The following is a 140,945-nucleotide window of genomic DNA, read 5'->3' as shown; positions in this document are numbered from 1 at the left end:
AGGGTTAAATGAGCACAACTCAGAAGGTGCAACTGAAAGTGAAAATGCCTTTTGGAGTTGTTATGAAGGCACCATATGAGCTCCCTGTTCTCAGTGCATGTGCTCCTACCTCTGCTGAGCTGTATTAACTATGGAGTGGAGCACTTGAGTTAGCGCCTGAAGTCATCTGAGGAACAGATCGTTCTGACACGGTCTATACTGAAGTAGGTATACACGGTAGATGGTTGTGCATAGATATTTACCTTAGGCACACAGCCGTCTGTGTGAGTATCTGTGTATCTATAAATTAACTGCAGGGCTGGTATAATTGTACTAAGAACAGAAGGGCATAAGTCAATATCGTATGTAAGGTAGCCGATGTGCCTGTTGGGGAGGCCAAAGACAGTTCACGTGAAATCCGTCTTTCACTTGTGAAACTTGGGTCCTGCAAAGGCATCTGAAAGGGCCAGAGAGGCTCAGCTAAGGGCTGTACCTAGGGTTAGGAACACAGGCCTGGAAAAGTCTCCCCCTTCCTTGCTCAGGGCAAGACACACACTATGGGAGGGAAGAGCACCAGCAGCACGCAAAGAGATGGGAATCTCACCCTGCCAGGTCCCGCAGGAGCTGGGCCCTGTACTGTCCAAAAGAAGCCCCAGATGCCGAGCGCTCAGCTTGGTGGCGTCTGCAGACTTGCTGAGGGTGCACTCAGTCCCACTAGCTATGTCAGTAAGGAAGATGCCCAGCAGTAGTCGTCCCAGTATAGACGCTTGAGCAACATGGGTCTCGCTTAGTTGCACATGCTGCTGCTCGTGCTCTTTTACCCCGCCAGATCAGGGCTTTCTTATTCGTGCTGTAGTTTACCTTGCCAAAAAGGCGCTTTTTCACTTTCAGAAGTTTCTCTCTTTCCGGAAGGAATAAACTCTCTACCAAGAAGGCCACTGGACAGTTCCTGAGGGTCAGTTCCAAGGGCTCAACTAAGGAGTGTCTTCAAGGAAGCACATTTCTCCATGCGAGTACAGCCCTTCAAGGAGCACCAAGCCCACCGGTTCTTTGGCCAGTGTGACTCTGCTCTGAGAGAGTGCTGCGACCAGCCACGGAGCTCTGCCTATCCCTCACAAAGCGGTGTTCGGATGCAGAGAAGCTGTGCTCTGCAGCCCCCGTGCCCCGCGCCCTGGCAAGGACACCGCTCTTCCAGTCGCGTGGCCTGTCGCGACTGGCTGGCAGGACCAGTCGCGCCCGCCCCTCTGCCCAAAAACCCCTCCGACCAGGGGGCTGCAGGGCCCCTCCTGTCCCCTTGGCCGCAGAGAAAGGCAGTGCGGGGAGCAGCACGGTCACTCCGGCTGGGCACAGGCGCCAGCAGCCTTTATTTGGCACGTTCCCCTTCGCAAAGGCCCTGCCACCCGCTGCTGACGGCTCTCCCGCTGAGACGGGTGGCCGCCGTGAGGGCCAAGGCCCCTGCCGCTGGACTCTCCGGGGCTGGTCGCCGCTCCTGGGCTCCTCCCTTTGCTCCTCCCTTTCTCCCTTTTCTCCTCCTTTTCGGGCTTTTTCAGAACCTCTTCCATGTCGGTGGCTGCAGCAGGATTTCCTGCGGGAGCAGGATTTCCCAGGCCGACATGGCCCTGGGGCTCTGGGGGCCCTTGGCCGATGGAGGGGCGTGGGGGGCCGCGGACGGCCCTGGGAGAAGGGGCAGAAAGCAGCACCCAGAGACCCCGAGTGCCAGGGAAATCGGCATTTATTTCCTTTGCCGTGACGAAACTGTTGCCGGGGCCCTGCTAGTGCCGCCGGCGAGGCGGCCTCTTGCGGGGCCGGGGAGAGTCCTGGGGGCCGGGGGCCCTCCTCTTTGCGGGGCGCCGGGGCCCCCCGGGCGAGCGGCCCCTCCCCCGGCCGGGAGCGGAGGGGCTGCGGCCGCAGCCCTGGGCAGAGGGACCTGCCGCCGCCTCCTGCCCCGGCTCCTCCCGGGGCTGCTCCTGCTCTGCCCCTGACGGGCTGCTGGAGGAGCTCGGCTGAGCGGTGGGAGTCCCCTCCCGGGAGCCGGTGCAGCTGGGGCTGGAGGAGCTGGGGCTGGAGGAGCTGGAGCTGGAGGAGCTGGAGCCGGCCGCAGGGCTGTTGCCTTCCTCCCCGGCAGCATGGGAGCGCAGCAGCCTCCGGGCCTCCTCGCTGCACTGACACTCAATGGTATTGATGGTGCCGTGGACCAGGGATGCCGTATGTTCCTCAAGCACAGGCCACAGCATCTGGACCATGACCTCCGCATCCGGACCGTAGATGCATAGAGCGTGCAGGATGCTGCTCTCCGCGCTCTTTGCCTCCCACCACCGCGCCCCAGATATTGCCTCCAGCTCCTGGCGCAGCCAGGGCAGCACGGGATCGAGGAGATGCTGCTGCCTTTGGAAAAGTTCTGCCCAGACCTCAGGCAGGAGGCCACCCACGGCCTCTGGCCCCGCAGCCCCCTGCTGAGCTGGGGACAGTATCCCCTGCGGAGACGATGGAGGGGACGCCGCAGGGTGACGGGGGCTGTTTTCGGGCAGGGGGCCGGGAGCGCTGCCCGCCTGCCTGCTGGCATCTGGCCGCTCTTCGGGGTGTACGACGACACACTGTAGATAGTCGTCTTCGCCCAGCACAGAAAACCTGACATTCTCTACTGGTCTTCTGCAGAGTGGGCACTCTGGTTTCACCTCTGCCCAACGCAGGATGCAGCCCAGGCAGAACTGGTGGCGACAGGGCATCGCGTAAGAGACGTCATCTCGAGCGTCGCCGCAGATGGGGCAGCTCCACTCCGCCTCCGTGTCCATGTTCGTGCTCCGTGGAAGCTTGTAGAGAGCTGAGGATGAGGAGCTGCTCCCCCTCGCTGACGCCGGCACTGCCAAAGGGTGTCGCGCGCTGCGAAAGGGAGAGAGGCCACGGTCGCTCGCTGTCCCGGGCAGAGGAGGGGAGGAAGGAATGCCCAGGCCCCTCGAGAAGGACACCCTCCCGGCTCCCCGAGCCCCATCGCCCGCCCCACGGCCACCCCGGGGGGGACGCTTCCCCGCACAGCTCACCTCCGCTGCTGCAAGCTTGCCCCGCGGTGCCCGGCCACCAACCGAAACCAGGACACGCCTGAACCTGGCAGGGCCGGGGAAACACAGGGGATGGCTCCGGGACGGGCAGCGAGAGCTGCCGACGGCAGCCCCCAAAGCACCACCCAGCACCAGGAGAAGCCTCGCTCGACCCTCCAGACCTCGCAGGCACGCTCGGCAGGAGTCCAGGCACGAGCCAGACTGGCCCAGGCTCTGCCGGCGCCCGAAGATAAGCAGCGAGGGACGCGAGGTCGCAGTCCATCGCTCGCTGACGTCACAGTCCACCGCCAGGTGACGTCACCCTCCGCCACACGGTGATGTCACAATGGACCGTCCACCCTCTCAAAGACAGTTTTGGAATAAAGTACCGGAAGAACTGCATGGCTTTGAGGACCAGGGGAATAGAAAATGGACTGAGTAGACCAACCTGTAGAATAATTCATAGAAAAATTTCTGCTCTAAGTTGAGGAATCTAAACTTAGAAGTGACAGCAGAGGACACAACAAACTGATCGATTACGAAACGCCTCCGAGACATCAATGTAATGCATACTGTGAAAAAACTGTTTGTATCTTAGGAAAAAAAACAGCAATTAACAAGTCGGACCTTGAGAGTCAAAATAGTTTGATACCCTATCCAAAGTTTCTTTTCAGAAATGCAAGGATTTTTCCGCATGGATTTGTTTTCCTTTTGTAATGGCGCTTTATCATGTCAAGAAAACAAAAAGAAGAAAAGAAAAAGAAAAAGCTAAATAATATACCAACTGGAATGTCAAAATATGAGGCATTTAAATAGTTTCTCCTTCACTCGTTACAGAAACACAAGGGCTGGTTTGATGAACAAAATCCTTTGGTGTGGGAGGTAGTTAGGAAGTGTCTCTCTGTCTCACGTGGAAGGCAATATTTTACTATTTCATACTGTTTACTACAGCCTCCCTACAAAACATACGGTTAGCTGTCACATGTGACAAAACTTGTCTGAAGCTGCCTTTCAGCAGCAGCACTGTTAAATGCAAAATCAGCTTTCTACGTAAACGGCATACGACTACACGACGGCTACGTCGGTACCCTTTCTTACCAAGCTGTGTAGTTGTGTCCCCACTAACTAAAATGAAGAGTGGCAATTCTGCTAGGTGTTTCTTTGGAAGTAAATTACCAGGATTCATCAAGTCCATGGAAAATATCTAAGGCCCCAATCCTTTCCACCTTGCTTTTGTTCAGTGAACGGAAACAAGGCCTTCTCTTGTGAGGAAGCCATGAGGAAACAGGTCATATTGCCCAATCAGTCAATCAGCCAGTAGATGATAACCAATAATCTCTATTAGGATTCCATAAAGGTTTCATTTGTTATCTGAAAAAAACAGAAGCCATTTCGAAACACTAACGCACTTGATACTACAAATTTCACACAAGCAGGGGTGGGATTAATATTTTGCCTGCAGTACAAAGTGATGCCTTAACTCTTCATCCCAAAAGCAGCCAGTAATGATAAAGACGATGGAATTCAAACCGAGATGTAAGTGATTTTAAAAAGTGTTTCCTATGTTGTTTTTTTAACTCAGCAACAAAAGAATTTATTTAAATTTCTCAATTTCCCGGTTGTTCACTGAAGGTACTGTGCTTGGAGAGAGCTCCACAATGTACATGTTGCAACGGACGAGAGCAGAACAGAGTAGAATAGAGTGGAACAGAACAGAACAGAACAGAACGGAACTATTCCAGTGGGAATGGGACCTAGAACAATCATCTAGGCCAACTGCCTGACCACTTCAGGGCTGACCAGGTTAAAGCATGTTATGAGGGGCATTGTCCAAATGCCTCTTCAACAGTGACGGGCAGGAAGCATCGACCACCTCTCTAGGAAGGCTGTTCCAGTGTTTGAGCCCCCTCTCTAGTAAAGAAAGGCTTCCTGATGTCCAGTCTAAACCTCTCCTGGCGCAGCTTTGAACCACTCCCACGACTCCTACCACTGGATACCAGGGAGAAGAGATCAGCACCTCCCTCTGCACTTCCCCTCCTCAGGAATGCTTGTTTGGAAACTCCAGACTGCTTCTTAGCAGGGGCTTCTACCAAATTAAGCTAGTTTGCTGGCTCAGTGCTGGCAGAGCGTATCTGTGACTTTCTTTCAAATACCGAATCTTCCCGTGGCGCTAAAAAGAATACCACAGTCAGGATTTCTGCAAAACTCCCCTCCAGTTTAAAAATCATAGTTCATCTAGAGAAAGGAAATGCTTTCAAAACAACACACAGGTGTCATGAAAGTCTGATTCGTGTACGCAGTAACACTCACATTCATACCAGACGAATCTTGTCCTCGAAGATGTGGCGACTACCCAGCGTAGCCTGGGAGATGTGCAGAGCAGTCAACATTTCTTCATGTGTCACTCTCATAAGATGATCACAAGGCAATTTCTTTTAGCCACCCATTACAAGTTTCTCTTTTGTGAAATTTACTTTCCTTGGGGGAGTGAAAATGGTATTGGGACATGCTTTAACAATCCGCTGATAGGTCCGTATTAAGTGTATCAACACTGCAACGTTAAACATCGAAAACAATCGAAACGTCATTTGAAAGCAAACTGTTAAGCCCTCAGACTGGCAAAACGCCTCTGTATGTAAGAGTGGAGTAGATCTGTAGAGGAAAGGGAGCAAACTCTTATTAAACACTACCCCATTTTCATTATAGTCGATAGGGAAAAAAGAACTAATATAGTTATCAAAGCTAAATTTGCTTTGATTATATCATTACAAACCCAAAGTGATTTCACAGGCTTTAGTAAATTCACGGTGGTTTTACACGGGTGTGAGTGCAGAATATATGCAGATGATCACAGAATCGCTTTGTATTTGCAAAATCAGCTTCATTTCCAAACGCTTCGGGGGGGGGGGCGGAGAGGGGCAAGTGTGTTGAGAATCAGCACTTCCACAGTGAAGAGAGACTCCAGCAAGCAAAAATTCCGTCTTGTCTAAATTTTAACTTTGGACAGGTTCATCCTGAGTTTGACGTCTGGGAAACAATGACATTTGGTCCAGGTTTACATCTGCAACACAGACATATACGCGAAGTAAAACAGCGATTCCTCTGCATAGAAACAGAAGGTTTGAATGTATAATGAATAACGTAGCTGGAGACAGTCCATCCGCACTGAGCAAAAAAGTATTTTGATTACGGCCTTTGGAGACAAAGGCAGCCTTGGCAATGAAATCACCCCAGAGTAAAGCTGGGGCCCTGAAAAAATACATTGACAGCACATCAGCGCAACACCACGACTGTCGTGGTACTCCAGCAAGTTGCGCAGGCGATGGGGTTTTCTTTGGCCAGCGTGGACCTGGAGCTCTGCCTATCCCTCACAAAGCGGTGTTCGGATGCAGAGAAGCTGTGCTCTGCAGCCCCCGTGCCCCGCGCCCTGGCAAGGACACCGCTCGTCCAGTCGCGTGGCCTGTCGCGACTGGCTGGCAGGACCAGTCGCGCCCGCCCCTCTGCCCAAAAACCCCTCCGACCAGGGGGCTGCAGGGCCCCTCCTGTCCCCTTGGCCGCAGAGAAAGGCAGTGCGGGGAGCAGCACGGTCACTCCGGCTGGGCACAGGCGCCAGCAGCCTTTATTTGGCACGTTCCCCTTCGCAAAGGCCCTGCCACCCGCTGCTGACGGCTCTCCCGCTGAGACGGGTGGCCGCCGTGAGGGCCAAGGCCCCTGCCGCTGGACTCTCCGGGGCTGCTCTCAGCTTCGTGGCGTGGCTGGCAGTCCCTGGGCCTTCCCACGGCGCTCCAACAGCCCTCGTCTTCTCCCCCTTGCTAAAGGACACAGAAGGAAGGGCCTCAGCTCTGTGGCCGGGCAGAAGGGCCCGCAACGCCCCAAAGCCTGGCTCAGGCCAGCGGTTCTCGCAGGTGCTGCCGAGGCCAGCCCGCTGCTCTGTGTGGCGCCTCGTGGGCCCTCGTGCCCCAACCCATCTGCGGCGAGGAGAGTGCAGATCGGCCGGGGCTGAAGCCGGGCAGGGCCGAGAGCCGGGACAGAGCGGGCCTCGCAGCTGAGGGCCGGGTGCCCGGGAGTCACCGCGCGGGGAGGGCAAGCACGGGCTGCCTGCTTTGGGAAGGCAGAGCCCAGCCAGCTGAGCCAGCCTTCCGTCCTCAGCCCGGACGCCTGCAGCGGTGGGAGCCGCCCAAGGCTTTCCCCGGCCTCTGCAGGAGCCGGCACACACTTACGCTGCCCACGCTCTCCCCGGGAGGTGCAGCTCTGCCGGCCCCTCTGACGCCCGCTGCCTTGCGGCGCCTTGGCACCTCTCCTTCTCCTGCAGCCCCTCCTTCAGCTTCTCGGCATAGGCCTTTCTCAGGAGGTGGGGAGGGCGGCAGGGATCCTCAAACACGTGGCGGCAGGGGCTCTGCGAAGGCAGAAGAGACTCTCCTAAAGCCCCGCCACCACTCGCTGGGGCTGCTCCCGAGGCTTCGGCCCGGGCGCGCGACTTGCACAGCCTTGGCTTAGCCTTCCGGGCAGCGGTGCTGAGCCCTCGCGGAGAGGTACGGGCACGCAACAGACCGCCCGTGCCGCAGCCAGCTGCGCGCTTCGGCCTGGGGCCGTAGGGACAGCTCCTCTTGCAGGGCAACGGGCAGGGCAGCGGGCAGACGGAAGGCCCCTGCCTGGCCAGCTGGCCACAGCACTGCTGCCGTGCCCGTGCCGGGAGACCTTCCCTGCTCCCCTCCCGGGGAGCGGGGAGGGGAAACGCCCTTTTCCTGGGGGCTGGGAAGTGCACGCCATACCTGGCCTCGCTCCGTGTTCCGCCCCGCTCTGTTGGCACGGTATTGGCGCCACACGTCCGCTTCCACCTCTCGGCGCTTGGATGCCATCAGCAGCCGGAGCCGTTTTTCCGCCCTCTCGGTGCGGAGCGAGCCCGTTCCCTGGAGGCCAGGCACACGCCGCGCAGGCGGCGTTAGTCTCCTCGGGCTCGGGCAGGGCGGGAGGGCCGGGACGGCGGGCAGCTCTTGCCGCCTCTTCTGCCCTGGCCCAGAGCCCGAGACGTGACGCGGGGCTGGCAAATCCCTAGGGCGTACCGTTCCCGAGGGCTGCGGAACACGCGCAGGGAGCTGCAACCGCGGCTGAGCTGGAGGTCTGGGCTGCTTCGGCTCCTCCTGGGACTTCTCCCGGATTACTGGCAGGACTCTGAAGAGGCACGGCAGGCTGAGCTCGCGGGAGCCCAGTCTGAGCCGCTTGCTCCGGGACGGGCTCGCAGCCTGCCGCCCGGCTCCGGCTCCGGCTCCGGCACCGCCAGGCGGTTCGGCAGGAGGACCGCGTGTCCGGCAGGACAACGTCTCCGGGGCCTTTCGGCATCGGCGCAGGCAGACCCCCGGCCAAGGGAAACACCTCCCTCACACTACGACCGGGGCGCGGTGTGCCCCCGCGCCCCCAGCCACACCGCTCCTCCTGGGGGGGCTCACCTGGCCTGGCCAGCTTCCGTGGCTGTCGCCCGCTCGCCTTCCTTCGCCCGCTGCCTGGCTAGAGAAACCCTCCGCTGAGCCAGGAACACCGGGTCCAGCACGCTCACTGCAAGTGGGAGGCAAGAGGACAGCACAACAGCGTCTTTGGGACCCTGCGGGCCCGACAGGAGCGCCCACAGCCCCGGCCAGCACTCGGCTGGGACGCTACCTCTGCGGGCACCCCCGCCCCAAGGCGCCGGCTCTCTCCTGGGCTTCAGAGAAATCGCAGGGGCCGACGGCTGGTGGGGGGTCTCAACTGCAAGCCTGGAAAACAGGAAGGCACCAGCTGGGCAAAAGGGCACCACGCTCCCTTGGGGGCTGGCGCTCATCAGCTGCTGGCAGGCACCCGTGGGAGCCGCTGCCAAGTCCCTGGAGGACGCGGCTCTCTGTGGCACCTGAGGGGCCCCACCGTCTCCAGCAGCCTCTGCCGGTGCTTCCCTTGCCTTCCCGCCAGAAAGCTGGTGATCGCAGCACACGCCCTCCTTGCTGCCCCCGCACACCCTCCCGCCTCTCCCTCTCTCAGGGCACGTCGAGAGCGGACTGGCCGCTTCGTCTGCACTCGCCAAGCCGGGGAGGAGCGAGCAGCGGGCGGCCCGGCGAGGAGCGAGCAGCGGGCAGACCGGGAAGCTCTCCCGGGAAGGAGCTGGTCTTGCCCGAGCTTGGCAGGAGAGGAGCCTCGGCAAGAGGGTGCCCCCACAGCAGGGGCTGAGCAGCTGCTCCTTGACCAGCTGGGGCCGGCAGAAGCCGTCCTGCTCACCTTGGCAGCGTGATGACCTCGTCTCGACTGAGCCGACTAAAATCGTTTTTGCCCGCGAAGGCCACGGTGCGCATCATCTTGGAGTCCTGCAAGGGGACAGGGACGTATCAGCAGACGCCCGGGACACGGGCTGGTTGCTCACAAAGGCGGCCAGCCGTCTCGCTGCTCAGAGACGCAAAGGCTGCCTCTCAGGAAGCCTCGCGCCACCTTCTCCCTCGATGTCATTAGCCCCTCCCTCGAAGGGGCCGAGGCGCTGCCGAGACTTGGCCTAGCTCGTCGAGAGCGTGTCTAGGCCGGGTGGCGAGGCAGGTGGCGGCAGCCAGCAGGAAGCAGCTGGAGAGAGCTTCGACAGCGTTGCCACAGAGCCCCGAGGAGGAGCCCCGCAGAAATGACAAGCTCACCCCGAGAAGAGCTGCCAGCATGTTGCCCGTGCCATCCAGCTCCAGCAGGCAGTCGTCCAAGAAGGTCATGCTGACCACTTTTCTTCGCACGGCGAGGATGCCGATGCCCTTGAAGGAGAATTCCACCTCCTTGTTGTCTCGGAGGGCCCCAGCGAAGAAAAGCAGGGTCTCGTGTATGCACCGCTCCACGATTTCTCGGCGGAAGTGGATCTCGGCGGCAATCTGCTCGAAGTCCAGCTGAACGAACGGCGTCTCGTCTAGGAAACAAGCGCAAAGCAACCAAGTCGCTCCCACTGCGGTTCAGCCGACTCTGAGACTAGGTGCCATCGGCGCCCAGCCCTCGGGCAACGCTCTGCTGGAGAGCGCTCCCCCTTCAGCTTCGGCCGCGTCTCCGGAGTGGACCTGGCGGACAGGAGAAGGCAAAGAGAAGCTCTGCCTCCTGCTGCGAGCAACCAGCTGGAGCGGAGGGTGAGCTGGGGAGATGAGGCTGGCTCCCCGGGGAGGGGCAGGCCGCTGGGTTGCCGTACGCGTGCCCACGCTCGGCGCTCTCCAGGTCGGAAGAGCCTTTGCGCGGCCATGTCACAGAGGTGTCGGCAGCAAGCCGAACGCAAGGGCTCTGCAGGGGAAGCACCCGTCTTCTTACCAGGAATTTTGGTCTTTGCACACTTGAGCTTGTAGAATTTCTTCAGAAGCCTGCACGGCCGGAACACGGGTCTCTCAACGGGCAAAGCCTTGTCCTCTCCCACCGTGGCACGCGCTGGGACGAGCGCAAATGTCCCAACGCCGATCTCCACCGCCTGAAAACGCAAGCAAGGAGGGGGAGCATTGGCAGCGTTGCGCAGAGGCGGGAAGGCTGCCAGACGACTCACGCGGCCCTGGGGATGGTACGTCGTGCCCTGCTCCGGGGGCCCGGAGGGGCAGGATGGGCCACGGGCAGGAGGCAAGGCTCACCCTCTTCTGCAAGAGCTGTCTCCGGATGTACCTAGATGCGCCAGCCCAGACTTTGCAGATTTCTGGAAAGCAAAGGAAAGGATGCCATGCTCCGAGTCAGCAACGGACAGCCATCCAGCACTCCCCCGCCCCCGGAGGCGACAGCGGAGTGCGCTCAAGCCGCCGCTCGCCCTGAGCAGACGCTCGCAGCGCCGGGGCTGCCCGGCTGCGTTCTTGACCACCCCCGGCCTCCAAGAAGCCCGCCCTGTGCCCCGGAGAGGCCTGGGGGCAAAAGGCGGGCATCAGGAGTGTTTTGGGGAAGGGGATCCCGCCCTTTGACACGGGCAGCGGCTAGAGGCCTGGGCTACCACCCAGGCCACCCTCGAGCCCCAAGGCACCATCAGGCAGGGCTCTCCTTGCAGCCGCCGGTCCCCTCCAGAAGACCCCCGCTACAGCCCCAGCCCCAGCCCCAGCCTCAGGGTTTCCACAGCTCATCTCCACTTCGTCTGGGCTCCCACAGCGCTCCTGCAAGGGGGCCTCACCGCTGGTGGTGAGCTCCTTGAGGGTTGGCAGATCCTCGGGCCCCAAGGGCTTGAAGAGCAGGTACTTAATCATCTTTGCCCCCCTGCACCGCAGCAGCTGGGCAAGAGGTGTTCGTCCTGCTGCAAAACCCCTCCGCTCCTCTCCTCCTCCTCTTCCTCTCCTTCCTCCTCGCCACTTCCCCAAGCGGCGTCTCCAACACTCTCCCACGGCCTCCCCTCGCCTCCTCCTGGCAGCAGGGCAGCTCCTGCGGAGCACAGCACTGGCGAGAGCAGCCCTGGCGCTGCCCAGGCCTCGCCGGGGAGTGTGGACAGAGGCACGGTGGGGAGCGGGAGCTGCCGCTCTGATGCGCGTGTCCCACTGTGACACCGTGCCGTGTCACACAGGCCTGCGGGGACCCGCCGCAGCAGCCACCTCCGTGTCACACAGAGGTGGACCCACCCACGTTTGGCCCCAGCGTGGGCAGGGCAGCCCCACCGGGCACCTCAGGCTGCTGCGCTGACACTCCCGCCTGCGTATCTCAACTCAGCCCCGCTCGGCTGGCCACGCAGAAACTCTCGGCAGCCGGGAAGGAACGGGCGTTAATGCCGACGGGGCTTCGCGCCCTCAGAACAGGGCTGGAGAGTGTTGCGGAAGGCGGCAAAGCTGAGCTACGGGAGCACACGGGCCGCCCCGGAATGAGACCTGAACAGCACCTGGCAATCCCGGGATAAGATTCGGAGGCTACGGTAGCACAGGAGGGGATGTAAATTACAGAGGCTGTTGTTATATTCTGGAGGGCTTCGAGGGCGTGGTTTAGCTGCTTGCAAGCAGTCGTTCGTGGTAAAGCAGAACTCCTAGCTTTCTCAATGCTTTCGCTTAACTTTGACCTATTCTCTTGACCGGAGACGTAAGACGATGATTCGGAACGCCCCAGAGCCGGTTTGAGCCGGGAAAAGGAGACGAGGTAACAACTAGCCTAAAAACCGGGGAAGAGCAAGAACCTGCCTAGAGGCGAGGAGAAGGACCCAATGAGAGAGAAGAACACCCCAGACCCGAATATTGCTCGTGGACCAGACTATGGCGTGAGGGCCAGGAACTTCTGACCGTGAGGATACAATCGCCCAGGGATTTTGTCCCCAGGGCAACCAGCTCGAGCTCTCTAAATCTGTGCGCCGTAGAGAGACTACGTTACGCTTTTTCTTCTGAAGGCCTCGATTAGGGATTCTGCTTTGGGGAACCTAGGGTCGAGCCTGAGGGAAGAAGCAGCACCCGAGGGTGAGCGTGTGTGTGCGAGGAGTCGAAAGGGGCACCCCTCGGCTCACTGGAGGGGCCCGCTGCCCTCGCAGGGACTCCGGTCCTAGCCGGTAAAGTCTCGGCTGGTGCGCCTGCGACTCCTTGATTGGTGTGTGAACGCTGGGGCGGCAGCTTCTCCCTTAACAAGAGGTCCACCCCGGGCCACAAGGGCAAGCCACCCGAAGCCGTGGTTCACAAGACAACACGCAGCCCCTCTTATCCCCCAGGGGCCACTGGGGTGGACCTCTCTCACCACACCAGGATCCGCAAAGGAGGACCGCAACAGCACATGGCGCGTGGCCTGCTGCAAAGACACAACCTGCCCGGCAAACGCATCCTCTCGCGCACGCTCGCCGTGCTGGAAGGCTTCGCTAAACGCTCCGCCCCACCCCCAGGGGCCCCACTGTCCCGTGGGGACCCTGAGCACAGCTCCAGGAGCAAGAGATATGCTAACAGGAGTGCCAGGAGAAAGCCCCGTGGGCAGAGGGAAAGAGGATACCGTTGCCCGAGCAAGGAGCAAAGGTCCCATCAGCCCCAAGCCCCAACACCAGAGCAACAAGGAGGCCCTGAGGGGCTGAAGCCTCCCCCAGAAAGGCTAGGAATGAGCCATCCAGAAAAGCAGGGCGCACTGGAGTGCAGGTGCCAGCGCACTGGGCAGCCTCACAGAGCAGCCTGTCCTGCTATTGCTCAGGGCAAGACGACACACACTATGGGAGGGAAGAGCACCAGCAGCACGCAAAGAGATGGGAATCTCACCCTGCCAGGTCCCGCAGGAGCTGGGCCCTGTACTGTCCAAAAGAAGCCCCAGATGCCGAGCGCTCAGCTTGGTGGCGTCTGCAGACTTGCTGAGGGTGCACTCAGTCCCACTAGCTATGTCAGTAAGGAAGATGCCCAGCAGTAGTCGTCCCAGTATAGACGCTTGAGCAACATGGGTCTCGCTTAGTTGCACATGCTGCTGCTCGTGCTCTTTTACCCCGCCAGATCAGGGCTTTCTTCTTCATGCTTGTCCTGGTTTCAGCCGGGGTAGAGTTAACTGTCTTCCTAGTAGCTGGTACGGTGCTATGTTTTGAGTTCAGTATGCGAAGAATGTTGATAACACTGATGTTTGCAGTCGTTGCTAAGTAGTGTTTAGTCTAAAGTCAAGGATTTTTCAGCTTCTCATGCCCAGCCAGCGAGAAAGCTGGAGGGGCACAAGAAGTTGGCACAGGACACAGCCAGGGCAGCTGACCCAAACTGGCCAACAGGGTATTCCATACCGTGTGACGTCCCATCTAGCATAGGAACTGGGGGGGTGGGGGCGCGGAATCGCCGCTCGGGGAATGGCTGGGTGTCGGTCGGCGGGTGGTGAGCAATTGCACTGCGCATCATTTGTACATTCCAATCCTTTTATTATTGCTGTTGTCATTTTATTAGTGTTACCGTTATCATTATTAGTTTCTTCTTCTCTGTTCTATTAAACCGTTCTTATCTCAACCCACGAGTTTTACTTCTTCTCCCGATTTTCTCCCCCATCCCACTGCGGGGGGGAGGGGAGTGAGTGAGCGGCTGCGTGGTGCTTAGTTGCTGGCTGGGGTTAAACCACGACAGTCCTTTTTGGCGCCCAACGTGGGGCACGAAGGGTTGAGATGACAACAAACCTGACCAGAGCTTGTTAAAACAAATTTGTTATAAGCATCCATTATATTGGTCTAATAGTCGGTGGTCATTATGTTGATTTATGTGTTCTTAGAGTTGTCGCTCTGGTTTTTAAAGTTCTGTTACATATCACTTCACTTGCTGTATGTAGTCCCTCTTCTGTTGCTTATCATCCGTGGGAGGTGGATTAAGGTTTTCGCTTGGATGTATTGTGTAACACTGGTTTATGGTATGATAAAGTCATCAGTTGTGGGATTAATCCGGTATTTGCACTCAGCATTGTCACCTTTGTACTCTGGGAGCCATCTGTGGGAAACTGTTAATAATTACACCGTTTACCTTTCCTCCTTGGAAAACCAGTCTACGGGTGGGATACCTCTCTTCCCCTCTCCTTTCTCCTTCAGTCCGGTTACAATGGTGTTTGAGAATTTTGAAAAATTTGAAAACTCTTGGGAAGTTGAGAGCAGCACGGTCCTAGCCCTACTGCTAGGAATTAGCGTGCTCCTGAATGTGGTTCAGCTCTTGTTTAAGGTTAAACAACTATTTAAGAAGATCACCCAGAGATCTGCCCCAAGTCTGGATAATTATGAGTGGCAGGGTGTGTGGGGTAGCATGGGCAAGTACCTAGAAAAGTGGGCACCTCCAGTGTTTTGGAAATTCACCCCTGAACAAGTGCAGAATCCGGAAGAACTAGTAAAATGTTTGGAAAAGGTATGCTGTCACCCTGGCAGCTCCAGAGAGATACAAATCACTGCAACGTGCTGGGGCCTGGCCCATGCCTATCGAGCCCTGTCCAACACCACTCAGTACCCTCAAGGGGAAGAGAAGGTCTCTGGACCTAACAACAAAACGATGAGCACTGCGGTCACCCAAACGTCGGCAACGGGCGCTGTGGCCCCTCCAGCCCCGGCGACAAGCACTGTGGCTACCCAAACCTCAGCAACAGGCACTGCAGCCCCTCCAGCCGCGGCAACGAGCACGGCAGCTACTCAAACCTCGGCAAGGGGCACTGCGGTCCCTCCAGCCCCGGTGACGAGCACTGCTGCTACCCAAACCTTGGCGACAGACGCTGCGGTTATCCAAAACCCGGCGAGCGATCCCGCAACTGAACCAGCGGACCATCCTGCACCAGTATCAGTTGCCCCGTACAGAAAAAGAAATATACAAAAAAATCAGTTTGCTTAGCGAAGGATGAAGGTGAGCCAGGGTCATCACGGGAACAGGCAGAAGAGGCAGAACCAGAGGCAATAACCCGGTCCCTATCCTTGAGTGAGCTGCGGGATATGCAAAAAGATTTCAGCCGCCGTATAGGTGAGCATATTATCACCTGGCTCCTCCGATGCTGGGACAATGGGGCTAATAGCTTGGAATTAGAAGGTAGGGAAGCCAAGCAGCTGGGATCGCTTGCCAGGGAAGGTGGCATTGACAAGGCAATTGGAAAAGGGACACAAGCCATCAGCCTCTGGAGGCAACTCCTTTCAAGTGTGAAGGAAAGGTAGCCCTTTAAGGAAGATGTTATATGTCATTCAAGCAAGTGGACCACCATGGAAAAAGGTATCCAATATCTGAGGGAATTAGCTGTGCTAGAGACAATTCATCATGACCCGGACAACCCACAATTACCCAAAGATCCAGACGAAGTCCAATGCACACGACCCATGTGGCGGAAGTTTGTATGGAGCGCACCGTCGTCCTATGCCAACTCACTGGCAATAATGGCCTGGAAAGACGAAGAGGCACCGACAGTGGGTGAAGTGGCTCGCCAACTCCGTCAATATGAAGAAAATCTCTCCTCCTCCCTACAAGCCTGCATTTCGGCTGTGGAGAAGCTGTCCGAGGATTTCCAGCAATTCAAAGAGGATGTGTCCTATTCCCCACCTGTAAGGACCAATGTCTCAGCTATTAGGAGTGAGTGCTCCTCTGCCCAAGAGAGAGAATATAGAACGTACACACCACGAGGTGCCCTGTGGTATTACCTGTGTGATCATGGAGAGGACATGAGGAAATGGGATGGAAAACCTACCTCGGTCCTAAATGCACAGGTACGTGAGCTGCAAGGAAAAACCACCACGAAAGGGGATTCTACCAGGAAAAATGCCACTCCAGTTTCCAAACAGAGTAGAAGGGCTGATCTTATTTCTGATCCTCTTGAAGGGACTTCTGAGCCAATTTTACGAGAAGTGAATACTGGATGCTCTGACCAGAATTAGAGGGGCCCTGCCTCCAGCCAGGTGGAGGAAAGGGATAACCGGGTCTATTGGACTGTGTGGATTCGATGGCCTGGCACGTTAGACCCACAGGAGTATAAGGCTCTAGTAGACACCGGCGCACAGTGCACTCTAAAGCCGTCAAGTTATAAAGGGGCAGAACCCATTTGTATTTCTGGTGTGACAGGGGGATCCCAAGAGTTAACGGTATTGGAAGGTGTGATGGGTTGACCCTGGCTGGTTGCCAGGTGCCCACCAAAGCCGTTCTATCACTCCCCCTCCTCAACTGGACAGGGGAGAGAAATTATAACAAAGAGCTTGTGGGTCGAGATAAGGACAGGAGAGATCACTCACCACTTACCGTCACGGGCAAAACAGACTCAACTTGGGGAAAATTAACTCACTTTATTACAAATCAACCAGAGTAGGGTAATGAGAAATAAAACCAAATCTCAGAACACCTTCCCTCCACCCCTCCCTTCTTCCCGGGCACAACTTCACTCCCGGCTTCTCTACCAACCCCCGCAGCGGCACAGGGGGACGGGGATGGGGTTTACGGTCAGTTCATCACACGTTGTTTTCTGCCGCTTCATCCTCCTCAGGGGGAGGACTCATCACACACTTCCCTGCTCCAGCGTGGGGTCCCACCCACGGGAGACAGTCCTCCACAAACTTCTCCAACGTGGGCCCTTCCCACGGGCTGCAGTTCTTCACGAACTGCTCCAGCATGGGTCCTTTCCACGGTGTGCAGTCCTTCAGGAGCACACTGCTCCGGCGTGGGTCCCCCACGGGGTCACAAGTCCTGCCAGAAAACCTGCTCCGTGGGCTCCTCTCTCCACAGATCCGCAGGTCCTGCCAGGAGCCTGCTCCAGCGCGGGCTTCCCACGGGGTCACAGCCTCCTTCGGGAACCCACCTGCTCCGGCGTGGGGTCCTCCACGGGCTACAGGTGGAGATCTGCTCCACCGTGGACCTCCATGGACTGCAGGGGGACAGCCTGCCTCACCATGGTCTTCCCCACGGGCTGCAGGGGAATCTCTGCTCCGGCGCCTGGAGCATCTCCTCACCCTCCTTCTTCACTGACCTTGGTGTCCGCAGGGTTGTTTCTCTTACATGTTCTCACTCCTCTCTCCGGCTGCCGAATCTGCCTGTCCCAACTGTTTTTCCTTCTTAAAAATGTTATCACAGAGGCGTTACCACTATCGCTGATTGGCTCGGCCTTGGCCGGCGGCGGGTCCGTCTTAGAGCCGGCTGGTATTGGCTCTCTCTCGAACACAGGGGAAGCTTCCAGCAACTTCTTACAGAAGCCACCCCTGTAACCCCCCCCGCTACCAAAACCTTGCCAACAAAACCAATACAGAAGGTGAAGTAAGCCTAACTGGGAATGAATGGCAGAAACACCCCATTGTGACTGGTCCAGAGGCTCCGTGTATCCCTGGCATAGACTATCTCAGGAGAGGGTATTTTAAGGACCCAAAGGGGTATCGATGGGCTTTTGGTATAGCTGCCTTGGAGACGGAGGGCACTGAACAGCTGCCTACCCTGCCTGGTCTCTCTCAAGACCCTTCGATCGTGGAGTTGCTGAGGGTTGAAGAACAACAGGTGCCAATTGCTGCCACGACGGTGCACCAGCAGCAACATCGCACCAGCCGAGACTCTCTGATTCCCATCCACAAGTTGATTCGCCAACGGGAGAGCCAAGGAGTGATCAGCAAAACTCGCTCACCCTTTAATAGTCCCATATGGCCAGTGCGAAAGTCTAATGGAGAGTGGAGACTAACAGTTGACTATCGTGGCCTGAATGAAGTTACGCCACTGCTGAGTGCTGCCGTTCCGGATATGCTAGAACTTCAATACGAACTAGAGTCAAAGGCAGCCAAGTGGTATGCCACATTTGACATTGCTAATGCGTTTTTCTCAATCCCTCTGGCAGCAGAGTGGCGTCCACAATTTGCCGTTACTTGGAGGGGCGTCCAGTACACTTGGAATCGATTACCCCAGGGGTGGAAACACAGCCCCACCATTTGCCATGGACTAATCCAGACTGCACTGGAAAAAGGTGAAGCTCCGGAACACCTGCAATACATTGATGACATCATCATATGGGGCAACACGGCAGAAGAAGTCTTTGAGAAAGGGAAGAAAATAATCCAAATCCTTCTGAAAGCCGGTTTTGCCACAACAGAAAGTAAGGTCAAGGGACCTGCACAGGAGATCCAGTTTTTAGGAATAAAATGGCAAGATGGACGTCATCAGATCCCAATGGACACGATCAACAAAATAGCGGCTATGTCTCCACCGACTAATAAAAAGGAAACACAGGCTTTCTTAGGTGTTGTGGGCTTTTGGAGAATGCATATTCCAAATTACAGTCTGATTGTAAGCCCTCTCTATCAAGTGACCTGGAAGAAGAATGATTTTAAATGGGGGCCTGAACAATGACAAGCCTTTGAACAAATTAAGCGGGAGACTGTTCATGCAGTAGCCCTTGGGCCAGTCCGGGCAGGACAAGATGTTAAAAATGTGCTCTACACTGCAGCTGGGGAGAATGGCCCTACCTGGAGCCTCTGGCAGAAAGCACCTGGGGAGACCCGAGGCCGACCCCTGGGGTTTTGGAGTCGAGCATATCGAGGATCCGAGGCTCGCTACACTCCAGCTGAAAAAGAGATATTGGCAGCGTATGAAGGAGTTTAAGGTGCCTCAGAAGTGGTTGGTACTGAAACACAGCTCCTCTTAGCACCCCGACTGCCGGTGCTGGGCTGGATGTTCAAAGGGAGGGTCTCCTCTACACATCATGGGACTGATGCCACATGGAGTAAGTGGGCTGCACTGATCCCACAACGAGCTCACATAGGAAACCCTGATCGCCTAGGAATTTTGGAAGTCATCGTGGACTGGCCAGAAGGCAGATTTTGGAATGTCGCCAGAGGAGGAGGTGACATGTGCTGAAGAGTCCCCACTGTATAATAAACTGTCAGAAAATGAGAGGCAATACGCCCTGTCCACTGACGGGTCCTGTCGCATTGTGGGAAAACATTGGAGGTGGAAGGCTGCTGTATGGAGTCCTACATGACAAGTTGCAGAAACTGCTGAAGGAGAAGGTGAATCAAGTCCATTTGCAGAAGTGAAAGCCATCCAGCTAGCGTTAGACATTGCTGAAAGAGAGAAGCGGCCAGTGCTTTATCTCTATACTGACTCATGGATGGTGGCAAATGCCCTGTGGGGGTGGTTACAGCAGTGGAAGCAGAGCAACTGGCAGCGCAGAGGTAAACCCATTTGGGCTGCCGCACTGTGGCGAGATATTGCGTCCCGGCTAGAGAATCTGGTTGTAAAAGTACGTCATGTAGATGCTTACGTACCCAAGAGTCGGGCCACTGAAGAACATCACACAATTCATTTCACTGGCTATCTAATGGAGCAAGACAAAGGAGTTATGCAAATGTAATATTAGTTGACTGTGAAAATGTGGATCCAGTTTATAAACACAGAACTGCTTTGAGCATTCTTATGCAGGATTTGGATTTTGTAGAAGAAATATCAATGTAAAAATTGGACAAAATAAATAAATATGCCCCAAACCAGCAATGAACTTAAACCAGTACATCACTTGAAGTTAAATAGGAGTATCTCAAGTATTTAAAATTGTCATTCAAGATAATCTACCTATATCTATTGATGTGATATAGCATCTGTATCCCAGTTAAAGTGAAAACCATGTGCATGGCTATTGCCTTCACACTTTTGTCTGTCACCTCAGCATTGACCCAGTCCGGTTCTAAAGCATATTATAAACCAGATATGGCTGAGTCCTGGTTTATCATATTCTTTTCAATTTCTAAATAGGTCTTCTCAGTAGCAGGTGAAAAAGATGACTTTGCTTACTTTTTAAAATGTATTTTTGCTCCTAAAACTGTGAAACCACAAACTCAGTTTTCCATGTGAAAGTCAGGCCAGGTTCATTTTGCCTCTTGCAAAGACAGTAATAAAGAATCTGTAATTGGCACTTTCCTGCTGAATCCATAAGTGATGCATAAGCAAGGATGAAATCCAGCTCATATTGCTGTAGGTGAGCTGGCACTGCTGCTTTACTTATAATTTATCTCAGTCAGCAAGGACGGCAGATATGAAACTGCATGTGCACAGGAAGGATCACTTGAGTCAGAGCAGGCCATTTTGTTCAAAGACAATTTTCAGTGTAAAACTACATTTTATTATGCTCCTAGGAAAAGAAAAATACTATAATGCTTATATTGTTGTATAAATCAAATGCATGGCTGCAGTTTGAATGCGGTGGTCTGGCTTTTAAACTTAATCTTGGAAAAAAAGATTAAGGAGATACTGAATTCAGCTGATTGAGAGGAATGTACAAAATTAGCTGCATAGAAAGATTTCCAACATAGAAACAGGATTTTAAAAAGTAAGAAAGGTGAAATGACTGAAATGGTGAGATTCCAATAAGCATCTATTCTGCAGCCCTGATGTCACTCTCTTTTGATAGAATGTACAAAGATTTTCTGCTTTTTTAAAAATTTGTTGGTTTTTTTTTATCCCCATGTAGAGAGAAGGAAATGTGAAATGTTGAAAATTTTAATAGGATGAAGAAATTTATGTCCATTTCTTTTTTATCTTAGATTTGATTGTATGAATAACATAAGCTGAGCTATCCATTTTTCTGTGAAATCACTGGGGCTTTTTGCTGAGCACTCTGTATGCTAAAATTTCTCTACAGGTACTGTGTTGCATACTGCCCTATAGACCTATTTCTATTGGCATGGACAGGGGACATGCGGGTGGGCTCAGCATGCAACCACCACATGCTAAGGCAGAATTAGAAACGGATGCCATATATAGTCAATGAAAGTGAGACTGATTTAAATTGCAATAGAGCCCTTGTCTCACTTGCATCCAGAAAGTACCAACAAACGTAATAAACATGGTCAAATTTATTAAGTACTGATAAGAGCAGGAATGACATAAATCCTAATGTCTTGACTGATCAAAAATTAATGCGGTTGGAACTGTTCCAAGAACTGAACATAAATCTTGGTCTGTGCCATGAGTCAGGAAGTCAGTCCAGTTGCCTAATTCAGTATCTTGTCTTAAACAGCAGCCTCTATTCATCAGCAGGTGTAGGATGTCCATTATATGGGAATTTATCCTAATACTGTATCAGCTGCAAGTTGTTCTATGCCTGCAAGGAGATAATTTGCATCCCTTCTAAACAGTTCCAGATTTTGCAGTGTAACTTTGTATGTTCCCATTAGCTACCTTGTATTAGACGAAGAAGAACAAACTCAGAAGTGTTATTAACTATATAGACTGAGAAATAAGGTAGACATTGTTTATGTATTTCAGTAGCAGGAGAAATCTGCATCTGTTCTAGTGCTGCAGTTTTGAAGTTAGTTGTGAAATATGTAGCTTCTTTCAAACTAATAGCATATTATCACATTTATTCATAAGGAGATAAAAAAGAAAGCCGCTGTTTGTGCTTTGAATCCTACAGCCCCCATAAGATCCTAGATGTTTCTTATAGGTTGAGATCTTGTCAAAATGATGGGGAACTTTGACGTGTTCTGCTAAAAACTGCATTTCCACATGCTGAAAACACTGGGGGGGGGGGGGGGGGGGGAGTATAAAAAATGATGTTCCAATTTATTTCTTAGTGAAAAGCCATTGGACTTAGGGGTAAATAATTCCTTCTTTTGCTGTATCTTTCATAAACCTCTTTTCTGATGTTCAAAGGTGGTAGTAATAGACAGAGTTTTCCCTCAGCAGTTCACACTTGGTTTGGAGGACTCATTTAACTCAGCAATAATCCATGACAGTCCGCTTTTAGAAATTCTTACCTATGCTTTTGGATACCAGAGTGAGCTTCCCACTTGTTGATCATGAACCTTGTAAAACAACTTTACCTTCACAAGCCTCTCTTTCCCTCTTTATCTTCTTTTGAACCATGAACTCTTTTGGCCAGGACTATGTTTTACTATCTGTTTGTATGGAGAAGTGGGAAGAAGTCCTCTGGGCTTACAGGAACTACAGACCAGTTCATGGTCATGGTCAAAATGAGAGATTTCTGTGGCTTGACCCTGCTGCAGGACATGAGAGCATTCACCACATTATTCATTGCAAGGCAGTCTGGGGGCTGCACTAATCCATGTCTAAATCAGTGTAATGAAAATAATATTAACAACTGGCATGAACTAGCTCAGGGCACTGATTTTGGATATAAAACCTTTTTACTTAGCTGTGTAGGTGCTCACTCAAACATTAATCATACCAATAAGTATTCCTAAAATCACTTTTGTGCGTAAACACTGCTGCTGTCTGTGATAAAGCTGAATCCTGAGAAACTGCAGGTATCAGAAGACAAATCTGTGTCACACAGCACCTACATGGGCTGGCAGGTGGGACAGTGACCTTAGTTTTGACTGAAGGAGACATAGCATCAAGATGGGAACACCGGCCTCAGACAAGGATTAAATACTTGATTATTTTGTTTTACCATATTTCCCCTTTGCTGGCAGTGGATGTAATAAGATCAAATTCTCATTTTTGAGAAGTAATATGATTTGAAAAGGGCTTTCTAGAGTACTTAAGGTCTGCATTTTTTACAGCCAGCTTAGTTTTGTTAAAGATGTGATGAAAACTCCATTGGATATGAATTACTAATAACTTTGATCACACTGGTGGGAAGAGAAGAAAATGAAAACCAAACATGTTTTGTTATGTCAAGACACTTCTTTCATTCATCTCTTAGGAAAGGACAAAAGGGACGCGGCAGATCAGAAGGTAAGACTTCACTCAAACTTAGCATGGAAATGCCAAGCCTGACGAAAGGCTCAGACCTTCATTCCCTAACACTTTATTCGAAATGGAGGGAAGTTTTTTCCACCAAAACATAATCCCTCACTATAGTTGAGAATCCACGTGTGTCGCATCCCAAAGTTGGAGCGACTCAGGTTCGTGGATTTCCTTTGTCAGAATTAAGGTGAAATGACAGCAGGGGAGTTCAAACAACAATCAACATTTATTCAGCCTAGCTAACCTTGCCCAACTACAAGTGAACTTATCAATATGAACCTTGCAACATGTCATTAAGCCGCTGTTTGAAAAGACAAAGGAGGTGTAGAAAAAGAAATGGAAAAAGGAACATGAAACTGTATCAGAAGGAGAGCCCTCCCGTTGACTCACGAGGTTCAGAGCAGACCCCCTTGCTTTCTGGACTCCTTCTCAAAGAGGAGCCCAGGGGCGGCTAGATCCACTCCTAGTCTCAGACTTGGTCAACGATTTATGTTTAAAAGGATGAGGTGTAGGGACTGTGGAAAAGAGAGGAGGAAAAGAGGGAGAGAGAGAGAGAAAGAAAGAAAGAAAGAAAGAAAAGGGTTTCATCAGTCCTGGGTCCAGCGTTGGTCCAGCCAGCATAGAGATACAGTTCTGGAGGACACGCCCTCAGAACTCGTTCTCCCTTCTTTTATAGTGTTAATTGATGGTCTCGACGTGCGCAGTTCCCGTTCCCGGGGTTCTCTGGAATCGGTCAGTGAGCTTTGCGGGAGGGGGGTTCATTGCAGAGTTGCCTCTCTTTCCCTGCTGGCATGACCGCTTAAGATAGAAGCACAGTCCCATCTTCCGTGGGGCCTCCTCCTCCAGGCGCATATGCTGTGCTCCTTCTCCTGGTCACTTAAGATAAGGAATTGCGGCTTTGGAGAAGTGCGGTCCCACCCTCCGTGGGGCCCTCTCCTCCGGCCACATTGTCCTGTTCACAAAACTCACAAAACAGAGGCTGTTTTCTCCATCAAAGTTCTCTAACAAATGTTTGAGACGTTGACCATAATTTGTCAGACCGTCACACCACCCCGTGGCTCAAACAGTCACTGGACTTTGATTCTCGTTCATATCATCGTTGTCTGTGGTGATTTTAATATAGCGGACAGTAGGAGAAGAGAGACAGCTGAGGATAGTAAGCGGCTAATCTTACATCTTACTATGGCAAGGCCTGCTATTAAACATATAAATCCAATTAATATCATAAGTCCAATATTTACAAGCCATTTTCCCCCTCCCGTCAGTCCCAAGGATCCCAAAATGGAATATAGCCATGAGTTGGGACTCCAGCCATCAAACCAGTCAGCTGGTTGCATTGCGTGGAAGAGTTCCCCCGTCTGGTCGGCAACCTCCTTCATCTTTGCCCAGGCTTCTTCAACTGAGGTCGTGGCATTACGAACGGTAATACAACATTCAGATTCAGTCAAGTTTAACATACCACACACACCTTGTTCTTTTAACAGTTACATATCTAAGGCTAAACGATTCTGTAATGCCATTTTTGATACTTGTTGCACTTGCAGATTTAGTTCCCCAAAGGCATATCGAGTCCAATTACTTAATACATGTACTTGCCAAGTTAGGTTTTCTAGCACCCATTGGTGCCGAACAATATACCCAGATGGTGCAAAGAATGCTTCTAGCTCTAGCGATACCTTCCTTCCCCATGTATAATAATTGGGTTTTAGAATGCTTTGAATCCACTTCTGGGTGCTACTTGGGTCATCAAGTTCTCGTTTTTTCCTTTGAATAGGTGGTGTGGTATATTCAAAGGTTCGCCTGGGACACATAGTAGGAATTCCCAAACCACACCGCAATCCAGCTTGTTTGATATCAGTCAAGTGCGAGTACATTTTCCCATCTGAGCACCCCAGACGGTCCCCTCAGGGGCGGCATACAAAGCGTTTTGACAAGTAGCTGCGTCTCCCCGGGATATTTGATTATCCTCCTCCACCTTATGTCTTGCAAAGTGGTTAATGGGAATTCCACATTTTAGCCAGATATTAACATTATTGGTGATCTGATTATATTGGCTATCTTGGTTTCGGTATCCAAAGTTAGGATATCCCACAGGTGCACATATCTCGAATTAAGGTTGTAACTTCCAAACTGATCCACATTTCGATGGGGTTGCCAGCACCTGTGGTACAATCTATAATGTAGGTACAGTTTAACAAATGGGCATCATTGGGGTTGGGCGTGCCCACAAATTCTTTCTTTAATAAGTGAAGAGGTTGGGTTTTTAACATGTGTTTCACTGACCATCCCCAAGCAGTGTGGACGTTATTCATTAAAAAATATTGTCCCTTCCTGTCAGGTATGTGAACACACCAAGATGAATCCCATCTTACATGATATTATAATTCAAAAGGGGTAATTTCCGGGGAAGCAGGCCAAAGTTCTTTAACGAATGTTTGAGACATTGACTATAATTTGTCAGACCATCACGTGTTCTGCCCGTTTCTAGATGCAACCATATCAGAGCAATTCCTTAAAATCTTCTTGTGTTGCAGCTTCTGTGTAACATTCCTAACTTATCTGAGAATGTATAGACACATTTTCTATCCCAGAGGATAAACCAAGGTCACAATCTGTGACTACCATAATTGCTCACTGAGGACCTAGCCTTCCTGAAGGGTTTTTTAAGCCCATCAAATTACTTTCTGAGGACATTGCATTTGGTTCTCGTTCTTTCCCTTTCATGTCATTGAAATGATCAATACTTAATTGCCTTAAGATTTTGTTCTTCATTAACTCATTCATGAGCTGCAAATAGATGTGTCTGTCATGAATGTGCCCCAGAGCGGGTCAGTAATACACAATAATGTTTTGACTGAAAGCCTTGGTGTGAAGTCTGACTAATCATGAGATACTATTATAATAGTACAATATAGTCCATATATGATTAGTATATAGCACATATGTTACTTACTTATACATAAGACAACACTGTAATATTACAGTGTCCTGAAGAGATGAAGACTGAAACACTAGTACCTGAATAATACCAGCCCTAGTACCAGAAGGTATCTACAGGTAACCTGATGCTCATAGCAACATGCACCTGAATTTTGCCCTTCATGTGGAGGTTTTCCAAGTGGTGCCTGGGTCATGGGAGGGCTGGCTGAGAGCAGCAATGCAGGCTGTTTGAGCAGCAGGTTTTGGCAAACCCAACACGTTCCTGAGCCTCCCAGTGAAGTGGTACTGTGTAGTCTCAGAGCCTGACTTTTGCTCTTTGAATTAAGGCAGAAGGGTTTTTTTTAAAGTAGAAATATGGAATTTAGCACCAAAATATCTGGTTTTATCATCAGGGTTCTGCCTTGATTTTCAAAGCCACTTAGCTTCCAATACTTCTTATAGCCCGCAGTTGGACTCCTCATAGATTTTAACTCAGTTTAGCTGGACATCAGCTTTTAAGGTCAGGTAACCCACTAAAAACCAAAGTGTAAGGCATTCACATTAGAAACGTTTGCATCTGCATTTTTTACTTAATATTTGTTACTCAAAACTGATACTTAATCTAGACATACCCAATAAGGATTAAAAACCAACACAACAGTCCTATTGTGTGTCCCTCTCCTTTTCCCTGTTCATTTTTAAAAGCTGGGTTTGATGTTAATTATATACCTAATTTGAAGAGGTTACACACATTTCTACTGGGAGTTGTTAAGTATAGCTGAATTTGTCTCAGAGATGGAAGGGAAAACAGAAATTAACACTTCAGGTCTCTGCCAATTCTGTTTTAAGCAATTTTGGAATAAAGGTTCAGATATCTTTGGAAATAGCAGAAACTAAGTACTAAGGCACAGGAGTGGCTTTCTGTGGTGATGACAGAGAAAGAGGAGAGGTAAACAGCAATAATGATAATGGCAATCATGAAAATAATAATTATGATCATAGCAAGACCTAGTTATTTTGTTTTTTAATTGGTATTATAGGGAGAGAGGAATTTTTGATTAGTATGTTTCTCAAGCCAAATTGTGACAATTAACGCACTTCCTAATAAAAGCTTCCAGCTGGCTGAATGGGGCTATGCTCCCGCTTTCTCTTGTGTACCTTGTATGGAAAATGCTTTCCAGAGCACCTTGTGTTCCATAAAAGCAAAGTAAGTTAAATGAAGGCATTTTTAGTTTCATGAAGCACCTGAACAGTTCAGTTTCATGAACACCTGAAAGAACGATGACATTTTTCAAACCTTTCTTTTTTTGCCTTATGTTGAGATTTTGTGAATATTTGATACGGCTGAGCAGCAGGACCATGGTTCAGACAGACACCTGACAACATGCTTAATTTTAAGCTATGCATTTACAAAATAAAGAGCCAGCTAGGACTTGTGGGATCCTCATGCAGTTTTTAACCTGATGCAGTCATTTAAGGCAAAAGGCCTTTTGATATTAGTAGCACTTTCCAAATGTTTTACAAATGTTTAGAACATTTTACAAATCTTGGCGATGGCTTACAGGAGTGCTGTGTTTCAAAGCTTCAGGTCTGTGCAGCTTTCTATAGAAGCACCATTGCCATCTCCGGCACTATGAAATCCTGTCACCAGAAGTCAGAGTGAGAAGTATGGGAAAAAAACCCACAAAAACAAAAACAAAAAACGGATCCTCACTGAGAACTTGGGTTGTCTTGGCAGGGTCTGCCCTGCCGTGGTGAGCAATGGTGACTAATTCAGCAGGAGGCTTAGTCTGTCACCCGACGGTAGCAGATCGCAATTGCGCTTGAATGTTTGTTCGCAAGCCCTGAACAAAAAAACGGGCAGCTGCCACAGCCCCTGGAGCCTTTCCAGCAGCATCCTCTGCGCCAAGAGACTCTCTTGTTAGGAAAAAAAAAAAAAAAAAAACACACAAAAAAAAAAAAAAACAAACAAAAAAACCTCCTTTGAAGAGGAAAGTTCTGGACTGACCTGCCTGTCCAAGCCGGGACCCGGCAGCCCCCAGTGCTGCGGGAGCCTGCCGACCATCCTGGCCGGGGCAGGGGCGGGGGACCGGGGCAGAGCCTGCCCTCCGCTGCCGGAGGGGTCGGAGGGCAGCGGCCAGACAGACTCTGCCCAAGGCGGGCCATGACAGGGCTTTCGTACCTCCGGGGTGATCGCACACATTTTTCACGGGGCTGCAGTACGTGCCAAGATAAGCAGGACGCAGTGAATTACATCAGAGTCGTTTCATATGGGTCACTTCAGAGGAGGGAGCTCCAGACAGCTGGATAAGGAGGCTCTGGGCAGGTTGTCCTTTTACAAATAACTCACCCCCTCAATAACAGAATGATGCTGGCTCAGCGAGGCCATTCGGTCATGCTGCAGGTGTTTTCTAGCCAGTGGGGCTTGCAAAGGCCCACAAGGCATCAGCTATTTTCCTTCCTCCCTACTGAAGGGCCAGCTGGGACTCGGGGGATCCTCACTCAGGTTTTAGCCTGATTCGGTCATTTAAGGCAACAGTTCTTCTGGTATCACTAGCACTTTTCAGACGTCTTATGAAAATTTGAAACATTTTACAAATGTTGGGATTGTCTCATAGGAGTGCCAAGTTTCAGAACTGTAAGTCACCAGACGTTAGAGTAAGAAGTATGAAAAAGATTGATCCTGACTGAGAACTTGGGTTACCTTGACAGGATCTTGTTCTTGCACAGACTCACAGGGGCGGACTGACTGCACAGTATGTGACATCGCCCTGATGTCTCAGTACAGCTGCCTCTCCCCTGGGTGTGTTTGCGTACCTGTAGCCCAGTGGTGTCCAAAGTGGGGTGCAGGAAAAAGATATTAGAACTTCAGTAGTTCATGGATATCATTTATAAGTAAATAAATATACATATATTGGGGGAGTGCTCAGAAATTTCTTACTGATGGGTTGCATGATCAAAACTGTTTGGAGGCCACTGCTACGGTCATCACTCTAGGAGCATCTTTGCCTACAGTCCTTCATGGAAGTACCCTCTGAGTATTGAAACTCAGGAAAAATGAGCTAACCGACTTCTGATTCCTAATGGTGATTCCAGTTAAGCAAGTATGTGGGTGTTCCAAGGATTGTTTCCCTTTACCCCTTTTATTTTTCATGTCATTTATGCTGTGATCAAAGTAAGCACATACTGGGTATGAAATGTGCCCAGACTATATCCGCATTCAGGAGCATTTCTCCCCCAGCTTGCCTGCATTTGAGGATGTGCTTCTCAGGGTTTTCTCTTTCCCTGGTCAGTAAGGTTTCTCATACAATCCCACACTGGCGTCTGAACTAAGCCTTCCATCTAATTGTTAGTATTATTCATAAACAATTAATAATAAAAAAATAAGTGATCCTATCTCATACGTTTTCTTTGACGTGTGAGATCTTTCTGTGGGTTTAAAGGCAAACTCCAGCTTTGCCCGTAATACCACCGCAGCCAGTTACTCCTTGGTCAACGTAAAGCTGATTGTAATAGCAAATATGACTGGATATAAAAGTATATCAGTAGCAGAGAGGAAAGGAAAAGGCAGGAGAAATGAATCTGCCACAGATATTTGCACTTACTGACCTGTGAGACAAGTTTTAATTTCAGAACTGTAGGGGTGTAAAATGTCACCTTTTATGCACAATTAATAAATGCCATCCTGCTGTAGCAGTTTTTTTCCTTTGTTGAATCAAAAGAAGACATAACACATTAGAAAACCCCAGGAGTTTAGTCCTTCCGCAAGTCCTGATTCGGTATAGGTGGTATTATTGCATTTGACTCCTGTTTCTCTTTTAGCTCTCAGTTTTCACAGGTGTGTAATTTTGTGAAGAAAACTAACCCTTCCCTGCCCCAGGAGGAGCCAGCTGTCTGAGCAGGAGCTGGGCTACGCAGCTGGAAGCCCGACTCCCAGGCCAGCGCCCGCACTGGCAGAAACCACTCTCTGAAGATTAACCTGAAATGTAGGCAAACAGCCGCCTCAAAACCACAGGCCGTTTGAAGGTGCCCGAAACTGCTGTGGGCACCGTGTCCCCAGCCAGAGGGCAAGCGCGGGCTGTGCTCCTGTGACGCAGCCGTGTCCCCAGCTCCCCGGGGCGGCCACGTGCTCCACAGCTCCCAGGGGATGGAGGAGACCTCGGGGGATGGAGACAGATGTCCAGAAACGCTGGACTCCCCATCACATCCAGGACACGGCCAGCTGTGGGGCACGCCGCAGCGATGTACGTATATTGAATTTGTTGCCATGCTGACTTGTAAAGTACCACGTATCAGCCTGGCATCCACAGCCTTTGTACATGTGCATTTACTTGGAAACCGCTATTTGTTTTATTTACTTCCTTCTTGCACAGACAGTGATTTGTTTAGTACACCCTGTTGAATTAATCGCAGTTTAGACTTCTCTGCTGGAATACAAGTGTGCCCATTTATATTCCATGAAAAGAAAAGAACGCTGTATTTTCTTTCCAACGCATTAACAAATACATGGTTGTGGGAAGAAACAAATTTCTATCTAGAAATGGGAAAGCATATACTTTGCTGCTTTCCCTGTTTGCTGAAAGAAATCCTTTTATTGTTGGTGCAAAGGGGACGGTGGTCTTCTGCTGCCTTTAAATATATGATTGATTTCATTCAAGTCATGAGACTATGCGATTTTTATGTTCGAGATCACTTGGTCATTCCGGTGTGGAATTCATATCAGAGAGTGAAATCATAACATTAAAGTGGCTTGTTGAATTTTTTTAGAAGCACTCATCATGAGTCCCATTTTTGTTGGTTTGTTATTGATGTCAGAATGAGTAGAATTAGACCCACAGTGACAGTTGGAACTTTCCTCCTAAAACATCACAGTGCAGCATTTAGCTGCAAATGTTTATGCACATTAGTTTACGCACATTTACCACTGTTTTGTTGCTACTTTCCTTCAGGAAAGAAAGTCATATCAGGAGCAGATGAAATACCTGATCTTTCCTGTAAGATCTACCTGGAGCTGCACCTCCTTAGGAGTGTATATGTGAAAAATATTTACTTATGCTTTGTGAACAAAGATTAATGAGTCATGAAGAGAACAAAGTTAAGCCTAATCTTGCCATGTAAAATATGCAAAATTGTTCCAAGCAGCTTTTTTAATGAATCTGGCACTCTTCAATCTTAGCGTAGTGCTGTCATGTTTATCAACTCTTGACTCCAAAGAAACCTCAGCCATTTATAACAAACCCAGTTCAGCTCATATTTGCTGTAGTGGAAGATTTGTTCATTTCAGGGACAATGGGAATGGGTTCAGTCTAAAGAAATCTATCTCCAGGGAATGAATGAAAGCAAAATAGAGCTGCACTGAGAGCTTGCCATGATTCCAAAATGTTCTGACAGGTGCTGCACTGATAGGCAGAGAAAAGCCGATGGGAATGTAGATAAATAACCATACATAAAAATATACACAAAGAAATAAATGTATGTAATCACATAAAATGCCAGTTCATTACCTCTGGTATATTTGCTTACCTAAGGTCCTCCACAGCAACCACTGTACATAATATTATGTACAGCTGGCATGGAAATTGTCCTCTAATAGCGGATGAGGATTTTTCCTGAGTTGTACGTGTGTTTGTCCCAGTTGCTCTGACTATAGTAGTGGACTGTATCTAATTGTGTCTTCAAGCTCAGTGACTGTCTCTCACTGATTGTAAAAGGGGACAGAATGTACCTGATCTTGCCACTGGCATTTGGATGCAGCCAACATACACACAATAACACAAAGTCCATAGCAAAAGGTTGAGGGCTAGTGCCCTGTAACTCTGTGCCAAGGCTGCGAAGTTCGGTGCATGCTCCCAGGTAGGTGCTGGGGTAGCTGCTGCCAGGACACAGAGGTCAAAGCTGCGTCCTAGATCTCATCCTGTCAGATGCTCTACTCACCTATATTCACTGTTCATGCTTGCTCCATATGCAAAAGAGGGAAAGAGGCTAAAACATCACCAAAAAAACCCAAGCGGAGTGATTTGCCTAACTGGAGTGATTTTAATATCAATATCCCCAAAGGAGATAGTAGAAGACAGAACAGAATCAGTTCTCCCTATCCGGTAACTTCTCACCACAACACTTGAAAACTTTGCCAAAGTACTAAGAAATTCTGTGTTTGTTTTCAGCCATTTTTCTAGTATCCTGATACTGCCAGTGGTTTCACGAGCTCTTTTTCTAATACATTGGCAAGGAGTTCCCTGTACATTTGCCTATGAAGGGAGAAATGTTCATGCATGTTTGTGTCTAAGACCTCTTCAGTGTAAAAACATGTTGGATCCAACTCCACTGCATTCCAGTAAGAGAACTACTGCTCTGTGAGATGTGATCATGCAACCTGTACCAGGCTGCGTTTACACAAAACATACAATACAGTACTTCTGCAGCCAAAGGAGTGCATCTCACCAGGCTGGCTCACCTCTGGCATCCATTTGAAACTGGGACTGTAGAAAAGTGAAGATGTCAGGCAACTGGTGTTAGTAACAGGTTTTGTTGGCAGGGGGCTGGTGGGGAGAACTACTCATGGTAAACTGGATCAAGAGGTCATTCCTCTTGCATGCCCAACGCACCTCTGACAGGAAACAGTGGCATTTGCTGACCAGAAAAGGCTTTCATGTTCAGGCCCACAGTTTGCAGAATTCTTCAGCTCATCTCTGGAGAACTTTGCTGTTAGACAAGGTGGAAAATGTTCTTCTAAATAACTGTTCCTCAGAGGAGGGGGAAGCCTGAGAAGGCCATGACAACCAAAGGTGTGTCTTCCCAGCTGTCCCGGTTTCAGCTGGGATAGAGTTAATCTTCTTCTCAGTAGCTGGTACAGTGTGTTTTGGATTTAGCGTGAGAATAATGTGGACAACACACTGATATTTTAGTTGTTGCTAAGAAGCACTTACCCTGAGTTAAGGATTTTTCAGTTTCCCGTGCTCTGCCAGCACGCAGGTGCACAAGGAGCTGGGAGGGAACACGGCCAGGACGGCTGACCCGAACTAGCCAAAGGGATATTCCATACCACAGAACGTCATCCTCAGTACGTAAACTGGGGGGAGTTGGCTGGGAGGGGCGGATCGCTGCTCGGACATCGGTCAGCAGGTGGTGAGCAATTGCATTCTGCATCACTTGTCTTGGGTTTTATTTTTCTCTTTTTGTTATCTCCATCATTAGTATTATTATTATTATCATCATCATATTTTATTTCAATTATTAAACTGTTCTTGTCTCAACCCACAAGTTTTACTTTTTTTTTGCAATTCTCCTCCTGTGAGAGACTGATTCATCTCGAGCCATTTGTCTCAAAGATTGTTTGCTGTGAGAGACTGAACTGTGAACTATTTATCTCGAGCCATTTGTCTCTGGGATGGTTTGTTTAAGCAGAACACTCCTCTGGCGGGTAAGTGCAATTACCAGGCCATTGAGGCATCCAGTGAGGAGAGGGGCTGGAGCCACCCGAAGCATGCAGGAATAGGAGACTACCGTTGTCATGGAAATTGCAGTCCTGAGATAACATACTGGTTTGTTGATCACGTGAAGGTCCCATGATAGATACTTTTGATAATAAAAGCTGTTTTGGGTATACGGCATTTGACCTCCTTTGTGTCTTAATCTCGCTCTTGGGATCATATCGGAACCTTCCCCGACATTGGATCAGGACACCTCCCCATCCCACCGGGGGCAGGGGGGCAGTGAGTGAGCGGCTGCATGGTGCTTAGTTGCTGGCTGGGGTTAAACCACGACACCAGCTGGGCAAGGGCCGATTTTGGCTTAGGCAGTAGGCAGGTGCATCAAGCACTGCGCTTACTTTGTCCGCCTCACACCTTAGTGATACATCGTCTGCACTGAACACACTCAGAATTACAACTGCACTTAGAGAGGGCGTGTTGGACGGGTTCAAGCATGAGCCATGGGGCTTTCCCAAAGGCTGGCATAGCTGTTGAAATTCTTCGACCACACCAGAAAAATACAGGTATCTTTCCTTCTTGGGATGATCCTAAATCACTCTTATTTGAAGAGCGGTTCTCCTTTCCCCTGCCTTGTAATTGGGATAACATTGCCAAGAGAGCCAACACAGACTCCACCTCTCCCTAGAGGCAGGTAGGAGGGTGGGCTGTAGCACTGACACTCATTCTTGTGCCTGCTTGCAGCTACACAAGCTGCGCAGCTGTCAGCACTTCCCTTTGGCTGGGGATTGATTTAATGTTAATTTGCGATTGGCTTTAATAGGGCGCTCACTAGCACTTCAATAATTTGGGGCTTTCATCCTGTTCACGCACTTTGCACAACTCTAAGTCAGAGGCAAGAGCATAGAGATTTGAGCACAGGAGATTATTAAAGAGAATGACACATTTTGGGTTTGGTGGTGTCTTCATGTGAACAAGGTTTTACACAAATTATTAAGAATGCTGTAGCTGATAGTGGTTAAGTCTCTACTATTACAATTTATAATTAACCAGGTAAGTAATGAATAGTATCCTAGTAAGGGCAAGGCCAACAGTAATACAAAGTAGTTGATGTCAAAGTAACTGTTATTACTATTAGTAGCAGATGCTGCTGTAAGGAAAGCTGAAAAGATACAAAGCAGCAGCTTGGAGTTTTGCTTGCAAAGTACAAATCAGTATTTCATGCCTTACTGTCATTTGCAGGAGAGGCCCCCGCGGGACCACAGGAGGGGTCAGACGGCATTTCAGTGACACACAACTGCAGGAGGCCCAAGAGAAGTGAGCTACCACCTAAGCTGAGCAGGGGTCACCCCATCCAAAGCACCCTGGAGAAGGGAAAAGGTGTTAAGGGGCATTAACAGGCAAAAACATCTTCGCTTTGCTGTAACGAGCTGTAACAGAATTTAAGAATTAAGGGAGAAATTTCCCTCTTCAACATTAAACAATAGCTATAGATGGAAAGACTACACCTGTCCCTTGAGAGCAGACAAATCTGGACAACAGCAGCATTACTTCCAAGGCTATGGTGGACAAACATGTATTTTCTTCTATTAGACTTTGTATGTAAGCAATACAGAAATGCAAACATGCATTACACAGTCAAAGTTTTTTTGATTTTTTTCTTATTCCTGTTGTATCACTACCAACAGCACCTTGTTAGATTGATTTGCATGGACCAGTCCTAGTTACAGAGAAACACTGGCATTAAACAGTCTATTCAGACAACCAGAACACACTTCTCGCATGTCTGTTACCAAACACAGGATTATTCTTTCCACCAGCTCAACTGCAATTTAAGGAGAAAAACTGCACGCTACACCATTAACTTCCCACAGAATACAAAGGACAAGAAAGACTTATGCTTGTTATATTTTCTCCTCCATAAGTTATGTAAATATCTTTCAAATAGGAATCCAAAATAATCTGTTGTACAACATATGTTCAACTTGACATAAATCTGTGGCAGAGTACCAAACAGTATTAATACAGTAGGAGTTTTATCTACACCATCAGTATAGGATATCAAACTTTTCACATGCGCACTTCAGTCTCCTTTCAGAAGGGCCAAGCTTCCAAACAGCAATTTTTTTGAAGATACGAATTTTAATAAAACCTTCAAATGCTGATAACCTATCAACTATGTACTCAGGAAACACACTGTACAACTGCAAAGTAAACTGAAAGTGTAAAAAATAGTAATAACTTAAGAGTGACACTGCTTATCTACAGTCTCTTTCAAACCAATTGTCATTTATTATTCTCTTTTTATGAATATAGACTATTTCATGGCTCAGGAGAGGCAAGCAATAGCTTGTAATTTAGTATTCAGCTCAGGTCTGATCCTGCAAAGTTAAGAGGAAGCCGAGGACAGCTGTCTCGGTGCTGACACAGCATGATTAGACTAAGTAGCTAAAGCAGTACTTTTGTGCAGACCGTACTCTTTAGCAAAGGCCTTTGTGGCATATTAATCTATTCAGGCAAGTCAGTGGTTGATATTTTGTTGTACTCAGTCACTATCATATTCCTCTATGTTTAATTCATCTTCCTCCATGATTGCTTGACCTGCAACAGGCTGAGGCTGACTGCAGGGCAGTTCACTTCCACTGCACTGGCTAGAAGAGAGAGGGAATCCATCCGATTCATTCTCATTCATTCTGGTTTTCTCCATCTCTGCAGCTGTCTCCATACCATGCACATCAGCACAGTCCCCCTCAGAGCCAACAAGTAAGTCTGGCATCCCAGGATCTTTATCAGTAAGTGTTTCAAGCTTTAACCTGTAAAGTTATCATTGCAACAGTAAGTTACCATGAAAAAACGTCTGCTCTCTCACTCAGAAGCTGCAATAGAAAAGACTGCCCGTGTAGCACACAGGTCACCCTTCTTAACAGCTTTCACATTTTCTGGCAGTAATACCCTCCATCAATCACGGTTAATTCAAGCTGTACACATTCTGTGCTTACATCACTACCTTCAGGACTGTGTTTTTACACAATGCTCTGCACACATCTTCCAGGTGTAGATAGATACTTGTGCCCAGAACTCAACACCATATAGCTTACATGACAGCCTACAAAAGACAGAGGAGATCCTCTCGGGGAAAGGACTGCCCTACATAGCCTCAAACCACAGCAACAGCAAAATACCATACCATGTTTGCGCTCCGTCACTCCCCAGTACCCACTGTTGCCTGAAGCTTCTTCCTTATGGTGACAGTGGTTTTGCTGAGCTTTCCTCACGTACGTGAACTGCTAACAATTAAGTCACTGACAACAGCCCATGATACATTAGACCCTTTCCAAACAAAACCAAAATCCTTTAGGACGGGAGGCAATTTGATTTGAAACAGGCGAATTAAAAAAAAAAAAAAAAAAAAAAAAAGGGTGGAAAGGAAATCCTTTTATGTTTTATAATCTCTTTTACTATTTAGATTTTTCAATCTTTCTAGCATTTCTGTACCAGTATATTACCAATGTTGCTTTATTATTTTTCCCACTTTGCATGGGAATAATAAAAACTTACAGTTATTGACAAAAAAAATCATCCTGACGCCAATTCCAGCTGATCAAATACCACACACTCTCCTCAATGCCAGTTTTCTTACTACAGTACCATTCCCATTCCATTAATAAATATAATGGAAAATAAACAAAATAAGAGTATTTCCATCAAAATAGCCGCACGTAAGTTATTTTACAGACTGCTTAATAACACAAAATAAATTATTTTCAATTAGGATTCCTGAAGGAAGCAAATACTTACTAAAATACCTGCATTTCTCTATACTTCCTTTCTAAAATAGTGAACAAATGAAAAAAGATTACTGTGTTTTCAGAAGAAAGTTACCCCTCAGATAAAACTCAGTGACACACACCCAACTTATTAACACAGATAAAAAAACATTTATCAATATTTAAAGGTATGCTGCAGAAAAAATGAATGGCATAAGGAAGCTACAATTAATTTGTAAAGTTACAAACACTTTGGCTTAGATGAGGTAGATTGCAAAGAAATACACTCGTTAGGGACACTTTACTTTCTTCCTGACTAGCACCTAAAATGGCTTTTAATACAACTGTTGGGGAACAGGGTGGTTCTTGGGTAATACAGCCCTTACCTTACAGGCCAGTATTTCATAGTTAAAATCAGACAGCAATACCACAGTGATAAATATGAGATGCTTTGTCAGATGTTCTAAGAAACTCACTCTCTTGGTTAAGAGATGAAAGTTAGTCTCATTGCAGCTAACTGTAATCTCAATCCTAATCCTTTATTAGAAACAGACCATCACAATTAAAACTTTTTAATTTGCAGAGATATTAAAGTTATAGAAATGTAACTGAGGCTCTACTAGTATAAGTGATGCCTATGATTCAGAGGGCTCACTAGTCATGATATAATATGTCATGCCATGTCACCCCATGAGTGCTACACAATCCATAAGTAGAGCACTACAGTCTTTCAGTTGAAATAAAAAGTATTTTTTCAGTATTTAACATCCAAGGCAGAGGAACTTCAGTAGCTATGTTTAGAAAGCATTTTTTAAATAAAACCAAAGGTTTACTCTAAGTAGTCCAACAGGTAAAAATTCCACAAAATAAAAAACAGTGCTGCTATCTAATTTCAGAGGAAGCACTTATTAAAATATTTTGTAGTTCCATAGATATAGAACTGCTTCAAAAGGAACTAATTCCCCATTATTCTTTCTTTCTTACACCTCTAACATGCACATGAACACAGAATGTTCTATCAAACTTCCAGATTAATGATTTATGCCATGATAAACATAGGCAAAGTGCACTATACTTTTTGCATCAGTTCAGTTGCATTCTCACATAAATGTTTTTGATTGTAAAAAAAATATTTTATTCAGATCACGCAATGAAGAAACATAGGTATGTCTAGGACAGAGCTAATATTGATACACTGGAAAAGAAAGCTAAACAAGGATTGAAAGCAAGACTGTAATAAAAAAGTTGCTACTCACATTGTAATGATAAATAGTTTTGAACTGGAAGAAGTTTTAACAGGCAAAATATAAAGTTATCATGCTGCAAGTGAGGGAAAATGTCACATCACAGACGTACATTGAAGAAGTTTCTCTATGAAAGGGTCCTTTTCTTCAATATATTAAGAAAGAAAGTCTTACTTTCTTTAAGAAAAGACAGAAGTCAAGTTTACCTCTCAAAATGTCTTTTCAGCGGTAGCCTCCCAACGTCTTGGATAAAAGCAATCTGAGCTGAGAACAAAAAATCACCAGTATCACATTGGGTAGATGATAACACACACACAGTTAAACATACTGAAAAAATAAATAATTCATAGGCTTAGTCAAGCATTCCTGTAGATATCTGCAATATTTTGGATACCAAAACACTGCACGTGTGTGTACGTATTTATTTTTTTCCCAAACCCTTTACCACATTACCGTAACATATTTACAGATTACCTACTTGTAAAAGAAAATCCTGACATTCAACTGTGTATTTATGATGCAGAGTTATTATTCCATAGTCTACAAAATGAACTCATCCTGATGTTAAGGCCTTAGTTAAGACATAGAAGTAATTAACATAGCATAAGTGACCCAGCTGTCTAGAGAGTAATTTTTGGATTATGTACCATACAAAGTACATTTTTCCACATGAACTGTCTGCTATTGGATTACCTCAGGTTACACATTTTTTTAATGGACTGCGAACTTGGATTTTGTTTACTTCATCTGGGAAAGGCTTTTTAAAGCCTTTTAAGTCTGTTGATATTACTGGAAAGGGATCAGTAAGCAATGAAGAAAGATCTAGTTAATATTGCCTACTAGGTTTACAAAAGTCTTCTCACCAAATCCTCTAGTAGAATTAAAAGAAGCCCTAAGCCTAAGAGAACAACTTAATTAGTAAAGTCTGATAAATAATTAATGAATAGGAAGTGGGGAGAGGGGTATGAGGTAATAGTTAACTCTTGCAATGGAAAAAAAGTTGCCAATGCAGTTCTGCAGTGATCTGTGCTAGGACCCGGGCTATCCAGTACATTCTTAAATGTAACCCTGTGAAAAAAAGGGGATGAAGAGCAAGATGAGCAAGTTTGCCAATACCACCCAGTTAGACAAGCTAGTAAGGATATGGGCATACAGGCAAACTGTGCAAGGATCTTAAGAGACTGAGTGAGAGGGCAACATGATGAAGTTCAAAAGTACACAGATACGAGAAATCCATGCCATAATTAAAAAAAAAAAAAAAAAAAAAGGGAAAAATTATTTCAAATACTCCAACACGAGGAGTCCATCTTACACATTTATAAAGCATCATATACACCTCACTTCTGACAAGAGAGATACTTCACAGCATCATAGAATGGTTTGGGTTGGAAGGGACCTTAAAGATCATCTAGTTCCAACCTTACTGGAAATATTTTAATATTTAACTTATTATACATTTAACTTATTTTGATTCTTTCAGTTATGGAAGTTTTAAAAGTGTTCTTGATGATGTTTGAAACCTAACAGGACATCTTTAATTTTGGCTATGCTACTAGAAACATTTTTGGATATCAGCTATATGTGCTTACCATAAGTATTTTTTTTACTGAGGCAAAAGCACAGTTAGTATTGACATTTTGGATTACAAAATTTTTCAGTATGCTTTAATTACAAAAAAAGAGTCCAAAATGAAAACTTACACCCATCTTACCTTGATTTCTCATGGGGTTTGCTAACATAGCAAGATAAGGCAATAGCTCTGTCTGAAGACACTCAGGTGGTAAACAGAAGCTTGAAAAGAGAGATTTTGCAGCAAGGCAATTTTCTTGATACTGTAAGAGTTGCGGGAAAAAGAAACACAAGCAAAAAAAAAACTAGTAAATCATTATTAATGTAGATATTCTGTACAGTAAAAGACACTTTATTCTTGCCTGCTGGACAACTACACACAAGCTACTGAAAAATGAGACCAGAAAAAAAGATAAGCAGTTAGAGTCAACATATACAGATCATAAAAATGGTAAATTCCTTCATTTTTGCCTTTTGCTGGACATCAAATTTTCCAGAAAATATTTATCCCTTGATTATAGAATTTCCCACCCATCTAGGCCAATATTTTTTGCCAGATACAGCAACAGAAGTATTAGTTCAAATGTAAAAAATTGTCAAGAGCTTTGGTATCTCACGTACAAGGTATTTCTGATAAACACATGTAACAGCAGTAATTTGTTAAACTTACACAACAGTTTAACGTGATTTAAGCCACACAAAAAACTTAAAACTTACTTTCAGGAATACTTTATAGTATTTCAACACTAACTGTGTCTCCATTAACTTAGGATTAAGACTCTCCCAGCAGCATGCCAACTTGGACACAGGAATCAGACTTTGTCAGAGGCCTCCAATTTATTTTTCCATTAAAGAATAATACAAATGTAACTCTTCAAGCAACTACTTTTTAGAAGTAACTTGTATCAAAATAGGATATTTGACAAGTTTAGCACTGTGAGCAAATCTCATCTATGCTACTCAACTGTCACACTTTACAAAAAAAAAAAAAAAAAAAAAAAAAAAAACAAACCAAAACCACCAAGCATTTACCTTTTTATTGATAAAGAACCACTGGGGTTTATGTAAAGGCCGGAACCCCATCCCTCCTTGGTGGTGGGCAAAGGCTCTGGATGTATTTGAATGTATTACCCCTCGGGTAGCCACAGATGCACTGTATTCTTCCATCACAAGTCGTGACTAAGAAAGAAATCAGGCATTATGTGAACTCAAAGTCTCTGTACAGTGTGTTTCATATGAGCCAAAACACACTCCATAATTGCACAGACACGACACGCTCAGAATATGTTTAGATTACTATGAAACTTTTACTCAAAGCAGCTGAACGAAAAAGCTAGCCCAATTACTTCAGGGAAGAGGCATACAGATTCCAAAACATTTTTAGCATAAATATGTTCTACCTAAAAATACTTTGTAGAGTATTTCACAAACACTATAATAAAATACTGACAGAAGTTGGACAAAAAGTTGGACCTGCATCTCTTCTATAGTTGACGTACTTTAGCACTAATAATTCACTGTCACCTACACTGTAAGTCTGAAGTAAACATTCATAAACACTTAAAGTCTAGAAGTTCTTTGTCACAGTATCAAGAAAAAGTATGTGTGTATAAAAAGATGACACTTACACTCCAATTACTACAAAGGACATCAGCAGTGCTGAAATATTCACTGGCTCTCACTACTTCATCTATACCAGAAAAAAAGTCTACATAGTTCTGGTGAAGGTATAAATTAAACATGCTTCCAGACATATGCGATTTTTCCACAACATCCTATTAGGAAAAAGAAAGTTCAAGTTTTACACAGTGTATAAGGAAAAGCATCCTATAAAAGTTATGATACGTTTAGATGGAGCTGGCACGCGAAGTGATGCTTATATACAAAAGGGAGGTTGGTGTGCTCCCAGAGAAGGCTAACAGTGGGGATGGAGGGGCAGAAGCTATTGCTGTCTTCAACTCTCTCAATGGGTGATAACAGAAAGGTGAACTCTGACTCCTCTTGGCAATGCACAGCAAAAGGATGAGAGGTAACTATCACAGGCTGCAGCGAGGCAAAGTCCACCTTCCACCACAAGTCCATCAGTGAGGTGAGAGAATCTCTGTCCTTGGAGATACTCAAAACTTGACAGATCAAGAGCCTGGGAACCTAATCTACCTTTGCAGCTAGCCTCCAGAGGTCCCTTCCAGATTAATTATTCCGTAACTTAAGACAGACTGAATACACATATATTAAGATCAGTGACAAAACCACTGTACTTGAGAATTTGCATCAATCATTTAGAGTTTGTTTTGTTTTTTTCAAACCAAACTGGAATCAAGTAGTTGTTGCAAAGGTACCTCAGGCTGAATAACCAAGGTGTCTCGATGGTGTTCTGATAAGTGAGCAGGCAGCTGAGGAAATTCTGATTCTGACACTGGTTCTCCTACAAAGGATTTTACAACGTTTAGTCTTTTAACATCAGAAATGTTGTTACATTTCTGCACATAATCAAAAAAGCCACAAGAAAAAAGACACACATTTCAGATTAAATATTCAAAATTAGAAGAAAAATTAGATAGGAGCAAGAAGAGATGTGTAACTGCATGAATAGTAGTTTTTGCATACAATTGAGCATCATTTTTAGCAACTGTCAACTCTACCAGCAATTAGATTACACCATTTTCTGTTCCCAGAAAGCTCTTGATGCAGGCATAAGTATTTAATTATATAGTCAATATTTCATCGTCAACAATGTAATTAGTTACATTACACTTCATGTAACAAATTTCATCTAGTCATTTTCATATTCCCTCATCTCACTACTTCTCCTCAGTTGATTTTGGAACTGATATTGTGCATTAGTACTGAAATGTGGACAGCCAATGGCACTGTGGATCCTGATTTAGCTGAGTGCAGATAGTACTAGTTTATTAAGTACCAAACGTTTATGAATTATAGTCTTTAAGTGTTAAAAAAACAGTACTGTAACCACACACAGGGAGGAGATATGTTCTGTAAATTCACAGAACCTGAGTGTATAAAAAGTAGAACTTTCAGTAGTAGTAAGGTGAAGAGTATTTTGGAGAGATGGGAAGGGAAACAGGGTATGACAGAGAAGTGGAGGACGTTTTCAGGCCAGAAAGGAGAGAGCACACTTGTCTGTTAAAAGGAAAAAAAGACTTGAGATAAAAAGTAGGGAGGAAAAGGCAGCAGATACACAAATAACAGAGGCAGTAGCTATGAGCCTGCAGGGCTGTTCTGTAACTTTTAGAAATACAGACAAGTACAGAACATAACTGTACAGAACAACAATGCATAATTCTGCACAAAAGCAAAACTTGCTTTTGTACAAAGCAACAAATGTGCTGGCTATCTAGACAGCTTTGTATGCATGACAGCACGTGGACCTAATGCAACTAGAGTTATGTAATTTTATTACATACATGTGGTACATCTCAGTGAAACGTTTATTTACCTAATAGATACAGACAGTTGCAATCTCAGTTACCATAAACTTTTATCCCTGTTTTTATACTGTTATTCATGACCAAACACGCAAATTAGAGGTCACCCTAAGCCTCACTTTAGCAAAACTAGCTATTAGCAGCTGACGTGCTTTGCCCATTGAAAGGAAGAGTAAGTCAAAGGTTTCTTACTTTTGCAGTAAATTATTTTCCCCAGAGCATGGAAAAGAAATATGGAAGCATCTTTGCCACCAATAGCTTGTATCTCCTGGTCTTCTGAAGTATCGGATTTACTTTTCTTTCTTACTTTAGATACTGCTGCTACTTCACATTTTAGTACAGAGCTCCTTTTCTTCCTTGACCAAAACTCTTTCTCCAATGAGCAGTCTATCAATAAAAACAAAAACACAATCAGGATAAAGTAGATGAATCAAAAAAAGTTTTCTATTATATTGCTACTGTATATTGCTACTGCTAAGTGTTCTAAACAAACAAACACAACAAAAAAAATTAAGAGAAAAGGTTATATAAATAGGGGCACTAGGAGAAGACTAATTTATTAGGAAGACAACCCAGTCACCTGAACTAGTATGCTTCATTCCACTTCTGTCCCTTAAGCCACAGCTAAGGTGCCAAGTACTTTTTTGAATAATAAATATTTGTCTTTAAAAAAGCTAGCATTCTTGCTTATTCATTTTAGTTCTGATGCATCCCCAAGATGCCTTTCTTAAAAATGTCTTCTTTATAAAGTACAAGTGCAAATATATGTAAATTATATTTCAGTTACATTCTGTTCACTTATCAATTTATCTTCTATTTGCATTATCTGTGTAATACCCTCACTGACACATAAGGCAGCAAAGAAAACCTTTCATTTAGGTGATTCTTCCAACAGCCTACTAATTTCCACAATGTTTTGAGCTCCAAGGAATAAAACCCTTCTTGTAATCTAATTTAAAACTCAAAAATTTTCACTCACAGTTTGATTTAGTGGCAGATGAATGTTCCTTACTGAGCTAAGAGAAGTTATACTTTAAGTTTTTATCTTTCTTTTCTCTCACAATTACCATGGATCCATTTTACCCGTTAATACTACTACAAAGTGAATGGATCACTTGTGTTTACCCATATATGCAAGTGAAGAAAGAAGTCATATATATGTAAAAACTAATACTGCATTCTCAGGAGATCAACAAGGAGGTGAGGTGTCTCCAAAATTTACAAAGTATCACTGGCTGCCAATCATTTACCTAACTGAAACACCTGAACAACAAAAAAATTCCTATTCAACATGAAAGCAGCTCTTCTCAATCTGTTAGAGAAAATTCAAGAACAGAATGTCCAGTGTCATAGGACTTAAATAGATGATTCTGAGGTGTCATGTACAGAAGCTGTCAAGCCATATACCTTTGTTTTCTCCCAAGTTCTCTTCATAACTCTCATGTTTTTCCATTCCACAGTAATTTATTAAAAATTACACAAACTGGTCATTTTAAGACTATTCAGATTTTCTAGAGTATGTAGAAGCTACTTAGCATCCAGCAGCCAGCTACTGCAAACTTTCCTCAGGTATCACCAACCTACTATTTATTAACTTAATGGCATTATCATCAAAATGGTTTTACTGAGAGGAATTTTGTATTTTTCTGATTAACATAGAACAATACAAACTTAGTATACTAGAAGAGAACATCAGAAGAATTTAGTTTCCACATTTTCAAGTTAAACCCAGAAACTTTACTCCCTCATGTAATTTAGCAAACACAGCTAATTTAATTTCAATATACTCCAAAATTCAAACTACAACACTCCCTCCTACAACAAGGATTTGAAAATACATTTAATCCTGTATTCCATGAGCACAGTTTCTATTTGCAAGGTGGACGGGAAAGAAAATGAGCAAAAGCAACAAGATCATTGCCACCTTTACAACACAGCAGAAGACAACTATCGAACTCACTTCCTTATTTCTAGGTTGAATACGAATGCTGGCACCATCTAGCGCTTCTTAGAATGAACTACATATGCCAGAGTGCTGCTTTTAAAAATCGCAGATTATGTAACTCGCATACAGTGCCTTCTTAATAATTGACTTCCAATCCTTATAAAAGACATGACAGTAAGTCTCCTTTTTCTTTCGATGCTGGAACATTTAAAACAATCCCAAACTAAGTCTGAATTGAGTATTGCCCAACCAAGTATTCTGAAGACTACTAAAACGCTGAACTTCAAAGTTACTCTGTAAATACACTCAGTAACTTCATAGCAGGTCATCCCATCTCACAGCTTTTCAATTTACCAACAGCTGTAGGAACTCCAAGGCAAAAATCAATTACAGAAATGCTGTACACAAAGGCAATGGGCTATTTCAGAAATACTTTAAGGGTAGAGATAAGGACATGGAGAAGTATAAGAACCAAGCAATGAAAACACACCTTTCAAATTAAGGTTGCATCACAAAAGCCTTGAACAGTAAACACACACCAATAGCAAAGGTATCAAGAAGAAAAGAGCGCATTTCATTAAATTACATCAACACATACATAGCAGATGTTACTCAATTTTAATACTGCATATAACAGTCATGAAATGGAAAGTTTTCAGTTAAAAAAAAAAAACCAAAACCCTTTGTGCCTTTTATTCCCCCTCCAGAGCAGCATCTCAAAAACGTTTTGCACAGCTCACCTAGCTGTGCTGCAACAGTGAACTGAATAGCTGTACAGCAGAAATGGTCAAAATCTCATTGACTTAACAAAATCATAGGTATTTACCTTTCATAGAAGAAAACTGAAGACTGTTTATTGCACTTCTTATATCACCTGAACAACCTCTGCAAAGCAACTCCAGAGAAGTTCTGTCAAGAGCATAATTCTTTTCTCTGTTCTACAATGAAAAGCAACATTCAAAGTAATAAGGAAAAGCAACAGAGTAGTAAGAAAAAGCAAGAAAAGGAGTTTATTCTGGCTGTGGGGACCCACCTCTGACACACACCATAAACAGACTACACGAGCATCCACCATGTCCTCAAACCATGTAATACTGCTAGCTTGAAAACATTTAATTCATTTAAGCACATTGCCGCATTTTATACAGCAATATTAAAGAGAATAATGCACATAATTCTTTGCAAGGTGTCACTCAATATTAGACTTGGTTGTAATCAAAACAATTCAGGAATAATACAGGATTTAGGTTTGTGACCTTTTCTGGCCTTGTTGGATACAATGAAAATTACTTCTCTTCCTATTATTTGTTTCATATATATAGTTCCTGTAATAGGCAGAAGAATTTACAGAAGTAACTTGGAAGACTTAGACCAAGGATAAAGTGGATCTAATCTTAAAAACAAGACATTTTTCCAGTTTGTTCCTTGTTTTCTGTTGGGGGGGATTAGTGGGGTTTTTGGGGAGGTGTGGGGCTCTGCTAACAAAGATCAAACAAATACAGTAACAAATATAAGTAACATACTTCAGATACAAAAGTCTGAAATCTTTTGGTCCTAGAACTGCACAGAAGTAATCAGTTTTGACAACTTACCATACTAGCTTCTGTTGCAGCTATTCGATTAAGAACTTTCATCATATTTGTTGGTGCAACAGGCTTGAAACTGTTGAATTTAATTTAAAAAAAATTAATTAGTTTCTTACTTCTCATTTGTTTCAATCAAGTTTTAATGAGATAAAAGATCTTACCTAATACTGGATATACAGAACTCCTCTAGAATTTCCATCGGGAATAGTAACCTCTGGTTGCTGTCTCCACTGAAGTTATCTGAGATTATAAATATAAGGGGACATCTGCTTGTACGAACAAATCTCCTAAATTGAAAAATAAGCAAGTATAAGAAGAATCAAACTCCAGTTTACTGCAAGTGGCTAAAGCTATTCATTAAAAACTTACTTGCAACTGACCTGAGAATTTCATGTAGACTGCTAGGGTCTCGATAGAATTGGTTTGGTATGTCCTATTCAAAACAAATGAACTGCTGTCATTACATTCAGATGTAAATATTCTCTCCCACAGACTGATTATTATGGGACACTACCGTGCTACACATTTTTTCTACCTAGTCAGCTTGCTTTCAACTAAATTTGAATGCAGCTAACACTGAAGATAACCAGAGGGAAAAAAAACATAGAAAAAAACCCAAAGCGTATTTCTTTCTTTCATTATGGAAAATAATTACCTAAAATTAAACATTTTCTTTCTGTCCTTGTTTCCTAAGAAACAGCATTGGGTGATTACATTGCCTGCTAGACAGAGTTTTACTCAGAAGATAAACACTCAAGGCAGCAGCTCCACTGAGGAAGAGGGCAGGATATACTATTTGAGATATGAGAGGACCTACACAGGAAAGCGACTTTACGAAGAGAAGTCACAGAAAACTATGTTTCCTAAATTCTACAGTATACCACATTACTCAGCTAGAATTTTTGTCTCATCTATTCCCTTTCTTGAAAGTTTACAGGCAACTTGACTATCATAACTTATCAAATTCCTCTGTCAGAAAAAACACAAAAAGCTCAGAAAGAAAATGCTATTGAAACACACTCCTGAATAAGTAAAAATAAAGTATTCTCCTGTACCTCCCGTCATGGCTTACAAACCCTCAGAGTTCACATCTCTGCCCATGATAACCCCCCTCCCCTGCACAAGACCAGGAAATGCTAAATTTCAAATGCTTTCTGATTGTATTAATTCTCACATATCTTCTACACTCTCCTGCATCCCTAAGTTACAAGAATAGTTGGGGGGGGGGGGGGGGGGGGGGGGGGGACGACGTGTCCCCCTCTTCCTGTTTACACACATAAATATTTCTAGAAAGCTAATCATACAGAAACATGGGTATGACTTTCCAATATTGTTTTGATCTACTTTTTGATACTCTAGTACTTATTTCTGTACACAAACTAGTCTCCAATTTCTGCTTGACTATTAGCTTATGTAGTTTAACTACAGGTGGAACTTGGTTCTAGACTGCTGTAGACACTTGAAAAGTAATAAAGAATTCATCTGCAGTAAAGCAGACTACCTTTTGGCAACACCAATCCACCACCTTAAGCTAGTTAGCATGTCAATATTGTAATAAAAGGTATTGTTTTCAAAACAAGATTTCAGGAGTTTTCACTTACTTCAATAAGAATAAGCTTTTTATCATTTTCTGAGGAGTCCCCAAGCATCTGAAGTTTGTTATACTTATTGGCTCTTAACAGAAAATCTTGAAAGAGAGCTGCTTGAGCCTGACTCGGAAATGTATGAAAATTTGAGTCTGAAAAAGAAAACCAATTAAAAATATGTACTCTATATTATACCAAGTAGAATATAAATACCCACAAGAACTAATACCCACCCATGCTATTTTCTGACAGTAGCCATTGAACACCAGCAGCCAAGCCCTTTGGCAAACACATTACAAATATAAGAATTTTTAAACTGTAGAATTCAGTTGAGGACCCAGACAAAGACAGACTTACCTACTTTTATTTAATTGGCTCAAATGATATCCAGGCTATTACATAGTTCTCTATACCGATTTGAATTGCAAATTATTTTGGAGTAAACACTTTAAAAAAAAAAACACCTAAATCCCTTTTCAGATAAAAGCAAAAGAAAGATTCTTATTAAACACTAAGGATCTGGCTTACATGGACGTGGATGTGACATCCTATGTGACAGAGACACAAAAGAATAAAAAAATACAGAATACAAAAATTACAAAAGTAATTGGGAAAAAAAAAAAAAAGAAAAAATCAAAATACTTACCATGGCCAAACATATTTCTCAAGTCTTCTTTTGTAAAGTCTAAAGATATTGGATTGATCCATTCTTGCACCTGAATGCCAAGATCTTTTGCTAATATTTGTATAGTTGCAGTCTTTCCACAACCAGAAGGACCAGTTAGCAGTAAAACAGAGCCACCCTGTCACAGTAAAAATAAATAAATAAAATAAATAAATCCCAAACATGACAAATAAAGACTGAAAGTTGGCTGAAGATGAATATTGGTTGAATTCCTGAGTTAAATATTTTGTGTTATTAATTTACCTGTTGAGTATTCAGACAGAAAGAGCTAGACCAGAACTCTGAAAGCCTTGCTCTCAGTTTTTTATGTATTTGTTTAGTTAACTGCATACCACATAGACTACCAACATAATACATACTGAACTGGAGAACTAGGTCTGAAAAACACTAGGCAAGACTGGTAAATGATGCATGTGTATAAGAATGCCTCTTATCAATCAAGAGGTTAAACCATCCTACTACATCAAGTCAGTGCAACTGGAAATTTGCCAAGATACTGAAAATTAATTTGTGGGAGATAAAAATGCAGTTACAAGCACACACTGAAGAGGTATGAACTGACTGGATGCTAGAAAATAGTATTTCTGAGCAAAACCAGAAAGCACCTCTTAGCAGCATAAGCCCTAAACCAATGTACAAACTCTAATCTATGTTCTTAACAGATTTCTTATAACGCAACAGATACATAATCTCTACCTATAAGTTAAAGCTTTTCTTTCAAACTACAGTAAAACTGAATCCAGCTCGATTGTATGGTTTTATATCTCTAGCTGCTAATTTTAGCAAGATTACCTGCTTTGGCTGCCTCTGAAATACGTGCATTTTTAACCAGGTTTCAACTTCTTCAATTTTCTTCTTTTGCACAGCAAGGTCATTCTAAAACAAGATTAAAATATATCAAATGCACATATACACCTCTCGGTTTCTTAACATTGTAATGATGAGATTCAAGAACAGAATATATGCCGACTAAAATATTAACAGACATGTATATTCCAGTTACATATGTTTATGTTATGTAGAAATAAGTGCAACAGTTAAAGTTAATAATTTCAGCCTGTTTCCTCAAACAACCGATTTTCCATTGCTTACAATTGGGAGATAATTAATTACTTATTATTCCTAAAGTAATAGCATTACAATCTTGCCTGTTCGTGTCAGTATGTTTTATAGCTACTGCTGGAGCTGGTACTTTTTAGGCTCTACTGACTCTACTACTACACAGGATTTTGGAACCTCTACAAGTCTCATGGAGCTTACTCGTCTTCTAGCCTTGCAACTCAATTCATCTCCACATATGAGCTACTAAATATTTAAATATAAAATACAAATACTACACTAACTTTGTTACATCAACCAGCACTCAAATCTAAGGAACAGTTAACACATGTACTGATACCTTTGAAACACACTGTGAAAAAGCTGTTCCATGAGCAGAACCAGTGAAGACAGGTTTACTACAGATCTGAGTCCTTTCTCCTTGAAGCCCTAAGGTACCACAGTACCCCACACCCGCAAAGTCATGCCTAAGATGCATCAAGCAAGAGATAGCGCAAACTGCAATTAGTCAAGTACTCTGAACATGCTAACAGACCAGCTAACTGCTATCCAGTAACATGCAAGATAATTTCTGTTATCTTTCCCATAATGAGTGTACTAACTCAGTTCTCTCTTCCTTTCTTTAGCTGTGGATTTTCCTCCTACTTGGAGCTGTCAGATCTGGCTCAATAACAGGTTCAAAAGTTTAGGAGTGGATGGACAGGAAACAACAGCTCAACAGCAGCTTTATCTCCTCAGGAAGCCTGGGGAAAAATACATCTCCTACAGACAAACAGCTCATTAAAATCTTAACTGGAAACAGTAAATAAATCAAACCAGTACTTCACTGCCCTAATAAAACAGGATATATCTAGAACCTGACTAATACGGATTATGAACAGAAGCATAACATGTTACACTATAATGTTACTACTACATTAGCACTTAGAATAACTCTCACACCTGAGATTCAGGTTTGTATCTATCTACCCATGGCTCATCTTGAGACTGGCTCCAGTTCTGTCTGGACTTGTTACAAGGCAGATCTACTGAAGACAACGTTGCTCTTTTTCTGGGCTGAACTTTGGGTTTGCTACTTTCTGGCACAGAAGACCGGTCTTTCTTCTCATGCTGCTGGTTTCTTCCAGAATTGCCTTCTAGTGTCTTCACAGGAATGGCACTAGAAGAAGTATTTGTGTTTCCAAAGAAGTCATCAAATGAATGCGACAACCAATCTGTTACCTAGTAAAATACAAACGTTTTGCTATTAGTGTAGCACTCTCCTTAATTTGGTACAGTTGTCTCTAGAAAACTGGAGATTTTTATCAAGCGTATATAAGAACACCTTGTAGGTGTAAAGAACTTCATTAGCATTGAAAGGCATACTACTAGTTAGCAACAATAGGTATTTATGCTTTTTGAATGTGTCAGTAACATGCTTCTTCAGTATTAAAAAGAAGCTTCACCTTACACACTGGGATAGAGTATTTTGCCGCAAACTGACAAATCACAAGCTGAAAATTCTACAAGCACACATTCAAACTACAGAAGTAAAATTAAAACAGAGATACAAATGAAAAAATAGCATAACTTATTTATGCCATTTTTACATTAAGGTCCTGTTCATGTTGTCTCTGTATAGTTTTCAGTATGTGGCTTTTTTTTTCCCCTAACATTTATAATGCAGCCATTTTTGTTTAAAAGTTAGAAATAGGCAACACAGAAATACTTAGGCAGCACAGTAAAATCAAGTATTATTATTTGTTTCCTGTGCGAGGAAGCTTGGACTGATCTCGAATCATGCCATCACATGTATCAGAAGTCTGTCTGACAGGGGCAAGGAACAAAACTGCTAATAGTATCGATATTTAGTTTTGGATTTGAGAAATACCCTGCTAGGACAGGTATACGAATTTACACCTCAGAGTCGCTTTTCAGCCTACCTATGGTCCCAAAACAGCACCACAGTGGCCACACGCTCTCTGTTGCTAACAGCTTCACGATAACCTTTTGGCATAGGAACCATTCTATGAAAACGGGAGTAATAGAATAGACGTGTCATCTCCAAAAAGGCCCATGAATACTCTACAGTTGACACGTCTTATAAATTAATGCAACAGGCCATTACCAGACAAGAGATTATCTGAGAGTGAGAGGGATTAGCAACTGGGAAAGAGGATTTGCCTCTGCACGGTTTGCTTTCAACGTTGTTCTGACAAAAGCTATTTTTAGTGGAATTTGCATATTCACCAGCGGGCCAGATATCACCGCGTGAGAGGGTTTCTTTTTTACACGCTGCCGCAGTAAGTAAGAAGATAAACGTCTTACACGGGGCGGGGGGGGGCCGCAACTGAAGAGGAACTGCCAACACAGAGACTAAGAAGTAATTATCGGGCCTAAAGCCGCTGCCAACCGGAGCCGCCGGAGGCTGCAGAAACCTTCCTCAGGACAGGCTTTCGGCCGCAGCCCGCCCCGCTGGCGGAGCGGCGCCCGGGAACCCCCCGCCCCTACCGCGGCCCTCCGTACGCGCCCCCCGGCGCGGCCCTACCTCCGCCGGCCTTCCCGAGGAGCTTCCAGACATCCTCAGCCCGGGCGGGGCCCATCCGCCGCGCGGCCCCGCTGCCACCGCCAGGCCTGAGGGGAGGAGAGCCCCGCTCCCGGGGCAGCACCCGGGCGGGCCGAGGCGGCAGCGGGACGCCGTGAGCCGAGCCAAGCCGAGCCCAGAGCAGATCGGTCGGGCCGGGCCGGGCCGGGCCCCCTCACACCGGACCGCCGAGCTCCGGAGGGGCCCTTCTCTTCCGGCGGCTTTTAGCTGTCCGCGGCGCTCCCGCCGGCCCAGCGGGCAGGGTGGGTGACGCCATCAGCGTGCGGCGACGGCGGCGGAGGCCCCCGTCACGTCTTTCCTAGGCGACCGGCGGCCGCCGCTGGCGGCGGCGCGGAGCGGAGGCATGAGGCGGCCCAACCTTCTGCTGACCGGTACGGGACGGTGGTAGCGGCGGGCCGGGCCCAGGGCCGGGCCGAGCCGAGCCGAGCCGAAGAGGGAGGACGCCGGTGGTGTCCGGGCGGCTTATGGCCGCGGCGGGGTGCCGGGGGTGCGGTCGGGGAGCCTGGCGGGGCTGGGGCCTCCCCCCGCAGGGCCAGCCCCAGCCCCGTTCACAGCCCGGGGTGTGAGGGCCCGACGCAGGCGGTGCCGGGCTGCTGTGCGTGAAAGCTCGGGGATTTTCCATATTAATTGGGGCTTTTAAATGAAGCAGGGTTTACTTTTGCATCATCCCCGTTGGAGTAACGCTTCTGCGCAAAGTGAAGAGTTTTCTTTGTAATCTCTAGATATTGCTCTTACGTGTTTTTCCTTCTCACGCAGCTTTTTGCCTCCTTTCTCTTACACGAACTTGCCAACAGTGACTGACAAAAGCTGCCTTTGTCACTCCTTAGCACGTTATTTGAAGGGGACTTGCAGGCTCTTCTCTTACCATTTTATATGGCGTTTTGTCTCTAGGTACTCCGGGCGTCGGGAAAACCACGCTCGGAAAAGAACTTGCATCAAGAACGGGAATGACCTATATTAATGTGGGCGACATGGCAAAAGAAGGTAGGCCATATTTACAAAGCGGTCCGTCAAAGTAGTTCAGATATTTTTTGCTTTGTGTAACCGTGGGCTTGTAGCGCATGTGTTATATATTAAATGAAAACGCAATGAATTTGCGTTAACAGAAATGTTTTTGGTGGCATGAGCTAAAAAAGCATTTAATTAACAGCGGCAGACTTTGCATTAAGTAATAAATAACAAACCTATCCTTACACGGATTTGTAAGCAAAGCGTTCCTTGCTCTAAACACTACCTTTTGTTTCCATCTTCCTGAAATAAACACAACTATATAAGTAATTTTAATAACTGCTGTGACTTCACAGACTTCCACGAATTATTTTTGCTGCAGGAGAACTGTATGAAGGTTTTGATGAGGAATACGATTGTCCGATTTTGGATGAAGACAGGGTAAGTCCAACTACAAAACCTACCACTTTTGTATTTTGACTTTCTGTAATTCCAGATAAACACTCCTATCTTTGGGGTTTTTTGTAGGTAATCGATGAACTGGAAGATAAAATGAGTGAGGGTGGAGTTATTGTCGATTATCACGGCTGTGATTTTTTCCCTGAACGGTGGTTTCATATAGTATTTGTACTTCGTACGGAAAATTCATTTCTGTATGACAGACTTGAAAGCAGGTATGTTAGTGGAGTAAATAAGGAGTAAAGTACTGTTGTGTGACTTCACTGGAGATCTTGCTAGGGTATAAATTACTGATTCTCTGTAGAATACTTCATAGTTCTCTGCATTACCTAAGACCGTCTCTCAGTATTGTTCTTGTCTTCTAGGGGCTACAAAGGGAAAAAGCTGCAAGACAACCTTCAGTGTGAAATTTTTCAGACACTTTATGAGGAAGCTATGTTGTCATATAGAGAGGAAATTGTACACCAGTTACCCAGCAACACTCCAGAAGACCTAGAGAGAAATTTGGATCAGATTATGCAATGGATTGAGCAATGGATGAAGGACAACAATTGACATTTGGTGAAAAAGTAACTCTGCTGGATCTCCTCCTGGGAGGGTTTAATAAATGACATTCATAATTCTTGTATGATAAATTAAAATTAATTTTATTGTAACTTGATATGGTTGGGGACCAGAAGAAGGTTCAGAATAGCCAGGTTGTAGGCCTTTGGAACAGCCTCTGAAGCGCTCTGGGAGAGCCACACAGAAGTACTGACACAAGTGAAAATCCAGCTGTGAATGAAAGGGTGAAAAAGACACGGTTGCCCTTAGTAGCAGGAACTAGGTTCAATAACAGAAACTTTTTGGAGCTTACTATTAAAATCAAACCTTCCCCCCACAAGAAAACTGAAATCCTGATAAGTGATGGCAGTTGAGGAGCTTTTGAATTCTAAAGGGTAAAACAGTGTCCTGCAAATGAGTGAGTTTGTTTCTGAACTGTTACACTAAAACCTGCTATACTGCGCTGTATTCTTGAACGTGCGGAGGCTAATGTAGGAGGCAACCCTCAGGGGGTGTATGATATATTTTGAGGAGGGTGCTTTATTCTGGAGGAAGAGAAGTGAACTTGGTAAGAGGTATTTTAAAATAATTACACTGAACTTCGAGAATTACTTATGGCATAAGGAGACATTGGCTATATTGGCACTGGTGTGGAACATTAAGCAGTAAGTTTTCTTTCTCCTGTTTCTCTCTGTATTCTCCATCACCCACCCCAATCATGGAACGTACTTAACACTGTAAGTTTATCAAGGAAGTACATCATTTGGCAAGATAACGAACCTGCAGCGATCCAAACCATGGTTACACTTCAAATACTGGCAGGCATCTGTTGTAATTGCTTGTAAAGCCTGGGTCCTAGGAGAGCATGGCTGTGCAAAGTAGAAATAACTTTTCTTCACCAAAAAGGTGGCTTGTAAAGCCTTGTGAAAGATTCTGTAGAAAGTGCTTGCCAATGAACTTTTTATATACATGAGTTTGCATAGTAAAACTATTTGCTTGAAAATTGCTGTTGTAAAGAGTATTACGATTACATAGTTAAGGTTCTTTTATTCCAAGTTGGGTCTCGATTTTTTTGGTGAGACTTGCAGAGGAATGGCACCTCATCAGCAGTTTCACCCTGCTATAAACCCAAACGGTGAAAAACTAGGAGTTTCCTTGCAGAATCGGGACCAAGCGCCGTGGAAAGGCACGCGTACGTGTGTTCCTCTGGAAGGGCCGCTGTCGGGGTTATTGCGTGAAGGGGAAACCAGACGGCGGGTGATCTCTGGCGTGGAAGCGCCTGCACCGCTGCCAGCTCTTGAGCGTGCTTTGAATGACCGCCACTCCTATCGTAAAAGTCACGTTTCCAAAAGCTGCTTCGGATTTCCGTAAACGCTGCTGGGGCTGGGGGGGCCTGCGGGGGGAGCCGTATGCAGGCTGTAGACCTCTATTAACGAAGGCAAACGGACAGCTAAGCCCGCTTGTCGCTCCGTCCCCGCGCAGCCTGCCCGCGGAGCTGCCGCCCCGCTCCCGCCCGCCCCGGAGGCGGGACCGGCAGCGCCGAGGCCGGGCGGGCAGGTGGGCCGGGGGCTCTGCGGGAGGGGGACCGGCACCGGGACCGGGGTATCACCCAGGCGCTGCCACCGCCGTGTCGTCGTCCCTCCCTCCGTCCGTCCGTCCCTCGCCGCCGCTGTCCGCGCTGTGGTGTGTTACCGTGCGGCGGGAGCGGTCTCGGGCAGCCCGAACCCGGTACGGGAAGCCGCCGGGCACCGACGGCTTCGGGTTTTTTCACTTTAACGTTTTGCTGCTTTAGCGATGGAGTTTTTCTGTTTTTTCTAGGTAAAATAACTCGTTGTTTTGCGGGAGGCACTGCTCACGTTGCCAGTAAGTGAAGTGCCCTCAATCAGGAGTTAAAAAAAAAAAAAACAAACACCAAACAAAAAATAACCAACAAAAAAAAAAATCCAGGAGGAGAAGATGGAGGAAGCAGAAGAGGATGACATGACATGCGGAGACCTGGGAAACGGACTCGGGAGAAGACCTGGAGGCATTTATGAAGGGGAGAATTTACAAAACTCCTATTCATTTAGATCTAGGAAGGGATCTGGAAAGGTTTGCAATTCTCTCTTGTCAGCAAAGAGAGTGGAAGAAAACGATGCTGCAGCTCTTCCCGGTTCAAAACGAAACAGTTCTTACGACGGATCATCCAAAAAGCCTGTTACCAGTTCCACGCAACAAAATAGCTGTGGTAAGAGTAATTTAGAAGTTGATTATTCACCATAAGAAAAATCTCTGTTAGCAGAACTGAGCAGTTCAGCTGCTTCACAAGGTATCATCAACTTTAATTCAAACGGTTTGCCAAAACACTTTGGAGATCTTGGAAGGATTCTGAGAAGTGCGTGTGCATTGCACGCCTGCTGGGATCCAGCTCAGCCTCACAGGTTAGTTGGTGCAGCCTGTAAGTCTGCTGCTGTTGGGAGTTGCAAAAGGAGATGCTCGATGCCATTGAGGCAGCAGAGGAGTATCTCTGTTCCTACATCTTCCTCCCAAAACATTAATAGAAGAATTGGTTTTCAAGTGAACGAGGCTGTGGCCCTTCTTAGTGTAAAATGACCATTTTTAAAGTGCTTAGTCTTGCGTTTGGAAGTGACATTGAGCGAAGAGCATCCTGTGGTGGGGAACAGCGTTGCTTTCCTCTAAATACATATATGAAATCGAATGGAATTGCTTGGATTCCTGGTTTAAGTGTGTCTTCCTAGAGAGTGTATCTAAAGCTTGTGGCTAAATATTCAAAATCCTGCTTGCTATTTAGTTGAAGTTTGTGAATTGGCATACTTTTGAGGTTAAGGTGTTGTTTTAAGAACCTGCGCATCTCTGTTCTCCCGGTGCTGGCATTCATTTTTTTGTGAAGGCAACACTGCTGTAAATAAAATCAAATATAGGCAGTGCTATTCATTACAATTTAGCTGCCTTCCCTTGTATTTTTAGCCATTTTTAGTATTTTGACTGAAGTATTTCCATATAGCTTGCTTATTTCTCTCCTTTAGAACAAGTCCCCACTATCCTCTCCACACACTGTGGTAATTATTCTTTATTGGTTTCAGCATCTTCAGTGCGAAGATGTTACAAGAGCAGCGTAATTCCTATTGTTTTCACTGTCCTTCTCCTGGTCTCTGTGTGATGCCTGTCTTAGATCTAGGTCTTTCACACAGCAATATCCATGAAAGCATGACTAAAGTCCACATGAACCTGACTTTGATTTAGTAGGAGGCTGCATCTTAACATATCTCTGCAATGCTCAGTTTAAGAACAACGATACATACCAGTAGTAACTGCTTGTTTAGGGGAATATAGGATCTTGTGGGATACTCCACCACCGTACTTATCTTCATCTGTTGAAAATTGCCTCTAGTTCTAAACAGTGCTAGCTACTCTTGTGTTGACTTTGGTTGTTGGAAAGTTACAAGGTGAAAAGAATCTAAAAAATGAAATTATTTTTTTAATCAAGATGGCAATTTTGTTGCGGGGTTATTTTTAAAGGAAACTCTAAAATAATTGTCCTTATTTTAGGCCTCTTTACAACTGACCTTTTTTCCCATTTCACTTCTTTAACTATGAAACAATGTGTTTGAGCTTAGTATTTATAAATTGCTTGAATCTGTTTATATTAACTCCAGAAGAAAAAAACCACAAAGATGAAAATTGACCTCTGCATGTTACCTGTTTTCTGGATAAAGCAAATTCTCATGTTTTCTTTTGTAAATATTATAGTATGTCATCATTTCATATCTCCTATCAATCCTACAGCATGTAATACTGAAGTGTCAAATGAAGAACTAAAGCAACAACTTCGGGAAGCTCTAGAGGTTAGTAACTGTGCCAAGTACACTGCTCTTGAAATGTGCATTTCCTTTTAACATAGCAAAGTAAAGCACAGTGTTAGGTTAGCTGAAGATCTTGGCACGTCCAGAATCTTGGGTGGATTCAGGTACTTGAAATTAGAGTGGTAGTTGGAAGCCTCATTAAATTTTATGCCAGGAAATCAGAGTGTGAGCTGCAGTTATACTCTGGATTTTTTTTTTTTTTTTTTTTTGGGGGGGGGGGGTATTTTTAAAGACGTAGAGAACATTAAAAGGATTATACTCCTTTTTTAAGGATTGTACTCCTTTTCTAGCAGGTGTTCTTTTTTTATTAAGCTTTGGGGCCTGAAAATCTGCAGTGGGTTTTTAATCTGCATTTTTGTTCAAAGGTAGTTAACGCCTACATTTTCATTTTCCTGTGGTTAAATGTGTTGATGTGTTGGCATCAGTCCAGGGAGAAAGAGCAGGGTGACCTCAGCTGTAAAAATACACACTTCATCTGCATTGTGTTCTTTAACCTCAGGATAGCCCATGGTAGGTCATTTTCAAGTTGTATTAGCATGAAGAACCTTCAGTGCACAGCAAGTTAAAATATCAAGGAACCTTACTCATTTTCAGTTAGACAAAACTGATAAATTGCCACTGCTCCCAGGTACAATTTCAGTGTCAATTGTTGAAGTAATAGAGCTGGAAGAACTATGAAAAAAAGTTTGGTATGACCACAAGTGAACAAACTGAGTGACCTACAAAGGGGTTAAGGAAAGATAAGTATACAAAGCAGTAAATTTTTTTTTAACTCTTGGAAATTGAAAAACTGCTTTCTTCTGAAGCGGGGGAATGTTGCACAAAGACGTGATTGGCATGTACCTGGAGCAGGAATCTGTTTTGTTGTTGTTTTGTTCTGGACAACTAGTGGTTTTGATCTAACAGTCCTAACATGATACTCACACTACAGAGTATGGATATTTTGTATAATATAGTATGTCATATTGATATAGCATTTATATTTTAGTATATATTTGTAATATTTGCCACTACATATGTAAGAAAACTGTATTCTGTTCTGCTTACTTATTTTAAAACTCCATACCTATGTTTATATATAAAACTTCTTCAGCAAGGCAGAACTGCAGTGGTTTATTTTCCACATACACTGGAAGAGAACAGACAGAATAATAATTACAAGTATTCTTCTTTAAGGATTTTGTGCTAGCGTGCACTGTTAACGTTTCTTCATCGGAAGCAAGCTATCAGTCAGAAAAGAATCATATAGACTAGAAAGATGACAAGATTGTTTTTTGAAGAGGGCAAATTTACATTGCTGTTACAGTCAAATTTTAACAGGATTACCTTGGCTTTTACTCAGTGTACCTATTTTATTTTGCTTCAGGAAGTTGAAATTTTGAAGGTTGAGCTTGAAGCATCTCAAAGACAGCTTGAAGGAAAAGATGAAGCCCTAAGAATTCTGCAGAGCATGGTAGGAGTTGTTCAGAAATCATTTACGTACTTAGTGGTAAAGGAGGGAAAACAGAATAAATCTTCCTGCCACTCCTCATCAAAACCCCCCAAACCTAAGTTCTTCCCAGGGCTACAATTTAAAGCCTTGAGCCTGCAAGTGTCTACAGACTTGGCTTCTACGATTTACTACTTTTTCTGCATGGAACTATTGTGGCTATTTAAGAAGACTTTACTGTTGTAGCAAATTCTCATAATTTTATCTTTGAGGATCCTTGAGGATTTATCTATTTAACTTAAAGAACAAGGCCTTCTTTCCAGTCCCTTAAATTATAGATTTTGCCAATGCTTGAAATTCTGCTGCAAAGCACAGATATTTTCAGATATTTTCTCCATCTGTTGTCTTAGAGGACAGTATGCAGTAAATGTTAGGTCAGTCTTTTGTTCACAGTTTGTAGTATTTTTATTCACTATCACAATGAATAATGTAGAAATCAGTTCCTGTTTTTTAGCCTACTTGCATAACCCATTTACAGTTCTGCAGTTTCTACCCTCAGACATTCGTAGTAAGTTACACCTGGATCAAAGTGTAAGTATGTTGTAACCAAGTCTTTTAAGAGCTGATTTTGTGGACAAGCCCTAAAGAAGACATGATCTCATTTTAAATGACGCTACATTTTTCAATAGAAAAGATTATGGGATTGAAACACAAGTTTGTTATGCAACATAGCTATTTGTGACTTGAAATTAGAACTTACTGGGACTTACAAGCAAGTTGCTAACGTTTGTAATTCTGCACGCTCCTGTTTAACTAAGAATGTGAACTTCTCTTGATGTCAAACTGAAAATTTGGCTAAAGCCAAATTAAGTAAACTTACTTACAGCATTTGACAGTTGTGGGTTTTTTTGCAGGCAGTGTTTAATAAAGCCACTAGTCATACAAAAGCAATGCTTAAGAAAACTGAGGAAGAAAAGAGAACTTTAGAAAAGGTAAGGGTGCATGTTTCCTTCACACCTGTGCAAAACCAGAGAAGTCCACTGCTATTAGTATGAGGTTATCAGACTGTTTATTTAAATTGGTACAAATCTGCCATTAGCTCAAGGTTTTCGTGAAAGTATTCTTATTCCTTTTTCATAGAAAGAGAAAATGTTAATGTATCATGCTTTTCATCTACATGTTTTCATGCTATAGTGTGTACAAATAACACCTGAAGGTTACTAGAGTTCTTTCTGTACTTTCAGTTCATCTTTGTTGTGAGTTTCACAGTCATTCACAGTGAGTTGCACTATTTCTTAGTTATTAAGCTAGAACTTCCCAACGAGTCTAAGAAACAGGTGCCCAATTTTCATAGGGAAGATGGGGAGGAGGAGGAGGAAGGTGACATTGAGCTACCTTGTTAAACTGAGTTTTATGCTTTTTTTTCTCTTCCTGTGTGGCCTTTCCACTGAACAGTAAGGGGACATGTGGCAGCATGGGTTTGTTTTTGTCATAAGCCACTACAAGTGTTAGTTAATGCAGGAGAGTCTGGAATCCATAGATCAGCGATGCAGAAAGGTTTTGGTGTCTGGCACCAAATGTATTTTTAACAGTGTCATCAATTGTCATCATTGTTGGTCACACAGATCTCTGTCAGTGACAAACTCAGCACCAGCAGTTCCTCTTCTTCCTTTCAATGGGAGGCTTGTAATGAACTGCTGTGGGTTTCTTTTGTTTCCACAGGAAATAAATATTTTGCAATGGGAAATTGAATTTGATCAGGATAGATTTAAAAACATAGAAGACACATGGACAGAAAAATATGACAGGTATTTGACTTACATTGTGTATCTTCGGGGGTTTTTTTAATTGCATTAAATGCTATTATGTCATCTTCCTTGTGTTCCAAGTTTGCTTCATCAGGTTTTCTGGAGTTTTTGTGTTTTCCTAATTTCCTTTCAGACTTGGGAATATTTATTTAATTTTCATGCTAGTCACATTTGTATTTTTCAATTAAAACTACTAGAATTACTAAGTCTCAATTCTTTAGTGTGTATATAGGCTAGCTTTGTTAGGCTGAGTTTTCATTTTCATCCTATTACGTTATTATGTTAGCCAGCTGGAGCCAGACTGTCCTTATTTACTTTAAATGTAAATGAGGCATAGAAAATAATGGTATGTGCATGCGTGTGGAAATATCATTTGCTGGTTAATCATTGCTTTATTTTCTTGCATTGTAGGTATGAGCATACGTACAGGTAAAATGGAATGCTCTTGAGAGAGGCTGATCAACTGGTTCTTTGTTTAAATAAGAGTTACTCTGGATGGACAGCAGGTGTGGTTAGGCAAGCAGAAGATGCCAGAGGCACTAAACTAATAACGCAATATCAGGCCTTGAAAAATGTGACCAGCAGGCTCACTTACTTAAATGTAGAAATGGTATCTCTGAAGGCTACCCATCAGAATTATTATTATTTAAGTGGAGAATTTTATTTAAAATTTTCAAACTTTGAATCAAAGAATAAGCCAAAAGTTTACAAACTGTTCATTTGTAAGAGTTTTGTTATGATACTGTGTCTTGTTCACCTGTTAACTTAGTTGCGCTTGTCAAGGGATACCTCTTGAAAAACCCTTTGGCTTTGCTGACTTAGGAGACTGGAAGTGTAGCAGGGTAGTTTGGAGCAACAAAACTAGTGTTAACGGTTGAAAGCTAGAGACGTGGCTTCAGAAGACTGCAAGCCAGGAGCTCAGTCCGCTTTGCAAAAAGTCTTCTGATACCTGAGACAAGGATGAGAAGAATGTGTATTTCCCACTGTTTATTCAAGTGAAATAATTCAGGCTACTATTTAGTTTTAAACAAAACGAGGAATTTACAGTGTGCTGTATTTACTGATGGCTGAAGAAATGCACCAAATAAATTGTATTCCTTTAACATTTAGGACTTCAGATTGCCACTTTTCAAGAAGGAAATACTTAAATACTTCAAGGAAAAATGCATTATAAATGCATACTGTTCTCAGGTTGCAACGCTCGAAAGTACTGCTGTTGGGAACAGTATTAAGACTACAGGAAGTTTACTTTCTAAAATTCAGACCAGAGCCATGTTGTCACATGTCCAATAGCAATTTTGTTCTTTCAAGGAAGAGATTTCTAGCAAGTGTTTCAGAGGTCCATAATTACAAACTTCTTTGTGTTTCTAATGGTTATGTGGTACTTAAAACTCACCTCTTGTTAAAGCCTGAAGTTGTTGGCACCGTCTACTTACATGTGAATGAATTTTTTTAATTTTCTTTTTTTAACATTCACTTGGACATACTTGGGCGCATTTAAATCGGTTGTGTGAGGGTGTGGTTTCATGAACAAGGGGAGCCTGTTTGAACAGTGCACACTATCTGGGTTGCAGAGAAACCTCTGCACGAGTGCAGAGATTCCTGGTTTTGCTGCCTGCCCAGCCACCTGCAGCCTGGGTAACAAGGAGTGACTCCATAGAAGGCAGCCTGGCGTAGCCTGCTTTCTTAGCCTTGGTTCAGTGCCAGTCAGACCAAGCCTACACACAGAACTTCCTTCAGAGGGTTAGGTGGGAGTAGTTTTAGGTTGCTTATTAGCCACTGGCTAGCAGATTTGGATCTAACAATGTACTGCATATTATTGGTACAGATATTGTTATGGAAAAATTTTAAATTTTTTTCCATAAACAAATGTACAAGTGAGGAAACTCCTTATGTAATGCTGCATGGATGATATCTTGTCAAACCAAATACACAACTCTTTTCAGTTTTGATTTTTTTCTTCAATCTTTCCAGTAATCGTAATTTTAATTTGCAGAAGTATTAGATACAATGTTTTAACAGGCTATTTTTTTTTCATTTGAGTAGCCATTTTAAAGTATTTTATTAGAAGCTAATACAGCCTTTTTCTAACTTCTGTAGGATATATTGTGAAAATGCAGCTCTTAAGGAAGCTTTGAAACTGAGAACAGAAGAAGTTAAAACTCTTAAAGCTGAAAACACAAGTAAGCCACCAACAGCTATTCCTCTTAATATACTGTTTCTGAGGAATAATTCAGGATTTAGCAATGAAGGAAGCTTTCTGTTGGGATAAGTCTCTTGTTACTGGCAGCTGATATTAGTGGATATGCAGAAGCCCTCTTTAAACAGACAAGTTGTGTTTGTTTTTTTCTCACATTGTCACTTGAACAAAAAAGAAAAAACATTAAATGACAGGAAAAGTCAGGTATGCATAGCTTAAAGAGTAGATAAGGTGTGAAAGAAGTATACCTACCTTATCTCCCTGGTGTGGTGACACTGTGGGTGTGGAGGGACACAACCGGACCATGCTCCTGGTCGTGTCCTGGAAGGAGGCAACAGCAGCCAGGGGAACCACCAAGTGCTCCGGCTACAATGACAATCTGCACTGAAGACATTCTGTTTTAACATACCCACATAGATTCCCTTAGTACAAACTTTGAAGTATTCAGCTTGATGGCTTTATAGTGGAGCTTTTCAAACTGCAGGTTGTGCAGGTGTCTGGCTAGATCAGATGGCTCAAGCCCCTTTCCTGTATTTTTGGTTTCCAAAAAAGCTTTAAAACAGCTGATATTATTTTCCCAATACTGTGCCATTCTAAAAAAGCAGCTGTCTTAGTTGTAAGTGTACAAAGAGATACCACTTAGTACTGAGGCAGAGTAATATATGAAACAGTATCTCTGTAAGTCGGTCATTACCTCTGGGAAAACACAGAAGGAGGGACAACTGGGATCTGAGTTTCTAGATCCACATAGTCTCATCGTATTCCCAAACTGCTGCTTGAACTATAGGACTGGTTCATTTGGGTATAGTTAAACTCAGAAATTAAGAAATCAGAGCAGCAGACTTTGTAATCACTTTCCTTGTTTTATTTCATAGTCCTGAATCAGCAGTGTTTGGAATTTCTTGCAATGCTAGATGTGAAACAACAGAAGGTTGTTCAGGAAAACATGTCCTTGAATAAAAGTGGCATTACAGATTTTACAGGTCTTGAAGTAAGTAGCACTTGCATGTTTTTCAAAATGGCTGGTTCAAAGCTATGTTTATATGCAAAATATAAATTTTTCTTACTGATTATTTAACTGTTTCTTTGAACCAATTTTTAGCTAATGACAATATGCCCTTGCATGCCTGTTAATCAGTTTTCTAATTTGTGGTGCATCATGATTCCTATCTTGCAAAGGAAGAGTAAACAGAATGAGTATCAGGCTATCTTTCACAAGCCAGCATGCTTATTTTTTTCTTCTCTGTATCTTAATTCTTAACTCCTAGGCCTACTGCTTTACTTTATTGAGTTAAAAAAAATTCTGAGGAGGTCTGCAGGGATACACAGGCATACACAGGCTGAAAATTTTTGCCTTTAGGTTATCTTGCAGAAAAAAACATTTAATGTGTGTGGTTGTGAGTCAAAAGAAATTGTGCCTAAATCTCTTGTAGCTTGCTTCCCCTGACCCTTTACACTCCCTTTGGAGTTTCGGGATGTTTTTTTGCTAGTTGTGGCGTATTCAGATAGATACTTAACTGGTGGTTTGTTTTGGATTTTAAGCTGGCAGTTCTTGGAGCCTGCACCTGCAATACATCTGGAGGGCAACCTTGCCCCTGTGCTAAAATGGCAGCTGTAACTCGAAAGCAGCTTCTTCATCTCAAGCAAGAGGTAACGCTGCTTGGCTTAGATCTGAACAAGCAGAAGGGTGCTTGTGCTCAAAACCAAATAAAGCCAGAAACACGCTACCGCAGCTTACACAAACTAATGTGTCTTAAAACAAGAATGCTTCTCAGAAATAATGTTTGTTTGTAATGCTTGTAATGCCCTAACTTTTGCTGATATAAAACTGTAACTATGATATCAATCAGCTTTACTAGTAAAAAGATAATTCTTTTTCTCATTCTTTTTCCTTCCACCCATATTTTTTAATCCAAAAAAAGGAAAAACACTCTAAGCAATGTGCACTCTGTTATGGGTGGCGACAACAAATTATACGCCAGCCTGTGGACAGTCCAATCAAAATTTATTGAACCAAACAGGCAAAACAGCGCTGGGCGCCCGGACAGTCCCTGCTCTACCAACAGGCACGCACCCAACCCCTTTAGCGTCCCCTTTTTATAGCCCGTGGCTGCCGGGCTAAAGCCCAGAGTCCCGGCCCACGTGGCCTTGTCTAGTGTCTTCTGCGATTGCGCGCCTGGTTGCTACGGGGGTCGTGGGACGAAGGTTGTAGTCTTCTTCTGTGTTTCTTGTCGTTTAGAGCATGCGTACCTTAAAATAGTTCCTTATTAGGCATTGAAAGCCGCGCTATCCCGTTCACTTAGCAGGACCTTATAGTTACAAAGTTTCCAACTGCACCTGTTTGCAAGAGCTAACACTGCCTTGCAAAAGCGAACATACTCTGCAAGGCTTACAAAACCGGTTTGATTAACAAATACATAAGATGAATTAATACATAAGATGAATTTATCACACACTCCATAAATGTATAGACAGTGTCAGCGTGGACTATCACCGACCCTTTTCCTTCCTTCCTGCCTGGCAGTGCATTCCACCCCTCCCTTGCATTGACATCAGCACTCAGAAGCCTGCTCTCCCAGCTAGGTCAGGAAGCTGATCTTGCTGAAAACTACATATTTACATCACACTTAAATCAATAACATGATTTCCAAGCTCTTAAGTTTTTTAATTCAGTGAAATTCTATAGTTTTAGAATTTGTATTCTGATTTGTATTTGAGTCTGCAAACGTGGTAACCATCCTCGTGGTCCCACTGCAGAAGTTCCAGTTGACTTACTGGTTTTGAAAACAAGTACTGTCATGTCCCTTTGGTACCAAAGTTATTAACCTGACATAGATACCTTTCTTTTGCTCCTTTTGCTCCTGGCCCAACCGGCATATGCTGTCCTTGAGCTCTTCTGCATGTGCAGAGATAAACAGGCAGTGCTGGAACCTTGTCTGTGTGGATGGTTGGTAGTGTGCGCGTGCATAGAGGAGGAAGGGTAAGGACTTCAATACACATTTCAAAATGTGTTTCTTAACATGGCAAGAAAGCACTTCATTTGGTTTGTACTACTTCCCTGATTATATTTATTTACAGGTTGACTGTGTTAATGACTTCCGTCTGTCTTTTAATATACATTTTAAATCAGCTATTGCTTCCAAATTGCTTAATATACCTTAAATTTTCTCTAAATTAAAACCAGATTGAAAATCTGAAGAAGAGTAAAGATGAAGCTTATGTAATGGCAGATGCCTTCAGAATTGCATTTGAGGAGCAGCTAATGCAGAGGAAGGACCAAGCCCTGAGGCTTGCAGAAGTGATAAAGATTAAGAAGGAAACGAAATTTATGAACTGGAGACATCTGAAAGACGATGGTAACTGTGCATGCTGTACATCTGTAATGGTTGACTGGAAAAGAAGTTGGCTGACAAGTGGCACAGGCAGACTTTCTTGCTGTATTAAATGTATGGTTGTGGTTTAATTGCTGACTGAGGCTTCTGAAGAGCCAAGAAAAAAGGAACAAAGTTATGTCAAAACCGTAAATACGTTAAATAGTGTGTCATGTAGCTGAAGAATTTCTACCAGAAGCTTCACATATGTAGGGAAGGGTGTCTAAGTGGAATATATAAATACTACTGTAGGACATTGGAGCTACCAGTCTAGGCTTTTAATGTAGCTCTTTTTTATTACACATTCATGAACTGTATTATCTGAGTAAAAACATGCTCGAATAAATAAGCTGTTACCCAGGATGACAATAACATGCTGGATATTAAAGTTGTTTGTTATGAAAACAGCACCAAAAAGCTAACATTTGGCAAGTTTAGCTTGGCCATTTTAGATGCTATCAGCAGTTTAATGTGCTGGGTTTTTTTAAAATGATCTCTATGTAAGAGTTAGGGAAGGAGGAGAAATGCAAAAAATATATACTGAGCTTTCACTGAAAAACTAAATACAATGCCATTTTTCATTATGTCTGTGTATCTGCATCAGTATTTATTACTCTTACACTTCACATGGTCATCTGTGAGTTGCAAAGCACTCTGTAAAAGCGAAAGAATTCTTATTATCCTTTTCTTCTTTAAGAAAGGATAAAAAGGAGTGTTTAAGTGCTTATGTCATGATCAAAACCATAGCAGAATTTAAGAGTGGCACTTCAGGGTACATTTGTGTTAGCCATTTACGTGGAGGTGCCAGGCTTAGAAGTTTGGTGGGTCTTCTAGATTCCTTCAGCACCCTCGGGATGTAACACTAAAGCAGCATACATTTTGAATATCTGTTTGCCCTGTACTGACATCATTGTTTTTGAGCTCTACATCCTGATACATACGTTTCATAATTTTAAAGTATTTTAATTGGTATAGAAATCTTAGAAACTTTTAAACAGCTTATGTCAAAGAATCTTTTTTTTTCAGGCTACTGACTGTTTAAAACCAAATTACCAAGAATTGTTGTTTAAGTAGAATGTCAAAGTGTATTTCCCATACAGCAAAAAGAATTTTATTTTCAATTTGCCCATAGGTCTGATGAAAGGTCTGTTTAGCCTTTAAGTGACGGTAAGGGTGGTGCTGCATGCAAGTAATCTGCCACTCTGTGTACAATGGGAGAAGCTGTAGCTTGCCTTGCCCTTTTGGAGGAGATGGTTCAGAATCCAGTTTTACGCATGCCAGTTTTATTCCGAAGTAGTTTTTCTCCTCCCAGGCAATTCCACAGTTCTTGTACTTTTCTTTTCCTTAGGACGTGTGAAGTTACAAGGGAACAAGAACAGTCTGGGGCAAAAACTCTCGGGCCTGCTCTCATCAGATGTGGACTGTAGGAAGGTTGAAGACCTAGACAATCCTCATGAAATCCTGAAGATCTTAATAGATTTGGTTAGTATTTTGTTGAACTATTCATCGTAAGTCCTTAGGGGAGCACATACAACTGTTGATTTACATGGACTGCCTTGTTCTTGGCTCATAAACTAGTGTATTTTCTTTCTCTTTTAATAAATGTACAGGTAAATGAAAAAGAGGAGGCTCTGGCTCATCAGAGGAAGGTTAGTTACATGCTAGCTCGTGCAATGGAGATGAAAGAGGATGTTTTGGAACAGGATAGAGGAAGCGGCGTGCTGGCGAGTCAGCTCGAAGCCAGGGGGTCACCGGGCCCTGTACGCGCCTGCTGCCAAAACCTCCCTTCTCGAAACAGTATTTCTTCAGTTCCTGGTGCGGAAGCACGTGAAAATCCGGTAAAAACGCTTCAAAAGTCACACTCCTGGCCGTCTGAGACTACGCACCGTGACGAAAATAATCCATGTGGAAAAGCCCACGGAACCGTAGTGATCTCTACATAGCCATCTGCTGGAATAAATTTATTTTCAAAAGAGGGATCTTGTGGAAGTGCCTAGAAGAGTCCTGTGATGACATCACTGGGGGCCAAACTAGGGCAGTGCGCTAGCTGACGCCGCCTTTAATGACACAGTAATAGCGCGGCAACTGTTGCTTTGGCGAAACAGCCAGCTGTAATTAATTTAACAGTGGTTTCCCCACAAGACAAGCAGCCGCCGGTTGCCTCAACCCTCAACCCTCGCCTCTGCCTACCCCTTCCCTGGCTGCGCCTTATCTGGTGACGAGCCTGCCGGGGTGAGCGTCGCGTCACTGCGGAGGGTGACGTCAAGAGAACAGGCCGGGGCCGGGGCCGGGGCGCGAGCCTGCGGCGCGCCGGCAGCCCCGCGTGGCGGCGCCCTCTGCCGGCGGGGCGCGGGGGCCCCGCGTGGAGGCGCGCGTCAGTCATAACGCCGGCTCCGCCCCCCTGCCGCTCCCCGCCGCCCGCTGGGGCGGGGCGGGGCGCGGGCGCGCATGCGCCGAGGGGCGGCTGGGCGCGCAAACAAGGGGCGTAGCCGTCGCCGTCCGGCAGCCGCTGGCGGGGGGAGGGGCGGCCTGTGAAGCGAGCGGCCGGCGGCGTCGGTGCCCGCCCCGCAGCAGGAGCGCCGCGTCCTCCCCCGGGTCCTGCCTGTCCCCCTCGCCCGGCGGCCCGGGCCCTGCTCCGCCGCCGCGGGGTGAGTCAGTCTGTGCGTACGGGGCCGGCGGGCGGCCGCGGTGGGGCCGGGGCGCGGAGTGGGGACGCGGGGCCCGACGGCGGTGTGGCGGGTCGACCCTGGCTGGGCGCCAGGTGCCCACCGAAGCCGCTCTGTCACTCCCCCTCCTCAGCCGGACAGGGGGGAGAAAATAGAACAAAGGGCTCGTGGGTCGAGGTAAGGACAGTTTAATAAAGTGAAAGCGAAGGTCGCGCGCGAAAGCAAAGAAAAAACAAATGATGTTATTCTCTACTTCCCATCAGCAGGCGACGTCTGGCCGCTTCCTGGGAAGCAGGGCTTCAGTACGGGTAGCGGTTGCTCCGGAAGACAAAAATGCCCCCCTTCCGTCTCCCTTTATTTAGCTTTTATATCTGAGCTGACGTCATATGGTACGGAATATCTGTTTGGTTAGTTTAGGCTAGCTGTCCGGGCTATGTCCCCTCCCAAGATGTTGCCCAGCCCCAGCCTGCCACTGAGGGGGGCAAAAATGTTGGAGAGGCAGCCTCGATGCTGTGGGAGTGCTGCTTAGCAACAGCCAAAACACCGGTGTGTTATCAACACCTTTCTAGCTACCGATGCAGAGCGCGGCGCTGCAAGGGCTGCTGTGGGGAGAATTAACTCCGTCTCGGCCAGGCCCAGTACAGGCGGTCACGGGTGTGCCGGTCACGGGCGGCGGCCGCGGCCTCCTGGGTCGTCCCCCGTGGCGGGGAGCCCGGGGCTGCCGGCAGAGCGGCGGGGCGGGGCGGCCGGCCGCCGTGTGCCGGCCGGCTGCCGGGGCTCCCGGCCGGCGGTGGTGGGGCATCGGCGGGAGCCGCTGTGGGCCCGGCGGGAAGCAGAGCGCCGGAGGGGCGGGATGTGTTCGGAGGCGCTCGGCGCGGCTCTGCCCTGCCTGTGTGTCTCCTGCCCCCCGGGCTAACGGCCGGGGGTCAGCGCTCCCCTCGGCGCCCGTCAGCTCCGTGGTGTCGGGGCTGACTGCCTTCGTCTTACCTGGTCTGGCACGGATGGGTGTCTCAGTGGAGGAAAGTGTCATCAGCTGGCATTGAGCGCTGAAGTTTCTTCCAGGCCTGAAGAAGGGCTTGCGTGCTTCAGAACTGTTAAGACTGTTGTTAGTCGGAGAAACTTTGTGCAGTAAGGGTTTTGCAGTCTCAGTAGCACCAGTGAGTGCGCACTTTGGAAATGGAAGGCGGTAATGAAGCAAAACCAAACCCGTGTGGGTTTTTAGCATACGGTTTGCTACTGGCACACTGTAGCAGCTAACTGCATAGTACTCTTGCGGCAGCTCATGCTGTGTGTTTCATGCTAGATTGCTTAGGTGGATTAGTTGCCCCTAGAAGTTTAGAGATACTAGTGATGTTTTGCTTACTTCTGTTCTATTTATTTTGGTACAGGGCACAGAGTATAGTGGACATGCTTCCACCATATGCTTACAGGCATTAAGTGTTTTTAAGACATGCTTCTGGATAGACGGGGAAACATTCACAGTCTGTGTTTCAATACAAACTATAATGGCAGAGTACTGGTTATTTGTACATTCTGAAGAAATTAGTGGAGCACAGAAAAGGATCCAGTTGACTGCCGGTACTAGATGCTGTTGGCGTCTAGTGCTGTATTGCTGAGGTTGTCTAATCTGAATATCTGTTTATTAATAATGCAAATCAGAGAAGGTGAGAATATTGAGGGAACATCGGTTTCCACTGAGGAACGATCTTTCAGTCCTAATGTAATAATCATATTCTCATGACTCATTTCCTAATGCTGAGTAATAAATGCTGATACAACTAATGATGAAGGCACTGTGGGCAGTATGTGAGAGATGCGTTTGTTCAGTTGAGCAAGTGGATTCTTCAGCTGTGGGCCTGGCTGCTGCTGGTACCACTGATGTGTTGGAGCACTGCTGAAAATCAGTAATTGTTGATGGATAATTTTTTCTGTGTGGTGTGAATGATACTACTTTCTGTTAAGAAGAGCTCTGGATGAACAAAAAATCTTCAGGAGCTGAAGATGATGTCGGGATAGAGTTGTCTGGTGGGTGTTGGTGATAATACAATGCTGGTAATAGAGTTTTGTTCTTCTGAAGAAACTGTGTTGAACTAATAGAATGTTGCGCTTTAGGCAAGGCAGTTTAGTTTTTTGCAGTGTGCCACGTAAGCTTTTCCTTACGTGTCTGAAAACTTCCATAACTTTTATCTTCAACCGCTGATTCAGCTAGTAAATTTGCAGTGGCAGCAGCTGCTGCAGTTTTGGGGTTGGATAATATATTGCCTTGCTCAGCAAGAATCATTTTAGTTTTTATTTGACAACCTTTAAGTTTTTCACTCAGTTGTAATAATAAGTTTTGCTCAGTTGTAATGAACTTCCCTGTTAAGTTGAACGCTGATGAACTCCATGGGCAGTTGCACCCTTACATTTTTTTTGTCTGTGTCGCCTCAAGCCTATGGGTAGGTGTATGGCATAGGGATATTGGAGGGGGGCAAGGAGGAGAAAGCTGGTAATTAAATAATTAAATAGCCTTAAGATGGGAGGAGAGGCATGCTGTGCTTGATGCAGCACTTCTATAGGACTGTGAACTCACATAGTTCTTAATGGTTGTGTTTCTGTCAGAGGCTTTGCTATAGTTATGGTATTTGCTGGGTGGTAAGCTGGAAGAAACTACTTAAATCCTGTTCTGAGGATAAAAGCTTTAATACAGATTTCTGCTCAGACTAAATGTAGTGATTAAACACAGTGATGGAGTTGAAATAATATAACTTTGCAGTGAGCAAAAAGACTTTCCTGATAACCTAAAATTAAGATGGCTACTGTGGTCAGCTTTCTGGAGTGAAGACCTGTGTGCCTGTGTTTATCTCTAAACCCGATCTTGTGTTATTTTAGCATGCTCCATATAAAAGCAGGCCTGGATTCTGCGGTGATAATTAGCTGGGAATAGCTGGAGATCTGGTAGTGCCTATATACATTAATGCTACAGAGAGTGTTTTTCAGGGATTCTTAAACATCAAAAGGCAGCTTGTCATCAGACATTAAACTGGTTAGCTGGTAATAATTAACTCATTTTATTTTACAAGTTACCACCACTGAGAGTACTACATACCTCCATTTAGAGAGACTGTATTTGATAAATAAATAAATAAATTTGACAATCCATCCTGTAACTTGGCCATTTTCTATCCTAGCAGATTTGTGTTATCTTCTTCCTTAAATTAGACTGTGTTAAGAAGTCCCTGGTGGCATGTTGGTTTTGAACTCTGCAATATGGGCCTATTAGATTAGAAGCGATTTATAAAGGGTGTAAAAGAAGTGGCCTATAGAGTGTTTTTAAATGCACTGACACAATTCCACTCGTTACACAGTCATCCAGATCACATTATTTGCTTCCCTTAGGTAACAGTCTTAATGTAGAATTATTGCCTGTGTTTCTTAAGATACTGTCTTTATGCAATTTAAAGTGCAGTATTAGGAGTTTGCCAGAGACCCAGCCTTGTCTGACCGGGCAGATAACATAAGCAAACCTTTGCTTTTCTCTTTTGTTCCATTTAAGCTTGTCTTTTGGAGGCCTTAGAAGGTGAAGATGGTGTCAATGTGACCTAAATATTAACTGTTGAGAATCCGTCCTGAGATTGCTGCAGAATAGCTCACTCCAGTACTGTTCACATCAGCTGTTCTAGGTACTGACTTCACCATGGTGACTGCTGCCTGGCATAGCAGTTGAGTGTTGTTAGTTTTCCACTAAGTAAACTTGGGTAAGATAACAAAGAATGCTGGTCTTGAAATCAGGGCACAAGTAAAAGCTTTGAAAGATGAGAGACTTATGGTGAGCTTGTTTAGAAACATAGCAAATGTTTACCTAGAGAAGTGGCAAGTACTCTTAGTGTGCTTTTTTTGTAATACATCATCAAAAAGTATTACTTGGTCTTGAAGCTGAAGAAGATCAATAAAATGAAGGGTTGACTGTTAACTGGGAAGAAGAATGGATCTTTGCCAACCCATGTACTTGGAAACCCTTGTGATCAGTGTGTTCTGTTCTTCAAGTGAGATTAGCTGCTGCTTAAGGAAGCGAGATGTACATAAGGACAAATGATGTGATAAGAATTAGTGACCTGTAACTGTAAAATGGTCAGAATGGCCTGTGTCGATCTGTTAATATGTCATCTTCAGTGTATGTCTGGCTGAAGGAGTAGTAGATTAGCACCCCAGGACTTCTCTTGATGTCACGCCTTGTAGTTTACTCATACAGTAGAGAGTCAGATGTATTAAGGAAATAACGGACTTAGCCTAATTCAGCGCAGTGATCTGTGAAAGTAAATCTCTAAAACTAAATATGAAGGATATTTTTTTGGTAACAGCTTCTGATGTCATTGAGGTACCTGAACAAAATTAATTTCAGAGGACATCTTTAATTTATTGGCGATAGATGTTTATTTCTTTCACTAGCAATCAGGGTTTTCTAAAAAACATTTATTGGTGATATAAAAAATACTAAAAATTCTCATTCCATTAAATTGGTAGCTTAGCTTGCAGGGCTGTAACTCTGCGAACAGTGTTTCGTGTAGATAATTAAGAGTGAAGCAGCCAGATTTACAGGACCTTGCCAGGACCTTGTGCTAGGTTAGTGTTTGTTTCACTTTAGAGACCTGTTTTGGTGGAGAAACAAACAAAACCTAACTTTGTTCTCCCTCTAAAGTACATGATTTTATCTTTTTAGCTCTTTGACCTGGCTTCTTGTGGGATGAGGTAAGAGTGGGTGCCACTACACATGAAGACTTGGGGAATGTGTGGCTGGAGAGTGGTGAGGGGCCTGTGATCACCACCCCTTTTGGTCACAGCTGTTAGTCTGCACATTAGTTGTAACTTAAGTTGTACCTGAGTGGTAAGGCTGTATAAAATATCCCTACAGAGAATAAAAATCAGTATTATGTATTTCTTGATCCCCAGTTTCCTCATAATCCTTCAATATTTCTAGTTTATATGATCTGTTAGACTAATTTTTGACTGTCTGTTTTGTTGCTGTCCATAAATACATGCTTTAAGGATTGGATCTGTACTTTAATGTCTCTTAATGAATTACCAGAAGCTGTTAACCTTGTAAGGCTCTTAACTGAAATAACTTCCATTTCAAGTTGTAATCTCCCACTTGCCAGGAGCTTGTGAAATGAGTTTATTGTTACAGGCAAGAACTGTATTCAAATGAGTGTAAGAGAAATGGCATTAGGTATGTACTTGTTGCTATTTGATGCTCATTAGATAGCTGTGTGAGACTTGACTTGTGCAGCACGCTGAAGATGATTGGAGTGACTAATTCATGGCCATGGATGTCAATGTAGTGGTATATTTGGATTGTTGATTTTTTGCTTGGATATGGGCACAACATACTGTATTAAGATGCATACTATTTTTTTCACCTTTCTTGTGCTTTGCAAGTCTCTATTTGAACTATATATTAGCTTAAAAAAGTATTCTTGTCACATGCATATTAATGTGGTAGTAAGTGAATGCACCTGATCTGAACCATTCAGTGAGAGGAAACCTTACACCTCAGTGGAGTAAGTAAGGCATAGAATCTAGATCTGTAGCTGCAGTGTGGCGTAAGTGATATGAGAGGATTTAAGTATTCTTTGAGCTCTAAGCTTTGAGAAAAGACAGTACTACATGGTCAGAGTACACTGAATGGGGTAGGGTGTGAAGTCAGCCAACGCAGAGACTAATGCACTGATTAGAGTAGAAAGAAAATTAGACAGACCTCCACAGGTCTAGTTTCCAGACATTAGTCTAAAGGGATCTGAGTCCTTTCAGTTTACTTAAGGGAAATGTAAGTAACATCTTAATTATATGTTATAGGTAATTGCACAGTATGGGTGTTCAGACATGAAAAAGATGGGGCATTAGGAAGCACTTCAGAATGGCCAAAAAGACATAACATTGAGTGGCTGGAAATCGTCATTAAACAAATGAAATGGGATGTTTTCCAATAGGGAATGTGATTAATAAATACCTTTCTGATGAGTTGGTAAGTCTCTAAAAAGAGATTTTTTTTAAGAAAAAGATTTTGTTTGGGTCTCAGAGAAAGTTAATGAGTTAATGGTTTTTGTGTTTTTAGTAGAACAGAGATGATGCACTGAATTACTGTGCTGCATTTTTTTTTCCTGGCCTTGGAGGAAGGTTTAAAAGGCGGATTTAAAGGCAGTTCATTGGTCATTGTGGGGGAGGAGTACTGACCTCAACCTGCTTAAGTGCATTGCAGCTCTGTGTTAAGATGACCCTGTTGTACTTCAGTGCTTCAGCTGGTTATCTGCCTTGCAGTCCTGATACATTGTAGGTTTTAGCCTGTGTTCAGTCTTCTGAGGAACATTTGGTCCTAGCTGAAAGTAAATTGAGGTTGATTGGTCAGATAACTTGGGACCTAAGAGAATATGTCTCTTAAGTGTCACGTTCACATGTTCAGTGTTGAACTGGTTACCAGGTATGAACTGCTAAAGGAGCACTTCCGCCAACAGAAGGATACTTTTTGTGCTTCATACTGCAGTTTAAAGCATGAAATATCTGGGATTATGTAGCCATCATGTATTTAAACAGTTCATTTGTGTTGCAAGGGTAATGGCCCTTTTTGGTTTTTTGCCTGTGAATGGCATGGTGTAAAAAGTAAAGGGGGTGGAGCTAGAAGATCCTAGTATCCCTTCTGTTTCTAAACTTCCTGATGTTATAATGCCATAGTACATGCTTTTAGATGCATTTGGTTTTAATAAGGCAGCCTCATTTCCTGATTTACGGTGAATTTTTCTGCATATTGTGCATAGTGTACTGAGTATACTGTAGAGCATATTCAGAATACATAGAGGCTGACAGTCTGCGGCCCTGTTTGTACCTAAATTTTGTTTACATGGAGAGAGAAGAAAGTGTTATTAAAAAGAAAAAAATACTTCATAGATGTCTTCTAATAATAACAGTTAGCCTTTGTAAAGAGCAAAATGCCTTGAATGAAATGCGATATTTTTCTTTTTAGGTTTAAGAAGGCTAAAGCTTCACTAGAACTTTAACTAGAATGGACAGTTACTTTAAAGCTGCAGTCTGTGACTTGGACAAACTACTTGATGAATTTGAACAGAATACAGGTTAGTTCCTCTGCTGCCTTGTTCCCCCTCATAGTAATATTGGTCAAATGACTGTTACTGTGGAATTTGAAAGTAACATGCTAAATAAAAGGTTGTATTGATGAATAGATGGGATTTAGAGGGATTGCACTGTGGAAAGAGAGGATTTTTATAAACTTTGCTTTTGATCTCTTTTTGCTTATAATAGATGAATATGACTGCTACAGAACATCTCAAAATCCGTACGACTCAAAACACCATTCACTTTCTTCGGTTCTGGACTGCTTACAACATGTATACCCAACACCAAAACTGGAAGAGGATGCTAACAATTGTACTTCATCAGAAGAAATCTCTCTAGCTAGCCACATTGGAACAAGTGAAGTGCTTCTGAGTTATTCACCTCAAAATGAGAAGAGTGTTGCTGGGCCTGATCTTTTGTCCACTGTGGACAGCAGTTCCTTAAATGAAATTCAGGCTTCAAACCTGGGAAGGTGTAGTATACCTGTGTGTGATCTTGTTAATGACACAGGTAACTCAATCCATTCAGTGGCTGCTCATGAAGATACTAAAAAGTTGCAGCCAGATGACTTCCAGTACAGTGAAGGTTTGATTGGCTTTGGCATATCTTGCATACCTGTTCCTACTTGTGTGTCATCATCTGGTTGCAGCGGTGTTTCAGGTACAGAGCAGAGTGATGGGGTCTCAATGCTACAAGATTCAGGACGTCTTAAAACAGAGGAGATTAATCATTTAGCTTTAAAATCACACAGTTATGCTACAGCAAAGATCTCGGATCCATGTGATGATGGACACAGGACAGAATCTGTGAAGTGCAGTGAAGTATTTGATCAGCTTGAACAAACTGCTTGCCTTAATACTGTATGTGTCCCTGTAACACCACAGAATTTGAATGCGTACAGTCGCAAAGATGAGAAAGCATATGAAAAATTGCCTTGTGAACCCCGAGATGAAAGTGCATGTTCTGCAGTAAGCAGAGAGACACATGAAAGAAATGCCATAGAAAAGGTAGACTCAAAAGATGAGAGTAATGTTGAATCCAGGCCTTCAGATCTGTCAAAGAGGCCTCCGTTGCACAAAAAACATGCAACATTACCTGGAAATTGTGTTTTACCATGTCAAGCAGGAGCTAAAGTAGAATTGGAAAAGAAAATCACAGAGGAGAATGTAGGTAGTGAAGAACTTAATAGCAATGAAATACTAAACAGTGTTTCAACTTCATGTATTTCAGTTGAGGATGTCCAGGCCTCGCTGTCATGTCTTCCACTTCCTGTATCTATATGTGGTTCATTAGTTGTAACGGAAGAAAAAGTTAATCCTCTACATCAAAATGAAATGGTGGAGGTTGTTAGTGATATTTTGACTGTTCATACTGGAAGGTCTAGAACTGATCTCTCCAGTAGGGAATCCTGTGAAAACACTGACTTGCATGAACAGGAAGAATATATAGCTAAAATCAAAGAAAGTATTGTGGAAGAAAGTGCAGATGGAGAGAAGTATGACACTGAGAATGTAATTGATGACAGTGATTCTCAGCAAATCAAAGGTTTTGCTCCTGCTTTTCTAGAATACAAAGCTGAGCTGTATGGTGTTGGTGTAGACTGTTACAACAATGAAAGTATGAGCTTCGCTATGGCTGACTTTACTGTTGACGAGAATGTTATTAAAAGTGATAGTCTAATAAGCGATGCTGAACTTGATGATTTCTTGTATGGACAAAGTCTTCAGGGCAACATGTTGAAGTCTTCAGACAATGATGCTAACTTAATGGAAGTTGATGCAGATGAAGGGAATTTAACAAATGTGAACAACCTGGATTTCATAGAGGTCACTGAAGAACATAGGCAAGCAAAACTGGAGGAGATATCAAGCATTAATAGTAATCTTAAAGTATCTCTTATGGCCAATGAATCGGAATCTGCAGTAGAAGAGGGTATGTCTTGTATCCAGGACATGACCGAGAGTGGTAGTGAAATACTAGTTTCTAACATTTGTACTGGAGGTGCGAGACCAAAGCAGTTGCTTGGCCTTTCCCAAGGAGCTGTTGGTCAGAGACAACTGAATAGAACAGATGTACTTGAGAGAGAAAACCAGGAAGCCAGTTCTGTTACCCCAGAAGCTCCCCTCTCAGGCACCAGTGTAAATGTTGGTAAAAGTTCTGACCCTGTGCACTCTGGGGAAAGCAGCTCTGAAGCTGGAGGAAATCAAACATCTGAAAATGTAGAATCACTTAAATTATCTGCAGCTCTCTCACGGAAACAGCCATTGTGGGTTCCCGATTCAGAGGCACCCAACTGCATGAACTGCCAAGTCAAGTTCACATTTACAAAAAGACGACACCACTGTCGTGCATGCGGAAAGGTAAGTTATTGGATAGGGGACCTGTGTTACTGAAAGCAAATGAGTTCTGTTTTAGGGATAACTGAAATGGAGAAGGGAAAGAATATTGACAGAATTTTTCTCAGCTCAAAGAATTGTATTTAAAAAAAAATTTTTTCCTTCATAGAAACTTAAAGACTGTTGGAAAAGACCAATATTAATTAAGAAACGTATGACCATTTTTGTGAAAATAATTAAAGGGAAGTACGGAGATTGTTCTTATTTTATCTTCTATTACTCGCTAGACTAATGTGTTTTGCATAGAACAAGAAAGACGACAGTTGACTACTTCATACTAGCCACAGTGAATCAGCTTTTTTACTCAGTTTTAAGTTAAGTATTTAAGCTTAAAAAAATTGAAGTGGTGGTGATGACTGGAATTCAGTTAAGTGGTTATACTAGCTGTAAAACACTGTGAATCTGGAAGGATTGAATTCTTTCAGGAGCTGTAATAGCAGTACCAATGCAAAGGATTTATAGCCTAAATCTGTCCTCCTGTGTGTTTAAATATATAATTTTCCAGGGGAGTCATCTCAGCGGAAAAGTATGCTACTTTTGTGGGGTAAATGGTACTTGCCAAGTGAGCAAGTAAGCTGTAGATTTTTTTTTCAGCCTGTGGTCTTCTGCAGTGAGTAAATAATGTCAAAGCTTATTCTCGATCCAGAATTCCATTGTGAGCTACTGTGGCTTACACTTGTCCTAGTGCATAAATGGAAATAACAATACTAATGAACTTACTTTTCAGTGTTCCTCTGAAAGCTTTATGGATGAGAAGATACAGCAAAGACTAATGTCAGTATATACTAACTTTTGCATCCCCAGTGTTGAGAGGCAACTGGAGAGGTTTGGTAACTTTTTCCCAGGATGCCTCTTCTAGCACTGTGTATTCAAAGCATAGTACCAGTTTACTTCAACTGCACTAAGTGTGAACTAAAATGTAGATCTGAATTTGGGTGCCAAGAAAATTAAGAACTCATTGTGACAACCTAGAAATCATTGAACTTAATCACTTCGCAGAATATCCTGCTGAAGTTTTGTAACAGTTTAAAACACAGTTCTTCAGAGTGGGTTTCGTTTTAGTCATAAGACTGACTTCAAGTACCTGTTTACATTTGCTGTGAAATTTCTTGCACCTTGTCTAGAGATGGGGATAAAAGCACCCTTCACTACACAGTCCTGTTTACAGCCATCAGCAGTTAGTGTTCCTAATCCTGTATGTTAACAGAGGAGGTTTTGGAAGAACAGTGTAATCAGAGGGAGCATCATAATGTGTGTTCATTGGGAGAATGAGTGAAGGCAGTATAGATTACCTAACCTTCATGGATACTAGAGTGCTGTGCAGTTGTAGCTATGTGTGATGGTTTCAGCCCAGCCGGTAACAAAGCACCACGCAGCCGCTCGCTCACTCCTCCCCCCCCCCCCCCCCCCCCGCCTCGCCTCAGGGATGAGGAGAAAATACAAAGAAACGCTCGTGGCTCGAGACAAGGACACGGTCACGGGCAGAAGACAGGCTCAACCTGGGGGACAAACACAATCCATTTAACTTACTAGCAATCAAAGCAAAGCAAGGGTACTGAGAAGTAAAACCCAACCTGGGAACACCTTCCCCCCAGCCCTCCCTCCTTCCCGCCTCAAGCCCACTCCCGGTTCTCTCTACCTCCTCCCGTGGCGCGTCCAACTTGGAGCCGGGGAAGCTTCTAGCAGCTGCTCACAGGAGCTGGCCCTGCGGCCCTCTCCCCTGCTACCAAAAAAAAACCCACTCCACACAAACCCATAATGTTGTCATAGCTTTTCTGAGGGTGCAACACCTTAACTTTCTGCCTTGTAAGACTTTTTTTATTAGTACTTTTTGTCTTTAAAAAGAAAAAAACCCAAAAACATTCCTTGTGGGCATGTTGTGCGTTGTTGCGTTTTCAACCACCTGGCCATAAGGAGAAACTGGTAGGAATTCACAGTTGTCCTCTGTGGACTATTCTGGAAGATGATTGTCTAGTTTTCATGTGGTCCTACAGCTTTTTTATCAGTGAAAATGGCAACACTTGTGAATTCTGGCTTCTGTACTGGAGGGAGGTATGAGGTTAGTGGCTCCTGCTTTCTCTCCCATCTGCAGCACTTGTGAGGCCAAGCAACTTCACAGTTTCTTTATTTAGGTGTTTGTCTCTTCTTGTGGTACCCTTCTTCCTAGCTCAACCAGAATCAATTGTATATCCCAATTCTTTTACTGTTATTATTGTCATTTTATTGTTGTTATTCCTTTCCCTTCTGTTAAACTCTTCTTATCTCAACCCATGAGTATTACTTTTTTTTTTTCCCCTCATTCTCTCCCCCATCCCACTGGGTGGGGGGGAAGTGCACGGACGACTGCATGCTGCTTAGTTGCTGACTGGGGTTAAACCATGGCAGTGGGATTGTGCAGGTGTAGTCCAGGCTAGAGATGCATTTTTTTCCCCCATGTCTGCTTAAAAATAGGCAGGATATATATCCTGTTGCAGTACAAGAGCATACTCTGTTCTTTCAAAGCAGTCTTCAGCAAGCTTTTAAAATATTTTGGTGAAGGGAGCTAGTAATGTGAAGGCAACTATGCTTACTATTTCTGACAGAGTTGGGGAACCTATTTAGCCAATATAGCTCCTGAGCCAGCATTGGTAGATAACTTGGGAAGCAGTGACCTCTGTGTGGTGGTGCATTTCTTTCTCCCTTTGTGGGCTGATTTATGAACTCAGGAAGTCTTGTTAGGCCTTAGCATAAGTGTAATGAGTTGGGCGGTTAAGAGTCCCTTGACCGTACCAGGGACTCTCACACAGCGAAGACAGGGAGTCATGCAGACTGTCTCAAGGACTCCTGCTGTCTGGCAAAACCAACAAAAAAAACCAAAAGTAGAGATAACTAGTTCTCTCTTAACAACCTTGAGACATCCCAGTCCTGCCCTGACAACCTTGGAGCATCCTGTATCTGAATTTTAAGTCCTTCTCTGGCAGTCCTGGAGTCTTCCTTATCTGAAGTGTAACTCACATGATATGATGCCAGCGCAGATGGAATCCCAGTAATTTGCTGATGACTAAAGCCCATTATCTCACAAACCTATAAGCAGCGGTACTGAGACCCTTTAAGCACTCCTAGCCCGCGGTGGGCTGTGACCAGCATCTCCCTCTGAGTGGGACGCCTCTTGGAGCTCGCAAACTTTCCTGTTTGCGAAGATCAGAGGTCTGTCACTGAAAGCTGACAGTACTGGGCTGATACTCTCTGTTCCTTGAGGCTCGACCCTTCCCCTCTTGAGAAGGAAGCCAAAGCATTTGACGTGAATATTTTCACTGAACTTGAGGGGAATTTTTAACAGGTATATCTCTTTTGCTTGCTTTTATGTATGTCTCTTAGTGCCTTTATGGATGTGTGTGTACTAACCTGAATATTCTATAGCAAGTATATTACAAGTTACTGCTTTTTAAATCTATACTTAAATTGCTTAAACTTTATTCAACTGTGAATGAATCTCAGGCTGTTATTAGACTCATAATTCCTTTAGATATAAACTGTTGACCAAGTCTGGGACTAGGAGTCGATCTAGCCATACCTAGACTCCGACAAGAGTTTAGAAAGCAAGGGGTTCTTCTCTGAACCTCGTGATTCAATGGGAGGGTCTCCCTTACCTTTTTACATTCCTGATCTTTGTACAAATCACGAGAAATCAATTCTAACTTGATTTTTCTTTGTATATATCTGGTTTTTTTAACTTACTGCATTTTCAGTCTCTGTATACCTGATTTTAGTCTGATTCTAACTTAATTTTCCTGTGTGCATTTCATCCATTTATTAAGTAGTAGAGTGAACCTTGCCATCAAATTCTGTGAAGCCACACTTTTATATAAATTCCTATTAAATAATTTTTCTTTTGCTAATACCATTGGAAATGATTCTTTAAGTGGTCCAAACCACTCCATTTCATGACACTCTGGCTTAGACAGTTGAGGCAGATTGGAATTTCATGACAAACTGGTAATGCTTGTTACGGAGAGACTTGGTGCAGCTCACAGTGCTGCAAGGTCAGTGGATAAGGAATGGCTCTTTGCTGGTATGAGACTAGATTGTTTTAACCATTACCTGAATCATAATGGGAAAGTGCAACAGTTATCTTCAGAGACAATACTAAAGCAGTAAAGCAAATCTGACCCAATTCTGGGTTCAGTCCTTGTTCCTATCACTGTTCTTCAATGTAAAATAGTTACAGGATTAACAGAAGTAGGAGTGAATTTGGGAATAGGCTGTGCAACCTGGAATTCTTTTCATCACTCCATATAAGATTTTTAATATAACACTTGTGTCCTTCTTGGTGCTGCTCTTTGTTGTGTACGTATTGTGTGTTTGGGGTTTTTTTCTGAAGGTTTCTTCACAAGAGATTAAGATACAGGCTTGAATATTAGGCTGCAGAGAGTTTAGAATCAAGTGTATTTCTTGGAAGAGTTTTCTAATCACTGTGCAATTGTATACCAGCTGCTTCCAGCTATGATCTTAAACAACAATTTTTAAAAATCCCATTTTGCTTATTTTGTGGGCACCTGGCCTTATGTGATTACATCTGCTCGCAGCAAGAAATTTTAGGTTCTGTTTCATAGCTGAATCGAAGACAGTATTGGCAAGAGCTGAGTGCTTGGCTGTGTGATGTGGGTGTTCCTGGCCATGTGTGGAAGGTTGGTTTGTAGATACCTAAGGATTGCTTTGGTCCAACAGAAATACCCGACAAATCTCAAAAGCTTACGCTATGGATAGGTTGTGGTACAGTCCTGGGGAACAGGATAGGAAGAACCCCTGATCGAAAGCAGACTTTGTAGTTTCGTATTGGGTTTCTGTGGCAACGTTTTGGTAGCAAGGGTGCTACAGGGGTGGCTTCTGTGAGAAGCTGCTAGAAGCTTCCCTTATGTCCAACAGAGCCAATGCCCCCCAGCTCCAAGACAGACCCGCTGCTGGCAAAGGCTGAGCACATCAGTGACGGTGGTAGTGCCTCTGGGATAACAGATTTAAGAAGGGGAAAAAAGTTGCTGTGGAACAGAAACTGCAGCTGGAGAGAGGATTGAGAATATGTGAGAGCAACAGCCCTGCAGACCCCCAGGTCAGTGAAGAAGGAGGGGAGGAGTTGCTCCAGGCGCCGGAGCAGAGATTCCCCTGCAGCCCGTGGGGAAGACCATGGTGAGGCAGGCTGTCCCCCTGCAGCCTGTGGAGGACCCCATGCCAGAGCAGGGGGATGACTGAAGGAGGCTGTGACCCTGTGGGAGGCCCCCACTGGAGCTCCTGGCAGGACCTGTGGCCCTGTGGAGAGAGGAGCTCACGCCAGAGCAGGTTTGCTGGCAGGACTTGTGACCCCACAGGGGACCCACACTGGAGCAGTTTGTTCTTGAAGGACTGCAGCCTGTGGAAGGGACCCATGCTGGAGCAGTTTGTGAAGAACTGCAGCCCATAGGAAGGACCCATGTTGGAGAAGTTCATGAAGGACTGTCTCCTGTGGGAGGGACCCCATGCTGGAGCAGGGGAAGAGTGTGAGGAGTTCTGCCCCTGAGAAGGAAGGAGCAGCAGAGATAATGTGTGATGAACTGACCCCAACCCCCATTCCCCCTCCCCCAGTGCTGCTGGGGGGAAGGAGGTAGAGAAAATTGGGAGTGAAGCTGTGCCCAGGAAGAAGTGAGGGGGCGGGGGGGGTAAGGTGTTTTAAGATTCAGTTTAATTTCTTGTTACCCTGCTGTGGTTTGATTGGTAATAGATTAAGTTAATTTTCCCCAAGTCAAGTCTGTTTTGCCCATGACAGTAATGGGCATGATGTCTCCTTGTCCTTATCTTGGCCCACAAGCCTTTTGTTAATATTTTCTCTCCCCTGTCCAGCTTGGGGGGGGGGGGGCGGGGGGCGTGATAGAGCCAGGGTCAACCCACCACAAGTTCGGCCCAAATGATGGAGCTTTTGAGGTTCTTAATCATAGCATCATAGAGTGCTTTGGGTTGGTAGGCACCTTTAAAAATCAACACTCCTTCTGTAGGCAGGTACATCTCTCAACTAGGTCAGGTTGCTCAGAGCCCTGTCCAATCTGATCTTGAACACTTCCAGGGATGGGACATCCACAACTTCTCTGTGCAGCCTGTTCCTCTGTCTAACCACCCTCATTGTAAAAAAATTCTTCCTTATATCCAATGGAAATCTACCCTCTTTGAGTTTAAAACTGTTGCCCTTGTCCTGTAACTACAGGCCCTGGTAGAAAGGCTCTCTCCACCTGTCTTATAAGCCCCCTTTATATATGTAAAAGCCACAATAAGTTCTCCCCGGAGCCTCCTGTTCTCTAGGGTGAGTGTCCTGGTTTCAGCTGGGATAGAGTTAACTGTCTTCCTAGTAGCTGGTAGAGTGTTATGTTTTGGATTTAGTATGAGAAGAATGTTGATAACACACTGATGTTTTCAGTTGTTGCTAAGTCGTGTTTAGACTAAGTCAAGGACTTTTCAGCTTCTCATGCCTAGCCAGCGAGAAAGCTGGAGGGGCACAAGAAGTTGGGAGGGGACACAGCCAGGGCACCTGACCCAAAGTGGCCAAAGGGGTATTCCATACCGTGTGACGTCCCATCTAGTATAGGAACTGGGAAGTGGGGGCGGGGAATCGCCGCCTGGGGACTGGCTGGGTGTCGATCAGCAGGTGGTGAGCAATTGCACTGCGCATCATTTGTACATTCCAATGCTTTTGTTATTGCTGTTGTCATTTCATTAGTGGTATCATTATCATTATTAGTTTCTTTTCTGTTCTATTAAACCATTCTTGTCTCAACCCACGAGTTTTACTTGTTTTCCCGATTTTCTCCCCCATCCCACTGGAGGGGGGGGGAGTGAGTGAGCAGCTGCGTGGTGCTTAGTTGCTGGCTGGGGTTAAACCATGACAGTGAGCATCCCCAACTCTCTTAGCCTTTCCTCATAGGAGAGCTATTCCATCCCTCTGACCATTTTTGTGGCCCTCCTCTGGACCTGCTCGAGCAGGTGCCTGTCTGTCTTGTGCTGGGGGCCCTAGAGCTGGATGCAGTAAAAGCCTTTTTGAGAAAAGCCTTTTTTAGTCTAGCGCTTCCCCTTTTCCCCAAACAGAAATGTATTTTAAGATACATATGCTAAAGCTCCTTTTCTCCTTCCCTACTTCCAAAAATGTGTATGCATGCTTTATGTAATGCAGTCTGTTTTAGTAAAAGAGGTAAATAATAATAGGAACTTAATTCAGGAAATGCTGGGATTTTTGTCTGTAATATTTAATTCAGTCTTTTTCTGGTTCAGGTTTTTTGTGGTGGCTGTTGCAAACGCAAGTGCAAACTACAGTACATGGAGAAGGAAGCAAGAGTCTGTACTGGCTGTTATGATCATATTAATAAAGGTAAAAAGGGTTTTTTGGTAATTGCAGTAATCATTAAAGGAAGAATAGGTACTGCTAGCATCTCTGTTAACCTTTGTTCTTTTGAGGGAGCTTCACTACTTTAATTGGTGTATGTTTTTCTATTTCTGATGCGGAGGGAAGAAGAGAATAATTGTACCTCTTAGTTGGATTTCAGTCCTTATTTTAAACTTTGAGTAGCAAGCTGGTTATTTTTTATTTAAAAAAAAAAAAAGTTTGAATTCCATAGGACTAAATGTAAAGTTATGCTGTTGGGTTATCTGTGGCAGGAGTCTGGAAAAAGTGATCCTTCCTCCACAGTAGCCTTCTACGTGTTTAAAGGCCATACCCCTGCTCATTCTCACAAGTTATTTGCCCATTTTATGTAGCTTTCTGTCCTGATATTTTTATAACTCACCTAAGAGTAATACAGTACTTGAATCATAAGATAACCTTTTCTTAACTGAAAGCTAAGCATGGATGCTTCTGGAAACATCAGGAGAAAAAATTGAGGTCCTGATTATTAATATTTAAATAACAAGTTGAAAACATACCAGACTTTTAATACACTACCTGCATGGAATTTGACTTGATAAATGTGATATATGTATTTGCACCAAGGTACAGGGATCATATGGTTCAATGTAGTCACTGCAACAGTAGTAAGAGGTACAAGGAGGTCTGTTTCTCTTAGGAGCAAATTAGGCAGATGTGGAGGTAAAAAATCAAGGCATCTACATTTTCTTCTGTACAGTAGCTTGGGTGTTCATTTTTTATAACTAGCTCACAAATTGTGCACTGCTCTTGAAAAAAAAACAAAACAAAACAAAAAAAAACCCAAACAAAAACCAAACAACAAACCACCCATAATACTGCACTGCAAATGAAATTTAATCCATTGTGAGATCTTAAAAACTAATCACATTTTTTTAGCACAGGCATTTGAAAGGATGATGAGTCCAACTGGTACTGTCCCCAAGTCCAGTACCTCCTCTGAGTGTTCTTCTGCTGTCCCACCTTTGGAGGAAGCCCAGATGTCTGGTAGTGCTCGCTCTCCTTCACCTTCTGCATTGTTACCTATCTCAGTACTTAAACAACCTCGTGTTGAAGGTATGCTAAATATAGTATAATATATTTAATACTTTCAGAGTATCTTTGGAAATAGTTGTTTATTGCACCATGGATACTTACTTGGCATAGTGATATTTTTTGTGGGAAATGGAAACTCTGTGAACTGGGACACTGGAAAGTTACTTTTAGTTCCCAGTTTTGATGCCATGTATGAGCCTGACCAAGTCTGTCTTAAGTCTCCATTTATGAAATGTGGATGTTACTTTTTTCATTGTCCTCTCTGTTATATTGTAATTTTTTGTGTATGTAAATATTACTTCCATCATTTTTATATAGCTTAGGAGATCTCTGGCTTGTGTTGCAACTGCCAGTCTTACAGTAAAAAAAAAACTTGCTGTTGAGGGAAGAGTTGCTAGAGAGAGCAATAGGGGTTCATTCTCTATGTAAATATGAATGATTAGTGGCTAAGTAGTGTCTTTGTTCCACTGTTATTAAACCTGACCTTCTTCAATGAAAATATATTTTTAAACAAAGCAATAAGCTAACTTTTTTAGAGTGTATTTCATCTTTTAGTTGTGCTACACATGCCTCTCTTACTACAGAGGGATGATTGAGGAAGTAGCCTTCCTTGTATAGGAATTGATAAATATAACTATAGCATGGCAGCTTCCTCTGCAAGTATGCAATTTTTTTTGCATGTATTTGCCTGACTGGAGACTGGCTGATGTCAAACTGTCTACCTGTGCTTCGTTCCAGTAAACAGATTCTCTATATATTTGGGGGGAGAAGGGGCTTAATTTTTATCCCTTTCAGCTGTTAGAACAGTACAACAATATGAAGCCAGTGTTGTTTTCTTAATCTGTCCTAGGGCTGTGCCCCAAAGAACAGAGGAGAGTTTGGTTTGCAGATGGTATTTTGCCAAATGGTGAAGTGGCAGATACAATAAAACTTTCTTCTGGAGCAAAGAGGTTGTCACGGGACTTCAGTCCAGTAAACCCTGACTTGCCAGAGATGCATATGGTATGAATTAAGAAGTGTGTGTAGGTGAATGAATTACCTCTTGAAATACCTTTGCTTTCTATTGATGGGGCCCTTACATACCATAGTAAGACTTTTGCTTCACAGTGTTTGGAATCTGAGCCAATATTTTATTTATTTTTGTGTGGGTGGCTGTGAAGTCCTTGGACTGAAATATTCTGTAGACCATACTTCAAAGGAAACCATGTTTGGTTTGGGGTGTATGTGAACTTTAAAAATGCTATGGCAGAAAATTTTCCAAAACAAGTTTTTTTTTCTACACAGCCTTCGATTAACTACTTTTATGAAGGTAGCTTCAGCCATAGTTCTGAAACCTGTCATTAACAACATGCTTATAGTAGAAGTTTGTGGGTTTTTTTCCTGTGGCTTGCTATAGTTTGCCTGTTGGATTAGACTAGCTAGAAGTTGCATAATGCCCTAGAATACTACACTACAGGGTGCAGCAAAATCTCTGTGTTGCTTCTAATGTGAACTAATATTGAACTGAGAGGGGGATTGTTTTTTTAATAATAGATCATATTCATGGTGTTGAACTAGTTGCACTTGTACCACTTCTTTGGACTTCTGTTGTCAAGTTTGCTGTCGAAAGATTTGGAGAGATTCCTCAGATGGAGTCTTTTTAAAACAAAACATAGCTCTGAAGCCCTGTCTCAAGTGGTAACAAATTCGATGATTCTAACAGTGTTCAAGAGGGTTTTTTTAAAACAAATCAGTAAAGCTAACAACCAGACCAGATCATTATTATTTGTATATGGAGGATCTGAATGGTTACCATTCATGTAAATCAGCATGTAAATCAGCTTTAATTCATGAAGAAGGGATAGTAGTAAATGGGACTTCTTTGAAGAAGGAAGGACTCCAATAAGTTGCAGTAATCAAAAGGTATAGCCTGTCTTCTGGTTTTGGGAAAGAGTAGGATATTTTCACTTGCAATACATGAGCAACGTCTAAAATTAAAAGCAGCATGGACAAAGTGAGTGGGAAGCAATTAGTTGGTGGTTCTTGTATGCAGCTTCAGAAGCTCAAACAAAAACACCATACTGCAGCTCTAAAGCAAAGGGTGTACTTTACTAGGTAACACATAATCCTGAACATGCTGCCACAGGATACTATGAAGGTCAAAAATGTAAAGTGATATGAAACACCGGCAAGCAAATTTGTGGGGAGAAAGTCTGTTAGAGGGCGATTTAGTCATGTTTTTGTCTGTGTTTGTGGGATGTTATTTTGGGTGCTGGTGTCTTTTTATTTTTCTGATACATGTATCCTCTAAACAGAGAATTTGCTGGAAGCTGATGGCATACCAGGAGAACTATTACAGGGCAAGCATAGAGTTGTTAGCTTTTTTTCTTGTTGCAATGAAATGTCTTCCCTATTGAGATAGGATGCAAGTCTAACACACTTGAAAGGTGATAGTGCACCTCTTGATTTGTTTTGGGGTTTTTTTTATGGCAGCTTATATCCTAATGTGCCTATACTCGTAGCTTGTCATATCCATTTCTCTGGGGGAGCAGCATAGGTTTGACTCCAAACTAGAAATGAATCAGACTGTAAAAAACTAGACTCTGCTATTAGTACATAGTGTCAAAATAGAAATAAATACACTTGCAGTACTGAACTGCTGATCCCAATGATGGCAAATTACAATGATAACAATGTTCAGTAGCTGGTGAGTGGGGAAACAGTAATACTAAACAGATTCTTGGAGGAGTACTTGGTTTATTGTTGATTGTGTTACATCTGACCGTTGTATGCTAAAATGACCAATCTGCAGTGCTCTGATATGAATTTCATGTTACCAAACAAACAAATTAATGATGCATCTTCACCTAATGTAACTCCTACAGATGGAAGGGGGGGGGAAAAAAAAAAAAAAAAAAAAAAAAAAAAAAGAGAGAGAAGATCCAGGAGAGATTTGGTGGTTTTCTTCTTGGTTAGAGGAAATGCATTCTTAGTATTTGTGATAGATTTCTTTCTCTTTTTGCTTCTAGAATGCTAGTAATGAAATTTCAGCTTGTTGTGAGACAAGAGTGTAGATTTTTTTTTTTCTTCTTCATAGGCTGCCAACGCAGTGGAAGATGGCATACTAACTGATGTAAATCCAAAACTGAAGGAAGAAATTGATACTGTTACAAGAATGGAGAAACCATGTCCTTCTGTTTCTTCAGATGATGCACAGCAGTCTGTTCCAGGCCAGAGTGAGGTGGTACATAGGTATAAATCTGTAACTCTGGAAACTAAAGAATGCTCTCCTACTACAGAAGCTGAGAAGACTAGTTCCAGTTCAGTTGATCAGACTGCAAGTGGTGTCCCCATTAGCCCTTCAAGTTGCAGAGCACTGTGTGGTGTTGAAAACTGTGTTCGTAAAGAGATCAGCCTTGTTCCTGATGGTGATAAACTGCCACCACTTTTGCTTGCAGTGGATGAAAAAGGAAAAGGTAAAATTTGAGAAAATTGTTAAAATTTAATCACCTGATAGAAGATTTCTAAATATGAACTTGTGTGTATATAATTTGTATTGTAATACAATTCTGATCTCTCACTAATTGCTGCACATTGGATTGTTGGATAATTAAACATGCATTATTAACAAGATCAATATGTTATGAAGAGAGTACTTCATCACTTAAATGCATTTTAGTAGTGACTGTGCATGTTGATGGTAACTAACAGTACCAGTATATGGATGAGGAGACAGCATACGCAATTAGTCAGTAATTACCAAATAAATGGTAGCCCTAGTTTGCACCTTTGTTACAAGTTACTGCTTTATTTTTATATGTTCCTTGAATCTTAGGGTAAGCTATTCATTGGTTGATAGTTAGCTATTCTAAGTTTGAGAATTACCACCCTCTTAAGAGAGGAGGATGGGACAGCCTTCCAGATGCTGTGATCTGTAATTCTTGTTTTAGATAGTTGGCTGACATGTTGAACTGAATCAGGTGTTAATTTCTGTAGGTCATCTAGTGGAAGAATGTCCATCTCACCAACAGGTCACCTTGCTTCTTGTGGAAGGAAGTCCTAATCCGTTAACTTTTATCCTAAATGCAAACTTGCTTGTAAATGTCAAGCTAATAACTTGTAAGTAGTGCACGTTTTCTTTTCCGTTAAATCCAGCTTTCTTTTTCTGACTGTAAAACAGCATTGCTATGGTATCTATCTTTTTAATTAAAGATTCTTCAGAAAAGTGCTGGTACTTCTCAACAAATGGACTACATGGTTTGGGTCAGGCAGAAATTATCATTCTGTTGCAGTGTTTGCCAGATGAAGAGATTTTTCCTAGTGAAGTATTCAGATTATTTATTGACATCTATAAGGATGCAATGAAAGGTATGTAATTTTAACGTCTAACTTCTTACATTGTAATATCTTCTTGCTGATCTTTAAAGCTGGAAGTTGATACATAATTTTTCTTGTGGTATTTGTAGGTATCTAATGATTCTGTTGAAAAACCCTGCAGTGTTAGCCTTGGGCTCTAAATAACAGGAAGACAAAAAATCTAAGTTTCTTTGTTTCATGTACTTCTGTAAACATCCTGTTTGCAGGGGTTTTTGTGTTGTTCTTCATTTATACTGTGTTGGAGATTCTGGGTGTAAGTCCTTGAGTTTAGGACATCTGGAACTTCATTTGTAGAAGTACAATACTCTTATGTATATAAATATTTGAGGTCTGTTAATCAAAGTTCATCAATTGGTGTGTGCCAAAACATTGTACACTCTAGGGGTTTTGGTATTTGTTTGGAAAAACCTCATTTCATATTCAAGTTCATTTAGTTAATAAATGTAGAGCATTTAGTCTATGGGTTTAGATGTCTGTCAGACTTTCAGGAAGATGTGAAATATACCACATCGCTGACAAGTCTGTAGGAGACCACTGGTTGGAGTGGTTTTCTTGACACTAACGTATTACGTCTCTGGATGTGCAAATACTCTCTGTCCCTCTTTCTGCAGGAAAATTAATAAGAAACATGGAAAACATCACTTTTACTGAAAACTTTCTCAGTAACAAAGAACATGGAGGATTCCTGTTTGTTTCGCCAAGTTTTCAGAAACTTGAAGATCAAATTCTACCAGAAAACCCTTTTCTTTGTGGCATTCTTATCCATAAGCTAGAAATACCCTGGGCAAAAGTTTTTCCAATCCGTTTAATGTTGAGAATGGGAGCAGAATATGGGGGTAAGTTTTAACACTTTAAATAGCTGTATAAATGTATTTTCTAAAGGGAATTTTACGAGATTTTTAGACAAGCAAAATATTTAAAATCATCTTTGCAGTATTTTTTATTACACTTGTGTAAGACTGATGTTTGTTTCATACACAGGAACCCACCTATTGAGGCACTTGGGAATTTACATTGTCCTGCTAGACTCCCTTAATTTTTTTTTCCTCTTCTTAGCTGATGAGAAAGCTAAGAAACCAAAACTGACAGTAATAAAGTATCAAAATGCCTTACTTTTGTTGTCATGGGAGAAAGGTTTGAAGGGAATTTCACAAACCCAATTTACAACTCTGACAAATTGGGGTTTTGAATTGAATTACTGAAATAGAGTATATTGGCAAAATATTACTGCTTCATAAAATGAATATAGGTATTCATTACTTACAACAATAACTTACAAATTAATACATTTGAAATCTCTAGGCCTGTAAAAATGCAGGAGGCATTCTTTCAAAGTAAGATGGATGAAGAGCATGTAAATGTGCACCACCAGAGGTTGTGCAGTGACACAACCTCCATGTGGGAATTACCTTCCACAGTCTGTTGCAGGCTGATGGGAGCATTTTCTGCTCTCCCAATGAGATTCACATTGACACTGCTCCAGTCCCAGCAAAGAAAAGTGTTCATGCAGAGTCCCATTGCCTTGAAGAACAGATAAAGCTAGCCTGAGCAAGACCTGAAAGTAGATACTGCTCTTAATGCTTTCTAGAGTTCTTGTGTACTTGCTTGAATAGTGCAGACATTTAATTTAGTGATATAGGTGCTGTTTTGCTTCCTGTTGCACTGCTGCTTGCTTAGGATTTAGAGCAGGAGTTGAGATAAGGTGCTGCCTGCAGCAGTTGCTTAAGTGGCATGGATTTCAAAAACATGTCATACACAACTTTCCTGACCTGAATGCATTTTTGATAATTAAGCCTACCATTCTAGAAGCTGCAAGTCCATAAATATGTATCACTTGCTTGTTTATGGATTTCTTGAGTCAATAGCAGATTTCTACTGGCCAGGCTTCTGTCTGCGTGTTGACAAGGGTGGTAGCTTCTTTGTCATTCTTACTTCGCTTACCAAGCTACTTTTTTTTTTTTTTTTTTTTTTAAACCAACTTTGCGTCCTTGACCTCACAACCCTGACTTCGCTATGCTACTTGTTTTGTTTTCATATGGCTTCATACTGTGGTCTGTGGTCTCCTGCATGTTAATGCCTTCGCTAATTTCCATCTGCATATATTTCCCATTGCAGCCAGGGACCTTTTAAAGCATGTTACATTGTATGAATATCCTCCCTCACTCTATTCTTGCTTATCAATACTAAGTGGTACTTCACTTTGTATTATAGCATTAACATAGAAGCAGATGTTAACCTGTATGGTATTCTTATTCAAGCATCTACGAAGCCTTGCAACCCCTGCTGCAGCTGGTGACCCAAAGACTGAACCCAGGATGTTTCCATCCAGATCACCTATTGCAAGATACATAGCTGGCAGAGCGTATGAAAGCAGCAAAAAATCTCTGCCACAAAATTACTGCCACTAGGAGAGTAACTCCATGCAATGACATTGCACCATGGCTGGGGAAGCCATGCAGTGGGCCAAAGGACAGTGCATGACAGAACTAGACAAGGGCTCTAGTTCCTTTGGCTGGTCTGATACTGAGATTAAGAAACGTAGGCTATAGCTGAAAATAAAAATAAGTGCTTGGATTAGCAAGTTTTACAGTTGTTCATAGGTAAACATGACCTTTTCTTTTTTTCTTCCCTGACTCTAGCATATCCAACTTCTGTAGTAAGTTTCAGGGACCGGAAGCCACTCTTTGGAGAGATTGGACAAACAATTATGAATCTACTTGTTGTGAGTAAATGTTTTATTCTCTTCCCTTCCTGTTGTAATTTAGATTATGTAAAATATCCTCAAAACTCTGATTCTTGAAAGCAGAGTTATTTTTGGCAAAGATGAAGAGCTAATATTTTTGTTCTTCATACCTGACTTGAAACTTTCTTACAAATGAGTGCAAGTGAGTTAGGAAAGCTGTATCTTTCATGTTATTTGTTACGTATTAGTTCTGGTAGTAAGAAATGGCTTTAAATGAATGAGAAAACTGTTGACATTTACATAGAAGCTGATAGTAGTCATTGTTGAGTTGCATTTTTCTCTTCCAAGCATTGGTGTGGTGTGGGAATTCTAGTCTTAAGTCTGACCATTTTTGAAATGTGAAGGAAGACTTGACAGACAGAAGCTGTGGTCTAACTGTAATAGTAATTACTTTGTCACACAACCTTACCACAGTTACGCAGTCTGACTGTCTTATGTGAAGAAGTTTTTGGCAAAATCATCAGAGTAAGTCAAGTCCGGAATTTGTGCCATTGCCTGAGGAAGTTTTTCCTCTGTCACCCAACTAATTTGATTTGAACTTCCAGTAAGCCTGTATTCCTGACCAGTAACGTTCTTCATCTAATACTTATATAAACTTATCCTTAATGCCATGATGAAAAGTGCTGTAAGGCTATGGAAAGAATTGCATGTATTACTTAGATGATTGCAAAATCCTCTCCGAAGGGTCTAGAGACCATTACAGCTGAGATGAAACTGCAGTCTTTGGCCCCTCTTTCTTTTCTGCCACTGTTGATGTCCATATCACTACATAAGGAGTCAATCAGAGGAGTTGCACCATCTGAAAAATAGCATGTGTTTTTCTCGATGGGGGAATCTTACATTTTAATTCCATGAGCCAGCTCCCTGTCTGATTGGTGAAGTGCCAGTACCAGTGTGGAATTGCATCTTCAGACTTTGAGGAATCTTAATGTTGTGCTGCTGATGAAGCGAGCTTCTATGGAGTTTATTTTCAGCTGAATTTGAGTTACTCTGATTCTCCTTCATAGCTGTCTTTGTAGTGTCAGCTTGAAGCAGGCAGTGGCAATATGTGCTCCTTGGCAGGACTACTTCTTTTGATGCAGCAGGAGTTTTAATCATTTTAAGATGACTGCAGAATGTTCTCTTGATGTTACATTTTTAACTCCCTGTGGTGCAAATCCTCATTTAAAGATCATATAAAATCTTGTACCACATAAGTGACTGAGGTAGTGGTAAATGATGGAGGTGAAGGGCATCTGTGGTGTATATCCTTAATATTGTTAAAACAATGCCAGTTCAATTCAAACTTGGAATGCAGTGAGGTGTGTTCATAAATACCCTTCTTGCTACAGCTGTGCTGATTGAGGAAGGTACTGATTACCTGGCTTAGCTGGTGACAGGAGCCTTTTCTAATCTTTTTTCAGCTGAGCTATTAAAGGCAAATAAGACCATTTTATACCTAAAGTTGTTCTCTAGTCTGTTTTATTCCAGAAGAAATTTTGCAGAAGTGTCTGAGATGATGGATGATAACTTCTGTCAGAGCAAGGTATAAGGAACAGTGTGGTATTCAGGCTATAACTCAACAAGTTAGAGCTCTAGGGGACAGGGTGTGAATCTACAAACTAATCTAGATGGTGGCTTCCATGCTTTGCTGTTCTGTCGGAGAGGAATGGTGCGTGTTGAAGTATTTTGTCATCTAAAACACCGTAAGATCCTAATGTGCACGAAGTAGCCATAGTCTAGATACCCCACTGGTAGATAGACCTGCCTTGTCAGTGCTATAAATTTGTGATATATTCACTAAGGTACCTTTCACATACATTACACTAGGAAGAAGGTGATGACTAATTCTTCAGCCACCCTTAATGTCATTACTCTGTAGAAGACTCAGAGGTGTATGTAAGGTACTTTTATCTAGGTGATATTTGTTATAAAAGGTAAGAAAATTATACTTAATTGTCTGCTAACGTAAAAACTTTGTCTGTTGTAGGACCTTAGAAATTATCAGTATACTGTGCATACCATAGAAAATCTGTTTGTTCATGTGGAAGTGGGTAGAAGCTGTATTAAAATACCGCTAAGGAAGTATAATGAGGTGAGTAAAACCATCTTGATTAGCTTTCTAATCAAAACTGCTTTAGACTATTTTTCATATAATACCAGTCACATTTTAGCATGAGCTCTTTAAAAAAAAAAAAAAAAAAAGGAAAGAAAAAAAGGGGTGGTTCTTAGAGGCTGTAATGTTTTTATTCTGTAATCAGTTTCCAGGCAGCTCTGCAAGTGAATCTCCACTTGATAGCAGCTCTCTAGATTATTTTGCTATTTGCTGTGCAGTAGACTTTTTAAACTGATGTAAGCATGTGATGGGGGGAGGGCATGAAATTTTCTGAACACACATTTCTTTCTTCCTGGATATGTTGGAAGGTGGATAATGATGAGTGAAAAGTTGAGCTTTAGGGTAACTGTTAAATGGTGAAAAATCAGCAGTTTCTTCAAAATCGTTTAGCATGTATTTTCAAGGATTCTCTCTTACACATTTCCTGATGATGGTGTTTTGCTTAAAATGTAAAAAAAAAAAATCTTTCCTGCCAGTGTAGTTTTCATTACAGTTTGTTTACTTCCGCTTTAACAAAAAAAACCCCTGAACAGTAAACTGCATGAGGCTTAATGGATATTTTAGCCTTAAGACCAACAAAATCCCTGCAACTGATGCTGCATTGTCCAGCAGTACTCTGACTTACTCATCTCTCTCAACTGAAGTAGTATTTTTGATCATGTTTAGTGTTCCTGCAGCTAGTCATGGCAAACTGTGTTGTTCAAACTCTCTGGGATTAACTAAGTGAATAATTCTTGGGATTTGTTTTGAGAGCTGGATTTTTCTAATGTCTTGTATTTAAAATGAGTACTGCAAAGTGAGATTTGTCAGTTTAATGACAAATTTTGTATTGACAGGTAATGAAGGTGATAAACTCTTCTAATGAACATGTAATTAGTATAGGAGCAAGTTTTAATACTGAAGCAGATTCTCACTTAGTGTGCGTGCAGAATAAGCACGGCCTCTATCACACACAAGCAATCAGTGCTACTGGACATCCTAGGAGAGGTAAGCTGTCTAGTTTGGCTTGTGGAGAAAATCACATTTCTAGAGCAGAAATGTAAGTTCACTTCTAGGCTGCAAGGAAAATACATATTCTCAGTAAGTTGTTGAGACAAAAAGTTCAGCATTCAAGCATCAAAGGAATTTAAATGCAAAATAAAATATTGCTGGTTTATATCAACACTTAGCTACCTTTTACAAATGTTATGTTAAATGGACACTGATGCTTTTTTCCTCTCTGTTTCTAGGATGTTATTAATACAGCTTACATTTTCAAACATAATCAGATTCTTTACATCTTTCAAAATCTAAATTTAATATTATTGGTGTGAATTAGGCGATATATTTACATATGTAAACAAATAGTCTTAGTAACTGAGTGTATGGAAATATGATAACAGTGAGTACCTCCATACAACACCTAGCAAACTGATAAAACCACCTGGCCAGAGAAGAGTGCAGAGGTACCTTTTAGGTTCTGAAAGTAATACAGTTGTGCAGCATGGCAGTTCGTCTGGGCTCATAAGTCATGCTTTTCAACAAGGCCCATTGGCCCGTTGTTGGGGGGGAATTCCAGATCAGTAGGGCTGTAATCTTGCAATCACCAGTGTCAACCTGAAATGTTGTTCTGTGCTTCATTAAGCATAGCTACTTAGCATGTTCTTGTTTGAAGCACTGTGTGCAACAGATTTATGCAAGGGTTTGTAGCATAGAAAGTTGCTTATGTCATCTTTTCTTTCAGTTGCTTTTAGTACCACTGAAAATGATCTAAACTTCAAGAATATCTTCTGTAAATAAATTAAATTTAGAAGTTGAACAGCATGCCTGTTTTAAAGGACCAAATAAAAAAAATAAATTAAAAAAAACCCACACCACTGTTTCTTCAACTGTGTCTCCTCTTCATATACAAAGGTTTTTTGGCTTGCCTGGGTTGGCTTGCCAGCAATATCTTAAAAGGATATTGTATGCACTCACAAAATAAGTTAACAAAGCTGATCTTTTTTGCCAAGGTCCAATTAGAAAAAATTCTTCTTTCTTTCGACAATTATGTTTCATATCATCCTGTCAGTAAGGTATTTCTATTAGCACTTTCAGTATAGTAGTACCTTTTTTGCCTGCGTTTTTAAAAAGGAATGCAAGTTAAATGTTAGTAGTGACAAACTTAAGTGACATGAAGCGGTAATCACTTTTTGTTCCTACTTTTTCTAGTTACAGGTGCAAGTTTTGTGGTGTTTAATGGAGCTTTAAAAACATCTTCAGGATTTTTAGCTAAATCCAGTATAGTTGAAGGTAAGAATTTTGTCCTATGTCGCTTCTTCTTAAGAGAACTTAAAAAAAAAAATAGCAGCAGTCTTGTGCAAGATCTTTATTTTTTTCTCTTTTCAGGATTTTTAACTTTGTAGAATACCTGTTGCAAACAAATGCTATATAAAAATACATGCTAGTTCACCTACTTGTTTGAAAACATACCAAGTTTTAACTCTTTTTGCTTTAGTCAATGCAAGTCTTTCCTTTATGGCTGCCTACATCTGGAACTATTTTCACTGTTGTGTTGATGAGATACATACATAGACACATAAATGCAAAATACTTCTAAGATTAGTCTAAGATTGATCTTTTAGTCTTAGTTCTGTTCACAAAGATTTTCATTACTTCCTCTTTCATGTAACATTTAATGCTGTAGTTGGGGGATGGAGTCCACTTGATGTGCGTTTATTAACGAGCTGTAGGAGAGGGTTGTCCCAGCAGAATTTAAGCTAACATTCTACTAAAAAGCTATGCTACTCTTTCTGTAGATAAGTTGGAATTTTAACTGGTTTTTTTCTAGATGGACTAATGGTACAAATAACACCAGAAATGATGGAAAGCCTACGTCAGGCGTTAAGAGACAAGAAGGACTTTAAAATAACTTGTGGAAAAACGGATACAGGAGACATAAAAGAATATGTAGATATTTGCTGGGTAGAAAATGAAGAAAAAACAAACAAAGGGTAAATGTATTACCAAAGCAAAACATCTTAGAGAATTCTTGTTCCCAATTTTCAAATATCCACCTTTAACTTCTTGAAAGTAATCTGAGGTATTTTTATTGAAAGAAAGTACTTGATACTAAACCTGGAAGGGGATAGAACGGTAAACTGCTTGCAATCCTCTAGATGTCACTAACAGAACAATTTTGCTTGTAGTTCACCAAAATCAACAGAGTTTTCTGTGTTCAGGAAGGTGTCAGGAAAAGTGTGTGAACCCTCAGTTTCCTTTGAACGTCCTCTATCAAATCAGTAATTGGTTTATTGTGGAGATGCAATTAATCCCTTTAAGCTTCCTTGCGGGGTGGGGGGCGGGGCTTGGAAGTACGTTGTACTGCCCTTGGCCATTCACCACTTGGCATGCCAGCATTCAACAAAGCAAAATGAGATGCAAGACACCTTTATTGGATGTGATTCAAATGCTTGTTTATGTAGCTTCAAACTTTTAATTATACATCACTAACTCAAAACTTGTCTCACCTTAAGTAGTTTCTCAGGCTACGTGTTTGACTTGGTATGCCTTTGTCTGTGGATTCTCTGACCAATTAGAACAAACAGTGGCTTTACCTAAGATGGTTTATAGCTTCTTAAACCTGTAAGGTTAGGTTTTTATTAAGTGCTGTTTGTTCCCTATTTAGGATATTTCTTTCTGTAGCATCTGTATTTTCATGATGCAAGTCCTGTATTACATTTTGTTGTAAAGCTGTTTAAATAGCCTTTAAGGATGGCTAAACATTGTTTTATACAAGTTATTCAATCTAAATCATAAAACGTTGTTTTAATTATTAACCATACTATTATCTTCCATAGCATTTTAAGCCCAGTCGATGGAAAATCATTGGAAGGAACTCAGCATGAAAAAGTACCACACGGCAGAGACTTTGAAAGAGAGGGAAAAGTTCTGAAGTGTACCGAAGTTAGTAAATTACATTGTTCTTGAGCCTTTTTGATACTTTTTAGAATAGTTAAGTGGTAAAGTGATCATACTAAGTGATAATACTAAAGAAACTAAGTTAGGTGATGTATAGCCATACTGATAGGCAGAATGTTCTCCATAGCTCTTTGATAAGTTTACATACTTTTCATTTTTCTCCTCTGAAAAAGACTAAGTCTGTTAGTATTGATAACTCTATAAATATATAATCCAGATATTCCCATGGTCACTTAAGTATTTTGATTGAATAGATGAAATACTAAAATACTTTGCCAGCAAACAAGCATTATAGCTTGCTGCTTTCTGCATTATATGTATACTGAATTACTCTTTTCCTTACTTTCTAATATAACCAGGCTGCTGACTGCCCTTATCCTTTCTGTAATTTCAGGTGTACTATTTTCTGAAGGACCATGAACTATCCGGTCCTGTTCCTCACCAGTTTGCTAAAGAGATTGCTGTTGCCTGCAGTACTGCTCTTTGCCCACACCTTAAAACCTTGAAAAATAATGGGATGAATAAGATAGGCTTAAGAGTTTCTATTGACTCAGATACGGTAATCTTTCAACTCTTATTGCAGACATTCCATTTCAACGGAAATCTCTTTCTTGGAAAGATGTTGGATCTCTTTCTGAATGTTTTTAGTTTTTTGCCCTACCCCAGCTCCAGACTGAGGATGAAATTTCACGAAGAAGCTGTCTTAATGACTAGTTTTTCTTCAAAGTAGTAGTCCTGTTTCCTTATTCTGCCCAAACTCCCTAATAGCTGCTTGCAGTAAGCTACCAGTCCTTCCCTAGTTCTAACTCTCTGGCACTCATCTGCCTCTAAGGTAAGTCAATGTAGAGCATCATAGAACCAATTTTCTGATGCTTTTCTTGAAGTATGTAGTTTTCTGCTGCTTTTGCTCCCTGATGTAGTGCAGTAAGTGATAATTGCACCAAAATCTGTACAGCAAAAAAGGACAGGTCTGCCCAGCTGAGTATGGAAGAGAGGGGAAGGCAAGGCTATCCAGCATGTGACGCCCCTCAAAAGATTACAAAACAGCAGAACAGTTTGGTTCCTTGCCTCTGAAGGTGTTCTTACCTTTTTTGAGAGAAGCTGGAAATACAGTCCTGAAAATCTAGTTTTCTGTAGTATATTTTGAAATTAATAGTAACTGTGATAATAGGATGTAATTGGATCGCTCTTCAACATCAGACTGAAGCAGTCTGGGACACAGAGGAAGAGGATGTGTGGCCCTGTAAACCCAGGGGAATATTGCATGCTTCTCAATGAGAAGCCTAATTGTCTGTGATTGACCTCAAAACCCATCCAGTTGCCAGTGTTTGTTATTTTGTCACTTCATGCTAGCTGATATATTCTTTTACCAAGATACTACACTTCTGCGTTATCTTGTTAATATGAAAAGTAATATCAACCTTAATGTGTTTTCCTTCTAGGTTGAGTACTTGGCCGGATCTGGAGGCTACCTTCTTCCACAGATCTATCTGAATGAATTGGACAGTGCTCTGATTCCTGTGATTCATGGTGGGATGTCAGATCCTATGAGTCTACCAGTGAAAATTGAATTAATATTTTTCATCAGAGAACATCTGTTTTGATGAGGCTGATTACAGGCAATACACTGATTTGCTAGATCTGAACACCAAAGTTATAATGCTACAAACACTAAAAATGTTGAAGTTTCTAAACCTGTTATGTTTTAATAGATTTTCAAACTTTTCTAAAACCCTCAAGTCCTCTCTGGTTACTTTGCCACAAAAGAACTGTAGTTTGTAATGTTTCCTAAAGTTCTGAAAGTTTACACTTAATACAGGTGCAGAAGAGGGCAGGTTTTGTTACCTCTTTACACAGTTGTAGCATTTACTATATGTAGTGTAACTTTAAGCCATACTATCTTGCCTCTTAACCTCAGACAAGTGTTACTAAAAATCGCTGTGGTTAGATCTCATCTCTGCAGCGTGTGCGTTCCATCTATAAATGAGCTAAACACTGAAGTAGAAGCTGGCACAAAACTTCCCTTGCTGTTTGAGATTCAAATATGAGCTCTTCTATAGCTGTCTGCAAACTTCCAGCGTCAGTACAAAATACAAGTGCACACTTTCTGACACTTGTTTATGGTCAGCACAAGGAAGAATTTTGCAGGTATGTTTATGAAGACTCTGTAGTTGAAATCCTCAACATTATGATGTTATGCTGGTGCTTCAGGAAAACATGCTCTGAATTAATTTTTTTACAAAGTAACTGATTTCCTTCTTGTATTTATAAGGATTTATCTAACTAAATGGATGCTATTTTTATAAATACTGCTGTTTTTTTCTTTACTCTGTGCTCAGCAGTCCTCATACAATTTGACCTTTCAAGGGTTAAAAAAGAACAGATTACCCTTGATGTAATCTACACATAGCAATAAGTCAGACAAGAATTCTGCAGAATCCGTTCTGCTCCTGTCTACTGCTTTTGCCACCTCTTAGTAGCCACGTTTACTTTCAGGGAGAATTGATGTATTAAGTGTGAATTTTCATGAACAGATTGATTTTTGGTGTACCTGAGCTTCTTGTATAGTACATATTTTTGATATTGGGTCATTAAGATCTATTTATGTATTTGTGATGCATGTGATTTGTACTGAGGTTCAGCAAACCATCACTGGGGTTTAGTAACTGTCACAAAAGTGTTTGTCAAGAACAGACCCAAAACTAAAGATACACGAGTTCTATATTGTTTTCGGTAAAAATGGTGGTGCAACTTTATAATGAGACTATTGAAACTTTGATGCCTTCTTGATGCTAATAGGGGATATTCTACGTTTTTGTATCAAAAACAATTGGTAACTTAACCTACTCTGCTCTGCTGTTACCTGTGCTTCAAAATACTGGTTGTAGAAGGGTGTAGGCTTCAACATGTTGCCCTGCAGGAAACTGAGGCCGTGTTTGTGCTAATTAATGTAACTTCTTCAGAGAAACTGCAGTTACGGGGAAGAGCTGAAGACGACACCACGCGGAGTATGAACAAAACGCCTCCTTGCCTGCAAAGAAGCTGCAACCAGACAGTCGAGAAACCACCCGTGGCAGACTGAACAGCAGCTGAGGACTCAGTGGGTGGGAGATGGCTGTTGCCCCGGCACCCTATGGGTAAACCATCTCTGTTCGTAGGGGTAACCAGAGGAACAGCTGCCTCTTGCCACTTACCCTGTACTCTCTCCTTCTAAGTAACGATCAATAAAGTTAACTAAGCTGCCTGATCTCTTACGTTTGTTATGAAAAAAAAAAAAAGGACACCTTCTGCGTGGATGGGTCTCGCCTTTGCGGCGCTCCGGGGGCTCTCTCCCGTTTGTGCTAATCCCCGGGGGGGGGGCCGCGCCCCGGCGGGCCGCCCGTTCCGCTTCCTGCGGAAACCCTCCCCGCGGCCGTCGCCGCCCTGCCCCGGGCCGGAGAGCGGCGGCAGCCCCGCGGCGCCCGGCCCGGCAGCCGGCGGCGCTCCCCTCCCCTCGGCGGGCGGAGGAGCGCACTCCCCACCCCCGCCGCAGTGGCGGGGTGGGCCCCGGCGAGGCGATGGCGGACGAGGCGCAGGGTAAGAGCTGGGCGGCGGGCAGCCGGCCGCCTCCTCCTCCTCCCCCGCCGCCGCCTCTCCCCGCGGTCCCGCGGTGGGGGGGTACACCTGTGCCCGGTCCCGCCGGGCGCCGGTGCTGAGGGGAGGTCTCCCTTCGCGCTGCGGCAGGCGGCTGGAGCGAGGAGGCGGTGGATCACTTCCTGAGGTGGCGGCGCATCGGAGCGAGAGACGGGGCGGCCATCAGGTGGTTCCACGCCGCCAACGGCAAGGCCCGAGCCGGGGAGGCCGCGAGAAGTAAGTGTGAGCCGCTGACGGCCGGCCCGGCCTTGGGGTGGCCGCCTCGGCGTTAACCTTGAGGGGGGACGGAGAGAGGGGGCCTGTTCGCGCCGTGAGGCGCTGCCGCTTCGTCTTCCAGGCGAGGCCCGTGGCGGGACGGCCGCCTGCCCCTGCGAACCGGCGGGCCGGCATCGCGAAGGCCGGCAGGAGGAGGTTGGGAGCAGGTGCCCTTTATAGGGCAAAACTCGTTTGGTTGCAAAAAGGCAGCAGGCTTCCAGGCGTACGGGCCCTCTCTCTCTCGGGGCAGACCTTCAGATTAACAAAGCTCTTCATCCCCTACCAGCAGACCAGAGCCACAGTTAAGGAGCCTTCTGGTTTCATGCGCTCGAACTGAGCGTATCTGGAGTGTTGTTCAGTTTATGTGTTTGCATGGCAGGACACAAAAGCTGCTGCCGCCGCAGGGGAAAGTGGTTTCTCTGATGGAGTTGCACTGAGAAGAGACCGCAGCTCCAATACACCAGCCTGGGCAGCAGCGGTCAAGTTGTCCCTGTTCTTTCCTGCTTGTTCGCGTGGGAGGCCACCCATTCCATTGTGCTGACGCTTCTGTTTGCAGATCTGCTCTGGAAAACAGAAAATGGAAATGACCTGACTGAAAGTCCTTTCATCCTTCCTCCCTTCCTTCCATCCCTCCCTCCCTCCATCCAACGGGGTTCAGTTTAAGGCCTGTTAGAAGGGCAGCAGGCAGAGGAGCAAAACCTTTTGGAAAATTACTGTAACTCTCAAGCTGGCTTTGCCCCAGGTGCCTGCCTGTTGAGGAGCAGCTGCAGTGCCATGAGGATTAGGTGCTTGTGCCGGCTTTGTCAGGGCTATAGTGCAAAACTTGTCCCCTCTTCCTGAAAAAGTTAGGGATTCCTGGATAGTTTTGATGCTATGTGGATGGATCTTCTTCTGAGTCTCTTTAGGATGATTCGAGATTGTGTAATGTTGTAACACACTGGGTAATATTTCTTGGAATCTACCGGACAGTTTTATTACTGCTTTTCCCCCCTATTTTGTTCAAGGTGGTTAAAGTATTTCAGGTTATTTGTGAGCAGTTTCTTTCAGTGAATTCTAATTTAATTTATGTGAATATCAGGGAAATAAGTAATTTATTTATGTAATTTTATATCTAATTTGCTTTCTATTGACTGTATAATTATGATTATCTTTTTTATTATTATTTTAGTCTAAGTAACTGTATATATTGAATTCTCTGCAAAGCTGGTAGCGCTGCCCAGGCTCTCAGATGCTTCTCATCATAGCAAGCTGTTTTCAAGAGCTTGCAGCGCTCCTAAGATTTCCACTCACTTGTCTCGTGTTTCAGCTACCATTTTCGTGGCAGATGTTGCTGGTTGGCTGACTTTTTTTTAAAGTTTTGGCTGAGGTGGGTTGGTCAGTTTTGAGGATGAGACAAGGGGAGTACTCAGTCTCTGCCCCTGCTAAAATCTTGTGGTCACCTTTTCTCTAAAAGGCTCTGTCTGGAAGCCTGTTTTAAGAGGAAAGGAGTTGAAAATTAGCATGAGTGGATTTACATTTTGGATATTCATTTTGCTGTTCCTCTGAACAAAACGTGCTTACTTGGCCAAATGTATCTACAAAAACCAATTTTCACGTGCTTGTAGATTTCTGAAGAGTTTAGTGGCTAAAGTACCCAAATAAATGTATCTCTGTTGCTTCACAGACAGCAACTCCTACTGGGTAGTGTAAGTGTGCACAGTCCAGTGTAGAGAGACTTGCGCTATAATTGTTACTCTGAAGCAGACACTGGAACTATTGGATTTGCTTCTGTTAGAGCATTCATTTTTTGAATCAACAGGTGATGTTCACATGATAGAAGCAGATGTCCTTCTTCGTGGTGGCAAGGGAGGTAATGGAGACCCTATCATGGCTCACCCACCTGAAACAGACAGTGACAACACATTGCAGGAATGGCTAAAAGAGATTGTCAACACAAATAAAGGCATCAAGCTGGATTTTAAGAGGTATCTCAAGACAAAAAGATTTTATATTGTTTGCGTTCTTACTAATTAACAATTTTACAGGTAGTGTTAACTATCCTTTGGTGATGGTAGAGTGAATTTTTTTTTACTGTGCAATTTAGTGTAATGCATTCCTTCCTGAACAGAAAATGAGGAACCATAATCAGTATTACTAAATGCATTGCAAGAATAAAAGCTTTAAAAGTCTTTTGAACTACAGATAATGATTTCATATTCAGTGAATTAGTTACTGAGTTGCTATTGAGCAAAGTTTTCCCATCGGGAAAACTGAAATGATAGTGCCTGTCTGGAAAGCTCCTGTCGGTTTTCGGCTTTCCCAAAGAAGTTGGGAAAGACAGCCTTCCGACTGGGAATTCAGACAGTGGCTCCCAGGCTGCAAATGGGGCTGAGCCCCCTGGGTCTCTCTGCCTGGCAGCGCACAGGTCTGTCCTGCTGTCATCTAGCTTTCTGGTGTCGTTCTGTACCATGGAAGGGGAATGAAAGTGTCAAGGTTTTTCAAGGAGCTTCTGAAAAGCCAACTCCTCTTCCAGGTCTGCTGAAGTTCATAATAATTTAGAAACATCAACCCATACCAGCATGAATATCTTTATTTTCCAAGAGCTTCCCCACCCCACCCCAAAGGAGAGGAATTCTGTTTCCTGGTCAGTTCCAATGCTAACTAATCTGTTGGGGTTGTCTCAACTCAAGAATTAGGTGTACTGCTTCGAAAATCTGATTTCATACTGTCACAACCCAGGCTGGACAGACCAGGATAGTCGTGTTTAATTCGAAATTCCCTCAGGGTAAATTAAGGTGAAACAACACCAAACGATCAGTTGAAGATTTTATTCATGACAGAAGTAGACTGAACTGGGGAGGCGTGGTAGTAGGTGGCAGGGTTTCTTACAACGGGAATTGGCATAGGACCACTTCTGTAAACTGTGTAACCATATACATCAATTCAGGGAATAAGGAGATCCCTCCCGTTGAGTCACGAGGTTCAGAGCAGACCCCCTTGCTTTCTAGACTCCTCCTCAGAGAAGGGCCCAGGGGCGGCTGGATCTACTCTTAGTCTCAGACTTGGTCAGTGGTTTATATCTTGAAACAGATGAGGTGTAGGGATTGTGGAAAAGGAAAGAGAGAAGAAGAAAGAGAGAGAAAAAGGAAGAGAGAAAGATTTCACTGGTCCTGGGTCCAGCGTCGGTCCAGTCAGCCGAGGGGTCCAGTCCCGGTGGGCTTGCACACCCGGGGCTTCAGTTTGTGTCCTCTTATCATCCTTGCCCCTCCTCTGGGCGGGCACCTGAGCCTTTGGGCTTGGGGGTCGTTTGTGGAGTAACTTCTCCTTCCCTGCGTATGTGGCCGTTGTTTGATCTTTGTATCAGAACAGCTTATCGGAACAGGGAGCTGCGCACCCTCCAGCACGCCCTCCCCCTCCTGTTGCTGATGTCTGAGCTGATGGGCTTTTCACCTTGGTGCCTTGCTGTGCAGGGTTTGTCTTTAAGCAGAACTTGCCCCACCACAATGTTTGAGACATTAACTCTTTCAGTCTCTCACACATACCACATATGATGTGGTGTTAGATTCCTTCAGCATGGTTTGTAATACAAAAAAGTCGTCTTGCTTTTTGTGTGGTAAGGTGCATGTATATTGAAGTAAATTCAGTTTCTTTGGTCTAACATTAATTACATTTTCAGAGGTTCGTTTAGAATTTTAACCATTAGCTGTTTCATTGTCTTTAATGGAAAATACACCTGAAAACCCCATGAGATTGCCTTGAAGAGTTTGAAATGGGGTTCAGTGAGCTGTGATTTTCAGACATACACTTCTGCAACTCCTAACTTTAGCTTTGTCTGAATTTGCACATACAAATGTCTTATTTTTGCAGCAGATGGTGAATCCACCCACACATTAAAAAGAGCTTCACCAATGCCTAAGTATGGTATAGAAATGCAAAAAAAAAAAAGCTAGGTAGTTGTGAAACGTGATTTATATCTGTTGTTCTGTGTAATGCAGTCACAGTTTTCATGTGGAAGTTCATGAAAGTACAAAAGATGAGGGCGGGCTAAATCCTTTTATTGTTACAGAATCTGTAAATGTCTGCCTGGATGGAGAAGGGAAAGGACAAGAGAAGTAGGTGTTTGTTTTTATCTGTTGCTTGGTTTTTTGTTTTATTTCTTCATTTTAATTATTTTTAAATTAATTTTAAAACATCTGCCTCTTGTTTTTCCACAAAGAATTTCCAGCCAAGTGCAGTGATTTAAAAAAGCTTTTAAAATTATGTTGCATTATAGAAGTCTAATTGTACAAAAGCAATTTATTTTGCTATTTAAAACATACAAGCACACAGTGCACATATAGTCAAAAGAGTCATAACAGAATTTGATGTTCTTTGGGGTAATATTTCTCTGGATACCATTGCTGAATTTTTGAAGATTATTTCAACAGCACTTAAAAATAAGTGGTTTGTATATTTCTACTCTATGTCAGTTTGACTGACCGCATAATCAATTTCCTGCTAGCTTTATCTACAGAAATGAATGTATTCTGCAAAAGGACTTCAGAGTCCCACTTCAGAAATGCCAGAGTCATTCAACATGGAGTCAGCAATACATTTGAATTTTCCAAATGCTGTGCGATAGAAGCAGTGCTGTCTGGTTTTCATTTTTTTGTTTGTTTATTTCAAGAGATGCTGCTTTGGGCTTTTTTCTCTTTACATTATCTTGTACTTTTGTCATAAAAAGGAAGGCATTCCACTGGCTTCAACAATCCCTTGTATATGGGAAAATGTGAACTGTTCTGGCCTCAGACAACATGAGAAATACTTACGCCAGTAATGTCAACTCAAGCCATGACTAGTTTTTTCTGAGAAGACTTGAGCTAATACTGAAAGTGTTGGGTGGAACTCCTGCCACTATGCAGCTTTCTCAACAATACAAAAGTTAAAATGTACAAACTGACTTTTCACAGGAAACAACACAGGCAGCTCGGGGGACAGTTTTTGGCTTTAGAGCTAACCTAACGTAGCAGCTGGCTGCCATTCCATTTTTGGCCTCAAATCCTGACACGATTCATCTGACCTCATCATGAGCCAGGTTAGGCAATAAGTTGTTACCATCCCTAGAAAACCAAAGTTTACCACTTTATGTCCCTGAACTCTGCCACTGCTGCCAAGGTAAGCATCAGCGCTGGTGCAACAGGCTGGAAATACACAGCTAGGAATTGGGAAGATACAATGGCCTTGGCCTTGGGAATTGGGAAGATAGGGTAGCGGTTAACCATCATCTGTGTTGTTCAGCCAGGCAGCCGTGGAGCATGTAGCCTGTGGTTTATATCTGTGTAAGCCAGAACAGTTGTGATCCTCTCCTTGCTCTTCCCCTTCCTTTTCCTGGTGCTGCTGTGACACCCAGAGGGACCACTTCAGGATGTTGAACAGGGAAACTTACCATGCAGAACAACATGAAGAATTTTCTGTTGGCTCAGCTCGGTATTGGGTTTCTGAAGGATTTTGAGGAAAAGCCACTAGAAGATGGCTTATTCAGAGCTTTTCACGACTCGCAGGAGAAAACACAGGTCCTTGCTATTAGTAAGGATATCACAACTGTGACTATAATGATTTTGAATTCCTGAATGTTACATAGAGTGTTAATTAATTTGCTGTGAGAAAAAAAAAATATGTCTCTTCTTGGCATTCATTCCTTTTCCCCATTATTCCACATTTCCTTTCCTTCCACAATACTGCTGTTTTGACAGTTTTGGTAGGATAGAGGAAGGTTATTGGTTGCCTTCTAGTTATGCTTTTTCTTTTGATTTGAGAAAACAGTGAGAATATGTGACTTAAGGTATTCTGTTAAATGCTTACAAGTGGTGCTACATTGGTTGCTCAAGTGACTACATCTCATACTTAATAATTAGCTGTAGGATGAACATCTGATGGGCAGACCACTTCATGCTACCACTACCATGCCACACTTTTGAGCTGTGGGAACAACCACTACAAAAGTGTTGGAGCCTGCAGTGGCTTCCTTAATTACAATCCTTCCTAATAGTTCAGTAACATCCAAGTCTTAACAGGGCAAGAGTTAGAAGAGCCGTGAGGTAAGAGCCACAAAGCAGTTCATATTGGGTAGCAGGGAGGCAAGAGGCTTACGCTACTGTACACCAGCAGTAGTAGTCACCTGATGGTAAAAGGGGTCCTCAGCATTTGCTGTCTTGCTTACAGGGGCAGTTTCATTAACGTACCCATCTATATATGTACTGTACATTTCGCATCCTCAATCAGAGTGAGGTGTTTCATCTTGCCCATGTGTTATTGGTACAGTCTAGAAGCCGTACGGCCTTCCTTGGAGCTTCTTGAACATGTGAAGCAGCATTTGAGGCGACCTGTTTGGATCAATGCGGACATCCTACCAGGACCTAATGGAAATAATGCTGTAGTGGATGCAAAAGGGTTCCTTGACACTGTCACTTCATTTTTCCCAACTGTAACCTTATCGCTGGGATGGACAACTGGCTGGCACCCTGACAAACACAATAAAGGTAAAGATAGAAAATGTAATGCTTACACTGCATAGTTTATTTTCTTCAAATGTATTTCATAATGGATTGAAAATAAGTTATATGCCACCTGGTCAGTTTGAAAATAATAGTGAGCGTGATAAGAATTATTTTCTTTGTTGGTGTGTATTTGATAGTGTTTTATAGCAATTACTTCAATGTATCAGTTGCAGTAGAACTGCATAAAAAAAATGATATTTTTGTTGTTAAACAGGATTTTGTTCTTGAACTCATTCGCACATATTGAGGAATTTTGGGGGACATATTGCTCACACTTTGTTTCAGGTAGTCTGCTCCCTGAATCCTAGGAGGATTGGTTTGGTAATTGGAATTGTGGCACATTTCCTGAAGAAAAATAGATTAGCTGGAAATTTAAAACCCTATCAGTGTGCTTTTGCAGTAGATAACTGAAATCAAATTATAGGTCAACATTTTTTTTAACATTTCATTTCTGTTGAATAATTGAATTTTTGCAATAAGTTTTCCAATTTATTGATGTTAGTAACTTTCTAAAATCTCAGTTTTGAGAATCTAATTGAAGTTTCTTATTGTTAGTCCCTGACTTGAATTTAGATGCTGAACCTGTAACCATTATCTTAGGGTCCTTTCGACAGGATTCCTCACATAATTCTCATAGCTGCTTTCTTAGGGTGTTTCACTCCAGTGCACATGCATTTGTATGCAGTGGCGTAGTCCCTGCCAATATTGTCTCTGACTACAATGGCAAAATTGTACACCTTTCCAAATTGCTAATTGTTTATCAGCAAGTTTTAATACTGTGTTATGAGGGTTTTGTTGTCTGTTATAACGTAATTTTATTAAACTGTGTAGTACTTTGTCCAAAGTATTTTCAGTGCAGTAAAAAGTTCCTGGAAATAATGTACTGGAAATATTGTACTGAGTCATCTTTTTTAATAAATGTAACTTTATCTCCATTCTAAATTTCAGTTTATGGTGATGCTAATTAAGGATATGCTGTAAGACACGAGAAAAACAGCTTATTTGACTGATTTCAACTACAAGTTGCTGTTTGCCCAACAAAACCTGTTTTTTTAAGATTTGCTGCTTTAAGTCTTTTCAGTCACAACATTGCATATGAGTACTTGAGAAAAAAATACTAAGAGTTGTTGCTGAAGTTAAGATTTTCGTAGCCTGTAGAAATAAGAGAATATTAAATACCATTTTAACTAGCTCCAGTGCTTGTAAAAATCTCAACAGCAGGCACTTCAACCATTTTAGATTGCTTGATTTTTAGCATTTTTTAAGTACAAAATTTTTTACGTGCTTTATTTCTCTATAATTTCAAGTCTTCTATTGCATTAATTCCATTCTTTTCTAAATTTTTCAAAATGTTTCTGTTTTTTAAGGGTCACTATCAAGTTAAAATTAGTCCATGTTGAAGTCAATGGCAACACTGTTTTTTAGAGAGAGAGCAAAGATACAATTTCCTGGACATTAGAAAATGTCACATTCTATAGCTGTATGTAAAATAACACTGCAATTAATAGAAATAAAGACTTTCAGAATAAGTTTATTTTTTGATATCAGTATTGCTTTTCCCCTCTGGGACAGTGACGTTTTGTATTTATAATGATTTAGTGATTTAATTTTAGAGTGATGTCATTTTCACAAAACCCGTGTTTACTCTTGTATTATCTTGCAGCCTAACCATTCTAGAATTTATTGTGTCTTTACAGAGGTTGTATTTGTGAAGAAATCTTTTTAATCAAATGGTCTTTATTGTAGGCTATGATTGGATGATGGTGAAAGAAATGGCTCGGATATGCAATACTATTTCCCAGCCTGTAACTTTCCCTGTAAGAGCAGCATTAGTACGACAGTCAATATCTCAGCTGCGTTGGTTGATGCAACAGTCAGATAGGTAAGTTTGAGGGCCTTTATTTTTAGCTGTCTTTATTACAAAGGCACATAATTGTTTATATTAAATATAGCACAGTTATGTGTACATACTTATCCCAATTATGTTGGAAATATTTTTTCTTCTGAATTATCCCTTCAGTTTTTTAATTCCTTCAGTTCTTACATTCTGTTGTCGTACAGAAGTGGTCACTATTCATTTCTTTAATAAAATTCCAAAAGCTTCTTCTAAAATTACTTAATATAGGTAGAGAATCTTGTGTAAGTTTGTAATCCAGTTGCACTATGAGCATTTCATAAGACTAACGTAGTTTAATAGACCAAGTAGTTGGATGTTGCAATTTGGAATTAATTAAATTGAAATACTTACATTTTATAGATACTTTTATTGGATTCAGTATTTATATTTTCTGAAATAAAGTGGCGTAAAAACATTAAAGGTGATTCTTAGGTTGGAAGTTAATGAGTGTGTTACGAAGCTGATTTTGCTTTGGTACTTGAAGTACATTCAGTGGTTTCCAAACACTGACTTAATATTTCCTTCTAAATATAGTTCTTACAAACCCATAACAATTTCGTATAAAAAAACTTAGTTACATGTAATAGAATGAGAATAAAACCTGCTTTGTACGTACTGTGTTTTACTAATCTTTTTCACCTACTCTGTCTAGCTACAGTTTAATAAAGTTGTTCCTTAAACACCAATCAAGGTCAAAGCCCAAGACAGAAAAATTAAGACAGTGACTTGTATGGAAAAAGTCTAAGTAACTAGAGACAACAGGGTGGAAAAAATAAAGTGCTTTTTTTCTCATTTATAGTGGTGAATCAAGAAATCAGAATTAAACTTTTGAAACTGGGAAATTAATTCCAAAATGTTATGTTAAGAGTATGTCTTGTGAATTGTGCCATTCTCAAATATGTCCTCACTGGATACAAGCATTATTCCCACTAAAATACTAGGATTTTCTCTTTTACCTCAGCATAAAAATCCTAATTTTTCTTAGTAGCATGATTAGAAGACAGAAATTCCTGAGCCAGTTTTGCTGACATACAACTAAATTCTGATTTACCTGTATTTTAGATTAATACAGTTTTAATAAACAAAGGGGAAAAATGAAGTATTTGTCCTGTGGAGATTGTGGAGGGCAGTGCTTTTAACTTTAAATGATACTTTGAAGTTCTTCAGGTTTTTTTTAAGAGTTCTATAAAGTCTGTGCAATTAATGAGAACAGTGTGTGTGATAAAGTACAGACGATACATTCAGTTAATCAGGTGGCATTACTACACATCACGTGGGTGACAAAACACAGAGAATGAAAATAACGTACGACTGAGATTGCCTCATATTTTCTGTTACAGTGCTCTGCTTGTAACTATTTATTACTTTGTCAAACTTCAAATGCTCAGCCTGGTAAATTTCTTTGCTGGATATCTGCCTAAGATTTTTTTATTTTATTCCTTGCTAGGTTTTGCAGAACAGTTCACACAAGGACCAGGCTACAGATAAATTATTCTGAGTGGGTTTAGGATTGTCCACCTTAAAAATTTTGCAGTCCTCCTTGGGAAGTTCCAGCAAGTTTAGCTCTAGGAGCAAGAATGTGAAGTTTGACTGGAGCCAAATTGTGTGACTTACCTCCGTAATGAAGAACTGAAAAATGTGTCAAAGGAATAGACCTCTGCAAATTTTAGTTTGCATGTGTCAAATAGTGGTTTATTTAAAGACTATCAGTAGTATTCTTCAGCTAGACTGTCTGTACCAAGCATTCTGTGTGCCCTGTGTGCAAACTAGGATGTGTTTGATCATGTCTGTTTCTGCGGGTAGCGTTTTGATCTAGCAATTGTTTTTCCCAGGAACTTGAAGTCACTGTGGTAAGAAGATAGGAGAGACTCTCCGTGCTGTTGGTTTTGGCACAAAAGCAGGGTAGAGGGTGATGACTTACCTGGATATAGAGGGGTGGGGAGGGCAGGGACATATAAAACTGTTAATTCTGATAGTTCATAAATAGTGGTTGCTTAACTTTGAAATGTGAGGGAGATTAAGTTTGGGTATTTAATGACATTGCTAAAATTAAGATACCTAGTCCTAAATATTTTTAGGAGCTTACTAGTGCAACAGCTTTCTGTCTTACATGCTTTATCTTAAGATAATAACATATTTTTTTTTCTCTTTCTCTCTTTTTTTTCTTTTTTATTTCCTTGTTTTTGATATAGATACAGCCTCACTGTTTGGACAGGAAAGGAAGATCTGTATTCTGTAGAAGATTTGCTTTACATCCGAGAAAACTTTGATAAAAGTAGGGTTTATTATGACATCTCAGAGCCACAAAATTCTGAATTCAAAAAAGCCATAGGAGTAGAATAGTAAATACAAAGCAGGCAAACTCTGACCTTATAATACTTAGCTCGTTAAACATGAAGATTTCTTGTTCAGGGAAATGTATTTTCCTTCCCGAAAGAATTGTATAGAATGCAGCCATGGTCACTGGAGGTGTTTTTGTATAACATTTTATTGAATGGCTTCTCAAATAGAAATTTCATGCCTTCTTTAGTAGGTCAGAATTGTTACTTACTCGTAATAGGCATGTTCCCTCTCATTCACCCAGTGGTGTGTAGTAAAGGCTACTCATGTTACCTAAATACACTGGTACTTCTTCCCTGCAAGCATGTAAAGGGGAGAATGGCCCCAGGTGATAGTTGTGGACCAAGGTAGTTTGCTACTATCTGCTTTTGCGTAAGACAAAATGTACAGGACACTTAGGCTCTACCAAAGCCTGTTTTTGCTTTTTATAGGGGAGGGCAAGAGTCAAGACTGTATTAAATACACAACTATGCAGTTCCAAAAGGGGTTATTTTGTAGCTCATCTTGATACACTCCATTTTTAATGCCACTGCAATTGACAATGTTCTCACTCCTGGTCAACAGAAGATTCTGTTTGCTAGATGTGGAGAGTGGGATCTGTAATGCTACACATTCCAGGGAGAAAGAATGGTTATTTTTGCTGAATTATAACCGATCAGGTTCTCTGTAACGTGGCAATTGTGCGTTCCACACCATGGCTTGCCTCCATGCTTTCTGAGCCATCAGCAGCATAGTCCTTGGATTGTGAGAAGGCTGAGTTGCAGTTGTAGCTGCACTGCAGGAGGTGCTGGGGCAAACAGAACCCCCAAAATGAAGAATAATCCTGTCCTGTACCTAGAGCACAAAGATGGATTACAGTGAGGCGTACATCAGACAGCATCAAAAGAGCTATAGTGTTCTATAAGAGAGAAGTGCTGGTGGTTCTTTCAAGAGTTTGAAACTAAATTTTAAGTATAACAGGAGTTAGGTAAAACGTTCTGCTGCAGTCTTTCTGAAAGCTAGAGGCTCTAAGAATGAAATAGCTGTACAGTGATTAGTGCTTACAGCAAAAATTGTACATTTCCTTGTTAGCAGTTATTTTCTACATTCTTCTAGTTTGTGCACCTTTTTAATTCTCAGAATACAAATTCACAAATTTTCAAAAGTTGAACTTCCCTTTGAGAAAAGCTAAAATCATTGCAACCCTGCTTATCACCCTGCAGGAAGAGTCTGACCTGTTTCATTTGAAGCATTTTGTGCTGCTTCTGCTTCTACATCCCTTAAAATTAATACAGATACTGACATCTGTGCAGATTGAGACACAAGCTGTGTGTTCTTGCCTTCTGCCAAACATTACAAAGGCTTTTTTTCGCAGTGACAGAGGAGATTCTGATTTCTAAATGAAAGCTGATTCTAGGAAGGGACTTGTTCTCCTTTTCCAATTCTTCTCACATGCTTCCTGCAGGAATTGTGTTAAATTTGATGTTTTACACAACGCTGGACAGGCTGTTAGTACTAAAGAGTTAAATACAGCAATTTTCAGTTCTTACATAGCATTAGTACAACTGTGATAGAAAAGTTAGTTGTATTTATTAATCCTAAATCTTGAAATGTGGTGATTTCGTGCAGTCATTAAAATTCAAGATTCCTGCTTGTTACCTACATTCCTTCGCCAGGTTTATCTAATAATTGTTTTACATTCTTGAGGGGTAGAACTTTCATCATTTTTGTTACCTACTAAGATACAATATACTTGGATAAAATTAGGAAATATTTTTCCAAATAAGGAAAATAACTATCTAGTTGGAATAGTTAAACAGAGTATTTAATTTAATTTACACAATCAGTCAGTGTGAATTGCAGTAACCACCAAAAGGTCAAGTTTGGCAGTGTGTTCCTTTTAATGAATTGGGATAAATTATGTATTTTGTAGTTCACTGTGACAACGTGATCTGATCTGAACAGATTTAACCTCTCAATTCGTTACAGCATCTCTTTCTTTGAGCTTGGCATGCACACTTTGCTATACCATGGGAGGAAGAGAGATTAACTGCTTCCTAACTGATCACAACTATGGAGATCATTTTAAACACTTCAGAGACCCTTTTCTAACCCAGATCATTTTGACTAAAACAGGTTCAGGTGCTATTGCCTGAACAGGTGTGCTAGCACATCTGATCACACAGTATCCTTTTCTGGATGATGACCCTTTCACCGAACTCCCCTTCAGGGAGAACAGGATATATGAATGACCAAAGCTCCAGTTAAACCAAAGTTATAGACTTTGCTTTGAATCTATAGTACATAAAATAAACAAGTAGGAAATACAGTTCAGAGGTTTTTATTTTCTGGATTATACCATTGAACAAGAAGCACTTAGGGGACATCAGCCAGCGTTTGGAATCAAATGCTACGTAGCTGCATTAGTCAAAATGAGTCAGGCAGTGTCTGAATAACAGAATTTGCTTTTTAGGGATGTAAAAGAAGCAACTTCAGGGCACATCGCTGTAGCCATGTTCATTTATTGAATGAAAGGTGCCATTAAAGAGCATTGATTTTTTTGTATTATTCTTACTGAACACTTTATTAGTTCTAGGCTTAGTCTAGATTTCTCTTCAAGATATTGCTGGTCATTCAGAAGCCATACATTTATTTCCAATAGATTTAAAGACAAGTATCTCGTTGTCCTTTTGCTCCACAATTTATGTAAACATTTAGGACTGGAAGGGACTCCTAGATCTTGTTTCAGCTCCTTATTGCAGGCAGTTAAATTTACTGTCCTAAGGGATTTCGTCTTTCAGTGGGTTAGGCCTTTTTGTGTCCACACTGGCAAACTTTTCTGTTATTTAGAAACTTTTTCCCACTTACCAATTCTGACCTGAAGTATTAGGATTTGTTAAAACTGGTTAAACTATTACGTAAAAAAAATATCAGTGATTGCCAGAAGTATTTTTAAGGGTACAGACTTCATGGAAGAAATATCACCGAGTACTATATGTGGATGTGAATAAATGGGGATATTCACATAAAATTAAAAGAAGACATGATCTGGATTACCAGAAAAAATTAATTAAGGTAACAAGACATGTAAAACTAGATTAAACAAAATGCTAGAAATCAACTCTGTGAAGCATTCTTGCAGTGACAGAAGGGTTTGACTGTAAGGTGAATTTGATTATTCTGTATGGATTATCCTACATATCTGTATTTCTGTATGTATTTTTTATCCATGGATCTCTGTTAGTTTCCTGTGAAGTCATTTCTGTTGTTCATGTCAGTCTGGGCTGACTTCCATGTAAATAAATTCATTTGAATTTGTTTCTCTGTTTTCATGCCAGTCTTCATGCAAATGCTCTCCTTCTAAAATAAGATGTGTTAACTGTGGGGCTGGCAATAAGATAATAAAGCTGAGGTGAAAGCCAGTTATTTACTTGGTTAGAAACGGGGATCTGTGGCAGGTCTATGTTACTCTAGCTGTTGCTGTCTTTATTTTTTTTTTTTTTTTAACCTTCTCTCAGGGATCTGTTCCTTGTACTTAGAACTTTGTTTAGGATCTATAAATTCTGCCACCTCTTTATGGAATCATTTTCTCTCTCACTGTTGGCTCATGTCTGTTGATCTCTTTCAGCCAGGTCTTCAGACTTAATTGTCCTTGTTACATGAAAGATCTGGTTGACTTTAATGGAATTAGGTATTGTTCAGCATGTGCAGGTGAGTTAATTGATTTATAAAACATTTCTAATTTACTGCAAGTGTAGTTCAAGCTTTGTATTTTTCTGTGAATTTGATGGAACTTAATAAATAAATAAAATAACGTTACAGAAAAGAATTGGCATCATTGGTCATGCACAGCTACTCAATAATATCCTGCAGTAAAATGTGAGTACACTGGTGAAAGCAAAACAGAAGCTGAGGTTTGTTTTGTGTAAATGTTCTATGGAATCGAAGAAAATGCCCCCAAAGACACATTTACCAAAAGCAGTTCTCCCCATCTTCATCTTCAGCATTCATTTGAAGAACTACTCAGTTTTGCCCTACTCTGACTGCAAAAACCCCCAGTATTTTTCTTCAGTTAAAACCTTCAAATAAAAGCCTTTTGTTTTATTTATCAGCCAGCTGTCTGTGATCAGGCCATTTGCTAACGTTACCACAGACTTATTTCTGCACTGTCCATTAATGTTTGAGTCTGAGCACTGTAAAGCCTTCACTTGTGATTTTTATTGTGCTTTGTTTGATTCCAGCACCTGGCACGTGCTATCTTTTGTGCAACAGCCCCAGGAAGCTCCTAAGTCCCCTTGTGCAGAATTGGGTTTACATAAACATCCACTTCTGCAGCCCACCATCAGGAATTTACGTTATTGATGATGAAGAAGACAGAGCTAGGGAATTGCGCAGAGAGTCTTTATAACTCATTTAACTTGGTGATGAAATGGCCCTGTCCTTCCTTTTCTCTAAGAAAAAATACAGAATTTACAGTGTTGGGGAATTAAAAATGATTGGGCTTGTTTGGGTTTTGTTTGTTTTTTAAAGGTTAGGGAGAGCCTATTAGAGTATTATGAATTGCATCCTACATTATATCCAAGAGTCAGGGGAGCTTTTTCATAGATTTCTATGTTGTTCTAAAATTTCTTTCACTTGATTTAAAATTTTTCAATTTTCAAAGAGTATTTCTTTTAATAAGGGTAAAACTACTAACAGAAGAAAAGATATTAGGAAGTGTTTGGACAATTTTTTGAAGAAACATTTTTTCTATAAGCTTTATGTTAATTAGAAACCTTTTTCTATAACAAAACTACTTAATTTCTTGAAATTTTAATTGAAACCCAAATTTTTATTGTGTTTTGGTGTTCACAGACATTTCTTCTTTTGTTCATTTTTTTGTTGCAGGAATACCTGTTCGCCTATGCAGTGTGACTCCCTGATACCTAGGCTTATCTTCTGTGTATCAGCTTGTTATGTTTACTGTCAGTTTTACCAAGAGTTTTATCTATAAATCTTGTGCTAACTTACATGTAGAAGTGGGGCTGCTGGATAACATCCAAGCCAGGGGAGTGTATTAGTCTTCAGTTCTTTGCCTCACTTCTGGGGCACTGCTGGATGAGTTTTGGCGTATATCTTTGCAGTGAAGTAATCTGTTACTACCTTCTTCTAGCTACAATTACTTCTGACGTGTCTTTACTGCAAATTACTGTAATTATTGTATCATTAACCTTTTAGTAGCATGGTTGAAGGAAATACTCACTCTATACTGCAGTTACTCCAAATTGCACTGGGGCAATTAAGGTCTGTGTTCCCTTACACAGGAGCAGTAACTTCTGACAGATTGGTGCAATAAGCAGCAGGGGATAACATAGACTGCCACAGCGGAGCTTATTCATCTAAACCTGTAATAAAGAAGCATTATTTTTTATTGTGTTTCCAGTAAAATTCGAAGTATTGTAGTCTATCATCTTCTGAATTTTGAACATCTAAATTTTTGGAGCAACTGTATGTTGTTTTTTAATATCTGTGTACTTTGGCTTGGTTCCCTTGAATTTTTCAGTGATCCTTCTGTCATTATAGCTGTTGCTTTCACTGCCTAATTGTGATTTCTCTCTGCTGTAGCAGAAGAAAAAAAAAAAAAAATTGCATATGCAAATTCATAATCTCAATGGGGATCTGTCCAAGCAGAATTAAAATGTGTTTTAAAAAGATGTTCTCATTATTGTGTTTTTTAAATGTATGTACAGGTCAAGTTTGTATTTTGAAATGGACTAGCTTTTGAGAGAGAAGGCTGTGTAACTCGTGCCATCTGTGGCAGCTCGTGAAAGTGTTCAAAATTGCTAGCTGATCCCTTCAGGGAAAAAATACAGGAATTAATTACAGTTCATCAGCACACATCTGCATCTGGATTTCAGAAATTTGGGAATAAACTGGACTGTAGACAATTCTAAAAAAAAACCCTTCACTGTTCAATTTAAGATCTTCATGTGTTTTTTAAATGGCTGAACATAAACTAATTTTTCTTTCTGCTTGGGACAAAATCTGTGCGTTAACATTAGATCTACAGTGCAGTGCTACCACAGGAGATGCCATCTTCCTGGTTAAATTTGAAATAGTGGTTTTGACTTCACGTTGATAACTCTTGAGTCCTCTGGTGCTTCCTTACATGTTGAACTGTTGACACCTTGGCTTCCTGAATCCCAGTTCAGATGAGCAGCATGGCTGAGGCAATCCCTCGTTTGAGCTGGAGGTTGGACGAGGCCTCCGGAGGTTCCTTTCAGCCTAGACCTTTTTTATGATTTATTGACACATTTCACCTGCTACATAGTACATACTACCATACAGGATTAATACGGATGCAGGAGGGGTTTTAAGTAAATCTTCTGTAATTCCTATAGTTCAGTTATTACAAACTTACTTTCATCTTTGTTGAGCTTTAACAGATACTTGCAAGGAATTTAAGTAAAGAATTTGTACAAAGTAACTGAACTGCTCTGTCACCAGAGTGCCTGATCGAAATCCTCGGGTTCAGTTGCCCATTCTGTACCGGCAGAAATAAACAAGCTTATGTTTTAATTGTGTGAAATGCCAAAGCCAAAGACATTCCTATGAGGTCTGTACTTTCTTTCAACCAGCTACACACACCATCAGCCAAGGAGATGCCTGTCTCAGATAACAGGTGTCCCTCTTTGAAGAAGAGGAATTTTGCATATATACCTATTTTAAAATAAGGTTAGCTTGTGTAAAAGAGCATAAGACCTGTTGTCTTTTAAAAAGCATTAATAGCTGGGTATTTTGTCAGAACAATTAGTCATAAAAATCGGAATTGTATCCCTTTCACTCTGAAAAAAAAACAGCCTAAGTTTTCTTAAGATGTATCCTTATCAAAGCTGATCTCCTTGAAGGTGCTGCAGTGCCAGTGAAAATGGTGTGAGGAGGAAACACTGGGAAATATTTTACAAGAGGCATTCCTCCCTCTAGTTCTGGATTTCAACATTAATGAAAAAAAAAAAAGCTTGTCCCTTTTATGAATACAGTGTGAATGTTTTTAGTAGGATGGCTATTTGTGACTAATGTTAGCCTTTCTATAAGAAGCCATGCTCTTGTTACATGAACAAAATAGCCAACTAAATGGAATAATGGTTTACTTTTATAAATGCCTGATTTTAGTTGGAAAATTAATTAGTTGTACTGCATAACAGATGCAGAAAGACTAAGGCCTTATTAAGGACTGATGAGGAAAAAAAGAGGAATTTACTGACTGCTTTAGTTTAATATTTTTCTCGTGTAGCTGCATCAAATTATGGCAATATTCTTTTGGACGTGCTGCATAATTGTAAAAGACAAAAATCAAAACAAAGTAACTCCAAATGCCTTTCTCCTTAAAGCAAAACCAAACAAAAAGTGTGGGGAAGCATATTTTGAAAACTGTACTTTGAACACCACAGCTTAAACACAGCCTTGAAAACTGCTTTTCTACAGCATTGTTGTGTAGTGACTTGCTGTTCTTAAATTTCTTAAACCAAAACTAGATGAGCACTGTTTTTTGTGAGGCCACCACTATTTGTGTAGAAGTTACTTCTGTTGTATGGTTTCACAGCATTTTGCAGAGAAAATGGAAACCAAAAGTAAAAAAATGTTTTTCACCTTTCTGAACGTACCACATAGATTAAAAATCAATAATCTCATAGGTAATATGTTTTACTGAAAGCTGCCTTACATGGAAGGTATGCTTGCTCACAGCAGTGGCATTTCCATTTAGTTCCATATAGTTTAAATGTTTAAGCATTTTATGCCATTAATCTTTCTACGAGTTAGAGTGGATGAGCTTTGCTAATTTTTCACTGTAAGGTGCAAGTCCAGATTGTTCTCTCTGGATAGGAAGCCACAGCTCTTAGAAGAAAACTAGCAAGGAAGAAGTTTCAGCTTGTGGTGATTTCTTTATCAAGAACACCTGAAAGGTATTTTGTTGTTTGTGAAGTTCAATGTTTCGGGGAGGGATTAACATTAGGATTTCAGGTCTTGCTTCTCATTCTTTGCTTAAAAGACATTATGGATGACTGGAAAATGACAAGGATTAAGACTTCAAAGATGGCAGAAGTGTATCTCCACTGAAGTGGGACCACAGTAAGCCACCAACAGACAGAAAAAGCCTCTCTCACACAATACTTTGTACAAATTTATCTATGTTGGATTAAATCTAATTAACTGTTCCAATTTTCCTCTATAGAGACAGCCTGAGAAACACTTAAGAGTGAGTACCTTTGGTAGTGACTCAGCGTCTCCTAAGTGGTGAGTAAAAAGATGTGTCTATGTCCATATTTCCTGAATGGGGAAAAAATAACTTTTATTTATTCATCGTAGCAACATCAAGAGAACAAAACTGAATTGGTTTTCCTTTGAAGGTCACTTGTAACATTGATGCAACAATAAACATTAATGTTAACCTTTCACATTACTTCTACATCAAAATTAAGCACAAAATACTGGCAACACTACAGAAGAGCTTCACTTCTCAAGACATTTGCCATTTTCCTCTGTTTTCTAAGCATTTTGTAAAAAAAATACTGTTCCAGTTGAGGGAGCAGTAATCCCATGCATGTAATTAATTTTAAAACCAGTACAGCAGAAATCAGGCTTTATACCTTCAGCAAAGATACCAGTTAGAACATCTGATCTCTTGATTTTTTCTAAAAAAAGAATTTGTATTTTTTTAAAGATATGTTTTTAGCTTCAAATATTTAACTTCGTTATGAGATGAACAGACTACAAATTGCCAATTCCATTTATACTATCATAAAAACATTTGAAAAGTATACTGTGTTTGTATGTGGTGTTTGTAGGGACCAATTTGTACCCAGTTAATAATTTAATATTGGCATATGTTGTTCCACATTATTTATCTGCCATAAAAAGATTTCCATGTAATCCTTGTTTCTACCTGGTATATGCAGAAGCTGATCCAGCAACATCTCCTGAAGTAAGAGGTAGAACCTGAATCAAATACTCCATCATCTTCACTAGGTTTCCATGGGTATTTAATAGCTCTTAAAATGTACATAACTTCACTTTTGAAACTTTCTCATTTTTGGATGTTTGATGTGCAAACTCAGGTGTTTTTTTGTTTAACATAACATTCTTGTTTGTGTATGTGCAGAGGCTAGAGTTTGCCAGCCAATCCATAAATGACCAAGAGTCTTTCAGTGGATGAATAGTCCATCTCCAGTTAAAAAACCCCAACGTTTTTGTGACTGGTACTGATTGCTCTTGAGGGGTGAGAAACAAAACAAGTGTGACAATTGTATCCGAGTAAGTCAAATGCAATAGCGTAGTGCAGCTCGCTGTGGGCCTTCCTAGCTGTCACCAGGATGCTACGCGTCCCAGGTTAGCAGAGCTTTTGACGGGAGGAGCACAAAGGACACCACAGCTTTCAAGACCTGTATTTTGTGGGGAAGAATTAATTTTGACAGTTGCAATACAGATTTGCCTCTTTGCTTATTCTGGCTACCTTTGAGATCTTGGCCAGAGGATCAACGGTAAGATCATCTGCCTTCTAGCACTCATCACTAGAGATTGGAGAGATTTTGTCGCAAAATTGTTTTCAAGATTTAAATTTGTAGTTTCAGATCAGCACTTGATATACAACTACTCTCTTGTGTAGAGATGTAAACCATACTCCTTGACTTTCTAGATGTCAGATGTGCCCTTCTTCACAATGTACGTCTTATGAACTTTTGGACATTTTTGTATTTTTACATAAAAAGGTATTTACAGACACTGTACATTTATCATCCACTTGAAATCGTCTTACACTGAGGACAAAGCTAAATAACGTCACAGTTATTTGTTAGGCGATGTCAGACTGGGTGAATTTTGACTGAAGCTACAAGAAGGCAGATAGTACCCACTGTGTATTTTCAGAAAAACGGTATCTCGTTTCATTATACAGAAATTCACATTATACAGACACAATTTCAAAACAATTAATTTCTATAAACTATGAGAAAACAGAACACATTCAGTATTTCTCAGTCTTCAGAAGATGAGTTATATAATCCTAAATGCAATACCAGAAATCAAGCATCTATGGAATATGCACAAAAACAAGGTAGATGTTTGGAATCACAGCACACTAAATGGGAAGGAAAAACAGATTTTAGATAGAGATACTTAAAAATATGCAGTAGCTTGGAGGCAAAGGAGTATTTCTCAGCTGTAAGAAATTCAGTCCTCTGCTTCAAATTAGGCAAAATGAGGACTTCCATCTCCCAGGTGAGTGTTGTAGCTGTTGGATTTTTTTTTTAGGTGTGTCTGAGCAGGAGGACAGAGCCCTTCCTTGCTCCCAAGCGTGTGTCAAGTGTCCTTGCTGATCAAGACAGCATCTGGATGTGTCCCACCCCCTCTGTCTTTTCTTGAAAAGAAACCCAGGCCTGTGACTGGGGAGAAGTAGCTCCTGCATGATGTGGAGATCTCTGTTTTTTGAGGAGTGTGGAACTACAGAAAGTAATGGACCCTAGTTTAGATACAACCTGTGCCTCCTCCCACCCTTCCTCTTTTTAAGTGAGCAGATTCCAGCAATCCAATAGCTTGAGAAGCCCAAGTTGATTGACGTGCTTTATTGACAGTGTGAGCAGGGTCTGGTCATTTTACATGAGATTATTCAGGACTTCTTGCTCGCTATGCTGGCTTCTTGACTCGGCTCCCAGGCGTTGTGTGCTGAACTTGAGCTCTCTGGTGCTCTGCGTATCACACTGACTTCCAGTGGGCAGCAAGGTGTCTGAAGCAGGCTCCCAGTCTTTAGCTGGAATTCCCTAGGCATAGCTATGCATGCAACACAGCTCTGCAACAGGAATTTTATTGACTGTGTATTGTCTCTTTCCATGCAGTAAAGCCACTGAAGCCAGAAGACACTGCCTATGTGCACTTGCCACTGCCCACCTGTTGTCCACACTGGTTGTGTCTGGGATTTCTGGATGTTGCACAACTTGGACAGAGTCAGTCTGGTGTCCAGCATCACAGTCAGATGTTTCAAGTTCCCAAATTCCATGTGTAGCACCATTCTGGGTGCAGAAAGGGTACACGTTTGGGGAAACCTAGGAGGGATAGTATTTCCAGCCTAAAATGAGAACTGCAGTGCCTAAGACCTGTTGTGGGTTCAGCCTGTCATGGGTAAAGTTTCAGTGCTGAAGTTGAAAACATTATGGAAACAGTATAATAAATAGTCCTCAGTTTGCAGAAAGCAGCATCATTAGTTAAGTGTATCTTTTCATGTAGTCTATGAGCTATTTAACTCATTCCAAGGCAGAGAGCTTTACACCACAGACCTGCTATCTTTTGTGATACGTATCGTTACAATCAGGTAGTGCAGTGAATATGTACATATCGTAAAGATTTTGTAACTCTTTAATCCCCTGTTAAAAATTCATTAATTGCTTAAACTGCTCAGTCTGTAATGACTGCCTCCGTAGCATTTGCGTATTTTTGGTCTCCCTAGGCAAAGCAGGTGCTGCTGGTATTAAGGGTTTTTCTCCACAGGAAATCATCCCAGAAACCCTGTTTATGAAAGTAATATCTGGAATTGGGGGTTGAGGATTCACCTTCAGTGGTGGAAGAAAACCTGGTCTTGTGTGAGCATAATGATCCAACAATAAGGCTCCTGAACCATGTCTTTCTAGACAAGCTTTATTGCTCCTGCTCAGAGTAACAGGAGGCATGTTCTCCAGTACTTCTCTAGAACTTGGTAACAAAGAGTGAGATGGAGAATGAATCTTTTTCTTTCCTATCACTGACTTACTGTCTTCTGCAGCAGCAGGACTTAGAATAGTAAACTGAGAATCAGAGCTGTAGTGATTTGCTCCTAAATTCCTTCTCTGGATAATACTGCTGAGGTTTGAAACAAAGCTGATTTGTCCTGAACTGGCATCCTTACCCATAGGAATCCCACTGGGCTTATGATTCTCTTCAACACAAGGAGTCTGAGAGTTCATCTCTTCATATGATAATTTCCTTGATCCAGTTTGATCAAAGGTTTTCAATAAATGAGCAGTGTCTTTTATGTCAATACTTTGGTGTCTGGTGATGAATCTCTTTGACAAGGCAAGGCCATTGATTTTAAAAGAGAGTTCTTTTGGAGTAATATCCTTAAGTTCCTTTTTTAAAGAGGCAATTTTATTCTGGTGAAACAGTGACGGAGAGCCCTTTACCCAATGCTCAGACTGTAGCCGCTGCACTTGTGCCAGCCTGGAGCCTACTTTTGTTGAGCTGGATTTTCTTTTTGGTGAAACTGTTTGAGATGAATTGTCCACACTTCGTGGATGATCCAGCTCTTTAAAGCTCAATAGTGCTTTTTGAGTTTCATTTGAACTTGAAAATGGGAATGGAGAGGTTTTCAGTTCTATTTCTGATGGGGAAATGCAACCAGTTGGGGAATGGCATTCCTCGAGGTCTGCAGGAGGCATGTTCAGGTACTGCTTCGTTTTCTGCCTTCCCGATGGGGACTTGTCTGTTGTGATGATGATGACTTCTTTTCCTTGTGCCCTGCAGGCATTGAGAAGAATTTTCAAGGTCTCTTTGTCTTCAGAGTTTATTGCATACACAAGTGCAGAGCAGTTGGAGTGATCTTGCAGGCTTGGGTCAGCTCCACTTTTCAGTAGCAGAGAGACCACTTCAGGGCCTGCTTTTTCCAAACAAGCATGCATCAAGGCTGTCTTTCCAGATTTGTCCTGTATGTTCGGATCAGCCTTGTTTTCCAGTAGGTATTTAACCATCTTTGCCTTGCTGGCACTCTGGGAGTCCACATGTTTTGTCCTACAAGCAATCATTAACGGGGTTTCACCTCTGTCATTGCTCTCGTTGACGTAGGCACCACGCTCTAGTAACAGCCTGGTGAGGCGAAGGCGGCTTTGATAGACAGCTCTTATCAGGGAGTTCCCCTCCGCTGGCAAGTCCACCATTTCGGTCATCACACTTGTCACACACCTTCCTAGTGGCTGGAAAGAACACCTGGTTTCCAGAGAAAGCAAAGAGGGCCCCCCAGAAAAAAGAAAATAGAAGAAAAGAGATTTAACTGTACAAATTGCTCCTGTAAACACCCCCATACTTTGTGAAAAGAGTAGGGGGGGGGGGGGCTAGTCCCACCTCCTAGACTTCAAGAAATGCATTAAAAACTTACAATAATAATTTTCTGATATAATTACAACCTTTATAGATGCTTAAAGCATGGCTGTCACCTTTTTTTTCCCCTCCCTTTTGTCATACTCTGCCAAATAAGCTGCAAAAAAGTTTAATTCTCCACACTCTAATGGCTTTATACTGACTACACCCAAGTGGCTCTGCTACAGTTGTACCACTCCTGATTTTCATCAGTGCAAGAAGCAAGAACTGAATGAATCCTGCAGCATTTTTTTTCCACTGATGTGAGACAGAATAAGTGAATGTGACACTATCTCACAAAATGACAATGCTAAACATCTAGAAATTAGAATCACAGAACCATAGAATCATAGAATATCTCAAGTTGGAAGGGACCCATAAGGATCATCGAGTCCAACTGGGACTCAGCTGGGAAGTTCGTCCTGGCCCCTGGGAAGACTTAATGAGAAAAAGAAAGTTCATGGGTCTTAATGAGAAAAGCAAGCATGGTAAAATATTTTTTACCTAAGAAGAAACTGTTAAATGGCTGGAAAATAAATATTATTGTATTTTATAAAAGTAATTACATCTGTGGAAGTACACTACCTTCCTTATGCTCCTTTGAAAACATACTAGTCTGAGTGAAACAGCATAAATGAAGTGATGCACAGCCTGTCCCATTCATTGTGGGGATCAGTGGGCTGAGAGGAGTCCTGTACCTGGGCAGACAGTATCAGCTCTAAAACAAAAGAAACATTTGACAGCATCAAAGAAAAGCTGGAGGTTTCACACAAAAAAATTAAGAGCTTAATGTGGTATAAATAATGAAAGGTTTTGTATGAATGTATACCTACATACATGCAACTAGTACAATTAAATTGTTATTATTTATGTCTTTTATGTACTTGCTTAACCATATGTAGGGAAAATCTTTAGACAAAAAAAAAAAATCAATATTTAACAGTTGACAGAGCAATATAATTCCAAGACAAGATTAGACATGGATATGAAAATTACATTTGTTTATTTACAGTATATTTGCAGAGAAGTAAAAATGTTTAATTAGTTTAACTGCAAAGGAAATTAACAGAGACTCATATTTATTTACCATTGAAAACACTAGTCACATTCTGGTGAATAACTGAAGAGCAGTAATTTTGTTCTGTTTTTCTTTGATACTGGAGTTTTACTTTGATTTCCAAAATCAAAGGATGGTATCAATATAGTTCATTCCAAAAGTCCAACGAACAAAAAAAAGTCAGTTGAAATACACTTGACATTTTTATCACAGATTTCCTCCCCTCCCTCCCCCTGTTTATTTCACTCCATAGCATCATGCTCTGCAGATACAGGTGCTTTTGCTGAGCAGTGACATTCAGTAGCTTATCAGTCACCATAAGAACAGTTAGCTATGGGTCTTCATACTTGCAATGTGTTAAGTATTTAACTATTATTCAATATAGCTGTTGTTTGGTGACAGGGTGTAACAATAGTCACACATAGCGTGTGTTTGGGGAAGATACCTCACAATATTTGGTATGTCAGGAAAAAACACAAGCGACAAATGCATGAGATGAACCGGTTCACCTTTGGTAGCACTTATTTCTGGGCTTACGGCCCTCACAAAGACTGTTCATTGTGTATGTGTGACTGCAGTCCTGTTCTGAGCAACTGAGGAGGATGAAAGAGGGCCAGACCTTCTCTGTCCACCCTCATGGGAGCAAACGTCCCACTTCTGATCACTGCTGGGAATGGGGGTACCACTGTGGTACTATCATCTTCTTTTGACCAGTGGTTGGTTTTTTTCCCCTCTGTCTTAATAAAACATTTTTTAAAAAGTAATTGCATTGAAATTACTTTAAGGATGCATTCAATTATACTGCAAGTACATGATTCAGTAGTGTCTATCTCAGCTTTCATTGATGTGCAAATCATTATTATGAAATGCATATTTCTGACAAGTAATATATTCAAGATTAGTATCAAGTCTTTTATAAAAAAGTATCCAATTAATTTGTGCTTTGGGTTTCCAGAAACATACTAAAGAGAAAAACCTTTTAGATAGCACACCTGCTGGAATTCTGTGTTCTCCCTTGGTTTTGACCTACCTGGAAGTTGTTGGTGATTTTACATTTCTTTCATACTTATCTAAAGCTCTTCTGATACTTATCTGCTTGCTTTACTTAAGTGATGGCATATAGCACTTCTTAGACAAGTCTTTTCACCTGCAGAAATACCTTTTACGGCCAAAAGAACATTCAACAGGCATGGAAAGAGAAGAATGCTACTTGAAGTCATGCAGCAGATCAATGCTAAAAATGAGACTGTTTTTCTGACATCCGATCTAATGCCTCCAATTGCTTAAATTCACTGTCTCCATTGACTTTACCAGGACTGTCAATGTCAGTGAGGGAGGAGGAAGGCTAACCTAAGCCAATAGCTAAAGTTTGAAAATTTGGAGTAGATTGTGTTGCCAGGATATTGTATGAACCTGGCCTGGAGAAAGCCCAAGATGTTTTTGTGCAGGCAGGTCAGCAGCTCCAGCGTGCCTGAGATCTCACCGGGGCTTGTAGGTACTAATACATTTCATTTCAGAAACCCAACTAATCATTATATACGCAGCCTGGGACTGTCAAGTCTGCAAAGCAGACTGGCTAATCCCTGAAAGAAGGACCACAGGCATCAGTGGTACAAAGATCCAGCCACATTATTTATATGTTGATCTACAGTCTGCACTGCAAAGGAAAAGGAGGCTGCATGGGGGAAAAGGAAAGTGGAGAAAGAAATATAAAATGGGGAATAAAAATCCACAAATACTTCAGAATTAGATACTATATGATTAAAAGGAAGTGTTACAGATTTGCAACTGGAACAATATAATGCAGAATACATTCCTGAATGCTGGATGAAGACAACCATGATTTCATCTGGAGAATCTGTTAATTACAGGAGAATGCGCTGGGAGCTGCATCACCCTAAAATTGCCACTGTGGGAACAAAGCGCAGCTGGACTTAAGACCCACAGTGACACTGGCTCAGTGGAAATACACATGCCACACCTGGACTGGGTACAACCTGCTCCAAAAAAACCACAGCTAGCTATTTTGAAGTGAAAGATCACAGTTCAAGCAGATACCCTAAAAGAGTAATTTATTTGATAATTCATCACAGATTGATGCTGAACAGATCAGGATTATAAAACATTCCTAAATCTAATTAACTGCGATGTCAGAACCACTACATGTGTTACTGGGATGTCAGGACTGACACAGCTGCTTTTCAGCTGTGGAGGTAAACTTGTACCAAGATAGTAGTTTAATGAACAAGGAACTATGCAACCTAGTGCGTGACAGTGAATCATGAACTGGTCTTTCAGATCAGCCACAAATTTCTGGTATTCTTGTACAACTAATATTCCTGGAACGCTTTTTCTGTCACTTTATTTTCAAAAAGCAATATTGTCCTGGAAAGTGCTCCGAGATCAAGTAGCACAAAGAACTGCATAGTATGAAAATCAATTTCTGAAGCCGATGATGACTTGTTTCCAAGAAGTAGATAGCCACTGTTGTGGATTTGTGCTGGGTCCTGTTCTGAGGTCAGGCTGGCAAATATAAGAGTGATAACCCAGAGTCTTATTCTGATATGGGTCCTGCTGCCATTGTAGTGGGAAAAGCCACTAAAACTTCAAAGTTTTAGCACTTCCTCCTCCAACCCTTGCTTCTTGATTTTTAAATAGCACTGAATTACTAGAAAAAAACTCCTACAGTGTTTTGTTACATCTAACAGTGTAAATAATCACAAAATTCTGGGGGGGGGGGGGAAGCTCATTGACCTTATAATGTGTAAACAAATACAAACATGACCAACATTTTCACTGAATAAATGAGTGCTATGAATCAATGTTCTTGCAAGGTGTTCCTCGCTTTTTCAACGTGAAAGCCAAATTTTCTGCCCTCTGTGCCTCACCCCTATTGGAGTTACACAAACAAGCTTTCACAGTAGTGTTTAGAGAGTCTAGAATCACTCCAGTAAAATTAAAAGTCATCGATTCTCATCTCTGAAAAAAGATGTGTGTACATGCTTAAAAAGCATAAGCCTTTAAATATTTTTGTGATTTTTCATATCTACATTAACCCTGTAAATTCTCTCAGTCAGTGTAACAAGAACTCTGATTTCCTACACTGTCGTAAACACATTGAAATTTACCACAAGAGTAACTTTTGATGAAAAAAATTACCACTCTAACACAGCCAAAACTACCCCCTCCTCCCCCACCTCCCCTCCCCGCAAAGTTGCCAGAATTAAGTCCAGTTTGGAAACCTAGCCTGTAAAGTGCAACTTTCCATAGCGAAGCATCTGTCTCTTCAGCCTTGCTGTTTTCCAAGGTTAACTGCAGGATGGTCAGGATCTGCAGGTTTCTCACCCATCTTCTCACTTGGGATCTCCTGTCTTTGTACTTCTGAAGAAAGTTGGGAGAGGTTCAGGCAGCTCATTAAGTACCTTTTCCCTGTCACAGTATTTATCATCTTTCCGAGTACTCTTTCTCATTTGGAGGTGTTTCCTATGGCATTAATTACTGCCAGAGAGTGGTTGGAGCATGGTGGAGAGCACTAGGAGAGGAAAGTTTTCACTGGGGCTCTACATTAAGGTCAGTGTTGTTGCTCACTCCTGTTTCACAGCATCCTGACTCGTAACCTAACGGCTCTAAAGTTTTTCCTGAGGGAGATCTGGAAAAAACATGGACAGGCAACTTCTCTACAGAGAACACACCTGAAAAATATAAACGCAGGCTAGAAGAGTAAGCATGTTAAAGGCTTTTCCCTTAAAAATCCACCGAGAGCGAAGGGACCACTTTTTGGACTGAGAAGAGCCTGACAGAGTTGCTTTGCAAGACAAACACCCCATGTACGGACCTTCAGTCACCGACCCGAACCCTTCCTCAGCATTCTGGCCACAATAAAACGTTAAACCAAACCAAACCAAACAAAAAACAAAAAACAAACGCGCCAGCCCCTTCGTGTGGGGAACGGCGAAGGCCAGGCGACGCCGCGCCGGGCGGAGGTGTCAGGAGGAGGGCGAGGGGAGAGTTTTTACCTGTCGCCGTCGGCAGCGTCGCCTCCTCCCGCATCACGGCCCGCCGGGCGGGAAGGGACGCGCCTGCAGCTCCCCGGGCAGCTCTCGGCGAGGGGAGCGGTCTGCCAGCCCGCACGGCGTTCCCGCGCCCAGCTAAGGAACACCCCCGCCACCGGGCACACCGGCGGGGCGTGCAACTTCAGCCGGCGCCGTCCACTGAGCTGCCTCGGGCAACGCCCCCGGACGATCCGCCCAGCGCCCGCCGGCGCGGCCGCGGGAGCGCGCACCCTGAGGGACACGGCGGCGAGGAGCGGGCTCCCCTGCTGCCTCCCGCCCGCCCCGGCGGCGCTGAGGGGAGGCGCGGGGCGGCCGCCGCCTCAGGCTCACCTGCGGGGCGGGGCGGGGCGGGACCGGACCGGACCGGACGGGACCGGACCGGACGGGACGGGACGCGACGGGACCTCCCGCCGGGGCTGAGCGCAGGCGGCCCGGTCCGCGCTCCGGCCGGCCCGCGGGGACCGAGCGGGCAGCGCGGCGGCGCCCCCCGGCGACAGCGGCCGGCGGGGCGGAGCGGAGGGGAGCGGAGCGGAGCGGAGGCGAGGCGAGGCGAGGCGAGGCGGGCGGCCGCCACACCCGCTCCCCCTCACACCCCCTCACGCCCACCCCCTCGCCAACCGCCACCCCCCGTCACGCCCCCCTCAGCCCCCTCACAGCCGTCCCCACACCGCTTCGCGCCCACCCCCCCCCACACAGCCCCTCCACCACCGCCTCACACCCCCTCAAGCCCGCTCCCTCACCCCCTCATCCCCCCAAGCCCGCTCCCTCACCCCCCACGCCCATTCCCCGCATCCCCCTCCACACGCCCAAACCCACGCGCCCCCTCAAACCCAGACCCCCTCACACCCATGCGCCCCACGCCCTTACGCGCCTCTACACCCACCCACAGCCTCACTCTCTCCCACGCCCCCACCCCTCCTCACCCCCAACCCCTCACACCCACGTTCACTCACGCCCCGCTCCCCCCCTCGCATCCTCCCACACCCCGTCACCTCCACCCCTACGCCCTCACACATCCCCACGCCCACACCCTCTCCCCTCCCACACCTATGTGGCCCACACCCCCCCATCCCACTGCGGCTCCAGTCGTTTCCCGCCTGGTGAAGAGCGTGGCTACCACCCCTCACGACAGAGACAACACCGAGATGCGTTCGGCTGTACTTACTCGCTGCCTTTACATGTAGTGAACGGCAGAAACAACCCACCTAAGACCCTTCTTCACCACCTCGCTGCTTCCCATCGCCCAGGGGCATGAGGGAACTAGAGGAAGGTGAGCACAAAGACATGCTTCCTTCAGGTGTATTCAAGTTTTACTCTGCAGTAAGCCCTGGCTGCTTTGGATGGCAAAACTGCCAAAAGGCAAAAAAAGAATTTGGGCCCCGTCTGCTTGTAGGAGGACTAAGAGGTCCCAGTTCTCTCACAAGGCTTCTTTATTATTAAACAATCCTAAATCCGTCCGGCTGGTTAAATTTTTTATGGTGAGTTTTTTTTCCTGTGCAGGAGTACTCATGGACCCTGTTGGAGATGAAGACCCCCATGTCAATATGGGATTACCTCATATCATGGATTGTCTCTCTGCTGCTTGCTCCGTGCCAGAAACAATCTGGTCAAAGCCTGCCAGGAAAGACATTTTCTTCTTTCTTGATGCTTGACATTGCCCACCACCAGACGAACGTGGCAGCAAACAAGTCCCAGTTCCTGGGATTTTCTTGTGCAGCAGGCAAATGAAAAGTTTATCTGCAACACTGCTTTAATGCAACATCATTTTATATAGATTTGTTTCCTGAGAAGTAGGTTATGTTATGTTTTCCAGAGTGGCTTGGAATCAGCCTCAGCACCCAACAACCTTCAATAAGAAAAATTTATTCCAACAAAGCCAAGGTGTAGGCTCCCGACTATGAAATCAGAAACAAATTTGCAAAATAAAAAATTCCTGTCAAATACTAGAACCAATCTCTTCTCACAGCTGCTATGTAGCATTTCTCTGAGGTTATCTTAGCTCCTTCAGTCCCATTTTTCTAACCTCATTGTCTCATAGGACTCCTGTTCCTTACTGGGGGCTTTCAGGTTACTACTAAAATCCTATGAAACTTCAAAGCATGGTGAAAGAACCTTTTTGATTTTCATGCAAGTTTAGGACACCTTCACAGAATCACAGAATGCCTGAGGTTGGAACTAACCTCTGGAGGTTATCTGGTCCAACCCCCCCGATCAACCAGGGTCACCTAGAGCCACCTGCCCAGGACCACGTCCAGGTATGTTTTTGATGTCTCCAAGGATGGAGACTCCACAACCTCTCTGAGTGACCTCTGCCAGTGCTTGGTCACCCTCACAGTGAAAAAGTGTTTCCCAACGTTCAGAGGGAATCTCTTGTTCCAGTTTCTGCCCACTGCCTCTTGTCCTGTCACTGAGCTCTACTAGAAAGAGCCTTTCTACTAGAAAGTCTCCTTTGCACCCTCCTTTCAGATATTTGTATACCTTGAGAAGATCCCCCTGAGCCTTCTCTTCTCCAAGCTAATCAGTAGCAGCTCTCTCAGCCTCTCCTCATAGGAGAGATGCTCCAGTCCCTTCATCATTTTCACGGCCATTTGCTGGACTTTCTCTGATATGTCCGCATCTCTCTCGTACTGGGGAGTCCAGCACTGGACACAGTACTCCAGGTGTGGCCTCACCAGCGCTGAGCAGAGGGGAAGGATCACCTCCTTCAACCTCCTGGCAATACTTCACCTAATGCACCCCAGGCTATTGTTAGCCACCTTTGCGGTGAGGGCACATCGCTGGCTCATGTTGGTCTTGGTATCCACCAGGACCCCCAGGTCTTTTTCTGCAAAGCAGCTTTCCATCTGGGTGGCCCCAGCATGTTCTGGTGCCTGGGTTTGTTCCTCCTCAGGTGCAGGACTTGGCATTTCCCCTTGCTGAACTGTTGAAGTTCCTGTCAGCCCATTCTCCAGCCTGTGCAGGTCCCTCTGGATGGCCGCAAGACCCGCTGGTATATCGGCCAGTGTTTCCAGTTTTGTGTCATCTGCAAACTTGCTGAGGGTACACTCTGCCCCATCAACCAAATCACTGATGAAGATGTTAAACAGGACCGGACCCAGCATTGGCCTCTGGGGTACACTGCTTGTTACTGACCTCCAGCTAGACTTCGTGCCACTGATTACCACCCTCTGGGCCTGGTCTTTCAGCCAGTTTTCAACCCACCTCACTGTCTGCTTATCCAGCCCATATATCAACAGCTTCTTTAAGAGGATCTTCTGGGAGACAGTGTCACAAGCCCCACTGAACTCCAGGTAGACAAAGTCCACTGCTCTTCCTTCATCTAACAGGCTAGTCATTTAATTGTAGAAGGTCATTGGGTTGCTCAAGCATGACTCCCCCTTGGTGAAGCCAAGCTGACTACTTCCCATCGCCTTACTGTGCTGTAGTCTTGCTTAGCTGCTTGGTGCCTCTGATGATGCTTACGGAGTATCCTTAAGCACACCTGTGGATGACGGGACTGCCTGCTGATATGTCCAACATTCCAAGGATATTTTCTTGGAATGCCGATTCTCACAAAAGCATGCTGTAACAGTTTTAGACAACATTTTGCAGAAGTTTTGACTGCCTTTGGGCACGCTAACTTTTTGTGGTGGTGACACGTGGACGATACAATAGACCTGGGACCTGCAGCAACTGTCATGTCTCCCTCGCAAACACTTAATTGTGGTGGCTGTAGTGCTGTTATCGTGCAAGGTCCTGTACTCATCTATTTAAAAAGGCACCTGCTGCCTCAAAGACGTTGTTGTCTCGGCATGTAATAAAAGACAACAGGTGAAGGCAGCAAACAAATAGGGGAGGTGAGGGCAAAGTAACAGCAAAACAATTCATCATGCTTGGTATAATAAGTAGCAGTCACAGGGCACCAGCATCCTTGATGCTGTGAAGGGCTTTTTTAGGCATCACAGGAGAGAGAAGTTTCCAGGAGGAATGTGAAGGAGATTTGTGCCGTTCTACTTCTAACAAGTGCATGACAGGATTGGTTAGATACCAGCATGACTAAGAGCTGGATGAATCGTATGAATAAGACACTAAGACAAACAACATCCCAAGGGCAGGTTCTTCAGTTACTCTTTAACCTTGTCTTTCAAAAACTAAGTTGGGAGAATGTCCACAGACTGATTTTTTTTCCTGCAGTGCGATTCTAATTATCTTTGTTTTCTTTTACTCTCTGCACCTCACCCACATTGTTAATACTCGGTCTTTGCCGAACAGTCTCCGAAAGGCATGTATATTGAACACCCACTCTTTGGGAAGGTTACTGCTCATCTCAGACCTGTTGTTGTGTGAATTATATAAGATACGGAGGCGGTGTACACTTGTGTGTGGTTCATCAATTTTGTTGCTGGAGCATCTTCACTTCTGCGGTTTCTGCAGCTCTCATGTACACTTTCTTATTCCGCCTTCCGTCCTTGCTTGCATTGTACTGTTGTGCTTATGATAGCCAACATAAATCTTTTACCAAAAAAAAAGTGTATCGTACCAGTTCTTAGAAGAGCACTTTTTGGGTGATAATTAGATTTTTTTTTAATAAATGTCACAGTATCCTCCCTTTTGGCTACTTTTAATTGGATATAAAAACAACTGTTGGTACCAAGAAGTTAATTTTTATGTTAACAGTGAAGTAGGGTGGAAAACCAGAGTAGGGAATACATCGATGCAGCACAAAGTTTACTCTAAAATACAGAAGATGTTTGCATATACACATAGCATATTAGTTTATCATACTTCTTGGTTTCCCTCTCAGGATCTCTATCAACCCAGCCCTCTCCCATACTTCACTGACAGTTCGGCTAGCTAGATATCTACCAAGGGAAAGTTTTATGGTCACAGAATACTAATATTCATTTTAATTGACTAAAATGTTCCACTGCACTGATTCTTGATAAACTTTTGTCCGAATATGGGCAGGCAGGCAGTAAAACTGAAGAAACATACTTAGTTTTCTGGTAGCCAGCTCAACAAGCTGCTGGAAGCCCAGAGCTGCACTGCAGACCTCGAGCCCAGGGACCTTGTTTTGGGAAGGTGGTTTCAGAGCTTAAACCCCAGGCTTTGCAGCTGGGAGTCTGGGCACACCTGAGAGCCCTGCCTCTCCTGGCGCTGCTGGCGTTTCCAAGTGCTATTGACCACAGCAGGGGACTTTCCTGGGTCTTTGGGGATCCTGGGAATTAACAAAATTAGCTGCTCCATTTTTTTAATAGAAAAAAAAAAAAAGAACGGAAATATTTTGACTTGATCTGAAACAAAACTGGTTTTGGATTTTGCTTTCCATGGGAAATGGGAATGGTAAACACTTTGGTTGTCATGACTGTTTGGTACTGACCAGTCTCAGCCTACACTAGCAAAAACTGATTCAAATTAAGAAGGAGCCATGATTGCTTACTATATATAATTATTTGTATATTAATGCATTAGCATGTAAATTGTTGAGCATGGTATAATGTAATATAAGTCATTCTAGTAATTCTATTACTTTATTAAGTATTGGTGGATAGAATTTTTTTCAAAACTGAATAAATGGAAAAATACAAAAGCATAATTAACTTGTTTTACTTGTGGTAACTGAATCCCCCTCCCCCAATTAATATTATTATATACTCATTTGGTACCTTAAAAATACATTTTAAAACACTACATACAGAGGCAGATGTTTACTGTGCTAGAACTGTTTGCTGAGAGGAATGCAATAACACATTGCAAACAACAGTGTTTCTTAAAAATACTTTCGTTCAATGTAACAAGTACAGCTGTTTAAAATACTGAAGCGAGATTATCCTAGAGATCTAGAGACATCACCGGAGAGGTGTAAAAGAGGAGAGAGGAGACAGAGGCAGTAGGCAGAGTATAGAGAAGTGCTATGTTTTCTTTCAAAAATAATAAACAAAACCAAACAGAAGAAATTAGGACTCCATCAAGAGTATCACAAGAGGCCACAACTCTGCAGACAGTACAAAATCTAGAGTAACACTTTATTATTTTACTGGTTTGTTTACTTAGATAGTTTTGGTTGAGGTGTATGTGCTGTTGTACTGTCTTTGCTAACACTCTGTTGGGTCAATCACACTAGCTAAGGGCGCTGAGACAGGTTTGTTTGACGTTTAGTCTGGTGTTACTGCTTTGGCTTCAGTGAGGTCATGCCAAAGCCAAGTTTTCTCCCGATTTCCATCAGGCATGTTTTAATTACCTAGTTATGACATGGAGTCTTCCTTTGGGAACAATACGCTCTCTGAAGTGTTTGGTGCATTTTTGCCAATTACTTCAATTAAAAAATTGACTGTGCGTGGGAATTGCTTTTGTGATACTTGCAGGAATAATTACGATTGTTGAGGGAACAGGAATCCTTGAAATGATTTTAGAGAATATATTGCACTAAAATGTCTTGTTCCATGGACACGACCCTTTGCAATGCTGCAAAACACAAGTGCTAGTTTCCTAAGTGTTGTAAATCAGCAGGCTCATGGGATAACTCCCTTTTGCCAGTGTTTTTATTTCCTCTCGTGTGAATCAGATATTACTAACACAGTATGTGAACACCCATAGAAACAATTCTTTCTCATAAATGTGTTCAGAAAAATTGAAAATAGATTGTGAAATAAGTTATTTTAAAATTATTTGACATTATACTGTTAGGCATAGTGGTAAAGTAAGAGGGCAGCAAAGCGTGCTCTCTGCCATACAACAAGGACTTTTGTCAATAGAGTGATTCCTGATCACAGCACTTGTTTTCTAATTAGGGTGAAAAATCACATAATAGTTCAAGATATCAACTGCTACTTTCTCTGCTTACAGGCTTGTCTGAAATTCATATACTAGTGAT

General features: G+C 42.8%; 7 protein-coding genes and 1 long non-coding RNA gene across 30 annotated transcripts; 4 read left to right on the top strand and 4 right to left on the bottom strand.

Annotated features, from left to right (window-relative positions):
* Positions 1-7,309: 7,309 nt before the first annotated feature.
* LOC115337392 lies at positions 7,310-8,169 on the bottom strand. The gene is made up of 3 exons (XR_003922126.1): positions 8,078-8,169; positions 7,787-7,924; positions 7,310-7,410 (listed from the first exon to the last, which is right to left on the bottom strand). It is a non-coding gene; the product is annotated as an uncharacterized LOC115337392 (long non-coding RNA).
* Positions 8,170-8,172: 3 nt separating this feature from the next.
* On the bottom strand, positions 8,173-11,246 carry LOC115336661 (coiled-coil domain-containing protein 81-like). Its single transcript, XM_030004023.1, has 8 exons — positions 11,131-11,246; positions 10,610-10,671; positions 10,302-10,455; positions 9,659-9,915; positions 9,258-9,343; positions 8,670-8,764; positions 8,462-8,567; positions 8,173-8,344 (listed from the first exon to the last, which is right to left on the bottom strand). The coding sequence occupies exons 1-8, from the start codon at positions 11,201-11,203 to the stop codon at positions 8,173-8,175; spliced, it is 1,005 nt and encodes a 334-aa protein (XP_029859883.1). The 5' UTR covers positions 11,204-11,246.
* A 24,036-nt stretch (positions 11,247-35,282) lies between these two features.
* Positions 35,283-53,029, bottom strand: RAD17 (RAD17 checkpoint clamp loader component). Of its 7 annotated transcripts, none has more exons than XM_030004148.2 (17): positions 52,805-52,995; positions 51,218-51,498; positions 50,618-50,744; positions 50,011-50,094; positions 49,180-49,336; positions 48,549-48,685; positions 47,328-47,380; positions 47,109-47,234; positions 46,954-47,023; positions 46,188-46,299; positions 43,609-43,803; positions 42,310-42,395; positions 41,599-41,745; positions 41,003-41,149; positions 40,113-40,233; positions 38,608-38,665; positions 35,283-36,203 (listed from the first exon to the last, which is right to left on the bottom strand). In XM_030004148.2, exons 1-17 carry the CDS (start codon positions 52,835-52,837, stop codon positions 35,936-35,938), a joined length of 2,202 nt encoding a protein of 733 aa, XP_029860008.1. In that variant the 5' UTR covers positions 52,838-52,995; the 3' UTR covers positions 35,283-35,935. The 7 variants fall into 7 exon arrangements, 6 of the variants coding, with proteins under 6 accessions (XP_029860008.1, XP_029860009.1, XP_029860010.1 ...); XR_005931607.1 differs by lacking the exon at positions 35,283-36,203 and adding an exon at positions 39,049-39,469 and having other exon boundaries at positions 52,805-53,029; XM_030004149.2 differs by lacking the exon at positions 50,618-50,744 and having other exon boundaries at positions 51,220-51,498; positions 52,805-53,020.
* Positions 53,030-53,101: 72 nt separating this feature from the next.
* AK6 (adenylate kinase 6) lies at positions 53,102-55,814 on the top strand. The gene is made up of 5 exons (XM_030004162.1): positions 53,102-53,232; positions 53,753-53,845; positions 54,192-54,250; positions 54,338-54,483; positions 54,634-55,814. The coding sequence occupies exons 1-5, from the start codon at positions 53,205-53,207 to the stop codon at positions 54,821-54,823; spliced, it is 516 nt and encodes a 171-aa protein (XP_029860022.1). The 5' UTR covers positions 53,102-53,204; the 3' UTR covers positions 54,824-55,814.
* Positions 55,815-56,377: 563 nt separating this feature from the next.
* CCDC125 (coiled-coil domain containing 125) lies at positions 56,378-69,638 on the top strand. The gene is made up of 11 exons (XM_030004156.2): positions 56,378-57,038; positions 58,598-58,656; positions 60,041-60,127; positions 61,018-61,095; positions 61,826-61,911; positions 64,012-64,094; positions 64,987-65,102; positions 65,654-65,761; positions 67,296-67,467; positions 68,831-68,964; positions 69,093-69,638. Exons 1-11 carry the CDS (start codon positions 56,768-56,770, stop codon positions 69,423-69,425), a joined length of 1,527 nt encoding a protein of 508 aa, XP_029860016.1. The 5' UTR covers positions 56,378-56,767; the 3' UTR covers positions 69,426-69,638.
* Positions 69,639-69,934: 296 nt separating this feature from the next.
* Positions 69,935-104,477, top strand: ZFYVE16 (zinc finger FYVE-type containing 16). Of its 10 annotated transcripts, none has more exons than XR_003921875.2 (18): positions 69,937-70,130; positions 77,143-77,251; positions 77,439-79,612; positions 86,915-87,011; positions 87,942-88,118; positions 88,948-89,099; positions 91,174-91,552; positions 92,073-92,195; positions 92,289-92,444; positions 93,065-93,289; positions 95,093-95,175; positions 97,166-97,270; positions 98,128-98,278; positions 99,482-99,562; positions 100,101-100,263; positions 101,110-101,215; positions 101,625-102,062; positions 102,673-104,477. XR_003921875.2 is itself a non-coding variant. In XM_030004147.2 (18 exons), the coding sequence occupies exons 2-18, from the start codon at positions 77,182-77,184 to the stop codon at positions 102,832-102,834; spliced, it is 4,569 nt and encodes a 1,522-aa protein (XP_029860007.1). In that variant the 5' UTR covers positions 69,939-70,130; positions 77,143-77,181; the 3' UTR covers positions 102,835-104,477. The 10 variants fall into 10 exon arrangements, 8 of the variants coding, with proteins under 8 accessions (XP_040976911.1, XP_040976914.1, XP_040976913.1 ...); XM_030004147.2 differs by having other exon boundaries at positions 69,939-70,130; positions 101,625-101,789; XM_041120974.1 differs by having other exon boundaries at positions 101,625-104,477.
* Positions 104,478-104,663: 186 nt separating this feature from the next.
* FAM151B (family with sequence similarity 151 member B) lies at positions 104,664-119,167 on the top strand. Of its 5 annotated transcripts, XM_030004157.2 has the most exons (7): positions 104,685-104,699; positions 104,752-104,806; positions 104,954-105,079; positions 106,917-107,082; positions 111,398-111,615; positions 113,380-113,515; positions 115,723-119,167. In XM_030004157.2, exons 2-7 carry the CDS (start codon positions 104,788-104,790, stop codon positions 115,871-115,873), a joined length of 816 nt encoding a protein of 271 aa, XP_029860017.1. In that variant the 5' UTR covers positions 104,685-104,699; positions 104,752-104,787; the 3' UTR covers positions 115,874-119,167. The 5 variants fall into 5 exon arrangements, with proteins under 5 accessions (XP_029860019.1, XP_029860018.1, XP_029860017.1 ...); XM_030004159.2 differs by having other exon boundaries at positions 104,664-104,806; XM_030004158.2 differs by lacking the exon at positions 104,954-105,079 and having other exon boundaries at positions 104,671-104,699.
* Positions 119,168-124,054: 4,887 nt separating this feature from the next.
* ANKRD34B (ankyrin repeat domain 34B) lies at positions 124,055-134,274 on the bottom strand. 4 transcript variants are annotated; one of them, XR_003921882.2, is made up of 2 exons: positions 134,057-134,274; positions 124,055-124,156 (listed from the first exon to the last, which is right to left on the bottom strand). XR_003921882.2 is itself a non-coding variant. In XM_030004154.1 (2 exons), the coding sequence occupies exon 2, from the start codon at positions 128,791-128,793 to the stop codon at positions 127,246-127,248; it is 1,548 nt and encodes a 515-aa protein (XP_029860014.1). In that variant the 5' UTR covers positions 128,794-128,833; positions 134,057-134,274. The 4 variants fall into 4 exon arrangements, 1 of the variants encoding a protein (XP_029860014.1); XM_030004154.1 differs by lacking the exon at positions 124,055-124,156 and adding an exon at positions 127,246-128,833; XR_003921880.1 differs by lacking the exon at positions 124,055-124,156 and adding an exon at positions 132,429-133,689.
* Positions 134,275-140,945: the final 6,671 nt, after the last annotated feature.

The sequence above is a fragment of the Aquila chrysaetos genome, chromosome Z, assembly GCF_900496995.4.
Source record: "Aquila chrysaetos chrysaetos chromosome Z, bAquChr1.4, whole genome shotgun sequence".
NCBI classification, from domain to species: Eukaryota; Metazoa; Chordata; class Aves; order Accipitriformes; family Accipitridae; genus Aquila; species Aquila chrysaetos.
Note: the sequence above shows the minus strand (reverse complement) of the source record. Positions and strands in the feature narration are given on the sequence as shown.

Coding starts and splice junctions, on each gene's coding strand:
- LOC115336661 (XM_030004023.1), bottom strand. CDS start 11,203: ATGATTAAGTACCTGCTCTTCAAGCCCTTGGGGCCCGAGGATCTGCCA. Junction 9,344..9,658: donor TGCTGGCAGCTCTTCTCGGG/GTGAGCTTGTCA, acceptor GTCCCCTTGCAG/GACTCCAAGATGATGCGCAC. Junction 8,345..8,461: donor ACGGAAGCTGGCCAGGCCAG/GTGAGCCCCCCC, acceptor CGATGCCGAAAG/GCCCCGGAGACGTTGTCCTG.
- RAD17 (XM_030004148.2), bottom strand. CDS start 52,837: ATGTCTGGAAGCTCCTCGGGAAGGCCGGCGGAG. Junction 47,381..48,548: donor AAAAGCTTATTCTTATTGAA/GTAAGTGAAAAC, acceptor TGTTTTGAATAG/GACATACCAAACCAATTCTA. Junction 42,396..43,608: donor GAAAATAATTTACTGCAAAA/GTAAGAAACCTT, acceptor AATCCTTTGTAG/GAGAACCAGTGTCAGAATCA.
- AK6 (XM_030004162.1), top strand. CDS start 53,205: ATGAGGCGGCCCAACCTTCTGCTGACCG. Junction 54,251..54,337: donor CGATTTTGGATGAAGACAGG/GTAAGTCCAACT, acceptor GGTTTTTTGTAG/GTAATCGATGAACTGGAAGA. Junction 54,484..54,633: donor TATGACAGACTTGAAAGCAG/GTATGTTAGTGG, acceptor CTTGTCTTCTAG/GGGCTACAAAGGGAAAAAGC.
- CCDC125 (XM_030004156.2), top strand. CDS start 56,768: ATGGAGGAAGCAGAAGAGGATGACATGACATGCGGAGACCTGGGAAAC. Junction 67,468..68,830: donor GAGACATCTGAAAGACGATG/GTAACTGTGCAT, acceptor TCTTTTCCTTAG/GACGTGTGAAGTTACAAGGG. Junction 68,965..69,092: donor TGAAGATCTTAATAGATTTG/GTTAGTATTTTG, acceptor ATAAATGTACAG/GTAAATGAAAAAGAGGAGGC.
- ZFYVE16 (XM_041120974.1), top strand. CDS start 77,182: ATGGACAGTTACTTTAAAGCTGCAGTCTGTGACTTGGACAAACTACTT. Junction 95,176..97,165: donor CAATTATGAATCTACTTGTT/GTGAGTAAATGT, acceptor TGTCTGTTGTAG/GACCTTAGAAATTATCAGTA. Junction 99,563..100,100: donor TAAATCCAGTATAGTTGAAG/GTAAGAATTTTG, acceptor GTTTTTTTCTAG/ATGGACTAATGGTACAAATA.
- FAM151B (XM_030004159.2), top strand. Junction 111,616..113,379: donor CCCTGACAAACACAATAAAG/GTAAAGATAGAA, acceptor TCTTTATTGTAG/GCTATGATTGGATGATGGTG. Junction 113,516..115,722: donor TTGATGCAACAGTCAGATAG/GTAAGTTTGAGG, acceptor TTTTTGATATAG/ATACAGCCTCACTGTTTGGA.
- ANKRD34B (XM_030004154.1), bottom strand. CDS start 128,793: ATGACCGAAATGGTGGACTTGCCAGCGGAGGGGAACTCCCTGATAAGA.